Source organism: Cupressus sempervirens, chromosome 6, assembly GCF_028749045.1.
Source record: "Cupressus sempervirens isolate cs-2001-9-10 chromosome 6, ASM2874904v1, whole genome shotgun sequence".
In the NCBI taxonomy this organism is placed as follows: Eukaryota; Viridiplantae; Streptophyta; class Pinopsida; order Cupressales; family Cupressaceae; genus Cupressus; species Cupressus sempervirens.
Genome location: NC_143123.1, coordinates 198,926,110 through 199,070,288, shown reverse-complemented (window position 1 = coordinate 199,070,288; position 144,179 = coordinate 198,926,110). Strand labels below are relative to the sequence as shown.

At 36.3% G+C, this 144,179-nt stretch overlaps 1 protein-coding gene across 1 annotated transcript; it reads left to right on the top strand.

Annotated features, from left to right (window-relative positions):
* The first annotated feature begins 37,951 nt into the window (after window positions 1–37,951).
* On the top strand, window positions 37,952–137,500 carry LOC149551920 (protein S-acyltransferase 24-like). Its single transcript, XM_089787418.1, has 13 exons — window positions 37,952–38,496; window positions 44,109–44,249; window positions 64,518–64,630; window positions 65,060–65,139; window positions 65,461–65,624; window positions 75,700–75,838; window positions 75,942–76,041; window positions 92,394–92,454; window positions 93,062–93,139; window positions 93,268–93,366; window positions 93,655–93,733; window positions 93,829–93,977; window positions 137,062–137,500. Exons 1-13 carry the CDS (start codon window positions 38,266–38,268, stop codon window positions 137,248–137,250), a joined length of 1,623 nt encoding a protein of 540 aa, XP_089643544.1. The 5' UTR covers window positions 37,952–38,265; the 3' UTR covers window positions 137,251–137,500.
* The last annotated feature ends 6,679 nt before the right edge of the window (window positions 137,501–144,179 follow it).

The following is a 144,179-nucleotide window of genomic DNA, read 5'->3' as shown; positions in this document are numbered from 1 at the left end:
TTAATTTATTACTCAAATTTAAACTCATGCTTAGATCATGCGATCTAAAATCCTTTAATAATTTAATGTCTTTCAACTTTTTAAATTAATTTTAGAAACTTAATTGATAACATATTTAATTAATTTAATTAACAATAATATTTAGCATTTATTTAAAAATGAACTCCAAATATATTATTATTAAAATAAATATTATCCTGTTCTAAATTTATCTTTGAACTTTAACCTTTAAATTTAATTCTTTTATTTAATTAATTTCTCAATTAATTAAATATTAAAGATATCATATTAATTTTCCATTAAATTAAATCTTTAATTAATCTTTTTAATTAGACTTAATTAATAGAAAACGCATCAAGGACTCATATAACAACATACGAAAACCCTACATAGAAAAGCATATACTAAATCAAAACAAAAAGGTTATAATCCCAAAATTACATCATTTGATGCATTCAGAGGGTACTTAACTCAAATACTTGTCCTAATTATCAATTAGGACAATTGGCTAAAGGGTTTAGGAATTGGACTTAAGAGTTTATCTCCCCTCTCTTACCATTGAGACAGTGCGATAGGGTACGCTCATCCTGACAATTCGGGGAAGTCGATACCCGGTACCTGCAACCTGCATAAAATTCATGCATGTACAAACACAATATTCTAAGCTAAACAGACAATGGCAGGAAGTGGTGCATCGTGTAGATCCCGACTAGCAGGTGACTACGACTCCCTTCCTTAACCACATCAGAAACACCATAAATAAATAAAACAACACGCACACCATACACATGCAGTATGGGGTAAGTATCCATAAGAAGCACATGGAATAATAAACCATCTAACTAATCATCATCGATAACTAAAACCATTGAATAATCATCATACATGCATGAAATATAGAGTACCAAGTAATCTCATCATATAATAAACTGAGTGTAAAACAACATCTGATAATCTCTAAAATAATAATACTAATCATCAAACATAAATTGGCCTAAAAGAGTTTGGCAATGATATCAAAAATGTAACTCGAAAATGTAGACTAGGGGCAGGCACTACAAATGACAGATAGCTCGGGAGAACAGGTGGGCAAACACAAAATGTTATCTACTAATAAATGTGATGTTAATAACTAAAAATAATGATGTTAACCCAAAAAGATACTGTTATCCCTCTACAATGAAACCAACCCACTAAAGACCTTCTCATATCAGTTATCAATGTTGGACTGAATGGGGGAAAAAATGGGTCAACAGTTAAATACACATTGCTAATGTGATCTTGTTAGAGAATTTCACCAAAAGATCATCTAGACCTTATCACTCCTTGATCTTGTCTACAAAGTGGCCTGCTCTAAACAAATTACAAATAGCACTAGTCTATGTTACGAAACAGTATTTCACAGACTTGTTAGGTCTACTCAATTATTATGATATTTTTAGTTATAATGGTTAAAAAGTAACAGTAGAAATGATATGCTAAGAATAACAACTATGTTTGCTTGTTTAGATCTATGCTCCTTTCTCTTGTCTCTATTTGATCTCTCTTTCTAATCTCCTTTCACTTTGATCCTTTTACTGGCCTATTTACACCTTATCTTTCTCCTTCCTATGCTTGGTTCACTTGGCTCAACTATCTTCTTTCACCATCCTCAATAGTTTTCACTTTGAACTCCTCCCTAGCATTTGATCAGCATAATCATCATCAACATAACTAGTAGTCTAAAGCTCTTTTATTCTCCTCCTTAAATAGTTTCCTTCAAGCTTCTAGATTATCGTATCTTTTGTTTCTTAATCATAATCTTCTATCGTAGGTTCATACCAAATTTCTAGATTCAAACGCCATAAAATGAATTTAGACACTCAAAGAATATAAGTTGCATAGACCTTTGTGTCGATCTTTATCCTTCTTCAATCTCCATTATCAGATCCTTCTTGAATTTTCCCAACCATTAATCTTGTAAAAAATTTGGACTTGTGTCTTAGACCATCTCAAACTTTCCATATTTTCATCAAAAGTCTACCTCATATTCCAATTCTCCAAACTTGTTCATCTAATGGTTACTCGGTAAACACACTATTTACTCAGGTAATATAGAACTTAGTTATTGCTAGACTCACTTGGATCATCCTTGCTAAGATTAACCACAAACATAAATAACAGTTACATGAAAGTATAGCCAATATCAGAAAATAACAAATCGCACAAAAGAGAACACAAGACACAAGGATTTAACGTGGTTCATCCAATCCCTGGGCTATGTCCACCAACAACAAGTCCAATATTTTTATTATCCAATGATTACAATCTCCAATCCCTTATAGCTCAATACCATTGCAAGAAGCTACAATCTCATCATAAATTATGAAATTCCTAACCCTAAGTCATTTTATACAAGTTTTTGCCACTTACAAAATTAGGGCTATAATAAGTCATCCAATAGAAAAATAACATTTGATGCATTTTACAATAGTAGAGTCATTTTTGGCTTTGGGACCCCTGTAGAAATAATCTGGGGGGAAACCATGCTAAATAAACCTTCAAGTTTGATTAGGCTCCACATCACAATAATACTATGTTTCTCTTTTTCTTTTCTAATCATGTGGGAAATATTGTAGTCACTCAGTGAATATAGTATCCCTTTGTTAACCTTGTCACTCGGTTAAGCTTGTGTTCTTCAATAATTGCAACAATACATAATTGTAAAACAATCAAACTTGATGCGATGCAAGGTAGGAGAATCCCTAAAGGAGATGGCCTAGCCCCCAACAATTATCCACACAGCTAAATGTAAATAATAACACAGAGATTTAGATCCAAAATAACACCAATTATCATAATAGGATCATAAAATTTACATCCAACATGCCTGGTTGTAAGGCCTTCTAGGTCATGGCCAAATAGAGAAGCAATTCCAATAAAAGTTCAATAAGATCTCACAAGATCCAAACCGTAGCTATCCCAGATTTACAACTCGGTAGAGAACTCCTAGAAGAATCTAAACTCATGCTCTCAAGCTACCAAGCAACCTTCTTATTTCCCAAGCCCACACTTAGCTACTAGCTCTTCTCAAACTTCACTCCTCTTAGCCACTCATCTTCTCCATGATGGATGATAATGATCCAAGACTCCACAAGACCCTCTACTTATACTAAACCAAGCCATCAGCCTAGCCAATTATATTACTTAAATAAACCCACATTAAATATACCCACCAAGCAACATAACTAACTCATATGACAACATAAGAGTATGCACACTTAGACATAGGTCCATGTGCCAACCAACTATCCAAATCCAAGAGCACTTAAACCAAATCCCATGGATCAAAGCTTGTAAATATAATTTCCAAAGTTCTAACAGTAAAATAGGAACATGTTACTAGCAGTCACCAAAATAGCTCTAACTCAAAGATGATTACTCCAATCATCATGTGCACGTAGGAAAAGGTTCCCTAATATTCCTTGAACAGATCCCAAATCGTGTGACCCATAACTCAACAAATTCAAGCATGGCGTTCATGCATACAAGATTGTTGACTTCCCTAAGATGCTCCTACATCAAAACTAATATTACATTATCATTGTCCAACTCATTCAAATAACCATTAAGTACCTTAAATATCAATTATGTCTTCATCATACTTTCTTCAAATCCTCTTCATCAATCTAATGATATGGTACTCTATTGAGTTAGCATGATGTATAGCCAACTAAGACTTGACATCAATGACAACATAACAAGTAATATGAATCTTTCACATACATTCATAGCATAACCTATTACATTATCATCTGGGGCTAACATAGATTTCATTTTTTAAGGGTTCCTTCATGTTGAGTCACATTTAAGAAAGCTTAATTAATTAGTTTTAATCCTCAGTACAATGTCCATAATCATAAATAAATAACAACTATATATTCTCATAAGCAAATACATAAGTAAAACAAAAAATGATAAAGTACATCTAGATAACAATATCCACTGCACATGTCATAGGGTATGTAATATTAAATACAAGTACATTAATATATAATGCAACATCTTGTAGGATCTCAAAATATAAGATACATGATACATAGATACATATAATAAATAAAAGTCTCCAAAGTAATAACAAGAATGATAAAGGTGCAACTTCATCGACAATCATCCAATCTACCATTTTGTGGGGGAACCAAATGGTAAGAATTCACTACTCCAGACCGCGTTGTTACCTAATTAGGTTCCCACTCCCAGTGTGCAGGGGAGATAATGTATGATTCACAAATAAATATAAAATCATTAAAAAAATCCTAGGAAATGAATCTTGATAGCCCAATCTATCTCAAAGGCACACAACTACTCATAAAGAATAGGTAACTGTTGAGCATCATGTTTGCACAATGACAATGACTGAAATTTGTGAGAATCTCTCTCTTGAAAAGTTGATAAAATACCAACTCCAAGGTTTCAAGAGGTTGTTTTTCTACTGACTGGGTAGCTCGATTGAAGATAAATGTTTATGTTTAACAAAGAGGCCTTTGTTGGTTTGGAGAAATCCAATCTGTAACTCATTGACACTTGGAAAATAATTAGTAAAAACAATATAGTTGTTATTTTCTAAATTTTAAGATGATGCATACAAGCCTAAATTAACATGATTTTCTAACTTAGCCATTTTTCCATGAAAGCAAATTACGAAGATAGGGTAACAAGAAAATAAGAAAATTGCTAAATGTGGGAAATCTAGATGGACATAAGCCACAAAGGCAACACATCTATGAATTAAATCTTTGAAGGGGATGGTAGAAAACCAATGAAATCTGAAGTAATGCCTCCTAATCTCCTTGATGCAATCACTAATGGAACTTTGAAAGATAAAATGATTTTTCATAACTCATAAATTGTGCAGCTACGAAAAGTGTATACACATAAGAAAAATTGCTATGAAATGTACGTGAGAAAATCCCCTTTTCCATTTAGTCACAATTGAGGTATTGTACGACTACACATGACAAACTCCTAGAATACTAAGATTGTATGATCATTTATATACAATAAAAATATTAGCTCCTTTTTTATTTGTAAGCTATTAATTCACAAAGAGAAAAAACACTCCAACAAGAACCACTACAAACAAAATGAGAGCACCAATAGCATACTTTATTGCAAAACATCAGCCTTGAATACATGTTACAATGTTACATTTATAGTGATCCCTCTCCCTCATATGATGCTAGGAATTAGGGTCTTTCTCATGCAAGGTGTATGCTAAAAAATAATAAAATAAAGCTAATTATATACAAACTAACTCCTAATATGGTGCTAAGTAGGCCTTCACCCTTGTTTGTATCCATTAATGGGTGCATAAGCCTTTATATAACTTAAACTAATTTAAGAAGAAGAAGATAGGAGATAGAGATCTCTAAGTGAAAATTGGAGCTTCTAGATCTTTGACAAATATCTTCTCATCCTCCTCTATGCTTGACTACTAGTTAACCATTGCAACACATCAAAAAAAATGTGGGGTACATGAAAAATACTAAAAAATAGCAACTGGCAGTTAATTGTCAGTGCAACCGCAAGTGTTCAAAAATTGGTGCACCAGTGGACCTTCACACATTTGGAGAAAAAATTTACTTCTACCAAAGCTTCAAATATATGCACATGCACACCTTTGACAGTGTTAGGACCAAAACTGGTAGGATTTTTCTAATACCACAATTTTTAATTTCTAGCATCTAGATCTTGTCGACCTTCAACCAAAATGATATTTAAATGTGCATCTTTGAACCTTTGGATGGAAGAGACAACTTCTTGAGGATCTAGCAAGTCTAAAACCTGGTACTTTTCCCTCATTTCTTTACAAAAATTGCAAAATTCTTCCCTTACTTTCACAAAATTGTCCAGATTAGAGTCTAACTCCCTCAATGTCTCCTTAGTTTTGAAAATATATCTAACATTATATTCTCGAAGGACACAACTTGAAAAGATGCTTAGACTTGTTGTACCATTGTTTCCACTAATTAGAGCTATGTCATGGAGCCGTCATCATAAATCTCTAAGTTGGTGCCAACCACCATGAGTGTGCAGTAACAAAGAAGCAATCTTTGGCCAACCAACAAGAGTTTTGGAAATACCCATCATGCAACTTTCAATCATTTGTATGACTAGATGTGAGAATCAATTTAGAGGGCTCTTATTGAGACATTAATTACTTGTCTTTTGCATTTAGGCAATCTATTTGTTAACCTTGCAGAACTCATGTATTTCCACTTGATTATTCCTTGAAGCTTGTTTGTTTAAGTGGAGTAGTGATTATGCCATGATAACCTCACTTTATCACCTTATTTTCTTTCATACCAACTATTGGAGTCCTATTTCATGACACTATTTTTCACTTTCTTATATTTTCTTTTGTTTCCCTTGACAACAATTAGAATGTGTGATCAAGGTGTTCATGTTTCTTTCTTTTGGGACTTCTACCACTCTTGTGACACTTGCATTCCTCCTTTAATGAACTTTTGGGAAACTCACACACCAACAAGTGATATTTATAAGCCCATGGGAAAAATATCCATTCAAACCAAAAAGTTTTGAATTGTCCTTAGCTACTATCCACCTAATTGAAAGCAACCTAGATGATCATTTCTTTAAATGAGTAAAGTGTTGAGAGTAATCAATCTAGAATTTGGGTTGGAGGTTGAAAATATTTTATTGCCTGCAAGTAATGTTTGTATTTAGTTTTCACAAGAAACAAAGTTATTCAATTGCTTTGATAAAGAAACACCTCTTCCAAAACTTGTGGCCCGTTGGGATGGTTCACTTACCAAGAGAAATCCTGACTACATAATGACTCCCTAACTCAAACAAAACAAAAAAACCAGACAAGTTAAAGAAAATGAGGAATATATATATGTGTGTGTATGTGTGTGTGTGTGTGTGTGTGTGTGTGTGTGTGTGTGTGTGTGTGTGTGTGTGTGTGTGTGTGTGTGTGTGTGTGTGTGTGTGTGTGTGTGTGTGTGTGTGTGTGTGTGTGTTTTCATGTTCAAGCTTTGAATAATGCTTCAAAAACTAGCCATTGACTGATAATGAAACCAATTCCCCTTCTAGAGTACCCGGCCTAAAAAGTATTTTCATCCAAGATCTCTGTAATTTGATAAGTAGCAATCTACAAGCGTTGAAACTTGGTATGACTTTCTAGTTTTTCTTTAACCCTATCCCATATGAGAACCAGGTTAGAGACCTTGAAAGCTTTGAAGGTCTCTCTTTTGTCAAACCAATGCTTGATGATGACTTGATGTTTTGATGTGTGCTCCAATGTCATAGTTTTCTTTTCATCCAATTCCAAAAGGTTCATCAACCTGACTTGCACTGTGTCTTCATTTTCAACATATCCTCTCGTGATTTTAAAAATAAGAATTTTAAGATTCATAGTGAACAAAGGTTCTTGACCATAGATTAGCAAGTAGGGAGATGTTCCCAAGGCATTCTTGACTCTGACTCTATTAGTCTATGGTGCATATTTCAATTGAGTGTGTGAACACTTTGGATTCTCATCTAGTAAGCATTTCGCCACAATTATGAGATTCTTATTTGTAGGCTCCACAACTCCATTTCCTTGCAGAGAGTAGTTTGAAGAGAACTTGATGATCACCTAATTTTCTAACGCCCATTATATGAGAATCAAAGATGCAAAGGTGGTTCCATTATCACATACCAAATAGAAAGTTATTCCAAACTTTGTAACACTGTGTTCTTCAAGAAAACTAGTGATAATTTGTGTAGTACAATTCTTAAATGTCTCTAGCTTTGTCCATCGAGTACAATAAGTTGTGGTAGTGAGAATGTATTTGTTCCTTATTAATGAAGGCAGATTCATTGGCCCAATAAAGTCCAAACCCAACTTAGCAAAGGGGTGTACCTCATGCACTAGTTACAATGGTATTATAGGATTCCTTCTCTATTTGCACTAGTTTGACACACTTAGCAAGAATAAACATGGTCTTGTGTATCTTTGAAAAGTGTAGGCCAATAACATCCTGATCTTAAAATATGATGAGTTGTTGCTTCTTCCATACCATGTCCAACACCATACGTATCATGGAATTGTTCCAAGACTTCTCTCGCCTCATTGTGGTTTAGACACTTCAAGTATATGCCTTCATAATTTCTCTGATACAAATGTCCATCCTTCAACATGTATGATGCACACTTTATCATTAAATCTCTACATTGGGAGTTGTTCATCCCTTCAAGGCACCTATTTTGCAACAAGTGGTAGACTATACATTGATACCAAACATCTAAAATAAAATTTTCACGGGTATAGGCATATGAAACTAGCCCTTTCTCTTGTTCTATATTAGCAATCAATTTGGTTAAGCCTTGGTCTTGGACAATTTTTTTGGGTTGAATATCGAGGTCAAATTCTTGTAGTATAGCCATCTATTTCCCTCTTCTCTCTTCCAACTCATTTTGCATTAGCAAGGACTTGCCTAGAGGATCTGGGACAATAGCGTAGATATTTCTCCATAGGATATAGTGCCTAAATTTCTTGACTACCTTCACCAAGGCAAATGATTTTTTTATCCAAATTCAAATACTTTAAATTGAAATTTTTCAAATGATAACTCATGAATGCTATAGTTATTTCATCTTCACTATCTTTTTTTCGAGTCAATATGGAAGTATACAAATGTTTAGAGGCAAATAAATATACTTTAAATGGCAATTGGTAGTCTAGCCTTACTAGTACTAGTGTGGTAGAGATTGTAACTTTGATATTCTCAAACATCTTCTTGACCTCAAGCATCCATTTGATCTTAATATCCTTTTTGATCATGTCATTAAGAGGGTGCACTATCTTAGCAAAGCCACTTACAAATTTCCACACGAAATTGATCTTCCCAAAGAAAGACTTCAAGTCTTTTCTACTATTGAGGGGAAGCAATTTTAAGATCACTCACACTTTGTCTGGATCAAAGGAAATACTATTCTTTGATAGTATGTGTCCAATTAGTTTCCCTTTCATGACTCCAAATGAGAATTTCTTAGGATTGAGATAAATTTCATACTTGTGACATTTTTCAACACTTGTTTCGCACAGGCAATATGATTGGTTCAGTTTTTTTAAAATAGTTTGAGGTCATCCATGTAAATGATTATGCATTTATTCACCAAGCCTATAAAAGCTTCATCTATATCTCTCTAAAAGGTGGCTCTAACATTAATCAATCTAAAGGGCATGCATTTGTACATGGATGTTACCCATTTCATTGTGAAGGAAATTTTTAATCTATCTTGTTCTTGGACCATCACTTGGTTGTAGCTAGAGTAACCATCCAAAACTACATCATCTTTGATTTGTTCATAATTTGAAGCACCTTGTCAAGTGAGGAAAGTGGGTAGTCCTTTTGTGATGATTAGTTTAAGTTCCTAAAACCCACACATATCTTATTTTGCCACTTTTCTTATGCATGGGTACCAAATTGGCAACCCAAGTGGAGCGGCATATTGGAAAATGATCATAACATCTAAAAAAATTTGGACCTCTTTCATGATCAGAGGTTCTATGACTGAATTAACTAGTCTTTTTCTTTGTTGGAATGGATTTGCATTGGGTTTGAGAGGTATATCATGCATGATTATCTCTATATCATAGGTCTTAAGGTCCTCATAACTGCATGCTATAACATCTTTGTACTCGCCCAAAAGCTATAATATCTCTTTTCTTTCCTGCTCTGTGCAAACCTTTCCAATCTTTACCATGCAAGGATCTTCGATAGAACCCAAATTGAAAGAATCACAATCATCATTCCCCTCTTCAAGAGGAGGTCTTTTTTGTCACACAAATTCATGCATGTCAAATATCTGCTCAAGTTCCACTATCCCCCTAGAAATGGTGTTTATTTTCAAATTTAGGACCCCATCTTCATCCTCAACCTCCTCCTTTTCTTTAGCTCCTTCAGGTTCATCGTCTATCATCTATCCTTCGAATATTCTGTTGCTCGTGGAATATTCTAAAATATATTGGTCATCATGAAATACTTGGAAGATGGTGATATTATAAGGGATTGAAGGTGCCGAAACTAATTCCACAAAAAACCTTTTAAGTTTGGTTTGCTCCATTCATTGTAGTGCACTAGCTAATTTGGCTAGTGTATATGTGACTGCATTATTTCTTTGAGGGATCAATCTTATGTTGAAGGCCTAAAAATCCCCCATTAAGTTGCATACCCTTTTTCTATACGCTTGCAACTTTATTTCATTACATGAGTAGGTTCCTCTAATTTGTCTGATCACTAGTTGAGAGCCTCCTTCAACTACAAGCATCTTTATGTCCTTCTCCAGTGCCAAAAAAAGCCTTCACACTAAAGCTTCATATTCTATGGCATTGTTAGTATAGAAAAATTAAAAATGATAAGTGACATAGTAAGACTTATCTCTAGGGTTGATCAGTTCCATTCCAGCTTCAGCTCCTTGTTTGAATTTAGAATCGTCAAATTGTAAAGTCCATATCTTGTTCATGTTCTTGACTTGTTTCATCTTTTTCTTGGATTTCACTTTAGCTTTAACTTTTCCTTTAAAAGACTCAGTCTTAGGCCTCCATTCCATATTGCCTTGGATAGTGTTTCTAGTTTCTTCAGGCTTATTTCCAATTTGGGACAATGGTTCTTGGCCTTCTTATTTTTTTCTGTTAGGTGGACATTTTCTAACCGACAGTTTTGGTAAAAATCCAATCACAAAATAGGATGACTAGCCATAGCATGTGAGACAGAGTCTCTCCTACCTTAAAGGGAAGGCTCCCCCTTCTTACTATTCCTTGGATCAACTCAAGATAAGTAAGAAGTCGAGAGATTTTGTAAAAAGGGTGTTATCAATATCCTTTCTTCTTAACTTTCAAGAAAGAATCCACTTACTCATGGAGTGAGTAATGGGTAGGGTGAATCTCTAACTACACTTCTATCAAGAGCTAGAAACAGTTATACCAATAAACCTTCACTAGCTCAAAGGCTAGCTGAAAATATATCAGTTTGGCTCTAAGTCCGATCGTACTTCTATATGGAAAAACATTACAATTAGCGCACAAAGACTCCTAAAAGTAAGAATACTCAGCTATTTTGTGAATTAAGAAGAAAATATAAGCTACAAACAAAGCTTCTAGCTATACACTTTCACAATTGCTAATGGTCAAAGCTCTGACTTCAATTGTTTCTTAACTCTTTTCTATTCAATTCAAGAGATATAATTACCAATAACACAAGATAACATGAATCAAAGAAAATTTGGATGAATTATAGACAAAGCTTACAATTCACACAAATAAAAATCTCACTTAATCAAAGTTAAGTCTCAAATGCTCCTTTGTATTCACTTTCTCTCAAAATAGTGCTTACACAAACAAAGTTCTCCTGGCACAATTTATCTAGAGCTCTCTTGCATAAAGATAATAATGATTTTAAAATGAGGCGAAACTCCTTTATATAGACACAGGAGTTGAGAAAAAGATGGTGGAAAAAGTGGGAGTAACTCAACCAACTTTGACCTAGTCTAACTATCAAAGAAAATAAAGGGTTACATGCAACTTGCATTATATCCTTTTACATACATGTAACTCCCATTACATGTAATTATGTTTTTTCATGTTATGTGTTCTTTACAACTACTAACATGAAATAAAAACAAAACAACAATCTTAGAGATTGTTTCTCAATGCCTTGAATTTGACAATGATGTCACGCACTGTGGGAAGATCAACAATTTCCATAGTCTTTGATATGGCTTCAACTCTCACTGCATTTTCATATGCTGATTGCACAACTTTGGAACTTGTTGTTGTAGTATCTAACAAGTGTTTTGTCAATGAATTATACAAGACAAACTTGTTCATTGTATGTGAACCAAAGTCTTCAAAATCTACATCAACATTGATCCTAATTGTATATTTTGAATTTACTCTCTCTACTACAATAAGATTACCAAATTCATCAGTAACATGACATCCCATCTATTCCAAATCACAAGAAACACTTGTTTCAACTACTTGACAATCTCCAAAGGCCACCTACAACTTTGTGATTAGCTTCCTTAATGTCTCCTCTCTATAACCAATGAGCCCTTGAAATCTAAAGAACATTTCACATGAGGGAAGAATGTCACATGAGACCAAGGCATCCAAATCAAATTTTACCATTTCATCCCAATCATCAAGGATTTACTTCAAGTTATTTGCTTCCTGAGTCAAAGAAGAAATTAAGTTTCACTCCATTTCATTCATCTCTTTGACACGCCTAAGAGCTGCAAATGTCTCTGTGATGGATCGAACCCCTTCAGAAATGATTTCTTGTATCCAAGACTTGGCAGCTTCAATCAACCTTCTCTCTTTAGACATTTGAGACATAACAAAAACACTCTGAGAATATTATTTCTAGATAACCTCATTCAAACGAGAGACCTACTATTTTAGTCGATTCTTCTTTTCCCAAAGCTCATGATTACTCTTTGATACATTAGCCAATGCATCTTGAGCATCTTGCAAGCAACTCAAATGTGATTGCTTTCCAATTTCAAACTTAGTAAACTTGTATTTAGAATGAGTAAGTTCTTCAACATATTTATCTACCAAGGGATCAACAACCTCAACAAATTTGGTTTTATCAAAATCAGCCAAAATTCTAGAAACAATCTTATCTTTCAAAGATTTAGATTTGGTCTTCCTAACAACAAGATTGTCCAAAGGAATAACCACTTTCCTTCTCTTTGTTGTTATTCTACTCAACCATGCAAGCAGGCTGAAACTTTCATCTGCAAAAGCAGGCATAGCTGATACCATTGACATTATCTAGATTGTATATCTGTAGTGATTGAGCAAGATTCAGTCTATACTGCTGAAGGCATAGGAACATGTTGAGAAGACTCTATCATGAAAAATTCAAATCCTATCAAAGATGTATCAAGTTGGGAAACTTGACCACTACTAAGAGTCAGAAAATCTTCAAACACATCTGCTAAGTAATCATATTGTTCATGTGCAGAGACACGAGAAGTAGTAGAATAAATAGGAAGAGCCATGATATTAACCTCTGAGACTAGAATGGAAGGAGTGAAAATAGTGGAAAATGAATGCACATCATCATCAATCTCATGCAAAAAGGGCTCTTCATGTATAGAAGATGTACAACCTTGTGCAAGCTTTAGAGGAGACATGATCATGATTTCCCCTTCTTCATCTGAATCTCCTTTATCAGATTTTGTTTCCAATTCTTCTTCTGATTCTTTCATTGATTATTGAATTTTTTCAAGAAATTGAGATGATTTAGTTCCTTTTTTGCCCTTCAATTTGAATTTGAGGGAACACTTGGCATCAGAAGATGAGGCACCATCTTTCCCTATAATCTCCAGTTGTGATTTCCTGCTAGGAGGACCAAAACTTCCACAATCCAGGCCCATCTTAGGATTTACTCTTTTAAGGCCTTTACGTTTCAACCATTTGTTGGTGTTGACTAATATGTATTGAAATCAATCCATGATAGATGTACCTTCCCTTTATTTTCATTGAATAGGAAAATGGTACTTCTTATCAAAGCTAGCTTGATGAAACTCTAGATCAAGAATGTTGCCTTCATCTTTGACTTGGAAATTTGAAGGGATTTCCAACATGTTAAGATCAATTATTTGCTATAAGGTTAATCTACAGTAATCCATCTTCATGATGTCAAGTTCTATCCTTATATCTATCTATATGTCTTTGATGCAATGAACATGAGTGTAGGCTCTTTTCATCTGATAATTCATCTCTCAGTAGTCAAAATCAAATCTAGCCTTGAACTTCTTCAAGGTAATCAACTTCAACTCTGCTTCCATGTTCTTTTCTTTAGGCATAGAAATGATTGAATAATTTCCAATAGCTAAAGACTTAGTCGAGGTAATGCCAAAATTAGGTCTATGCAAAGTATGTTGATCACTCTGCAAATCCATGAGCTGTCTAGCCAGCTCCATCAGGATGATTCAATCTGTTGCATACCTAGATAAGGTATACAACTCACCTTTGAAATATCCAACTCTCAAGTATGTGAAAGTGGGAAACTAAAGAAAAATATAGTTGTATTGGTTCACCTTCTCCCATGCTGCATCAGATACTCTTTTGATAGACAAATGTTTATCGAACAAGCACTGAAAATATCTAAAGAAGGCATCTTGGACTCTTTTGTAGTGGAATTTACTATTTGCCAAAGTGATTTGGTCATAATAATCCCAAATAGGAACTTGAAGATGATCTCCTTTGGTAGAAAGACCAGAGAAAGATCCCATGGCAAGAGCAATGTAAACTAGATGAGAATTCATGTAGAAGGGTATTGATGTTCCCACATTGCATATCTACTAGTAGAGTGCAGTACTGATCAGTTCTCCCCAAAAGATGTGTTCTTTATTCTCTATGATTTGAAACATGAACTTATACATCCATGGCTCAAAATCAGTAGAATCTTTAAGGCCACAACTCTTGTTGAGAAGGATGATGAGATCCTTGTACTCTTGTTTGAAATTTGACCAATGAACAGTCTTTGGCCATCTAGAGAAATTGCTTCTTTTATTGTCTAACCAGTAAAGGTTGACATACTTCTAATAATTGCCCTTTTTCTCATTCTAATAGGCCAATGATGATCCTTTAGTCAAATAAGCATATTCTAATTTATGTGAAACCTTGAAGATTTGTTCTATAACCTCAAGATCAAGGGTAATGATAAACTTGCCATTAGCATCTTTGATAGTCTTTGTCTTGGGAGTAAACCATCATGCACATCCATAAATGACGTTAGGTTTTATAGCTACCATAGGAAATGTAGATACCAGGTGAATGTTGCTTCTCTTAATGCCCTTCATTTCATGACTAGCTGGAGTTTCAATTCTTTGTAAAAAATCAGCCACATCCACATGACCAATCTTTGTCCCCAACACATTATCCAAAATAGATATGACTGAAGAAGGAGCTACATGAGCCAATTCTTTATCATATTGATATTTTATTTTGCCTTTGGATTTGGATGGCAAGCACATATCTTGTGCTTGTGCTACAACACAAAAATCCCAAAACACAAATACAACGTTAGAAGGAATCTCCATACGAGTGAATTTTGGATTAGTAGTGAAGGTTTAAAAATGGATTGGAGACTTTACAAATCCAACAAAGTGACTTCAAAGAGAAAGCATATGCATATGCAATGGAATGGAAAGTGGAATGAAATGAATAGGATGTGGAATGAAATGGTATGAAAGTGAGAAAATGGAAGATGAAATGAAATGAGAATGCATAAAGGGGAAATGCATGGGAATGTGTGCAAATAAAAATTGCTGATTTCAAAAGTGACTTAGTATTTTAAGGACATTATTGCATGAAAAATGAGTATATGTAAATGCAACATGTAACGGGAGATGGAAGGTGGAATGAGATGTGAATGTAGGTGGAGAATGCACTTCACATGTAAGTGTGAATGAAAGATGAGATGGAAAGCATGGAAAGATACAGAAATATGTATTGCTCACAGAGGCACAAATGCATATGGAGGAATGGAAGTGAGATAATGAGTTTTATAGTTAGTTTTGGTGAAAAGGAGAAGTCAAAGTACATGGAAGGTGACAATGACATCCTATTGACTTTTCAAAATGTGACTTTTAATCAAAATTTGACCTTTTGGATGCAATTACACATAAGAAATTTTGTGTAATTGTGTCATGCGAGTGGAGGCAAAAATTGAGATGGGTGAAAATGGAAGCAAAAAATGGGATTACATGCATGTGCAGATGGTGAATGAGATGGAAAACTTGTAACCACATCTTGTTGAGTGAGAGATGAAGTGTTATGACATGAAAATGGGATGTTGAATATGATGATGCTTTCGCATGTAATAGAGCAAAAATAAGTTCTTGGGAAAGAGCTTGCAATTTCTCCAAGTGGAGAAAACCAGCAAACAAGCACAAAACACAAAACACAAAAGAAACAACATACCTTTGAAAAATGACTCAGACATGCCAAGATGTAATGCACTTCAATACTCAAATTCAAAATTGGGACTTGGGAGAGAACCAAAAACATGAAAATGAATAAAAACTTCATGTTTAAAGGAAAAAATGCACTTTCCATGGAAAAGATTTTAACAAATGGCAACCATTAAGTAATTTCATGCATAACATCAACAAGATAAGCATGAATTTAAAGCAAGAAAGAAAGAGTCCACTTCCATGTGCCAAAAATGAAGGGAAAGGATGCTCCAATGTTTGAAAAAATCTTTGAAAACACTTAGACTTTTCCAACTTTAAAAAAAATCAAATGGGAGAAGGCAGAAAACAAGGAGAAGTTGTTAGGAGATGCCAAAACATGCCCTATTCATGCTCCATATTCTAGCATTTTTGGGTGTTCATGCTTGTGGAACGTTTTAGTAAAAAACATTTTTCCTCATGATGCAAGATCAAAACGTTTTGATCATTAAACATCAAAATATGAACCACAACGCAATGTAACCTCCAAAATATGCCAAATCAATTTGCTTGGGAGGAAAAAATGCATTAAAAATGTATTTATTTGCAAATTTCTCCAAAAACGTGCCCTATCATGAAGCTTTCAAAAATGTTTTTGAGGTTAATGAATCTATTTTAGAAGCAAGAGAAATCATTGCCAACCAAAAATAAATCCAATGGAACAAATCCCATGCAAATTCATTGAGCAAATCTCAAGCTATGATCAAAATCAAGTTTTTGTTAGGCAAGAGCATGTTATTATTAAAAAACAAACCTTTGGAGGCTCAATGCATATACTAAAAACATGTCTTTCTCCAAAATTAGACCTTTTTGGGTCACATACACATTTTAAAACATGTATCTCTCCAAAATCACACTTTTTCGGTGCCATTACATATTTTAAAACATGCTCATAGGTAAAAACAAACCTTTTGAGGGAGGAAGCATATTTTAAAATGCAACTCACCTTTTAGATGTTGTCATGTCCCCTTTTCAAATAATTAAAAATAATAATCTTTGCTAAGGCAGGCAGGCCCAAAAAGGTGAAGTTTCAGCAAAAGGGGATAATCTTTGGAAGCGAATGGACTAATAAAAGAAAATTATTATTAAAATATGTTTTATTAACCCCTCTTGGACGTGAGTTAGGGTTATGCCCTCTTTTAAGGGGTTTGGAGGCATTTTGGGCTCATTCCAGAACTTGATTTTTGCTCATTTCTTTGTTATTCTTCAGAGGCTGCCAAAGCTGTGGAGAAGGAGACCCAAGAACGGGAGTTTGCAGGTTTTCAGGGAGACCCAAGAACGGGAGTTTGCAAGTTTCCAAGAAGGCTAAGGATGGGAGTTTGAAGCCATTCCATGTGCATGCTCATACGGAGTTTTCCTTTGTGCTGAACAATGCAGATTTGTGGGTTTTTGGGTGTGGTTTTTGGTATGAGTTTGGTGTTTTCAGTTGAGTATTTCATATCAGTTTGGGTTGCTAATGTATTTTAGACTTTAAGATGTTAAAATAGAGCTGAATATATGTATTGGGACATGATTAAACTTCTGAGATAGATTATTAGTGTTTTTGTGGTGTTTCCGGGCATTTTTGTGTTAATTTCGAGAGCCCGATGAGCATAGTTTTTGTCCTACATTTGTGAGCTATTGTGTAAAGGCTATACAGATCTGGAAATGTCATTTTGTAGACCGTTATGCTGCTGAAATTTCTGTAAAAATATCCATTTTCATATTTATTAATAATTTGTGAAGTTGTGAAGTTTTTTGGCACTATTTCGGACATACCCGATTTGGGTTTATTTGAGAAATTGGTGGATCTTTGAAATATTGGTTGTTTGATCTTAAAGATCTGATTAGAGGTTGGAAATATCATGTAAAATCAGTAAAGGGACATTTTAGTGGTATCAGAGCCATGATCTTGCTAGCCTGAGGGTTTGTGGAAGTTTGCATGTCAGTTTTGACAACTACCCAGATCTTGCATGTCAATTTTGACAACTACCCAGATCTTGCATGTCAGTTTTGACACTACCCAGATCTTGCATGTTAGTTTTGACAACTACCCAGTTCTTGCATGTCAGTTTTGACAACTACCCAGATCTTGCATGTCAGTATTGACAACTATCCAGATCTTGCATGTCAGTTTTGGCAACTACCCAGATCTTGCATGTCAGTTTTGATAACTACCCAAATCTTGCATGTCAAAATTTATGGTTGCATTCTACTTCTAATCATTTGCATGTTAGTTCTTGGTGAATTTGGTGGTTTCATGTTGCTTCTAATCAGCTGCATGTCAAAATTTATGGTTGCATGCAACTAAGTGAAAGAGAAAAGAGATATTTACAGCGAGAAAACAATAAAGAAATTTTGGTGAAACCTCTAGTTGAAAGTAAAAGTATAAAATCCAAGGAAGGAAAAAGTATGGCTAATCTAGATGAGATGGAAAAGAAATTCTTCCAAGACATCCAAAATACTCAGAAGCAAACAATGGATAGTTTGGTAGAAACTAGAGAGGCTTTGCGAATATTGACAGAAAAATTGCAAGGAGTTGCATCTATTAATGAGAAAGGGAGCACTTTAGAGGAGTCAAGAAATCTGAAACTCACACCCTCTCAATAAAAAAAAAACTATTTTTCTGCATGTAGATGAGCCACCAGTGCCAAATCCAACCCTTAATCCCATGGAAGAGGTTACAGGTAACTTGATTACATTAAGAGCTACTTACAATGGCTTAGATGATGACTTTCGTAGTTTGGTTCCTTTTAGAGAATATGTGGATATGATGAACACTTTGATGCCCAAGAAAGAGTACAGAAGGGAGCATGACATAAGTGGAAGAGAGCTCAAAAATAAAATAACCAAGTTTATAGCACCTTCTTTTGATGGAACAAATAAAATTTCAGCTAGAGCATGGCTACAAAAATTATAGACCTTCTTCACACTTAACCCCATGAAGGAGAGTGATGTTGTTCAAATTGCAAGTCTACACTTGGAAGATGCAGCCTATGATTGGTGGTATCATGGAATGACTACTCAAGGTCATGATCAGGTAACTACATTTGATGATTTTAGTCAAAGAGTGATAGATAGATTTGACCTCAAGGATGATGATTATGAGGATGTTGTTGTGCATGATGGTGAGATACCTGGTAGAGATGAGCAGACATTGAGCATTCATGACTTTTCTGAGAGAGAGTACTAAGCACAGTTAGATGCTTCGTCACATGAGGTTGAGGCTAGTAGTACTTCACATGATTTATTCTGCCAACTGAAGGTGAGTGAAGATAGTATTGTGACTACATTATCTCATCATGACAGGTATGTGGACTTAGTTGGTATTGGTCATATTACTCAAGTGAGGATTTTGCTTGAGTTACTAGCTGATTCTAGTTTACAGATATGGACTTGAGATTGTTATATTGGCATTTGGGATTCAGTTGACTGAAGATCTTTAACACTTTTTGGTAGCAGTGTTTGTTTGGGTGCTATCATGGATTTGATTAGCAAATTGCACGGTGTTGTCTTTTCTTGTGCCAGGAGCTTATCTGATGTTGGTATTAGTTTTTATACACCGGTGTTGGGCTTTGTTCATATATCTAGTCGACCATACTTGCTGGAATGTGTTGATGATCTTTCATATTTGGCAGTGTGTACAAATGAGTCCCAGGATCATATTGACATTGATGACATCTAGGAGGATGCAGTGGGCAGTTTTGAAGACTTAGTTTCCTTGGGTACAGAGGAGTTGGACAGTAGTGCTATAGTTTTTGATACTCCATATGTTGATATGAGCTTTAGAGTTGATTCACAAGATATGGATGGTAATATTCTAGAGACTAGTAACTTTGAGGATACTCCTTTAGACAGTGCATCAGAGGAGGTTTGTAGGAGACAGTCAAGCCAGTGCCATCATGTGTCTAATCAGTTGAGAGTTAGTGATCGAGACATTGCTATCACTTGCCAGCATTTCGATGCTACTCGTCAGTTGTTATCAGTTTATGGATGGGGTTCTCTTACTAGTGATGAGCAGGGAGGCAGTTATATTTCCCTGACAGAGTTCCACTCTTTATGGGAGGCTATCCAAATTTTGAGATAGGATTATATGCAGTTGGTAGCTGATAGAGATTATCTTATGGAGTGGGGCAGTACAGCATACGATGCATTGTTGGCCAAGGAAGATGAGGTGAGTGAGCTTACTCAACAACTTGAGGTGACTTATGAGATTCTTGAGAGTACACAATTGGCTTTCAAGGAGTCACAATTTCATTTGGCTAAGGTGACCATGGAGTTAGAGCAACTACAGTCTTTACCAAATTTTGTACAGTCACAAGCGGTGGTGTCTGATGATCTGAGGATGTCCATGGTCGAGATTGTCAAAGATAGTGGAGATGGGGATGCATCCATCCTTGATATCAACATTGGCATATCAGGTTCATTCCCACTAGAGTCAAGCTCAGTTGAGTTGGGTGTTGTAGCAGATTGTTGTATGCCTGAGATGGTGGTGGCCTCTAGTACTGATGGCATGGAGACTAGAGATGTATCAAAGGTCATGTGTGATGTTGGTGAGTCGGCAGTTGGCATGGTTCCTGCCAGTAATATTATTCCCTTGGTGATATCTTCGGAGGTAGTAGTCAATTCCAACATGGTTAATGATCAATTGCAGTTAGTTTCATCTGGATTACAGTCTGAGCCACTGACTAAGATTGGTGCATTCTATCAGCATTACACTGTGAGGTATGCTCATCAATTTACCTTTGATGACCATCTTGATAAGATGATGATACAAAGATGTACTTTGGTTCCTAGTGCTTGTCATTAGTTATGGGATAGTTTGATGCCTCAGGATGAGAGTTGTGATGGGCATGACATGGTGATAGGTTATGCAGTTGACAGCTTGATGATACATGACTTAGAGCAGGAGTTTGGGAGTGATGCTTCAACGGTTGTTGTTATTGATTCTACTCCTTTGGCTATGACATCTCCTAACTTAGCTGGTAGTCAGTCACAGTGGGCTATATCACTTGTTCATGGAAAATTTGGTTTGGGTTCCATTTCTTACTCTTTATCTTGTAATGTCTTTCCACCATCAGCAATGCATGGGAGTTATGGTTATGAGATAGTGGCCGGTGAATTGCAGAGTTGTGTTGACTGCAGGAGTTGTATAGTGTGTGGATTCTCCATACTTGGTACAGTTTCATTCAAGAGCGTCCACCATTGTTGCAGAGTTGGATTGTATATTCCGTATAAGCCAGTGGGATGCATTGATGGTATTTACTGTGTTGGTAGTTTGATTTGTCCACTTTACTTGGGTTTTGATGTTCTAAGAGTTTGTGTCTCATGGGTTTTTGACTGTGGCAGTGGTGATTTTGGAGTTTGGTTGAGCTGTAATTGTCAGTTTGATTATGGATTCCTCTTGGTCATATTGCAGAGGATATTGCAGGAGCCTATGTTAATTGGCAGTAGTATAGTTCATGACTACATTTGGGATCCAGGTGGATTGATTGGTTTATTGTTCAGCCATTGCTTGAGGACAAGCAATATTTGGGAGGGGAGGACTTGTCATGTCCCATTTTCAAATAATTAAAAATAATAATCTTTGCTAAGGTAGGCAGGCCCAAAAAGGTGAAGTTTCAGCAAAAGGGGATAATCTTTGGAAGAAAATGGACTAATAAAAGAAAATTATTATTAAAATATGTTTTATTAACCCCTCTTGGACGTGAGTTAGGGTTATGCCCTCTTTTAAGGGGTTTGGAAGCATTTTGGGCTCATTCCAGAACTTGATTTTTGCTCATTTCTTTGTTATTCTTCAGAGGCTGTCAAACCTGTGGAGAAGGAGAATCAAGAATGGGAGTTTGCAGGTTTCCAAGGAGACCCAAAAATGGGAGTTTGCAGGTTTCTAGGAAGGCTAAGGATGGGAGTTTGAAGCCATTCCATGTGCATGCTCATACAGAGTTTGCCTTTGTGCTGAACAGTGCAGATTTGTGAGTTTTCGAGTGTGTTTTTTGGTATGAGTTTGGTGTTTTCAGTTGAGTATTTCATATCAGTTTGGGTTGCTACTATATTTCAGACTTTAAGTTGTTAAAATAGAGCTGAATATATGTATTGGGACGTGATTAAACTTCTGAGATAGATTATTAGTGCTTTTGTGGTGTTTCCGGGCATTTTTGTGTTAATTTCGGGAGCCCGATGAGCATAGTTTTTGTCCTACATTTGTGAGCTGTTGTGTAAAGGCTATAAAGATCTAGAAATGTCATTTTGTAGGCGGTTATGCTGCTGAAATTTCTGTAAAAATATCCATTTTTAGATTTATTAATAATTTGTGAAGTTGTGAAGTTTTTTGGCACTATTTCGGACATACCCGATTTGGGTTTATTTGAGAAATTGGTGGATCTTTGAAATATTGGTTGTTTGATCTTAAAGATCTAATTAGAGGTTGGAAATATCATATAAAATTAGTAAAGGGACATTTCAGATGTTTAAACATAAAAACTTCAATTTTCATGCCATAGTATCAAAAAGGTCCACTTATGATGAACTTTTGATGTAATGACATCAAAAAAGTCCACCAAAGTAAACTTTATATGCAGTGACATGTAAAAAGTCCACTTTTGATGGATTTTACATGAAATTGCATATAAAATGTCCACTTATGAAGACTTTAAGTCATTTAATTCAATTAAAATTGTAAAAATATTACAAAATGGGTCATAAACAATATTTATTTATCATATTATGAAATTTAATATCTAAACATCATTTTAAAGTAACATTTAAATACACATTTGATTTTTAAAACCAAAAATTAAACTAAAACTATATAGTTATATAGTTACTTTAAGTGAAAAACTAAAAAATAACTCAACTTAAAATTATAACATAAAGTGCACTATAGTCACTTTAAGTTAAAAAATTAAATTTAAAGTAACTTAAAAACATAACAAAAAGTGAATATAAGTTATATTTTTCAAAAAATGAATGTCAAATTGAAAATATAATAGCATATTTTTAATTCATGTTATTGCACCTAAAATGTTCACTTTTGAGGCACTAAAATGACCAGAACTCTTGACTGACAACTCCAATTGACCTCTAGTTAGACCAAATCGAAGGGAAAAATGGAAGGCATGACATGAGAAAAACCAAAGGACTAAAAACAAGCAAACACAAACTCAAAAGAAAAGAATGGATGATGAAGGCTTCAAAAATCAAGCAAAGGTTTGAGAAAAAGAAAAATGAAAAAGACTTGACGAAGGCCTTCAATAAAACGATTCATTATATCGATTGGTACAGATTGGTTGATCAATACTAACCAATTAAATAATGAACTAAACTCAGAGAAATGCAAAACTAATTTGAAAATGTTTCGTACTATTACCTACATTTTGTGGTGACAAAATGTAGGACAACATTTTCCTTGGAGTTAACTTATGAGCTCCATAACTTTGAGAGTTTCTTCTTTTGGTTTAACAACAACATATTTCCAACCTTGACCTTTGACATAATGTCACCTTCTATGTTTGGTTATTATTCATCCAGAACTTGGCAGAAATCCTCCTCCGTCTAATGAGGTATCATTTTATGAAACATTGAGGTCTTCCTTGGAGAATAGTCATTCAGACAATAATATTTTGGTTGTCAATCATGTTCCATTATTTTTGGACCCACTTCTTTGATTAACAACCTCATTATTACTAGTTGAATGAATTTCTTTAGGAATTTGTGTTATGGCTAGTAGGGTGACATCTGTAGCTGACTTGACAATTTGTGGCATACTCCCTGGGGATGCCACCTTGGATAACACTTGTGATATAGTGTCTTGGAAACATGGGCCTTCAAATTTTGAATGACTTGCCTGATGAAGGCAACATAAACCTAGCAATAAGACTATGTTTGGATCAACATATTCTCCAAGATATTGCATGTTTGAAATCATATTGTCCATGGATTATTTGAAGGCATTATCGCATAGTGAAAAAATTTGCACTCCTCATATAGGGCTTCCCTCATATATATTTTTATCGAATGCTAGAACGTGATATTATCCTAGATTGGATTGGTAAAATAAAACCTCATTGGGTCTTGATTTGATTATTCAATCCCCTCCATGGAAACTAGAGTTGGTTAAAATCAATTGAGAACCATCCCCTCAGTCACTTGGTCCATTCCCTGCTCAAAAAAATTTCATACATTTTAGGGATGTCTACTACATGTATGTCAACTATGTCCTAGATTCTTGGATCTATAGTGAGTTGAATATGCACATCACTCAGTATGCCAATCACCTTGACTTTAGTTTTGTCTAGTTGTATCACCACTATGTTTGTGTGCTAGGATGTGACTCCTAGCATTTGAGAAATTGATAATGGCATGACATTGTAGCTAGCCCATGAATCTATCAAAAAATTATGTAAGTTCCTCTTAAAAATCCAAAGACTTAGTAAGAAAGGAGGAACTTCAAACTTATCTTTGAAAATTGTGGGCATAGCTTCCATTGCGTTAAAATTTGAGGTAGGTGTTTTTTGAGTGTTGGGAGTTGGCATAGACTTTATATGGTCTAAAGTCCTCAAAAGAGCTTCCCTTTGACTAGGAAACTTTGCGACATATCATACATATAAATATTGGCCTTCATTTTCTTTAGTTTTTCTATTGCATTGTATTTTTTTGAGCACCAAGCTAGATTTTTCTACATTGTAGGTTGAGTGTTGAATGTATGCGCCCCTTGTTATGGTACTCGTTTCAAGACCAAGTTATTGCTTGCCCAAGGATCTGGGGGTGTATGATGTGATCCTAGAGGTATACCCTTAGTCAATGGTTCCTTTTGGCTTTGCAATTTATAAGTGTTCCTATTATCATTATGAAAAGTGAACATCTCTGTTACTTCTAGCTCAACTTCTTGGTTGAAGGGGAACACAAATTCATCATTTGCTAAATTCTACTCTTCAACTCAACATGTATTGTAAGATTTTAACACCATTGTATTGAATTAAATAGGATTCATACTTGATTCTTAAGGATGCTAATTTTGACTATTGTTATCATTGTAGTAATAATAATCTTGATTTTTTGCATTATTCCCATTGGATCCAATAAAGTATGCCTTTGTGAAGTTGATAAGGTTATTAGTAGAATGGTACCATTATTTGGATGAGTAATCCATTTGGTTTGGCCTTGGCACACCATTCATTCTATCTTATGTGTTATAATTGTTCCCACCACTATTGTTGTTGTTATTGTAGGAACCATAATTTATGTTAGGATCCTGCACATTGTTATTTTTGTTATGAGCAACATCTCAATGTTGGTAATTTTGATTCTATCCCTGAGATAATTTCATCCTTATCAACTTGTTTGAGAGTTGTGACATTGTTTTCTTCATGAATTCAAACTTAGTAGCCATGTTATTGTTCTCAGGTTCAACTTGTTGGGAAAAAAAATGTTCAAAAAATGATGCCTTGGGGGGCTCATACCCCAAATATGTAAGAGCTACTGGTGGAGTAGAAAGAAATTGTTGCATAGGAATAGTGTTGTACTAAGGAACTAACATTTGTGGTCCTGTCAAATGTGGTGGTATAACTCCTATGGTATTGGTTAAAAGGGGACCATCATACTTCCCCCTCCATTGGTGTTGGCTTGCTTTGTGAAAGTGACTACTTCTTGCAAAACCTTTTCAAGGTTGTCTATATTTGCAGCAAAGAACCTTCTTAGAAAAATTGTGGTTAGTTGATCCATGGAGTTGAGATAAATATGAATTGTAGCATCTAGTGGTATTGTATAGGGGGACTTCATCTCTCTATACATCATATGGAAATAATGATGAAATCTTGAGATAGTCTCATGAGGGTCCCTCCTTATGTAATGAGATTTTTGTTGCACCATAGTTGGGTTTATAAAGGTCTTGAAGTAATCCAAGAATATATTTTTGAAGGATTCCTAATCTGTAATACATGCTGGAGGAAAATTAACATACCAATTAAAACCCATCTCTCCAAAAGTATAAGGGAACAAACAAACAACCATATTTTCATGTTGAATTTTCCTTCTATTACACATTTCTCTGAAAATCTTGATATGGTCCTCTGTTGTCTTTGTTTCTTCATGAACATACCTCGGGAAAAATTTCTTAGGATTCTTAGGGAGGTCATTGAGTACATCTTCTAAGATGGTTGATGAATCCTAAGTATTACCAAAGAAAGCCATTGGTGGTGGAGTTGGTTGATTTTTTTGTAGTGGGGGAGGTGTGGGTTGTGAAGAAACATGGGACTATGAAGTGGAATTTGAAAATATGAAAGGTGGTGGACTACAAATTTTGGGAATCCCTTTATCATTGCGAGTTTTGAAAAAGTGGTCAAGTTCTAAGAACTTGTGCTAGTTAGCCAATGATTGCAACACTCTCTACAAGGGGGATAATGGATTGAAATTTTTTAGCTTTCTCAAAATTTCAAACTAGCTTTAGTTCCTCCTTTTGGCATCACTTTTGTTGAGCATCATGTTTGCATGATGGCAACGACATAAATTATTGAGAGTCTATATCTTGAAAAATAGATAAAATAGCAACTCCAATGTTCTAGGAGGATATTTTTTAACTGTCTGGGTAGCTCAATTGAAGATAAATGTTTTTGTTTAACAAGGAGGCATTTGATGGTTCATAGAAATCCAATTTGTAACTCTTTGACACTTGGAAAATAATTAGTGAAAATAATTTTATTTTTATTTTCTAAATTTTAAGATGATGCATGCAAGCCTAAATTAACATGATTTTCTAATTTATCCATTTTTCCATGAAAGGAAATTACGAAGATGAAGTAACAAGAAGATAAGCAAATTGCTAAAATTGGGAAATCTAGACAGACATAAGCCACATCGATAATGTGTCTGTGAATTAAATCTTCAAAGGGATTGTAGAAAACCAACGATATCTAAAGTAGTGCCCCATAATCTCCCCAATGCAATTTTCAATGGAACTTTGACAGATAGAATTTTTTTACAACTCATCAAATCATGCAACAATGAAAAGTGTGTGTGCACGAGACAATTTGATATGAAATGTACATGAGAAAATCCCCTTCTCCAATTAGTCACAATAGAGATATTATGTGGCTATATGTGAAAAACTCCCAAAATACTAAGATTACACAATCATTTACATAAAATAAGACTCTTATCTCCTTCATTATTTGTAGACTATTAATTCACAAAGAGAACACACACTCAAGCAAGAATCACTAAAAACAGAATGAGAGCATCAATAGCATACTTTCTTGCAAAAATATCAACCTTGAATACATGTTACAATGTTGTATTTATAGTGATCCCTCTGCCTCATATCATACTAGGAATTGGAGTCTTTCTCATGGAAAGAGTATGCTAAAAACTAATAAAACAAAGCTAATTATATACTACTTGACTCCTAATATGGTACTAAGTAGGTCTTCACCTTGTTAATATCCATTAATGGGTGAGGAGATAGAAGTATCTAAGTGTAAACTAGACCTTCTATGCCTTCCAAAAATAGATTCTCATCCTCCTCTATGCTTAACTACTAGTTAGCCATTGTAATACATCAAAAAACACACTTATGGTACATGAATTTTTTTTAAAATAACAATTGTTGGTGTAGCTACAAGTGTTCAAAAATTGGAACACCTGTGCACCTTCACACCTTTAGAGACAAACTTTACTTATACCAAAACTTCAAATTTGCACACTTGTGCACCTACGTACCTTCAAGGATGTCGGGACCAAAACTGGCAAGATTTTTCTAAGTCCACAATTATTAGTTTCTAACTTCTAGGTCTTGTTGACCTTCAACCAAAATGTTGTCGAGATGTACATATTTGAACCTTTGGATGATAGAAGTGATTCCTTGAGGAATGGACAATTCTAAAGATGAATAATTTTCCCTCACTTCCCTATGGAAATCATGAACTTCCTCCCTCGCTTCTATAAAATTGTCCAGCTTAGAGTCTAACTCATCCTCAAAGGACACTAGTTGAAAAGATGCTCAAAATTGTCGTACCATTGTTTCCTCTGAGCATAGTTGTGTTCTGGAGTTGTCATCAAAAATATCTAAGGTGGCTATATTATATTATTTATCTACTTCCAAAAATTGGGCACAAGTCCTATCTTGGATATCTTCATATATCGCTAACATGACCTTATTACTAGCCGATATCTTCTCCATCCATTCATCTATTTTGTCTAACTCTTCCCTAGTATATACACCTAGTAGCATCTTGTACCCCTCCCCTCTTATCTTGTGCAATGCCTCTAGGTTTTTGGTTCAACTAGGTACTTCATCCATTAACCCAAAATCTTGGTTAATAATTGTGGCTACTTTATCGACATTCTTCTTTATACTATGTGGCAGATGCATATTAGCCTCTACTATCTCTACTCCATTTTCTTCAAAATTATGATGCCATTTTTTACACGCGTCAAAAAAAGAATCACTTGGTTTTAAGGTTGGAGTAGTTTTTTGAGGGCAACCACTAAAGTAACTTTATGATGATCTGGGTCAATGGGACCCACTATCTCTTTCACTTACTCCCATAAAACATCATTTTGTTTCCTCAATCTTAGAATCTCCTCCTCCTCTTGGTCTAAATGATGGAAAACTTGTATAAGACTCATGGTCACCAAAACTCTAGTCGTATCTTTGGTGGCCTTCCCTAGTACTACCTCTTGTATTTGGTAGTCCTTGGTGGTGAGATCTTCTACATCTACATGAGGAGGAGGGATAGTTATGTGCGATATGGAATCTTTCTATTTAATCTTCATAATGAAGGCCAGTTGTTTAGGATCTTCTTAAGTGGGCACTAGTGGCCTTACAACCTCAGAAAATGTTTCCAATCCTTCCTCTTCAAAAAACACCACTTACCTCCTTTAAAAAATCAATACTTCTCACTTTAGCCATGTCAAAGTAGTGACTATTAGAGACATATACTAATCAGATGACAAAGTCATTTTAGATGTCGGTCCTTTCCCCTTATCCATCATTTTTGGAGTCTTCTCTACTCTTTGTTGTTCCACCACTAGAGTGGCCATTATGGTTCTAGGAGGAGAGGACTCTGGTTGGTGGAGTTTTGTCCCTTGTTTCAACAATTTTCCCTTTCTATGAAACTTCCTCTGTGTGAATCTCTACATACACATCATCCTCTTCTATTTAACTCTGTGGCTCTGTAATCAAAGGAGGTAGTGGTGTAGTGTCCTATTCCTCCAGAGGTGGAGATGTTGACTCTGGCTTCCCTAGAGGTGGTGAAGGTATCCCTATTAGCCCTTGTGAAAGTGGAGGGAGTTGATTCTAATCATCTCCTAATGGCTCCTAGCATGGTGTATCCCTTATCATTATACCCTCCATATAAGTGCCCATGGGCATGAAGTCAAAGGTAGAAAAATAAAACACATCCAACCCATCCCCTACTATGGATTTAGTTGATCCTTCTTACTCTTGATCTGTGGATTCTTCAATCTTGGGCTACTAAGGGTGTTTGTGTTGAACTGCTTCTTCTTTCCTCCTTAGCGGTCTTAGCTGAATGGGGCCTCTTATTTAGAGATAAATGTTCAATCTTATCCTCTTGTTCTCTCTTCTCTTCGACCTCAAGAATAGTCTCCAAAATCTGAGGGGAATGGGTGTTCTTCTTCTTTGATTTCTTCCTTTTCTCCCTAACTACTATTGTTTCCATTCTACTTCTTTTAGGCACTGATGGGGAGGCCTCTATTTGAATCAATGAATCTTCACAATGTGCTTCTTCCACCTCTTTAGACTTCCTCTTCTTCTTTCCCTTTACCTTATTGTCCCTTCAAATATATGTTGCTTCCCTTACATGTCTATATATGACCTTGGTTCTGATCAGGGGCTTCTCCTAGTAGGTGAGGACAGTGATTTTGGTCCCTTTACCCTTAGAGTTGGAACATTAGGTATCAAATCCAAGTGGAAAGGCTTCTTCACCCAATTCTTGGTCAACTCAATAAAATGCCTAGCCCAATGCTATATATCATCATTTTCCTCTCTGCTCGCCATTGTGTTCATAATGGGATGCTCAAAGATCTTATCTATGTTATAGAGGGGATCCAAGATATTTGGGCTATCCTTATTCCATACCTTGAGAGGTATGCATAGGTTCAATTCCTTCTCTACTACTGATAGTTACATCCTACAATAGTTCATTATCTGAACTTCATAGTCATCTACATAGTTCAACCAATAATCTTCAATAGCAGCATTTGGAATGAACTCTTTTCCCATAACTTGTTGGATCATCCTAATGTTGTCAAAGTATGGGTAAAGTACTGGATAATCCTCCAAAAAATACTTCTTACATGCCACCTCATAAGTGACAATATGTTATGTTTGCTTCACCTTACAGGGTCCAATGGTAATCAACCATACCCATGTCTTCCTATGCATCTTTTGAACTCTCTCATATGTAGAAGCTAAGTTCCCGACAATCTCCAAAAGTATAATTCTATCTAATGAATATCGTGGTAGCTTCTTGGGGCATAAGAGAGTTCCAACAACCCAGATGTATGTGAATGTGTGGTATTAGATGAAGTATCCACCCACTTGTGTCACCCTTGTTGCAACCTCAACTGATAAGCTCTTCATATAATCCCCTTCTATGAACTAGATCATGATGAAGATAAAGGAATTTTTGACTATCTTCTACTCCAAGCTCTTATTGAGGAGCTTATTTTGTACCAAAAATGGGTACTCAATGTATTGTAAACCTCATCTCCTCACCAAATTTGGATAATTTGTGGCCCTGGCATTTGGTAAGTGGACCACATATGAGGTCGTGTAAAATTGTGAGTTTGTCTGGACTAAAGTGAGTTTCTCATCTAAAGAAAAATTGATGATGGTGCCCCAATCAATCTTAAGGTCCCTTATCCTGATTTTCTCTATGAAATGAACCATCCAAGTCCCTAAATGGCTTGTTGTAGGAAGTCCCATTGCCCTGCTCAAAAGAACAATGTAGTAGCCAATATCATCGATCATGTACCCTCAAGTCATGTCCATTTTTCCTTCTTTCTTGGTACTTGGGGTTATAGTGATTAGGTATTTGTCTTATACTAAGTCTATTGCCACTTGTTGGTTCTCTCTGTACCATCTATCTGTTGTGTCATATGTAATCTTCTAATATTGATTATTGATAGGTAGGTGGAATACCTTCTCAAAATTTTCTGGTTAGATGTCCAAGATAATTTCTCTAGTTACACTATTGATCATCTTCTTCTTGAGCACATAATACTTGGCCAGTGTCACAATCAACTTTGAGGATTGCACTAACATTGGGTGTGATGTTATATTCACTAAACTACTCAAGATAAGTGACAAGATCACCTTTGATCTCTCGTGTGGTTTGTTGCACATTACTAGGATCTAGTTCCAATCAATATGTCCAAGCTTTGTGTCTTCGATCTCAAAATGTAAGTATATGAATCTTGACTTCTTTGGTACACCCTAAAAGTTGAAGGTCACCAATTTAGGGGTGATCGTCATGGCTACGAAAGATGAGGATGCCATTATAACTTGCACAAAATTAAAACATCATAATACTATCGATTGGAGGCCAAAATTATGCTTAATGACAAAACAAAATTGGCAAAAAACTTACAAACTAGCCTAAAAATTGATAAAAGGTACAACATGCACATAGTGCGTAGAAGACTAGTTAGTGGGGGTTGTGCATTGAGGTTCCACACATGTGCAGGTGCGCTAGGTGCATAACTGCACACCATTAGTCTGTGCACAACTTATTTGATCACAACCTTTGAAGAGAGGAATGTCAGAGGTTGCACTCCTTGTGCGCCTATGTAGGTGTGCACATGCAATTTGCTAGTTTACCTTGATGCAATATCTCTACGGAGAGTCAGAGTTTGCAGAGTTGTGAGGGTGCGATGGTGTGATGACTGGGAGGGTGCAAGTAATAGTGAGCACATCTTGGGGGTGGGTGGGGGGGGTGGGAGGCTATTTATAAGTGTGGGTGCCTGTGGAGGTCACATAGCTTACCAAGGTGCACACACACACACACACCTTGACACTTTGCATGCCAATGTGGATTTATAAGTAGCACACCTTACAGAGGTGTGCTAGTGCACAAGGTGCACACTTATGAGTTAGTCCATGGAATGGCCTTTCAAACTTGTCAAATTGTGGATGATGCTCAATCTTCTAACTCCTAGACTTGACTCGCCATAGTTTTGTTCCTTGATCCACCCTAGAAGATACCCTATTTTGAGGAGCACACTTCTATGAGTCAAAAAGGAAAAAAGGGGGGTCCCCATTTTCAAAGTGAAAAATGGGATGTGCGTTGTGAAACCACAACAATAATCGAAGTCCAAAGATAACCTTCCAATACCAAAATCACCACATACCAAAGTCAAAAATAAGATATCAAGTAAAAGAAAATAAATACAACACTGAAGGGAAACCACTTCCAAATCAAATACCAAGTATCAAAAGAACAATAACCAACAAAGAAATAAATTTCATCAATGAAACTTCACCACCTACCATAAATAAGATCCAACAATGAGTATCAACTCACAATAAATACATCCAACAAGTACACCACCAGAGAAAAATATAAAATCCATGAAGGAGACTTAGGATACATACTAGGGAGTGTCATCACATGAGCCAATTCTAAGGTTATCTAGACTATCTCTATGGACCCTAGCCCCCTAGTGATTCTATGCGAAACCAAAATACCCTCTTGTGAAGATGAGAAATTAGTCATACCTCCCACTAGGTATCATCTCATTCCCATATTTAGCCTATAAAAGCACTCGAGATATTGCAAGGCAATATCTCTAACATATATTTTTTATGTTAATGTGAAGATTTTAACTACTATGTTATCACTTATTACACAACTTACAATGAGTTATCTTGTTAGCCACTTTGGACCCCAACTCTTATTGCATGCCACTCCCATAGAATGCACCTAGACTACCCTCTCAAAAACTTGCAAACCATAATTGTGTCGCATATCAAAAAAGTAATACTGATCAAATTTGGTTCCTTAACAAACAACTTGAAAATAACACTAGTTCTCAAAACCCAAGTTCTCATAAATACTTAACAAAATATATCTCATAAACATAATTCTCACTTTGAATCATAAAGCACATCACGACATATAGTCAAATAATATCATAAAAGAAACTCAAAATCCTTTGGTGCACATCCTATTTTGGCCAACTACACAAGTCACAAAAAATTATCACAAAATAAATATCACGAGATTTCAAACAAAACATTAGAAACACATAGTTTTCAACCATATTATTTAATTCCATAATTTTCTATGTTTAGATTGAGCCATAAGGATGTGTTTAACAATAAAGTAAGAATATACATGTTTAGATAAATTGTTCACTTAATATACTTATTTAAATGAATTAGTATTTAAATGTCAAATCTCTTTGTGCATATAGAATATCATGCAATTTTGCCATGTTATTAATTTAAATAATCTTGAATCATTTTAGACTTAATGAATAACATAAATGTATATTATTAGATTAAATATCAATATCAATTTCATTTCCAAAATATTAATTTGACTTTTATTTAAGTCCAATATTAATATTTACTTTTCCTTTAATTCATAATGCAACTAGAGATAACTTAAACTTGAAATTATAATTATAATTAGATTATTTATAATTTCTCTTATAATATTAAATATTCACAACTAGATGATTATATAGCGAACTCCATTATAACTTCTATTAAAACATAACTAAATCACAAATATATATTTATTAACTTATAGCTCCACTTGCATTAATAAATATATAATATGTTATATCCAACTAAGAGTTTTAAAAATTATTAATAACTCCACTTGCATCAATAAATATATAATATATTATATCTAACTAAAACCTTAAGTAGATTTGAACCCAAGACCTCCTTGATAAGAGGCACACAATTTATTGATAGGTTGTAGGCTCTTGCCTATTTCTAAAACTAATAATTAATAATCATATTTTTGTAGATATATATAAATTCAAAAATTAAATTATGTATTCTTAAAAATAAAAATAAGCAAGCAATTAGTATTTTCACATGTCTATGATCTTTTGAAAATATGCAAGTACAATATACTTTGTCCTCTTATCTTGAATGAATTTGTTTTTCTCCAATTTTCTATTGATGAAATTCTCATATTAAAAAGGGTTTTGAGATGAATATAAAAATTACACCTTTTTAATTTCTCTAAATTTCAATGTGAATCTCCTACTGGTTGCTCATATCTAGATTTTTTAATACAAATTTTAGCAGCATGATTCTACTATTTACTTCTCACACACTTTACCGAACAATATATGAATCAAAATCTATTTTTAAAATTCAAACTAGAATTGTTCTAGAGATATCATCCTATAAATTTTAACAAATAAATTCTAGCAATGTGGCAAACACAAGCTAGACAAATTTTTTGAAATAATTTTTATAAAGAGATTCTCAAACCCTACCTCAATCTGACAGTTGGAATTCTGGACAATCTGGTGAACACATGCAATGCAAATATTCCTAATACTTCAATAATTCTTTGACTTCAATTTCCAAATTGCTCTCTCAAAACTTGTGTGTACTCAAATGACCAAAGAAAACCTCTAATAAAGAGTCCCAACCCTACTTAAGATTTCTAACCTTTGATTTTAGTAAAAGTCATTAACTTTAATAAATAATAGATACTTTAATTTATTTAATCTACTCATGCACACTTCATGCACTTTTAAATTAAAATATTATCTTTCTTTTCTTTTCTTTTCTCCACTTAATTATTTATTCAAAGCACTTTTGAAGTGTAATTTATTATTTTGACCAATAATAATAACTAAAGATCATTATTTAAATGCAACTCTAATTTACTCATTATTAATTAAATAATTACTATAAAATAATATTAAGTCTTTAAACTTTTAATACTTTAAATCTATTTTATCCAACTTTCCAAATGAGACTTTTATTTTAAAAAAAATTGAAGCACACATTTAATGAATTTCTAATTAACTAAAAATCCTCATGTTTTTCATATTTTATTTTTTAATAAGATAATATTTAATAATATAAATATCATAGATTAATCCAAGCATCACAATTAAATCATTCATCAAGTGAACCACATAGTCAAGTTTACGTAAAAGCAATATAAGCATGATTGACCAAAACCAAAATCAAACAACACACGTAAAGATAAATTCACATGTTTAAAAAGGGTAGGCAGTCAAATACATGTACTCCTTCTTAGGACAAGTAATTAGACTATCACTAGGGTTGAACCTAAACATTGTTTCCCCATCCTTACCATTGAGTTATTGTGATAGGGCACACTCATCCTAGCAATTTAGGGAAGTCAATGCTTGATATTTGTAAACCTATATAAAAGATGAGCATGTACATGTGCATATATATCTACTCTAAAAAAATAATGATAGGGAATGGTGCATCGTGTAAATCCTGACTAATAGGTGACTATGACTCCCTCACTCATATCAAACACATTAAATAGAAATGTAAAACAGACTCTCTCTCTCTTTCTCTCTCTCTCTCTCTCTCTCACACACACACACACACACACACACACACACACACACACACATGCAAGTATGGGGCAAGTACAATAGTAAATCCTAGATATAAATAACATCATACTCTAACATGAACATCTCATCATCATGAAAAAATAATAAACATCTTTCGAAGACACATCACATGACATTATTGAGAAAGTAATTTTATTAACTAAGAGCAATCAAAGCATCATCATTGCAAGTAGGCAATCATTACTGCCTAACATAATCAATTATTAAATATATCAAAGTATTGCATTTCGAATACCAATTTAGGGCTAACACATTCCACGAAAGAGTCATATAGGACTTTAGTAATGAATTTTACAATGATAGAAAGAGATGGGTATTATAGGTTGTCTCTTCCACAAGAAAATTACCACTATATATTACCTTTTTTGGCTAAATTGAATCTTTATTTTTTTGTAGGATCAAGAAGCTTGGATTTGGATCATAGATTTTTCAATCTATTAAGGCCAAACCCCTTTCATTGCACATGATTCTTGTTGGAGATTGGCTTGACCTTCTTCACAAGTGAACCCATTATTGACACAATTTTTAGTGTGGAAATTTCACCTAACGTATGGAAAGATATAAGTGTTACTTTATTTAATCATACTTCTATCAATAGATAGTTTCCTTTATATTCTAAAGTGATATTTTTTCTAATGCACACTTATGCAAATTTGGGTGCAAGCTAGTAGAGTTGCACGTATGTAGAAGCTCATTAAACATTGGGAAAATGTCCCTTCCACCATTTTTTAGGTCCTTTCTCACTCTACCTCTCCTCATGGGTGTTGATGTGGACATAGCCACTCTTATAGATGGATAGTCATGATAGTTGTGGGTCTTGCTCTCATGGTATGATTCCTCATGATTCTATGGACTCTACTATTCATGGAGGATTTTCCCAACCCTTGCATATTTTTTCTCCTCGATGGGACATTGGATTCTTTGTATTCTTCTTGTCATCTCCTTGATCCATAATCACTCTCAAAGGAAAATGTTGAAGATAATACTCTCACATTATGGGAGCTAATTCATAACTCTACTCCCACTGATGTTTGGATAAGCCAAATGACAATGATTCTCCCCCACCTCAAAAAACCACAAATGCTAAAATTTTGTTGGCCTCATGGCCAAATTTGAAATTGTTAGGCCCTTATGTTAGACTACTAGGAGTTCCTTTTATCACTCTAGTTTTTATGAATATTGTACTATTTATTTTATTCTAAATCAAAGTTGAATAATAAATTCGTATAAAAAATCAAAAGTAAATTTTCAACTTTTATGGTATGAGTTTAGTTTTAAATATGTTTCTTCATTATGGGGTTTCATGATCAAATAAAAACCTTTGACTTGAATTGCCCATTCTCTATAACTTGACTAGGTTCATGTGTAGGATGAAGAAAAACTATTGCCACTAATTAATGCGATAGTTAGTTGTATGTGGTGGATGAACTAATCTTATCAATATCCTCCTTTTTCTAAGATTTAAAATTTTAATATAATTCCAAACTGTTAACTTGACAAATAAATTCATTTGGGAGATGTAAAATCTTTTGGGTTGTGACTTTCTCTCATTTCAAAGCCATGTCTTTGTGTGCTTTATTTTCTATTTGTTGGTTTATCTTTGGGAATATGGACCATGCCACCCATTTTTTTGAGGAGTTGAAAGTATACTTTAGTACATTTGGTTTAGTATATAATCTTTTCATAAATTAATTCTTCTTTAAGTCTCCTACATCTTCATAACTTTACTAATAATTATAGAAGCTAATGTTCATCAAATTACTCCAAATTCTTCTTATACATTAAGCTTTTAAACTTCTCAACACAACTTCCTCTTATAGTTGTAATTAAAATTTTTCTTATAAACTACACACTCTCAAAAATATTAATATTTATATATATTTGTGATCCTTAAACTGAATTTGAATTTTTTTAATATTTACACAAACTCAAAATTCAATCTAGAATAAATATCAAATTCAAATATAAAATTTTCTTTTTAGACTTGAAAGATGGAAATAACACCCCTATAGACTACAATACTTTGAGTAAACTTAGTCTCCAACCACAATTTAAAAAAACTGGGCCCCATCCTTTCCTTTTATTAATTTAAAAGCTTAAAACATATACTAATCTCTTTTAAAAAGTCTAAATTAATATTCCCACATACATTATAGAAATTACTAGAACATACTGATTTATTAAATTTTAATTAAAAAAAAAAAAACATTAACTTCATTATTTAGTAAAATTGAGACATCTGAAGTGAGGAAACTTGTTCTACAGGTCTTCAATGTATGTATGTGACCTCATGACACCGATGTTTTTTCACTACTGTAAATCCGTGAACAAACTTAACCAAACCCTGTTTCTAAATAAACAATTCTAACCGTATTTTATCCCTTCCAAATTTTGAGTAGAAGAAAACATCTACCTCGTTCACCTAACAAATTGTGTTCGAACAGAGAGGTACTATTTTCGTATCGATCAAATTAGAAATGCGATGCATATAAATCAAAAGCAGGGGCGGCTTCTTTTGATCTCTCTCGACTCTGCCTGTTCTACATTGAGAAGACAAAGGTTGCAGTAGACATGTACATATAAACGTTCAAACCGTCTTTTCAGTTGAAGAGACTTTTAAGTACGAAACCCCAGAGTGTTTGGGAGCCTGCGCCTGAGATGATTTCTTCAGAGATCGAACTGGCCACAGAAGCTCAAAACAATTTGGGGAACGAAGAGCAGCTGAAAAATAATGTATATGCTGCAGCTACATATGGCGACGTGGAGGCTTTAAAGAGGTTGGTATTAGTGGAGGGTTGCTCTGTATCCAAGCCCGATGGCAACGGTTATTATGCGCTGCAGTGGGCTGCTTTGAATAATCACACCGCAGCTGTACACTTCATTCTCGAAGTAAGATAATATTTTATTTATTTGCTTATTTGTTGTTTGATTAGCTGCATTCAATTAATTTGGCAAGTCAATGGATCGGATTATTTTACCCAATGTCGATTTCAACTTCAACAGCTCATGTGATCCTATGGGTTCTTCTTTTTATTGACTGAAGCTTATGTTTGTTTGTTGAATTATCTAGCTTTCTTAGTCATTTTTCGTAGGTTCTAGGACTTAATGATTAGGATGGGAGCTCCTTTTTGGTTTCATTGCTGTTGATTTTAGGGTGAGATACAGGGAAGTTTTAATGTTTTTCACAAATCTCCCAGTTGGCCGATATTCACCTAAATATTTAAAGCGGGGAGTCCATTTACAAACTTTCTAGAAACATTACCTAATCTTTTGTTATAAAACTGAATATGAAATAATGATGTTAATGGTTACTGGACAATGATAGAAGATTGGATTACGAAACTGAAATTACATTTTAAGACAAATTTGAAATCCCAATTCTTAGCAATTCAAATTCTTTCTGGAAGATAGATGATTTATTATTAACTAAATCCTCGCCTAGTTTTGTGAATGGAAATGAATACTCTAACTAAATCCTCGCCTAGTTTTGTGAATGGAAATGAATACTCCTCAATGTTAAATTGTGGAAATGATTCAAATGAATAATATCTGTTTGTAAGAAATGGGAGTTGTTATGGATTTATAAATCCACTTGGAGTAGGTTGCCCTGTGCCGGTATTCAGTATAAACATTGAACTTCCAGCATAATGAAAATGAGAAAAAACATTACCACTGTTTTCTAGAAAGTGATGTCATGTAACATTTAAAAATCCATTTGGAGTAGAAGGATGGCCTATTCCAGTATTAGTATGAAATCTCCAGTATAACTGTATAAGCCTGCCTTGTTAATAACAAAGTCAAATGAATGTTAATGTGTCACTCAAGCCATTGGATTCAGCGTGTGTTTTTCATGTATATGGACAATGAATTGAATTGTGATGAGATCTTTGTATCTCCGAGGCATGTCAGAATGTGTAGAGAAATCAGAACTCAAGATTTATACTGTTGCATATGCCTCTGTAAGCTACTAGAGAACAAAACATTGTTACAGAACCTACATGTAATGCAAATGAAAAAATTTCATTTTTGCCATTCCCGTATGTAAACTATTTAAGTAATGTCTTAGCTCATTTAGAAAAAAAATGGAATTGTTTGGTCTGGCCATGAAGGAGAGTATAAGTGCTTAATCATAGTTTAAAAGCCACACAACTCAAAATCTTATCTCGGACTCAGACTTGGCAGATAAAACAAATTAACTATGTATAATAAGCTTAAATAATGCATGGGAAACATAAATTTACTAAAGATTAAGTTTGGAGAACACAAAGTCTATTTTGCTTTTTAAATTGTTGCAAATCACAGTTACATAGATGCCATTATCCCCCAAAGGCTTAAAATTCGTCATTTCAAATATTGTACAACTGTAGTTTGCAATTTCTTCTCCCCACTTCCTATTTTTAAGCCTTGAATCAGAAGGTAAATCTTAATCGTCCCCCTCTGATGAGGAGGCAAGTTGCTTTGATGGTCTTTCACCTTACAATAGGCCTCTAAGCCTACTCTCCACAAAAATGTCAACAAGAAGCCCCTGGAGTATACCAACCCTTCTAACTCACTTGTTCAACAGGTCACACTGTCTCCACAATCTTGACAAGTCATGGACCCAAGAGTTCCACTTTTCAAGCTTCTTGATCAATGGATTCAAGGCTAGAAAACAATGACATTTCAGGGGTTTGACCACTCACACCTTTCTCCAACACCTCAACAATGAGGATTAGTTTCCTATGGTTAAAAGGTTACAAAATTAACAGGTTTCAAAGATCCAACCTTTCCCAAATACCCGATTTTACCTATTTGGGCCATTAGGTCTGTGAGCTCCAAATTAGGCCTCCCTAACCAGTTTTTGGACTACAACTTTCACACAACTGGGGATCATCCCAAACAAACTCCAGATCTGAGTACCCATTTGGATTTTCTATCAAACCACAAACTTTCATGTCAGGGTGCTGACATCTGATTAGGGTTGCTATTATAAGGTGCCTATTAGGTCTATAAGGCTAAAATACAGAGTTGCTGATTGCCTTTTGTTCCAGACTTCTTCTCCACCAAACCTAACCTTTCAACACTTCAAACAGTTGAAGTACATCCCAGACAATCTGTCCAAAGTGTTCAAACCCCTTGTTTCTTTCATCCATACAATCTATGCTACTCTGCCCACATAATTATGCCTGTCACATTGAGATGCCAGGCTCTAGGGCTCGCTCTCAAAAATAGCCATTAGGAGTGGCAACAGAAAGGGTTTTAAAATCTTATAGTACATGGTTTTAGGCTCTAGGGCTCGCTCTCAAAAATTCATGTTTTGTCTCCAAACCCTAGCTAGTAAGGGTTTCAACCAAGCGATAGGAAAATGCTTGTTCCTTCTTCACCCTACAACATCAGAACCTGAAAATATATGCAAATGAAAGGTAAAACAATGCTTTACTACGATTTACAAACAATCATTGTATACCAATACAGAAACATGAAAAGTATGGACTGTAAAACACAAATTTGCTGCACAATCCTCACTGAGTTGATCTCCCAACTTGCCAAATTCCTCCACCACACATGCTCAAGTCATTATAGATGTTTTTGAACCTTTTCACAATGGTTCCCAACTAACCCAACTAAATTTTGAATTAGTTGCTTGTTAATACCAAAATTGCACAACATGGCAACGTTTTGCAAAATGTTGTCAATGTTGTCATTGACAACTTTACAACATTTTGACAATTTTTCATTTTGCAACTTTCTAAGTACCCTAGGACCTCAAACACTTTGGAATGACTACAATAAACATAAAACAACATAGAAAACATGATCTAGGGGTAATTTCCTTATTTTGACCCCAATTAACCATATATGAGCAACTATTCCTAATTGGTTCTAAAGTATAATTGGTTCTAAAGTACAATTTTGTGCCAAATTTGGCTTGCAACAACTCTAACCCTTTACCTACTTGGTCTACATGATCCATTTAATTAATTTTCCAGACCGATCTTGACAGGCAGTCAAACTGTCAGCAAATTGCAATTACTAACCAACATCAATTGCAATGCTGAGGACCTGAAAACATAATAGTGCAACATCCAAAAAACATGAATATTATATCCAGAAATGCAAGCTGTCATCACCAAATGTGGAGGAATGCAAAGCATTTTCCTGTACAAACTTAAAATACTCTTTCCTGCATATTCCATGCTCTGATTTTGTATCATTTTGGAAATGACATATGTTCATTCAAGATCAACACTAAGGAACACAAGAACATCTGAGCACATAATTCCTGACCTCCACATACCAGGCTAACATCAATGAAAGCTTTAACTTATATTTCCAACAAATTCTAGGTCACAGAACTTCTAATTTTCCCAAAAATCAGTCAAAAGAATCCAATATGTCGGAAAATTGTAGTCGCATAAAAAAAACCCAAAAAACGGTACTATTACGCAGGTCTAAGAAAAACCCTAGGTTTAGTCATGGGATAAATCATAAAACATATCCCAGAAATGCTTTTCACGAGTAGAAAGTGCGGCCTGCAAATCATGTTGCCCAGGAACTTTTAGACAAACACTCTGTCGTGGTAGGAAGAAGGAAAACCAGCATAGTAGAACAAAAAATCCTTTAAGTAAAATATATTAAAAACTTCTTATGTCACTTAAAAAACCTCAGAAGGCTCATGCAGTTCAGAAGTCACACCCAATCTTCAAAACTGACACTAACAAGCTTCATTCATCAACCAGAAAACCCCACGAACTCCAAAAATGGCATGAACAAAAATGGCACAAGCAAAAACCCTTGAACTGTAAATCTTGCAGGAGAAAAAACAAGCCAAAAACCCTAGCTTGCGGTTTGATCTGGTGCACAAAAAAGAAGACCTGTAACATTTTAGGAAAAACGACACCTCAGGAAACCCTCAATTTGCTTTCATAGAAGGTTGAAAAATGTAGGCTGCAAAATAATGCAAATGAGAAAAATCCCTCAAGTTTTATGAAAAATAGGTAAAATCCTCTTCAAATTTATAAGGAAATTTCTAAGTAAACCTCAGTATTTGTCATTTAAATTGCTAAAAAACTTCCAGAAATAAATTCCTGGTATTGAATCCACGATTTTTAAAAATTTGCCAAACACTCTAATACCATGAAATGATAATTGATTGTTGTTGTTCTTAACAAAGGAGATGAATACTCCTCATATAGAGGATTACAAGGTCTTTCCCTAATGGAAACGATCAGGAACTAAAGACAAAATAGAAAGTTGCTAAGCTAATTACAAAAGTAGAAAGATAGTAACCAAAGTAATTAAATGACTTAAATGACCATTATGAGCTAAAAATTACAATATTACTATAATAGACATGCTTGCATGCGGGGTCCTTTCCACCTTGAATTATGATTTCCACACTGTAGAGAAATCAGATGTTGAGTAAAACAAATTGAGCAACAAGGTTTTTGGAAAAAATAAGAAAATAAAAAACTCAAGTAAATACCTGTCAAATCACACTCTAACGATTAATTATCCTTCGATTCACTTGACGGTCATCTCATGCAGCTGCAATTTAAATTCTTGAAGGTTACAATGAGAAAAGAAGTCAGTTCTTTTGGTGTTTGGAGGGGTAGGGGGTGGTTTTCTGATTCCAACTCGCCAAATCTCTCTGTTCTACCACTTAGTCAGAGTGAGTCTCTGAGTAACTCACCAAGTAACTTGCATGTTTTTCGGGCAGACTTGGCTTCTGAGTTGAGGATGAGTTATTGTTTGATCTGAAAAACTTGAGAGCCTGTCCAGTCTTGCCAACTTTCAGAACCATGATTTTGAGGCAGTTAATACTTTCTCTTTACATATTTATCTATTTTCTTCACTGAAGTACAAAATTATACAAACTGACCTTGATGCTAGACAGTGCATGTCTTTTATAAACTGAGATCTATATCAAAGTGTTAATTTATTTGCAGTGGATACCCTATTTTGGGGTTCCACTGATAGGTTCTTGATCACTACAGGTCAAAGTAAGCCTTTTACAAATAATTTATTTGTGTATACAAATACTTAACATCAGGTTGCCATTATCATCATTAGTTTAGACCTTTCTAAAATTCTATACCAGTTTTTTCCTTTCTCCACCATTGCCTTGAATAAATGTGTGTTTTTGCTCTTTCTTTCAACTTTATTATGTACCTAATGAACTGACATTCCAGGCTGTCCAAAATTTAACAGCTAAAGTTATTTCATTCACCAAAATATTATAAATTATTAAGTTATTCAAAATCTAATCAGTTAAGGTATTGATTTGTAAAATTTGAAAAGTATTTAAGACATCTAAAATTAATTTTTTTCCATTCTTCAATTTTTTTCTAAAAATTCTTCATTTATGTAAAATTTATCACCTTGAGTCAGTCTCAACATTGCATTATCTGATATATACCACGATTTTAAGAAATCTATTGCCTTTGGGATTGAACCATTTTTTTTTTTTCAATAGTGAGTGGACTTGTGCTAATTCTATTGTTGTTATATGATTTGTTCAGCATGGTGGGGATGTAAATGCTGCTGATAATGGTGGGCAAACCGCTTTGCATTGGGCTGCTGTTCGAGGTTGTGTCGAGGTTGCAGAGATTTTACTTCAGAATGGTGCTAGGGTAGAAGCAGCAGATTGCAATGGCTATCGGGTAATTTCCAGAGTGGATAAGAGGCAACTGTTTTGTTGCAGATAAGATTTAGATATATCTTGGGTTACTTTTTTTTTCTTTTCTTTTCTTTTCTTTTTAATTACAGATTTGGTTTAGATACAGCTCTTAAAAATCCTTGAAGTAACTGGCATGATGCTTAGAAAGTAGCTCTGGAAGAAGGAACAGTATTTGATTCAATGGCAACTTCACATATTCCAGGCTATTGCATGCATATTCCAATATTAATATAGAAATACCATAATATTACCAGCAGAATTACATGAAAAAACAAAAATACTCATAAAACGTTGAATTGCAATTCCCCTGTTTTAAACAATAACTTAATTTTGAAGCAAGATGTGAAACAAGAGATGATCAGCAAAAATGAAATGTGTCAACCTATTAAACAACGTCATGTCTGATGGTTCAATTTGTTCTTAACCCATTTACTAAGAGATAAGTTTACAAAGATACGCTATTATGGCACTAACACTTTAAAATCAAAGCAAAACATTTTTTTCATAACCATATGTACATTGTAATGGTGATAATTCAGCTAAAAGGTTATTTACTATTTAGTGTGAGCACAGGTCCAAATCGGCCTGGAAACTTGTCTCATGCTGCTTTTTGTTTTTACAGTTGCCACTGTAAGTTGCAGATTCTTTTGATTATTGAAAATCACGTAGATGCTGTCCACAAGCTGTTATGCTATCACTTTACAATAAATACAACATCCCACCAAACTCCCACTACCCAAGCTCTATTGAAATAGAGTTTGATTGTAATGGACACCCTTGGATGTCCCAACTAACTAAACCAAATTGCTGAAAGGAATTATGTCAAACAGTTTGCATTCAACTTCTTATTTCTCCGTTTAATGTTTTAAACCCCTTATAACTCCGAAAATCAAACATTTATTTGTTTGTTGTGTTTCGTGCATGGAATTGGTATCATACAACATAAACAAGAAAGAAACTACAATGATATGCAAAGTGGAAATGAACTGCTGCTAATAAAATGTTATTTTCAGAATTCATAAAACCAAATACATGGCAGATTTATCAACTCACTAATTACTTCAGCAGTATTGACATAATACTCCAGCCCATGCTTTCGAACTTGTTGCTACAATACTTTGTCCTTCAATCAGTCCACTACCTTCATAATACCATTCCCTCAAAGCGGCATAAGCGTCAGACAAGTAGTGAAGAAGATATGAGCAAAATACCAAATCTGCCTGTAGCCGAAAATGCAACTAAACTGCCTGATAATGAAGCCAATAACAAAGAATTCCAAAGGCCAAACCCCAAGGGAATGACATCTAGAATGTTACAAGAGAGGATAGACGTCCTCAAATGCCAAGAACGAAGCTACAACTCACACACCAATTTCTTCTCATATTCAACCTGTCTAATGAAGCCACAAATGCTTCCTTTTATTCTATTCCCACGGGTCCCCTCAACTCATATGGGCAATGTGGGATAAAAGATGTGTAATATAAAACATATATTAAAATACCCCTTATGTCTCCCTTGGGTACACATCACCATAAAATATATATTAAAGTAACACTTTAATATTTTACAATTAAATTAGACGTTACTTTAATAAAACTTCAGGCATTAAAATGTATTAGCAATCGGACTCCGAATAATGCGAGTGATAGCTCATCGGAAAGCTCTCACCGAGGAGTATCGAGTCCAATCACCAAAATTGACCTGCACTGTGTCCTGCCGACTTACTAAAAATAGTAAGTATGCCTGAAACTAAGTAAATCAACTTCGTTTTGGCCCAAACTGGAAATGACTAGGCCAAAACACTCCAAGATCCCATTAAACCCTTCGTTAGCCCTCGGGACCATGTAGAACAAGGCTAACGCGTACACACTTGGTCAACTGCTAAAATGGGGACATTACAGTCCGCCCCCCTTGAAATTGCTTGTCCTCAAGCAACCTCAGTCCAGCCTGCTGAATAACCTGCTCACTCTCCCATGTAGAATCTTCCTCCGGCAGGTCTTTCCATTTGACCAAATACTCCTTCACTATCCTGTTTCTAAGCTTCCTCTCTCTGGTATCCACAATAGCCTCAGGTACTAACACAAGCTTCCCCTCCTCATCCAAAGGGGGTAAATCTGCAGAAGGCACTACACTCTGACCAATGGCTTTCTTAAGCCTAGACACATGAAACACATTGTGCACTCGATTGCCCTCTGGAAGCTCAAGCTCATAGGCGACTTTGCCCACTTTGCGAATCACCCTGTAGGGACCATAAAATCTAGGTTTCAACTTTTCAGCTCCGCTCTTCTTGAGCGATGACTGTCTATATGGTTGTAGCCTCAAGTAAACCATATCCCCTACCTCGAAGCTACGCTCTATTCGGTGCTGATCAGCATACAATTTCTGTTGATTCTGGGCCTGTTGTATATTCTCTTTGAGCACTTTCAGGATGTCCTGACTATCCTGCAATAAGTTTTTGGCTTTGGGCACTCTACTGTCCCCCAAAACTAAATCCATGAAGCTAGGTGCTTCATAACCATAGAGTGCCATGAAAGGAGTCATCTTGATGGACATATGATAAGTGGTGTTATAACAATACTCTCCCATATGCAACCATCTGATCCAAGCCTTTTGTTGTGTAGTTACATAGTTCCTCAAATATCCTTCCGCCCATTTATTCACAATCTCGGTTTGCCCATCTGTTTGCAGATGATAACTAATGCTAGGTGTAAGATCTATACCACACAACCTAAACAACTCTTGCCAAAAAACACTCATAAACTTACTATCCCGGTCGCTGACAATGAATCTGGGCAGCCCATGTAACCTGAATATCTCTTTAAAGAAAAGATCTGCCACCTGTGCTGCTGTGTAAGTGGACGAAATAGCAAAGAAGTGAGCAAACTTCGTCAAGCGGTCCACCACCACATAGATGCAATCCCTTCCCTGCACTCGTGGTAAACCAGTGATGAAGTCCATCGAAATACTTTCCCATTTCCTATCAGGAATGGGCAAGGGCTGTAATAAACCTGCAGGAAATGTGTGTTCTCCCTTATTCTGTTGACAAACCATACACTCCTTGACATACCTCTGAACATCATCCTTGAGCCCTTTCCATGAAAACCGCTCTCGGATCTGCCTGTAGGTCTTGAAGACCCCCGGATGTCCTGCTGTGGGTGCATCATGAAATGCCTTCAATATCGCCTCTCTCAAATGTGATGACGGAATCAAATAAACCCTGTCCTGAACTCTGATCAATCCATCTATCACCTCATAGCGATCATCCTGTATGGTACCTGAAATCAATCTAGAAGCCCAATCATCTCCGACATACTCTGCTATAATCCGATCTCTCCAATCTCCTGAAATCTCCGCCAGAGCACATAAGTGAGGTCTCCGAGATAAGGCATCAGCCACCACATTTTTCTTACCTTTGACAAACTCTATGTCAAAGTCATAAGCTTGCAATTTAGTCACCCATTTTTGTTGCCGGTCATTAAGATCACGCTGGCTCATGAAGTATTTAATACTGTTGTGATCAGTCTTGATCACAAAATGTCCACCTACCAAATATGATCGAAATTTGGCCAATGCATGCATTATGGCCAACATCTCCCGGTCATAGACAGAATAACTTTTCTCAACTCCTCGGAGCTTCCTACTCTCGAATGCAATGGGATGCTTCTCCTGCATCAATACTGCTCCAATCCCATCACCTGATGCATCACAATGAAGCTCAAAAGGCTTTGTGAAATCCGGTAGAGCTAGAACTGGACATGAAGACATTACCTGCTTGAAATGCTCAAAACACCTCTGTGCTGCCCCTGTCCACACGAAGGCTCCTTTCCTGGTAAGATCTGTCAAGGGTGTAGCAATCTGTGAGAATCCCTTAACAAACCTTCTATAAAAACCACATAAACCAAAGAATCCCTTAAGCTGTGTAAGGTTTGTGGGAGTAGGCCACTCTACAATAGCTCTAATCTTTTCGGGATCAACCCGAACGCCATCTGCACTAATGATATGCCCCAGGTAAAGGAGCTCAGTCATGCCAAACTCACATTTAGATTCCTTGGCATACAATGACTCTCTCTCCAGAATAGATAACACCTCCTCCAGATGATGTAAGTGCTCCTCCCAGGTCTTACTGAAGACCAAGATGTCATCAAAGAAGATCAAGACAAATCTCCTCAGCTGCTTCCTGAATACCTGGTTCATACAACTTTGAAATGTAGCAGGTGCATTGGTTAGACCAAATGGCATAACCATGAACTCAAAGTGGCCATAGTGACATCGGAAGGCTGTTTTCTCAATGTCCTTTGCTCTCATCCTGATCTGATGGTATCCGGATCGCAAATCAATTTTGGTGAAGAAGCATGCCCCATGCAACTCATCAATCAGCTCATCAATCCTAGGAATGGGATACCTGTTTTTAATTGTTTTCTTATTCAGTGCCCTGTAATCGATGCACATGCGCATTGTCCCATCCTTCTTCTTTACCAATACTACTGCTGAAGCAAAAGGGCTCTTACTGGGCCTGATATGCCCCATCTCCAACAAATCCTTAATCGCCTTCTCTATCTCATCCTTGTGTTTCTTAGGATGACGATAGGGAGTAATCATAACTGGTTTGGCTCCCTCCTCGAGCTCAATAACATGTTCCATCCCTCTGTTAGGAGGAACCCCATGAGGAATATCGCTAAATACTTTAGCGTGTCTATCAAGTATCTTCTGGACATCTAGTGGATGACTCTTTTCTTGTGGCTCTGGTGAAGTTGGCATAATGTGGCACTCTGCCGCCCACTCTATGTCATCATGACGAAAAAGTCTCTGCATTCTCCTCAAGGACACTATTCTGCAACCTCCATCTGAAAGCCCTCTAAGTACCACAGTTCTCCCCTCATGCTGGAATCTCATCTCCAATTTTGCTAGATTGAGTGTGAACTCAACTAGTGAAGCCATCCATGTCATGCCGAGGATGACATCATAATCTCCCATGTCCACAACATAGAACTCATCTTCCAACTCGTAGCCATCTCCAAACCTGATGCGAAGATTAGATATCTTCCGAGTGCATAATAACTTATCACCGTTAGCCACCATGACTCTAAACCCATCATGCTCCTCTGTCTGTAACCCTCTCCTGGCTACCAACTGTGCATCTATGAAGTTATGTGTAGCCCCAGTGTCAATAAGAGATATCACTTTCTGCCCCTGGATAGTACCCCTGACCTTAAATGTGATTGCCTTTTGGGCCCCTGTCAAGCGTGCCAACGATCTATCATCCTTAGGAATGTTGCTCTCCTCTATAGTGTTACCCTCATCTGAATCGGAGTGCTGATCCTCCCCTTCTGACTCTGACTCTTCTGCTGAAAAATACTCCATTTGATTTGCCTTAGCCTTGAGAGAACATTTATGAGATAAGTCCCAAGGCTCTCTACAATGGAAGCACAACTTCTTCTTTTGAAGTTCATTCAAGGTTTCATTGTCTAGTCCTTTTGATCCTTCTTTGGGTTTGCTATACTCTTTCTGAAATGATTTTTTGTCTTTGTCCTTGCGGTAGGAAGAATCTGTTGAATGGTTTTTTCCTTTGTATACCGAAGGGGCTAAATCTCGTGCCTTTTTAGTTGCTTCAGCTAACGTGAGTGGATCATGTCCCTTCACCCAACCTCGTAATGGATCAGCAAGACCATCACAAAATAACACCACCAATCTCCTAGGAGAGATATCAGTAACAAGTACAGACAAGCGCTGAAACTCGGCAATGTAAGCATCCACAGAACCTTACTGTTTTAACTGTGCTAGCTCCTTGAAATGTAACTCGGGATCCTTAGTGTCAAATCTCCCAATCAATGTTTCGGTGAATTCCTCATAAGATGTAATCTGATTATGCCACCATTCATGTGCAACGCCATCCAAGTGCATAGCCGCATACTTGATAGCCTCCTCCTCAGGCATAGAATTAAGCTGCAAGTATGTATTTACCTTCTGCACCCAAGCTCGTGCAGTCATCTTCCCTGAAGCATCATAATAAGGTAAAGAAAGTTTTCCAACTTTCTTCCTCAGCTCAAAGTTTTGATTCCTCCCTCCTGCTTTAGGCATGTGTCTCATCCTCAAGTCCATATAATCTCTAAGAGAAATATCCGCCTGAAACTCTGGTCCACTAGCCTCCCAGTCCCTCCTGAACTGATCCTGTAACTCGGTAATCTGCGGTTCGTTTACTGGATGAACCGGATCTCTGGGTGGAAAAGTGGGTAGAAGAGGTCTCGAGCTCACAGTCCGTGTTGGGCGTGCAACGTGTCTAAAGTTATCAGCCTCATTCCCATTGTTGCCGTGTCCATTATTACCATTAATGTTATTCTCAGGACCATTGTTGTTGCCTTGGCCTTCATGGTTATTGTTTCCCCCGTTGTTATTGTTTCCCTCGTTGTTATTGTTTCTGTTGTTGGCATCACCTGGATTAATATTGACACCCATCTGTCTAGCCATGAGCTGCAACATCATGTCCATTCGCCTATTCTGCTCCTGCTGCATACGCTGCCCCTGCTCTAATGTATCCAGTAACTGTCGGAACAGTACCTCCCCTTGATCTGGACCAGCATTTCTGCCTCCGCCTAATCCTGTATTCCTGTCATCTCGATCACCCATATTATTGTCCTGATCACAGAATATCTCCTCTGTGTCTGTATGGTTGAATTCAATGTCCCCCTGCACGGATGTACTAGACTGTTTGCTTTGCAAGTCTGAAATCCTATTTTGTCTTGCTCTGGTATCGCGGAAATTATAAGACCCCTGTCGCATGCTCAAACATAAATGCTTACCCTGTGTTTTTTTTACTTACTTTTTCCCTCTATCCGGCTGTTCCAAATTCCCTATAAGACCTCCACAGGATGGCAGGACTTATAGCTCTGATACCACTGTAATGGACACCCTTGGATGTCCCAACTAACTAAACCAAATTGCTGAAAGGAATTATGTCAAACAGTTTGCATTCAACTTCTTATTTCTCTGTTTAATGTTTTAAACCCCTTATAACTCCGAAAATCAAACATTTATTTGTTTGTTGTGTTTCGTGCATGGAATTGGTATCATACAACATAAACAAGAAATAAACTACAATGATATGCAAAGTGGAAATGAACTGCTGCTAATAAAATGTTATTTTCAGAATTCATAAAACCAAATACATGGCAGATTTATCAACTCACTAATTACTTCAGCAGTATTGACATAATACTCCAGCCCATGCTTTCGAACTTGTTGCTACAATACTTTGTCCTTCAATCAGTCCACTACTTTCATAATACCATTCCCTCAAAGCGGCATAAGCGTCAGACAAGTAGTGAAGAAGATATGAGCAAAATACCAAATCTGCCTGTAGCCGAAAATGCAACTAAACTGCCTGATAATGAAGCCAATAACAAAGAATTCCAAAGGCCAAACCCCAAGGGAATGACGTCTAGAATGTTACAAGAGAGGATAGACGTCCTCAAATGCCAAGAACGAAGCTACAACTCACACACCAATTTCTTCTCATATTCAACCTGTCTAATGAAGCCACAAATGCTTCCTTTTATTCTATTCCCACGGGTCCCCTCAACTCATATGGGCAATGTGGGATAAAAGATGTGTAATATAAAACATATATTAAAATACCCCTTATGTCTCCCTTGGGTACACATCACCATAAAATATATATTAAAGTAACACTTTAATATTTTACAATTAAATTAGACGTTACTTTAATAAAACTTCAGGCATTAAAATGTATTAGCAATCGGACTCCGAATAATGCGAGTGATAGCTCATCGGAAAGCTCTCACCGAGGAGTATCGAGTCCAATCACCAAAATTGACCTGCACTGTGTCCTGCCGACTTACTAAAAATAGTAAGTATGCCTGAAACTAAGTAAATCAACTTCGTTTTGGCCCAAACTGGAAATGACTAGGCCAAAACACTCCAAGATCCCATTAAACCCTTCGTTAGCCCTCGGGACCATGTAGAACAAGGCTAACGCGTACACACTTGGTCAACTGCTAAAATGGGGACATTACATTGATTCTACTTATATTTTTTGTGGTCTGCTACTCCTGTCTATGAAAACAGCGATGGAGCTTTTTATATCTGGGAAAGGGAGAAGACAGTGTACTGTCAATTACAATGTAAATTGTAACAGATCAGTATTTGATGATAAATGAATATGAAAAAATTGGATTAAGTGGTGCAATTGATTAAGTTTACAACCTTTTGCCCATGCAAAGGAAGATTTGATATTTACCAGTGTTATTTCCTGAATCCCCTTTCTGGCCAATTTTATATGCATGAATTTTTACTATTCTGGTGTGAAGATATCCAGTTTTTAAACCCTATATGATGCGAATACTATTCAAATGCATTAAGTAGTTGTCAGTTTTCTTTATATATTCTTCATCATAAAAAAGATAGGGGATTTCTTAGCATTTGCAGGTTTGCAGGTAGTTTGTAGTCATCACTTGTGTTCATTTTCTAGATAGCGGATTTCTGGTATTCAGTATGGAAGTTATATTTTAAGTTTTCTTCTGTGTACTTTATACATATTTGATCTTTAATTTGTGTGCTGCGTCACTTTTAATGAAAATTAATTTGGGCCCTACGTTTATTACATTTTAAAGCAGTGCATCTTACATCCTTGGTTTCTTTAAAATAGCTCTTTTAGGTGTTCAAATTTTCAACTTTAGACAGCAAAATTCCAGGATACCATACGAGAACCTTGCACAGATTAAGCATTGAACTGAGCTTAAAATAAGGGAATTCATTGGCTTAAAATATCCAGTTCAGAAAATGTTGTTTTATGCATAAAATATTATACAAAACATTATATATGTTTTTTCCTTGGGTAGGGTATAGGTTCATGTAAATAACAATAATAAATTTAAATTATATTATACTAATAAATATCATATAAAAGTAACTTTTGCTAATAAACTTGGATCAAGCATCTAGGGACTGTCAAAAAGCATTTAAGTGTAGGATTGTAGTGACACAGAGTTTACAAGATCCAATCAAAATAAAGTTTATCAATCAGCTATTAATGCCACCTTGGTCGTCAATTTAGCTTTTCTTAACAAGCTAGATTATATCTACGTACAATTTTCTAACAATTTGCCAAGTGGCTTCAAGGCCTTCACACTTTGTACACTTTCTCCTCACATTACTCGAAGATCTTAGAATCATATGAACGTTGGTCTTTCCCCTTTAATGTCCCTTTTTCTTGCTTTCTTAAGTCCATTCCTACTCCAGGCAAGGAGTGACCTGCAGATCTTCGACTAAAATAGAATCTATAGTGCTGATTGTTCCACCTTTTAAATCTTCAACCCTTATGTTTAAAACTTAAATTAAAGACAAAGGCTTATTGACTGATGTGGAGGGGTTGGGTGGAGTTGAAGTTTTTATTTCTGAGTTTGAAGAGGCCTTCAAAATGTTGCCAACCTAAACTTTGCCAAGCACCTTTAGAAGAATAGAATTCTTGTCAAGGGAAATAAGTGAGATGATTGGACTTAGCGCCTTTCCACCAAGTTGGTTGAGAAGAGAATTTCTTGCAATTCTTATAAAAATAGGAAAACCCTTCGAGGTAATAAAAACCCAATAGACCATACACATGACGAAAGTGCCCACAAAAAGGAAAATGCCAATAGACCATACACATGACAAAAGTGGCCATGGAAAGGAGTATCAACATAATTCAATTTTGAACATCATATCTCCTATTTTTTAGAATAATTTATGAGGCAAGCCCTTCCTAAATCCATTTCCACACATATGTATGCATAAGTAGTGTGAGTATGGTTTGTGTTTTCTTGAGCAACATCCAAGATTTTTCCTTAGTAATATAGCAAGAAAGAACATGGTGAATTAAATGTCGATAAGGGAGATGGAGCCAATGAAACACATAGGAAAAATACGTGTTTGGGTTTTGTATTGGCATCCCTTTATCACATTTGGGTTTCGCTATTCAAACCTAGTTGTCTTTGAGAGTTATGCTTGGAAGCTCCTCTTTCTCTTGTATTATATGGCCCAGGGGGAAAGTTTTAAACTTATTACATCTCTTTTGCATTGTTACTATTGATGCCATTTCCCCCTTGAACACCTATCATGGAAGAATCTTTCTCCAAGAGACTCATCATTTTTCATGACCTGCATACAGCTGAAAGTGCTAGATTCAAGACCAGCTTGGACCTGCTGTCTTAAGATCTATCCCTAGATCAGACAGAAATGTGACCATCCTGAGATTTAGAACAAAGTCCCCTTGCAATCTGCTCCCTCACTAGGAGAGCCCTTTTGCATTTTAATCCCATATGCTACAATCACCTGCATAAATGCCACGATAACATTCCTAATGCGCCATTCTTCTTTTTTGCAAGAACATCCCCAGGGACCAAGGAGAATAACAAGAGCATAACAAGGCAAATGACTCACAGTACATATAGGTACACATAACTACAAAATTAAAAAACAGTACTCAAGAGAGAATACTTATCTCACTGTTTTGGAGCAAATGCTCATTAATATCCTTCCTGATATAATCTACTTCTTTCATCCAAACAAGGAGGTAAGGCCTGTTGTACCAGAAGGCTCTTTAAGAGGGTAGTTATAACTTGAAGCATGATGAAAGCTTCCTTCAGTTTTTGAACCATCAAGGCATGCATTGCTTTTTAGAAATGTTTAACTCATTGCATTCATCTTTAATTGATCTTGTTGCAATTTCAAGTGTGGATCCATCTCAGGTATTACTCTATATCCCTTAGAGTGTTGTGCAGTGTTGCTGATGCTATCTGCAGAAACGAAATCTCTATCCATAACAATCTTATCAGTGCTTCTACAATGCCTTAACTTGAAGATAACAGAGGGGCATCTTAACAACTAAAAAAGCTTGAGAAGTTTCTTCCTCTCTCTGTAATTTAATTGTTGTTCCAAGAACTTTGACACTTTCATATCCTATCAATCTGGCATCTGTGGTATGACCTTTACAGTCAATAAATGTGCTAAAAACATCATTTTGATCATCATTTAATGCCACTAGCATTCTAGAAGGCTCAATTTTCTCATGCGAATTCTCATTATTTACAAAGAGCTTGGACTCTTCTGGTTCACCATTTAACAAATCCTTCAGTACATAGTGTTAGGGAAATGGGCATTGCTCGGGTAGGGGAGGTGCTACATTATCCCAAGCTTCTGCTCTGATGACATAACCTGAAACTTTTCCACTGGCATGATCTAAAGACAAATTCACTCTCCTCCATATTCTGAGTATTGTCTTCAGCAGTCCATGACCTCATTAATGGCTTATTCTAGAAGACTCAAAGACTTCGAACTTTTCCACAAGTAATCACAGCATCCAACTTAATTTTACAGACTGCCAAAATTATTTGGCAGCGATGACAACTTTATACACTGTATTATCTTCAAGTGCTCCAGCAATCACAGATCAACAAAAATCTTCAATCCAAGTAAGGAGGGCACAAGCCTATGTTCTCCTATGCTTGCATTTATTATGATCCCCCCTGCTAGTAGTAACAATTATCACTAGTTACGTCTGACATTCGTCCAATCTTGATAATATTCCCTAACCACAATCTCAACAGCAGTTCTGTGAAATCTTTAACACCAAAGTCATGTTTTGCAAGATGTGATTGACGGGTTGTGCAGAAGAGAGTAACAATATCCACAAAGTTCGCATTAAGAGTTTGGCAAACAAACATGTTCTGCACAACGACCATACATTAGAAACACTAATGTTCGTTGTGGGATGGAAATGAGTCTCCATCACAATAACTGTGGGTTGTGCTGAAAGATTTGGATGTAGGAGTCAAAGAGTTTGGGCACGTAAATGTTTGGTACCAATAAAAACTTGATTAAATATATTATTGCTTCCAATTATAGTTCCTGTCCAGAAATGATATGAAGCCGATAATAATATTTGTAACCACAACAATTATAATATATTAGTTCCCCTGAATATTCCAGTCCCACATGATGTAGATGAATGGAATCCCTGTCGTTAACAGATTACAAATAAGACATTTGATGCAGTTTTACTGATACTCTCAGACTGTAGCATAAATGTAGATTTCACACAACCATATACAGACACGGGGCTGGTAATCATGTTCCTCAGAGTATACGTCATAATTGACAATATATCAGTCATCAGAGAAATGCGATCATCAATATTGCAGGTGAATTAAAATCTATATGCATTATCTTAGCCAATAGCATTATTATCACAAATATCAAACATACATATATATTTTTCTTATCAATGTATTGCTGTTACAAGGAGTGGTTCACCTTCAGACAAAATTTCGCCTTCAATACAATATTCTCACTTTCAGAATTTTTTTTGCCTTAAATACAATATTCTTACTTTAAGACAAAATATGTATCTCTTAATTGTGGCTATTGCAAATTTGTTTTCAATTTTGTTCTCATCTTTTGAACTTTTATCTCATTCACCTCCAGAGATCATTGACAGACTCTGATGCCATGTTGTTTTTCTGAGTGTAAGTCTTTTTAAATTTTTTTTTTATATCCAAGGGGAAGATTTGATCTTCCTTTATATATATTGGTGGTGTCCCTTTGTCAAGGGTCACCACTCTTGGCCAAATTAATTAATTCAAATAATTATACTAGTATAATTATATTATTATAATAACTGTATCATTATAATAATTATATCACAATATTATTATAATATAATAATATTATCTCAACAATCATATAATATAATTATATTATCCCAACAATCATATAATATAATTATATTGCAGTGTTACCTGAGGATGCGTCCCCGTTATTTTTTCAGCTGTCCCCATCCCGGAAACCTCCTAGGGACTTGGGGATGCCTAGGGGACTTTGACTTTGACTTCTAGAACAAATTTGACTTTGACTCTCAAAGTGGCATAAATTTGGCATATGAATTTTGGTAATTCTTATATTTTAAAGTTCTATTATGTATAAGTGCATGCTTTATCCATGTTTTCATATGAATATTTCAATTTTTCTTATTGTTATATAACTGTCCCCTGGCCATCCGTAAAAATGGCAAAAAAAATTTCTGTCCTGGAAATTCGTCCCCCCATCCCCTGCTATATCCAACCCAGAAACTTGGGGTAACACTGTTATATTGTCAATAATTATTAGTATAATTATATCACAATAAATATATTATCACAACCTTTATGTTATATATGTTGGCCTGTAGGAATCCGACCATAGCTACAACATTAACACTCCTTAGCCAGGGAGGAATCCTTCTTGCCAACTCTTGGTTTGTCCTTCCGACACTAACATCAACATATAGTAGCAGGGTTTAAGCTTTTCAACTCATTTCTTCTAAATAGAAGTCTACTTATATGGGTGAAGTCTTAAGGAAACGAAAGCTCCTACCTCAAAGGACCTTCCTATTCTTTTCCAATCTACATCAAAATTTTGACTATGACCCATCAAATCACCTACTGTTGTCACCCTGCTATCTAAAAGTAATAGATGAGTAAAAGATAGTGCATTGTCAATACAAAGACCCTTACAACTTGTCATCCCAATGGACATATGGTGTGAGTCCTGTAGCAATATTCAGTCAAGTGCAACCATCTGATCAATGTGGTTTGCTTGTCTGGAATTAACTTTCTATGTATCCTTTAGTTTGGGGATGCTATTACATGGTGTGAGCTCCATGTCAAGTGAAATAACTCTTATCAAAAGGAATTGAAAATCCTGCCACCCCTATCGTGGACAATGCTTTTGGACAACGCAACCTTAATATGTTCTTGAAGAATATGCCTGCCACTTGAGTTGCCTTGAAATTTGAAGCATGAGCAATAAAACTTTCAATCTATCAACCACAACATAAATATAATCTCTCCCTTGTATCTTGTGTAAACCTGTCATGAAGTCCATGGATAAACTCTCTCATTTCTGCTTAGGAATTGGTAGTTGTTGAAGCAGATCTATTGGAAAGAGTCATTCTCCTCTGTCATGTTGGCAAATTATGCATTTTATAATATGCTTCCCCTTCACTCTTTCCCATGCACACCTTTCATGGATTTGCTTGAATGTCTTATAATACCCTTGATGTCCTACTGTTGGAATATCATTAAAGGCTCTCATGATTCTTCTCCTTGATCCTGGTCTCAGGAACCAAGAAGATTATGTTCATGTAGAGGATTACCTTCTCACTCACAACATACCAATCATCTTTCACAGCCTCATGAATGATGTCAGCTGCATATTATTTCTTAGGATACTCAACAATAATAGAATCGCTCTAAATCAATAGAAAGATTAGATAACAAGTATAGGACAGGGCTCCAACAAAGTGCATCAGCCGCCACATTCCTCTCACTCTTCATGTACTCTATTTGGAAATCACATGCCTGCAGCTTGCTTACCCATTTTGTCGGCAATCATTCAATGTTTTTGATCCAAGAAGAACTTCAAACTATCATGATCAGTCTTCACAACAATTTTTCCACAATCTAAATTTTGTCTAAACTTGCCAGTGCATGCCTGATGGCCAATATCTTGTTTTTTTAAATGGAATATCTTTTATCTTACCTTGTTGAACTTGTCAAAAACAAATTCAGCTTCTTCAGACCATTCGGAAGCTCCTTTCTTTAACTAATCGTTCATGTGTGCCTATTGAGAGAATCCTTTCTCAAATTCCTATAATAACAAATGTAATCCAAGAAACTTATTTAGCTAAGTACAATTGTGAGTGCATGTCAAGCAAGGATCACTTAGTCTTCTGTTGATCTACCTGAAGACCCTTGGAATTTATGACATGACTCAGGTACAGTATTTCATATGACACAAACTCACATTTGGACAATTTAGCATAGAAGGATTGCAGCTTTAAAATGCCCAAAACTGTGCCTAGTGTTCCAAGTGTTCCTTCCAAGTCTTGCTATAGATAATATGTCTTCAAAGTAAACCAAAAGAAGTTTTCTAAGCTACTCATTGAAAACCTGATTTATGCATGATCAGAATGTAGGTGGGGCACTAGTTAGTCCAAAAGGCATGACCAAAAAACTTAACATTTTCATAACAGCGCACTAGTAGGCTGTCTTCTCAAAATCTTTGTTACCTTGTGTAAATTTGATGGCATCTTGGTCTCAGATCAATCTTGGAGAAGTGCACAGCTCCATGCAATTCATCAATGAGCTAATCTATCCTTGGAATGCAATGTGTAGTCTTGATGGTCGTCTTGTTTATTGCTTTATAGTCAATGCACATCCTAATAATGTCATCCTTCTTCACAAGCACTGCTGAAGATTCAAAGGGTCTGAAGCAAGGTCTAAGGAATCCCATGTCAAATTCTATGATTGTCTTCTTTGTCTCCTCTTTGTACCCTCTTGAATGGTGATATGGTGCAGTGATAACAGGTTTAACTCCCAATAATTCTAGAGCATCCTGAAACCCTGTATCCAATGGTAATTTGGGAGGCATGTTGTTGAAACCTACACATTGCCTGTCTGAAATTTTCTAAATGTCACCATGATGCATACATTTCTTGCCTGATGGATACTTTGTGGGAAGAATCAAGGGATGTATTACCTGTGCTAGTAGGCCTTTACAAAAGATTCTCTCAATCCTCTTTGTTGTTATCACCCATGGAACTTTATTGGAGATCCTTCCGAGGACAATCTTCTTCCCATTTCCTTTAAACTTGACTTCCATAGTCTGGTAATTCAGTGAATACTTATCTAGGGATTGCACCCATTGCATACCTAAGATCATGTCACAATCTCTGAAGTCAATCACATAAAAGTGGTTGCATAACTAATCATCTCCTAATATGATATTGAGATTCTTGATTACTCAATTTTATTCATTGATAAAGTTGTGGGTGGCCTTGTAATGTTCCCTTTTTGTGAGTGTCAACTTTCAGAGGATTGGCCTATTTCGTAACCATCATAGGCTAATGGAGTTGTTCAGAGGGTTCAATTGACAGAGTTGGAGGCCAATTCCCACACCAGAGGTCAGGGATGTTTAGAATAGCTCTTTGCTTGAGTCAGATTGGCACACTTGCTATTTATAGTGTCTATTTTGGGAAAATCAGAGTTTCTTCTTTAGCAAGGCACCTAGGCAATTTGGTAGAAGTGTGGGGTTATGGTGACATTAACAAAGCTTCTAGTTGCGGATGTACCATTTATAGTAAGTCAAATTATGGTCAGAGCTATTTTTCGCAAAGGCACAAGATCATGATATGCAAAGTGATTGACTCATTCGTTAGTTGGCTTAGTTTGGTAAAATTACTATTTATAATTTTCTACTAAGTCCTCTATCCAACATTTTAATACTGGACAAGGCATGTGGACCAGCCTCAGTTGCAGTGATGACCTTTGACATCTTTATTGATCATATATTCAGGGATTTACTAATTATAGTAAATCAAGGGTTGATAGAGATGAAACCCTTATTATGTTTAGTAAGATGCCCTAGTTAGCAGTGAATGCCGTGGGTTGCCTCTTGGTTCTGACAGAATCAAGAAATAATATCTTTGGAGTTATGACATTTTAATTATTAATAAAGTAATACTTTATTAATAATTATTTAAAAGTTGACATCATTAAATGTTATTTGACTTTATTATTAAAAGGAGTTATTTACAGATCATAAAATCAAATTATAAAGTGCATATGACAGATAATGTAAAGTCCCAATTTAAAGGGAGGCATACGTGATTACTAAAATATGCTTTATGCTATTTTGTTGCACATTGAGTAGAGGGAAATATAATTAAATCTTATATTTTAAGTGCATCTAAAGCAAGTGCAAGAAAAGCTAAATATTTTATAAGTCATGAGAAGTGTATTGAAGAAGCCATGATTGGTTTTTTGTGGATTATGAAAAACCAAGAGTTGAGAAATGGAATTGATTCATGACTTGTGTTTGGAGAAGTGGAAATAAGGGTTCCAGATTTTGTGCTTGAAGAACTATGCTTTCTTCTAAGTGTTATTGCACCTTTGAACTGGTGAAACTATCTTGCGAATTGTGCTTGTGATGGTCTTATTCAGAGACCATAATTATACTATAGTTGTGATCAATTTGAGGAAGAGTTTCATGCTGCAATTAGAAGAGGTATTTAGAATGTTTGGTGCAAGTGATTATATTCCAAATCTCTGCAATTTATGTTGACTGGCGGTTTAGCATATCTGATTGCAGGCATTCGTATTAGGCTGTGTTGGAAACTTCTTGTAGCTGCTGTAATCCTGGAATGACAAACTCCACACTGGTAGCATTAGTAAATTAGAGAAGTGAATAAGAAGAAAATAGAACCTATCCTCAACCTGAATTCCCAAAAGGAGTGATCCAAATTGATTAAGCACAAGAAATTGATCAATGCACAAATGGATCAAGTAATGGAGAAAGGAGATCCTATGGTCTTGCTATTTGAAAAGTATCTACTTAAATCTTGAATAGATAAAAGAAAAATACTAACCTTGAACAAGGATAAATCTGGAAAATGCTGATTTTTGGTGTCTGTGTACAATTTTTGGGAATCTCTACAACCTGTTCTGGATTGGAAACATCGAGACGGAGAAAACCCAAAAAACTTTTGTCCTTTTGAAAGGAGGCCACCCTTGACCTTGATAGCGGGGCACAATCTTACCTCGGGGCACAATTGTACCCCAAAAATTCAACCTTGACCTGCATTGCTCCGACAAAATTATTGTTCGCGGATCTTGCAAGTTCAACGAAAAGGGTATCCAAATCTGCTCTTTAATTGGCTGTTCCACACCTGTATCTGCAAGAAAAATGGTTTTTTTGTTTGGATGAGGGGTTTGCCTTGGTCAAACCCCGGTTTAGAATCAACCTTAATAATGGAATTGAAATAAGGAATGCTAGCAAGCAATAGAAGTAAATCTAACAATGAAGCTATGATATTCAATAGATATGCAATTGTATTTGAAATGTAAACGAGTATATTGATATGAAAACTTGAACATAACATTAACAAATGTAAATCAAAACCTCCATGATTGTATGCTTAGAATCCATGTTGATAGAAGAATGAATAGATCTTGAAGATGAACAAAGGATCTTGAAGGAAGATCACACCACCATGATGGTTAGATCTAGGGTTTTGAATGATGAATCTTGAATGCTTTAACCAAATCCCTTCAAAGGCTTGAATGCTTCAATCCTTGATCTTCAATGGAAAACTTAAATGCTTGAATGATAGAGTGCTTGCTCACTTGAAATTGGATGCTTGATAATGGATCGTAGATGCTCTTCATAAAATGTATATAATAACTTTGCTCCAAAATAGTGTATGTGCTCCTAAATCATGGATAATAGATAGATGTCAAAATGAGGGAAGAAGGCTTCCTTATATAGAGATCTAGGGCACAAACTCCTAGAGAAGGCCGACATGGGAGCATTAAATCCCAATTAACCTTAACCCCTAGAAATAGACCTAGATTAAATGTAATTTAAGATTTTATGATTTTGAAACCTGAAACAGCCGACTCGAAAGCAGGAAAATGAAACTTTCCGAAGCTCGATGTTCCAAAACTCCTAGAAATTGGAAAATGGACCTGGGGTTAGGGTCGAAGTCGTCCTTGACCTAGGTCAGGGTTGAGGTTGACCTTGACCTAGAAAGTCAAAGTCCTCAGTTTCACAAAGAAAGTTGTCAAAAATAGGTTGGAAATAGAGAGAGAAGTAGAATAGGGGGAAAACTACCAGATCCATGCAAAAACCCATTCAAGGCGCTTGACATGACCCCAAACCACTTATTCGGAGGGCTAAATACTCTTAACATGGAAGTGCTTCCATTTTAAGATGATACATTTAGCCCCCACTTTAGCAAGAGTATGAACTCAATGCAAACTCTTGGTAAAGGAGAAGAAAGAAGAGATCCAAGTGGATTCGCAACGAAATAAAATAACACTTATTTAAGGACACAAACCCCCAGGCTAAGGATTCTAACTCAACATACACGCACAAAATTGCGAAAAAAACCAAAACACTATAAAAGAAAGGGTTAGTACTAAACAAACTTAAATCAACTAGCACAAGAAACCTTGCTAAGAAATATTTCTCATACTAATATCATATTTGGAAAGCTATCATAAAAACATAATTGACTATAAGAAAGACAAGAGCAACACTGTAAATAACATAGCTTCATGATCCAGTCCTACTAGCATGAAAGCGAAAAAGAAAGAAAAGAAGAAGTGATTACCTCGCCTAGTAAGATGCCCACCTTACCATGAATGACCAAGGGAGAGGGAGAGCCCAACAGGTAGCCAAATCTGATAGTTCACCCATAAACCGTGCTTGTAATTGTAATGTGTCTTCTGACGACTTTTGGAATATCCATAGATCCACCTTCTTGTATCACTATGAATATGAAATGCGGTGTCTTCTCAGGATTTAGCAACTTATGTGCATTACCTTCGAAAGATTTAGCATATTGAAAAATGCGTATCTCTTCAGGATTTAGCAACTTATGTGCGTTACCTTCAGAAGATTTAGCATATAAATAAAAAATTGGAAAATGTGTGTCTCTTCGGGATTTAGCAACTTATGTGCATTACCATCCAAGATTTAGCATATAAATAAAAAAAACTATAGTACAGGGGAGACCCTATATATGCCCCCCTCCTTATTGTGGCTGTCTACTAGACAGGATAAGGAAGAGGAAGAGTATACCTACTTCACAAGGCAAGGAGATACCTTAGCGAGTGTCCCTCACTCACCAGTTAGTCTGGCCCAACAGACTGGAGTTTGAGTTTGTTAATGTAAGCCATCAATTTTTGCTCCACTATTGGTCTTTCTATTTGTTATTACTAAATTTAATAATAGGGAATTATTTGGGGGTTCATTCCTTTTATAACAGGATTTTGATGCTTTAATACTTTGATAATCTATACTCTGATGTTTTCTTGTATGAGTTTAATTGATAATATTAGGGAGCTTAATTGCGTAGGATGAATCTTGGTGTGTTATTTCTTCTCAATAGAGAAGCAATTAGAAGCCCAGGACTTTACTGCAGTTTTCAACAACCAGTTCTTGCATTGTGAAATGTATTTGCCTTTATTTCTATTTGCACTGACAATTGTCCACTTAGATAATATTATTTAACAAACTTGAGCTTCTTTTTTTGCCATCTTGAATTGATTTAAGGATTGTATGTGTGACAACAATACCATATGATAAATTGTAGTGCAAAGGGGATTGGATCTTACATTTTGGGAGTTTTCCTTGTACTGAAATGATAGTTTTGTTACAGACAACACATGTAGCAGCTCAGTACGGGCAGACATCTCTTCTGTACCATATTATCACTAAATGGAATGCCGATTTTGATGTACCTGACAATGATGGGAGGAGTCCATTACATTGGTATGTGAAAGCATTCACACTAGCTTATATCTACATTACACATAAAAGATAACACTAAACATACCTCTAGTGAGTGATAGATAGTTTATATCACATACATTCATTTTGAGAGAAGATCAGAAAGCTTTTTCACATGTAGCTTTCAGTTTTACAGGTATTTCATTTATTCAATTAAGTTCTTCACATCAGGTGTTTTCTCATTCATTGTACTAGTTGAAGGCTTTATAAACTGGTTAAATATCAAGGCTTGTTCAAGACTGGGGAAATTGAAGGTTCCAATGATCAAATTTCTCCATTGTAATACACACTGGCCATCTTGGTGTTAGAAAATGAAAATAAAATGCATAATCCATTCCTGACAAGCAGAAGTAGCATTTGCTTATATTCTGATCAATGACTGTGGTGCCAATGGATTTTATGGCATTTCAGGTCCTCTTACAAAGGCTTCACAGACTGTATTAGATTGCTTTTATTTTTGGATGCATTTCAGGGACGACAAGATAATGAAGGTACTTAGAATCATCTGCTTTTGACTTTGCAGTTTGATGTTGACTTCATGTTATAATTGTACAGTAGATACTATGATAATATGTTACACCACAACTGCCCTAAAATCTTCTAGGATTTATTGTGTTTTATACTAATAACATGAAGGTGCTTGAAGGAATTATTTCCCAAAGTTTTTAAAACTCCTGCACAGCTGAGTAAAACTCTGGTAGATGCTAAGGGATAAGCTATTGTTCATTTGCTCTTTCTCTCATGTTTTAATCAATTTGCTTGGTATATGTATTGAAAGTTCAACTTGGTGGTTTTTTCATTGATATGATCAGGTTGCACTCCTTTGCATTGGGCTGCAATAAGGGGTAATTTAGAAGCCTGCACTGTGCTTGTACTCTCAGGCACAAAAGAGGACCTGATGATAAAGGATAGTAAAGGATGCACTCCTGCACAGATTGCACTTGACAGAGGTCATCAGCATGTGGCTTCATTTATTGTATGTTCCCAGCTCCCTACTTATGCATGGAAACGCATATGCAATAGATATTTTTCTTTGGCCTCAAGCGATAGCAACCCAAGATACCATAAATATAATTAGTAATACACAATAATCACCTGGATTTTTTTTTAAATATGCTGAAAGAAAAGAGAACAATTAGGTTGACATGACAATACTATGCTTTTCAGTAATTTGAGATTCCTAGAGGAAAACATATCAAGAAACATATTTGGATGCATTTGTGTTGTTTCAAGTCTCCTTCATGACCATTCTTAATCAAAATATTAAACTGAAGTTATCAAGAAGGGAAATATTGAATAACGTTTTTCCAATGTTTTGAAGAAATTTAAAAAAGTTAGAAAAAAAATTATAAAACAGTTGTACCTAGATAAATTTCTGAAGATGTGCTGTTTAAGTGATGGTTTGGGTATCACCACAGAGTTCTGTCTTCCACTTTTAAATTGCTTATCACAGAACCCTTTTTGCATTCAAGACCTTTTCTTCTTTGAAGACATGTTTCCCTTGTTCAAGATAGGTATGATCTTTCCATTAGGTCTTGATAAGTACCATATTCAATTACTAAAGTTTTTCCATTTCCATCTCTCCCAAGTTGTTAATTATTGACATTTGTGTGTTTTCCTTAGTCTTTTTGTCTACCAACTTCAAAATGGAGGTAGTGAGATTCCTGTGCCTAGCACTGTCAAGTATAGTTTTTTTTCCATAGAATGTTTTTACTTTTGCGTATGCCCTCACAGTGTGACCATTATTCTGTTTAAGATATTTATATCTGTCTCTTGCTTCTTTTTTGTTTCTTTTTTTCTTTTTCTTTGAATGTGTTTTGCCATGTTAATTTTGGCTTGCATCTTCTACCTTTTCAACCAGTTTGAATCTTTAAACTCAAGTCTGTTTGCTTTTAATTTCTTCTATAGTTAACTTTTTGTAGTCTGTCTTCCTATGGTTTTGAAACATTGCTTGGACGCTATCAGTATTCCAAGGTTTCAATTCCTTTCTCAATAAATAGCTTCTCATACCTAACTTTATCTGTAAGGAATTTGTGAGGAGCTTTTTTGGGATCACTTTTTCAGAAACAAAATATTTGTAACTGCATTAAATATGCAAGAATGGTATGAGTTCTTTGGACAAAACAAAGTTGGGTAGCACAAAGCATAATGCCAATGCAGCTCAACAAAAGCTACTGTTATTGGATACATCCATCTAACATCCTAAGTAATTTGTTTACATATGTTGGTTCTCAAAACCACAGATTGGAAACCCAAGAGCTTTCTTCAATAGGATTACCCAATCAGTTTTGGCCAACAAACAGGAATAATCTCTATTCCCGTACACTTCAGGCTTCGCTAAACTTGGGGGGGTGGACCTTCACTTCAAACCCTATTTACTTGGTTTAAAGCTTTTCTATAGAGAGTTTAAACTTTGTGAGTTATAAGTTGGCAAAACCTTTAGAAAATAAAAGTTATGTGAATGCTTGAAATGATTTAATGTTTGTATAAGATTTTATCAATAATTGAGTTGATGCTTGCAAGGAGGAGATACAAATAACTTCAACTATAAATCCAATAATTGTATTTCAATGATTCCAAAGACTAGTGCCTTGTTTATTCGGGCAATAGAGTTTACCGCAATGAAGATTACTATGTACAACTTTATGAGACAAAATACTATAAAACAACATCAATTATTCCTGTGCTCAAAATGTAGAAGACAAATCACCTATGCAATTCGATACTAGTCCAAAATGATTCTAACTTCTTTAGTGGGAAGCCCAATTAGATACAGATGAGGAAACCCACATAAATTTCACACCATCCCTGATTATCAAACAAACAATGTTATGACAAATCTAACACATGAGCGTTGTCGGAAATAATCCAATAATCACCTTATTGATCACAAAGGACAAACCCAAATTGTAATTTATTTCTTTGCCTTGAATAAAAACAAAGAACTTTTATTTATCATCACAATATAATTTATCAGTTTATATTAAAAGCCATGCCTTCCCATCTGTAGTCTTCCTTACAAGGTCTGAATATTTTTTTATGATAATTGTATTGCTTCTTTCTTCTTTCTTTTTGAAAAGAAGACTTCACTATTTATATAATGCATATAAGAAGAAGTGCCTTTTCAAAAAGTCATATTGTTTAATTGCACAACTTCATGCTTTTAACAAATTATTCTTTAACTTCTTAATAATGCTTGTGGCATGCGATTTAATTCTTGAAGGCATAAGTCTATTATTCCTCCAGAATTGCCGGTTCATTGATTCAACACATTTGTATTAGATGGAATATTGAATATTTTCATCGCACTTGTGTTTAATAGTTTTGATATTGTGGGCCTTTGTAGACGGACCTACTTTCACTCCAGTGCACAAATGCATCCAGCCTTCATCTTCTGCATCAGTCTCACTTTTGGCATCTCTTCAAACACTATTCTTCTCCTCCTCACTGTTTTCGTCAGCAGGTTCCATCCACCCCCGACACGTTCAATCTACAGTTCATGATAGGTTGTCATGCTTCATATGCTATCATGCTCTTCCTTGGTGAGATCTATGCAACATACTCTCTTTACGGCAACCAAAAGAATGGAGGCACTAGAACTTCCTCAACAATCCTCACATTAAAGACAACTATGAAAAGAGTAGAAACACTTGGGCTTCTGGTGATAAAAGATGACAACCTTCACTAGATGATGGGAGCAAATCCGTTCTGATTTGTACAACTTCTCTTAGATTCTCGGGAAGCAACTCTTTCATGCAAAAAATAATACTGGCCATATAAGCGTCAGGCCAAATCAATTGGTAGTTGTATCAGAAATAGAGATATGGATCAATTCTTACTCTCTCACTTCATTATTGAGAAAAAACCCCTTCATCATTCGAGGCATCTCCTGCTACTTGCGCCAATGATGTTTCCTTTTTGTTTTTATTTTTGGAGATCCTTCCTTCAGGTGTCATGTCGTATATATCTTCCAATGGTTATTTTGAATACCATGTATTGATGTATATACTGTTGTTTGTGCCTTTGTCATATCTAAGATCCTCATGCCAACAACCACCATGCTAAAATATTATCCTAACCAATGCTATTATCATCGTGACTCAAAATAATATCCTAACCAACAACCACTACACTAAAATTACTTTTATAAAGCCTCATGATATTTGTTGGTTCTACTTCATAGAATTACTTCATAGAATAATGGTCTAATTCAGCAGTTTGATATGCTCATCCGCAAGAATTCTCCCAGGTGTCGGGATAAAGAGTCTTCATTGTGCCTTGAGACAATCAGAATGTGAATATCTGTCCTCTGCCAGTGCTGCTCCAGAACTGAAAATCTTCCCCTTTCTACTTTCTATTTCCCATTTATTCAAGTCAATATTTTCAATTTTAACTCCTCTTGTGCAAAGAGATATGAACAAATTGTGGATGAAGTTTTCCCTCACATCCGGCCCGTGCTATATCAGAAAAATAGAATACTTTATCCTCTGTAGAGAAACTTCCTTTGGAAGGTAAACAATATTACGACAATAGATAGTTTATATTATTAGTATTTATTATTTAATGGTTATCTATTGTAAAATTCTATAAATGCTTGAATGTTTCTAATATTTAGTTTCCTATATCTAGAATATAATGTTTCTATTCTTTACGATCGTTTCCAAAGGACATCATTCATTCTTTTGTATATATTGATCTCTTGATCATTGTTAATATCAAGCAAATATTTTCCAATTACTTCGTAATATGGTATAAGCGCTAATTCTTTGAATTTTTTCGAAAAATATAATAATTTCTTGTTTGAAATAATTAGAGCAATATTTTTTGAAATTATTTGCTGTGATATCTGTTTCGTCTAAGGTGGTTTTTGTCTACAACTTACGGCCATTTTTTTGCAATTGTCGTGTGTAATTTTTTGATTTGTGTTGGGTTTTTCAAGATCTCAATTGGGTTGTTGTTCGTTTTTCTGGGTACCTCTATTTTTGTGCCTCAAGTATTTGAGCCAATGGATCTAGAATACGACTTTTGAGGACTCTTCTAGGTACCTCTTCATTTTTCTGGGTCTTTTGTTTTTTGCCTCGAAGTACACGCCTTCACAGATTTTCAAGTCTTTTCATTGGAAAACGCGATATGGCATCTTTGACTAGTATTTTGCTCAGGGGAAATCAAAAGTTCAATGGTGACAATTATGGCACGTGGAAACAACAAATGCTAACCATCTTCGAATATCGTGACAACGATAAGGTGGTTCTGGGTACTACAACTCGGCCTACTCAAGTTGGTCCTGATTAGATTGCATGAGATCAAAATAATCGGGAGGCAATGATGCTTCTCAAATTATCTGTAGCTGATGATCAACTCCCTTAGATTCCATCTGGGAAAATAGTTGCCGAGATATGGGAGCATAAGAAACTTCATGAGACTTTAGACAAAAGCAAAGTCTTCTCTCTCAAGAACACTCTATTTTCAATTATCAATTAAGAGCATAAATTGCTCTAGAAATGCCTTAATAGGATATCAAAAATTCGTGATCAGTTGCTTGCTATTGGACGCAAGATGCAGGAAGAGGACATTGTGTTCATGACTCTCAGGGGTTTACCCAAATCCTACGAGCATTTTATCGAGATTCTTAACATCACTTCTACTGGTGTTGATCTAAAATTCATAGATCTTTGCACACTTGTGCTTCAGCAAGCTTGGTGGAAACAACAGTTCAGTAGTAGTTTCAGCTCCACCTCCATAGAATAAGCCTTTGCTACTAAATCCCTTCAGAAAGATAAAGCCAAATGTCATTCACAGTAGTCTTCTCAGTAGAAGTCCTCTGCTCCAGCATGATAAGGCTCCAAGAAAAAGAACATTCAATGTAACTATTGCCACAATTATGGTCACATGAAGGTTGAATGTTAGAAATGTTTAGTTGCCCAAGCTAAGCAATCTGGTTCGTAGCCCAAAGCGAACAGTGCAGAGCACACTGAGTAGACAACTTTGACCTTTTATGTCTTCATGGCTAAAAGACCTACAGATCATGTGAAGTTGTTTGTTTGGTACATTGATTCAGGTGCCTCTTGTCATTTCACCCATCGCAGAGATTGGTTCACTGACTACCAACCTTATTCAGATTCTGTTATTTTTTTGTGGAGGAGAAGAGTACATCGTTGTCGGCAAAGGCAACATTTAGATTTAGTCTTCTGGGAGGAATCTCATTTTCCTCGATGTGTACCACATTCTAGGGATGGAACTAAATCTACTCTCAGCCAATCAGTTGCTGTGACACTCTCCACAGTTGAATGTCACCTTCAGTTTACATTAGTGCACCATCATTGATAGGGCGACTTAGTCTATTGTTGCAGTGGGTCTTGAGGATCATGGTCTTTTCAGACTTATTGATTCTTGTGATTCTCGGGACTTAGCCATGGCTGCTCGATGGTATTTTGTTAGCACACTTTGGCATCAGCAGTATGGGCACTTAAATGTGCACTATCTCTTTCAGCTTGCTCGGGAAGAGCTTGTCCTCGGATTGCTAGAGATACAGACTCAGCAACTTGGAGGTTGTGATGCATGCCATGTTGGGAAGCAACATCGCACACCTTTCACCAATGGCAATTCATGGTGAGCTTCTTAGGTACTTCAGCTTGTTCATGCTGATATCTACGACCCTATGGCCACTCCTTCTGATCTTGGGTCCAAGTATTTTCTATTGTTTGTTGATGATTATAGTAGAAAAATATGAGTATATTTTCTTAGAAGTAAATCAAAAGCATTTACTATATTTCAGAAGTTTAAACCTTTAGTTGAAAAAGAGTTTGGGAAATCTATTATTGCTCTTAGGTCAGACAATGGGGGGGAATTTTGTTCTAATGAATTGTCTAGCTTTTGTGATACTCATGGCATCAAGAGTCAGTCAACCACACCCCACACACCACAATGTAACAATGTAGTTGAACGTCAGAACAAAACAATCATTGAGATGGTTTGATTTATGCTCGAATACAAACATGTTCCAAAGAAGTTTTGGCCAGAAGGAGTTAATACTGCAGTTTATCTTTTGAACTAGTCACCCACAATGGTGGTCAAAGGTAAGACTCTGGAAGAGGCCTAGTCAGGTTGCATGCCCATAATCAGTCACTTGAAGGTTTTTGGCTCTCTTGCTTTTGTTTGGATCCCTGATGCGTCACATGCCAAGTTGGGATTCCAAGAGTCAAAAAGTCATGCTTGCTAGATACAATAGTCTTCACAAAGCCTACCTCTCGATTGACACTGAGACATCTCGTCTCCTGTACAATTGTGATGTAGTCTTTGATGAGTAGCGAGGAGCATTCATGCCTATCTCTCCTATTCTTGATCTACCAGACCAGACTTTGAAGGCTCATGACTTGGGAGTTCGGCTTCCATTAGGTCCACTTAATGGGAGGGCTTCGACAACTCCTACAACTCCAGTTATACCAGTGATTCCTATACAGACACCTCTGGCTTCTCCTGCAGGATCACCTAGATATGCTGACACTTCACCTGAATTTGATCCTGATTTTTCCGATGAAGAATCTGATCATAGAGCATCTCTAGATCCTAATGTTGGTCATTCTCCTCTTCGGCCTAAGTGGTGAGCTAAGACACTTGTTGATCTTTGAGATGATGAGCTCATTGATGGGAGAATTGCTTGGAAAAAGAGTGAACCTACGGAGTCAGTTAACTTTGCTCTCATGGCTAACATTCACTGTGCATTTGAACCTCAAACATATTACGAGGCTAAAAGAATTCCGTAGTGGGAATAGGCCATGACATTTGAACACCAAAGCCTGCTGAAGAATAACACCCAGGTCCTTTTTGATCTTCCACCAGGGAAGAAACCCATTGGCTGCAAATGGGTTTACAAAATCAAATAGAAGTCTGATGGTACTTTGGATAAGTACAAAGCTTGTTTAGTTGCAAAGGGTCTTTCTCAGTGTCAGGGCATTGATTATGAGACCTTGGCTCCTACTGCAAAGATGAGCACAATCAGATTAGTCCTAGCCATGACATCATAGTTTGGCTGGAAGGTCCATCAGATGGATGTCAAGAGTGCTCTACATGACGTAGCCTCCTAGTTTTAAGGTTGCTGGTAAAGAACATCGAGTTCTTAGACTGGTGAAAGCTCTCTATGGTTTAAAGCAAGCCCCTAGGGCGTGGTTCATGAAAATTGATAAGTACCTCACTGATCAAGGCTTTAAGAGGAGTTCTTCAGGCTCAAATTTGTACATCAAGAATACTGATAGTATCATCATCCTTTGGTCGTTGATGTGGATGATTTGATCAATACTAGTAGTTTGACATTTTTGATTTAGGAGACGAACAAAGTTTATACCTGTCTTTTGATACAAATGACATTGGCCTTATGCATTTTTGTGTAGGTGTTGAGGTTTGGCAGCAGTCTATTGGTATATTCATTTCTTAGGCCAAATATGCTAGGGTTCTATTAGACAAGTTTCGTATGTAGGATAGCGAGCCTGCATCTACACTCATGGAGAAAGGTTTGAAGTTATCAGCCAATTCTAATTCTCCTCCAGTTGATGATACTACATACAGGCAACTAGTAGGCAACGTCATCTACCTCTCTACTACTAGACGTGATTTCAGCTTCATAGTGAACCACATATCACGTTTTATGACAGCTCCTAAGGCTGATCATTGGATGGCAACAAAGTGTGTGCTTCGTTATGTGAAGGGTACTAGTGATTATGGACTTCTTTACTCTTGGAGTTCTAATCCTAAACTCAGTGGGTTCACAGATTCAAAGTGGGTAGGTTTTGTTGATGATAAAAAGTCAACTTTTGGATGTGTTTAGTTTGGGTTCCAGTGCCATCACATGGACAAGTAAGGAGCAGGCGGTTTCTCTCTCCTCTATAGAGGCTGAATATAGAGGGACAGTCAAGGCAAGTTGTGAAGCTATTTAGCTCCATCAGATGCTTGGGGATATGTAAACGTGACAAGTAGGCTTGACAACTTTGTTTGTTGATAACCAAGGTGTTATCTATCAAGTTAGCTTGAAATCTAGTCTTCCATGAATGAACCAAGCATGTGGATGTTCATTGTCACTACATATGGTAGCTTGCTGAAGACAAGACAATTGACTTGCAGTGGATTCCTATAGTGGATTAGACTGCAAACATTCTCACCAAGCCTCTTGGACCAGATACGTTTGTCCAATTCAGAGGATAGCTTGGTGTTGTGGATAGATTAACCCTTAAGAGAGGGTATTACGCTAATAGATAGTTTCTATTATCATTATCTATGATTTAATGGTTATCTATTGTAATCTCCTATAAATATGAGAATGTTTCTAATATTTAGTTTCCTGTATCTAGAATAGAATGTTTCTATTCTTTACGATTATTTTCGAAGGAAACATCATTTATTCTGTTGTATATATTGATCTCTTGCTCATTGTTAATATTAAGCAAATATTTTCCAATTACTTCATAGTAAACAGGTCCTACCGGCAATTCCGTTAAAATCAAAATATTTTCCCATCCATTGAAGGTGAATGCCAGCATGTTAATGCTGAAAGGCTCGTCCAGGATAATGTGCAGATGATTTAACTCCTTGGACACCGAGTTACACCGCACAAATATAGCAAGATGATTTCCCAATTTCAACAACTCCCTGCATCTAGTCAAAATGGACTGGATGTCTATTTCAAAATTCTTATCTGCTGAACCACTGACAAGCAAATCACCATCTGAAGGGATATCCATGCAGAGAACAGTCGATTTGTGACCATATAGATACAAGAAAAACTTCGAAGTATCAACAAAAATCACCTTGATTGTAGAGTCTAACAAAGCAACAGTAATGTGTTTGCAGTAGGACTAATCCTAACCAGGAGTATATCTTTTGTGGGAATCCCACTTTGAATAAAATAGTCATAGTGGAGATCCCATTAGGAATTTTATAATTCAAAGAGGGGATCCCACTTTGAATAAAAATAGTCATAGTGGAGATCCCATTAGGGATTTTATAATTCAAAGTGGTGATCCCACTATGAATAAACAATGATATCATGGATCCCACTATGAATAGAATATTCATTTATGGGCAGAGAGCCCCTTATCAATATAAATTTGATTTCAAGGATAATGACTCATTTCCTTTTATCCAGAAATTAATATTCATGTGTCATTTGTGATACATTCTGTGCAGTTAGCTGCTGTGCGGCTTGAACTACTAAATTGCTTTAATCTTAGTTTCAAATCTGTTGCAGAGTCTTCATGTAATGTGCTGAATTTTTAATGTAATCACTTTATTATTCTCCGGGCCATTCTTCATCATTCATGCAGTCATCTTCATTGACATATAAATGAAACTATCCCAATTATTTGTTTCCCTATTGATGTTTACTTTCTAGACACCTCATGTTCTTGACTTTGACATCAATGGTTGTATTTCTATCATGAATCTCCAACATTATTTCTGAAATGAAGGCCCTAATTTTTTTGCAAAAATTAGGGCTCCATCACATAAAATAGTCCTTTCTGAAGGACACTGGATTTGCCGCTAAGGAGGTTGGCTCTGCTTCTGTACAGATAACACATGAAGTTAATTTAGAAAGCGCTGCATATCTATGTTTTTAAAGTTCTTGAATCAATTATTAGCTTTGAATATTTGAAATACATGGGTATTTGCATTCAGTGTAAAGACTGTAAATGAATTCATATAGGTAGCATGAGTGCCTTCTTACTCGACTTTAAGAGTTCTGGAACCTGCTTTTAGTTTTGATTTTACAAAGATTTTGTGTCTAGATCTTCTTAAGTTGTTTGTATTTGAAAATATCATGTGTGGCTTATTATCAGGAGCTGGGTTTCTCTCTCCTCCTTTAGTTTGCAAAAATACAAATCAATCTTCAGTGGCCAGTTTCTATATACCGAAAAGAATTAAAGGTCTTTAGCATCACAGATCTGAGGTTTCTTGACTGTCATCAATGTAGAATCTCATAAATATCTGCTCATTTAGCTTCCTTGATGTGATCCATTCTGTAACATTTCTTTCTTCTTCTCTGTTGTTTGGTTTTCCTTCAGTTAAATGCACAGAAGAGATTTAATCGTCAGTGGGATGAGAACAGTTATATTGGAAAGATTGCAAAGCTAGGACTTGCACCAGTACTTTTTTTTGTGATGGTTGGACTTATAATCACTTTTGCCAACTCAGTCCTGACATGTATGTATCGGATGCTTCAAGTAAAAGAAACATTCAAGTTTACAAGGCTTCTAGATCTGTTCTTAACGTGACTATGTGATCTTATTTTGACCTGCTTCTGCAGCATCCACACTTTTAAAAGTAACAGCTATTGTCGGGCTATGGGGATGGCTTGCAGTTTTCCTCGGATCAGTTGGTCTTGTCATGTTCTATAGATGCATAAGGTAATTATCAAAGATATACACATTGCTTATTTGATGTATAATTATATATTTATCCTATAATGTGTATGCTATCTCTTACAACATTGCTAGCATTCTAGTTAACAAATGCAAGATGGAAAGAAGAATATAAAGGTCTAAAGGCAAAATACATTATATCTGTACTTAATTATACGTTATTGTTTTCTTCTGGTAAATAATGATATCTGTTTTCCTTTTTTGTGAAGTAAACCGAATAGATCAATATGGAGATAAAATTGACTAACTGACCATCTCCAAAGATGTGGTAAAAAGGAATACATAGCTACTTAATAATGGCCCTTCAATGCTAGCTCTATAAAATTTGACTTAAAAAATATCTGTTCTGGCATTGATTTGGAAAAATAATAGATTATTGTCACTAAAATTTGCATAGAAGACAATCTTGCTGAAGCAACAATAGTAATGATATTCAAGACTGCTTACAGTTCTATGCTCATATGCACGTCAAGCCAGCATCAAATATTAAACAAAAATATGATATGCAAACTGACTCCTTGACTGTTTAACCTAGAAATCCTCTTTTAGAAAGTGAAAAATAACATGGTGAGTACTGCCTTGAGTTTACAGTGAAGTCTTTAGACCCCTATATCCTTCCTTTAAAGATGTATGATGAATAAGTCTGCAAACTAAGGACCTCTTTGTGAACATAAGGAAGAATAACAATGTGGCAACACAGTAACTGGAAAGAAGAAATTATCAATACTGTGAAGTATATCATGAAAAAACCCTGTAAATACAGCATTATATTAGAAATATTCAACATGCTATTTTTTTCCTAGTCCCATGCTTAATGTATTAGTTCATAGGGGTTTACATTATGTTTAGGTTAATGAAGACTTACATGATGACATAATTAGGGTTTTTCTGCTTATACTATAAAATTGAGAAAAATCCCTGATATGTTCACTTTTTGCCATTATCTCAATCTATCTAATATAAAGACCCACCGTTTTTTGATCTCTCTTGTCATTTGAACTTGAAGGTATAAATCCACCTTGAATGTGCAAGTGTTACTGTAAAGTATCTGCAAATTCTACTAAAACAAACTGATATAAAACCTTTCTAGTGCTGGAGATGAACTTGATCAATTAAGGATGATATATTAGTCCTTCTTACTGAGATAATAATTCTGCAATAATATATATTCTGCTACAAATTCGAATGAGGCAGAGAATGCTAAAGGAACAAACTTCTTGTTCTTGTGTGTCCTTTATCCACATCCCTATCTCATATATATAGGGTACCCAAGAGTCATATCCTAAGAAAGGACATTAGTTCGGCCCTACAAACCAAAGGATAAGTTAGCCCAGATCGGCATTTCATCTAAACAGATTTAGTTAGTAAATGTACTAACACTAAATATGACAATTAGAACAATAAAAAATGCTCTAAGAGGGACGCCAATTAGGTAAATATCATAAGGCATTTAATAGGTTAAATCCATACAAAGGATATTAATGCATTGCTAGATCCGTAGGATCAGCAATCCAGACCATTATGTTATTAGAGTTATTTTAGGATTAACACTCCCTCTTAACTTGATAATCATATCTAGCAACATCAATTACGATGAAGAAGCATAGATTGATACTCTATATCTATCTGAATCCTTTAAGCATGTGGTATCATTGAACACATGATACAATGTCATATTACCATACTTGTGATATGACTTATCACTTATACTTGTGATAATAGAATTGCATGGAATGCAATATATAGGATAAAGTCTGGAGAGTGATTAAATTCTTCCTTTATCCAAGTTGTGAATCATAGGTACTGGTAGGCCTATTCACAACATGATCCTAAGTTAAGATCTACCAGAACACAGGATAAACTCTGGAGAATAATAAAATTCTTCCTTTATCCAAGTTGTGACTCATAGGCATAGAAATGTCTACATCACAAATGATCTTGAACTCATCTAGATCTGACTATAGTTCTCTATTGTTCAACGCGTTATTTAAGAGATCGTCATCTCTTATAATGTCTTTTATACAAGTGTTCATTATCTCAGAGATCATCACCTCTTAAATAATGAATACAAATGGTCGAGCCTATAACATTCAATAGCCTGACAATAAAATTATTTTAATTAATAATTTAAAGAGTACAAAATGTTTCATAATTCAACCATACCAAGTCTTTTCCTGAAGTGATCTATCTTCACTCAAGAGAGAGGTTTGGTAAGAATATCTACTGTCTGATCTGCAGTACAAATGTATTCTAATCTTATAGTATTCCTATCTACCATATCTCTAACATAATGGTAAGGAATTTCATTATGCTTGGACTTGTCATGAAAAATTTGATTCACAGAAAGTTTGATGGAATTCTGATTATCACAATGAATAATCGTAGGACTCATTGCTTGACCAAATAATTCCACAAGTAACTTTAAAAGCCAAACTGCTTCCCGAGGGGCCATTGCTGCTGCAATGTATTCGGCTTCTGTGGAACTTTGTGCTACTGATGACTGCCTTCTGCATATTCATGATATCATCGCTGATCCTAAATTGAAACAACATCCTGAAGTACTTTTTCTATCCTTAACACTTCCAGCACAATTTGAGTCTGTCAATCCATGTAAATCCAAGTCAACTTTCTCATATTTGAGCCCAAGGTTAGGAGTGCCTTGTAAGTATCTTGTAATGTGTTTGACTACAACTAGGTGAATCTCCTTTGGCTCACACATAAAATGATTTTGTCAGCTTTGTCGCACCATGTAATCAGTCTAGAATTGAAGATCTCCTATAGCTGATTTTTGAGATCTGTGAGTAGATTGGTATTTTCAACTATTTTCAATCCTCTTACTATGCTTTAAGGGGTGCTCCCTTAGTTCTATGTAATCTTGTACCTTATCACCCCTGTGTGTTTAGATTTTCATAACCACCCCAGGAATCTTCCCAAAAAGGCACTTTAGTCCCAATTTCCTAATTGCCAGGTAAGATGATCAGTCACTACCTACCTACTAGACACAAGAAAGTTCCAAATTGTTGAGCCTTTAGGTGAAATTCTGACAGTGAAGGGTCTATTATTTTGTTCTGAATCTAAGTATTTTGATTTAAAAATCTGCACCCATAATTGATTAGGTTGTGTATACATGTTCCAAACCATCTTTGCACTTGAGGCTTCATTGAGTGTGTGCCAATTTCTCAAACCTGATCCTCTATCTCTTTTGTTGCTGCATACCTTGTCCCAAGCCATGAGAGGTAGTTTGTCTTGACATGTTGCTCCATTCCAAAAGAATTTCCTCATTTTCTGTTTAATTTGTTGATTATCTTTTTGGTAATTTTGAGGCACATCATAGAGTAGATTGAAATGACAAAGATTACAAATTTTAACTTGAGAATTCTGCCCGCTGAAGAGAGCCACCTGCTCTTCCAACTACCCATCTTTTCAAAGCAGTCATTGACAAGTTTTTTCCATAAATGAGAGTTGCTCACCCCTCCAAAGAGTGGCACCCCTAGGTACTTACCTGTAACTGATCCCAGTCTATTGCCCAAAATTCTGCTAATCTCCCACTGTTTAGAGTCTAGACCTTGGGGTAATGAAAAACAAATGGCTGATTTATGCCAATTAAATTTTTGTCTAGAGGCCAAGCTATAAGTATCCACGGTTTTACTCATCATTCTTGCCTTTCTAAGAGAGGAGACATTAAAGAGTAGTGTGTTGTCAGCAAACTGTAAGTGTTACACATGGTAAACATTCAAGGCCACCTTAACACCTTTCCAACTTTCAGCAATTTTTTTACTTGAAATCAGCCTTCCCAGTGCTTCAACCATAATGATAAATAGGAAAGGGGATAAAGGATCCCCCTGCCAAAATCCTTTAGTTCCCTCAAAGAAGCCTTGAGGACTTCCATTGATCAACCTTGAGAATCGAGGGATACTTATGCATGATTCAATCCAGTCAATCCATTTGTTGTCAAATTTCATTTTCCAGGAGACAACTAGAAGAAATTTACAACTGACCTCATAATATGCTCTCTTTATGTCTAGTTTAACAAGCATTCTTTCTGTGTGTGCCTGTCTGATGATATGTACTGCTTCATGAGCCACAATGATGCCTTCATAGATTGATCTGTTCGGAGCAAAACCACTTCGTTCCGGTGAGATGATTAAATGTAGCACATATTTCAATCTATTTGCAATAACTTTGGAGATGATCTTATAGATTGTATCGCACAAAGCAATGGGTCTATAGTCATTAAAGGTTTGTGAAATCTTCTTCTTTGTGTTATGAGATTGTTGTTCAAATCTTTAAGGATGAAACCACCTTGTCTAGATTCCTCCACCACATCCTAGATATCCTGTGCAAGGATGTCCCACATCTTTTGAAAAAAACCAGCAGGGAAATCGTTAGGTTAAGGAGCTTTGTCACACCCTATTCTGAACAAGGCATCTTTAACTTCAACCAAGGATAAGGTCCTTAATAGCATTATGTTTTGTGCCTCACTAATTCAAGTCAAAATTACATTCAGAACTTCATCAGAGTCACGGTCTTGAGCCACCTCTTGTCTGAAACCCTCAATGAAAAATCTTACGCCTTCCCGATGTATTGCCTCCTTTCAATCAAAGTTGTTCTTGCAGAGTCCATGATAGAGTATATGCAGTTGACAGTCGGTCTAGCCTTTATTGGGAAGAATTTGTTGTTTTTGTTCCTTTCTTGCAACCATGTTTCTTTGGACTTTTGTTTCCAGAATGTGTCTTCATTTTGTAAGGCTTCAGAGTACTCTTCTTTTAGTTTTTTCTTTGCTTCAATTTTTTCTAGACCAGTCATTCCTTCAATGATTACCTTTTCATTTAAAGACTTCAGCTTCCTTTCACTTCTCATATTTTTTATAAAGATATTTTTGAAGACTACTCTATTCCATCTTTTCAATTGTTCTTTTAGAAACTGTAACTTTTTAAAGAAAGAAAAAGCTTTGTTATCTTCCCAGTATGGAGTTGTAGTCCACCAGTTTTTTATCAGGTCTTTAAAGCCCTCTGAGTGTACCCACATTTTCTCAAATTTAAAAGGGTGTCGCTTTGGGATGGAACCCTCTAGAATGCGTAAATTGATAGGGAAGTGGTCTGACCCTGTGATATGGAGAGTGTCAGCCGAAAGATGCCAAGGCAACGTGGCCTAGTTGCCAGTAGTGTGGAGTTGTAGTCCACCAGTTTTTTATCAGGTCTTTAAAGCCCTCTGAGTGTACCCACATTTTCTCAAATTTAAAAGGGTGTCACTTTGGGATGGAGCCCTCTAGAATGCGTAAATTGATAGGGAAGTGGTCTGATCCTGTGATATGGAGAGTGTCAGCCGAAAGATGCCAAGGCAACGTGGCCTAGTTGCCAGTAGTGAAGAATCTGTCCAATTTTTCTGCAATGTTGGAGAAGCCTTTTCCTCTGTTTGTCCAGGTAAACTACCCAGATTGAAAGAACAACTCCGAAAGATTATTGTTCATTACAAAGTCATTAGAATTTATTTGTTTAGCACTATCCCAACCTAAACCACCTTTTTTGTCAATTGGTCTTAGAATAGAGTTGAAATCTCCCCCTGAAACAAAAAAATTGTCCTCCTATCGAAGATGTTTGACAATTTTTTCCATAAACCAAACAAGCTTGTAGTAGAGTTTGGGCCATACACATTTAATAAGTACAGACCACCATTAAGTTGCCTAGAAACTACACGAATCAGCTGCCATGATCTGCCTGAAGCCATTACATTAATGTCTATAACTTCAGAGTTCCACAACAAACCCAACCTCTGGGAAGCTCCCTGAGCTTCAGCATGGGAACATTGCCAATGATGAAAATGCCATGTAAAACCCTTCGACTCTTGCCCACTCAACTTTAACTCTTGTAAAGGAATAGTCTTTGGTTAGGTTTGATCAATACATCATTTGATCATAGGAACATTTTCAAGAGCATTGTTGACCCTAACATTCCAAGAAAGGATCTTCATTGGCCTCGGGAGAAGGTGGGATACCCCTTTCTCAATCTCAAGTTGGTTTGACCCAAAACACATTTAGCCACTTCTAATTGAGTTGTGATTGCTTTCCTGCCACACTTTTTCTTTTCTCCCCATGTGCATCTTGTTTTCTGTGAGGAGGTTTGCGAGATGTGCCTCTTCCGAGGGATACCTGAAAGTGTCTCTACACCTAGAGGATCACCACCATCCCAGTCCTCATCTGTATTGTACTTAGTTTCTTTACTTACATTCTCATCCTTATCCAAAGTTTCTGTGAAGGCCTTGTCCAAGTTATGTTCTAGTGAGATGGAAATGGATTTAAAGATCAAAGATTCTTCCAAAATATTCTTGGAATCTTGAAGCCCATTCTAGGGTGTTAAAATTTATACACGAATGTGATCTCGATTTGATTTGACATGGTCACTTGTTGAGTAGGTAGAAACATCACACGGGGGAAGAGAAAGAGGATCTATCAGGCCTGAAGGAAGTTGAGGTGTTGTCACAAGAGAATCTAGTGATTCTAAGCACTGTAGAGAAGAAACAGAGATCCAAGAGGCTTGAAGTTTGTCAAAGAGATGTTTCGTTGAGACCAAAACTGCCTCCAAATGTGGCTCCCAAGCCATAGAAGAGAGTGGAGGTAAACAAAAATGATTTTTGAAAAAAACCTTAAAATCAGCAATCATTTTTTCAAAATTTTGTTAGTTTCCCAAAAGAAGCAAATCATCAAGGCAATCTTAAGTATAAGCCTTTGGACCCTTCTGAAAGAGGGGAAAGGGAGAAGACATATGTAGCATAAAATCGAAGTCCTATTTCCAAGTCTTTCTTTCTTTGACTATAAATTGCTGAAGAGAATCACATTGAAGTCCTTTCCCTTTCAATGTTATTGGGCATTAACCCAAACTATGAACAACCCTTTTGCGCTGGTGACAAGAATGTAAGGATTCCTCAACCTATACGAATTGTTTCCGAATGCCATTGCTAGTAACAAGCTCCATCATTTTTGGAAGAGGGTGTGCCGCTAACCATAGAATGCAAATTCTAGCATACATGCTAAAATCTTTTATTTCCACTGCGTGGTCCATTTTGACATAGGTCCCAAGTTTGTTACCAATAAAATAGAGGGTATTATCATTTTGGGGTTAAATTTAAGTGTCCAATCTTTGACATAAAATCCTTTCCCTTCGATCATGTAACGCTCCCTTCCATCATGTAACGCCCATTTTCTAGAATATGGATTTTCACTAAGTTGTTCTCACTTATCACTAGATAAAAGTTGTTAGTGAGAGTTTTGATAATTTTGCCCTTTCCCCATTGGGTCTCTGACCAATCACTGATCTTTTTCAAAGTTGGCCATGGACCACTCCATTTCATAAAGAAACCCCTCTCCTAGAGGCAAATCGTAGAACTATTCCATTTATTATTTTGTATTAGTATCTTGACTACTATGGAATGGATGATGTGGGGGGCTTGTGTCCAGGTTTGACAAGTAGGGAGTTTTTGGCCTCAAAAAATTCTATTCCACCATTATTAAGTTGAAAGGTTTTTGTAAGTGCATGTTGGCATGGCCCCAATGGTTTTATTTCCAGTCCTCTTGGGGTTTATCTACTAGGTTTTGGGTGTTGAAAGGTGGAACGTATGATCTTGCCCTACCTCTATAAAGCCAATCCATATTGGGCTCAAAACGACTATGGTTTTGTGAAGGTTTCCAACCATTCTCCATAGGTTCACGCTCGTTGAATGACCATTAATGCTTTGAGGAGCCATTGTAGTGTCTTCTGCCATGTTGAATGAAACCGCGTCCAAGATGCTGGTTGGGAGCCATTCTGTTATCAATACTAGGTTGGACATTTTGTGATGATTTTTGTTAGAAGTTTCGTAGATTTTGGGAGTGTTAGTGATAAACTCATCTTAATGGCAGTTAGTGGTAAACTCTTGTTTCAAATCTTTTTGAAGAAGTGGTCAACCTTCTCTTATTTTCTCGATAGATTTTGGCTACTCTTGATTGTTGACATTTTGCATGTCTAGGAAGTGTCTCAGCAACAAAAAAATGTTTTGAAGAATTTATGACCACAATACATGTATAATCTTCTGCAAGGAAGTTAGACGATGACCATTAAAGAAGGGTATTAGCATATTGTAATGTTCCTTTAATGGTCATCTTAGTCTTTAATTTAGTAGGTAGTGTCTATTTTCATTTTTAGTTCACAATTGTTTCTTATAAAAACATCATTTTTGTAAATCTATATGAGCTTTCATCTCCTCTATTTAATGCAACATCAATTCATCATAACAACACCATCAAATTAATTTAAATAGAAAATAAACTTAGTTTCAAACTTTCAAGTGATGTGACCTCAATTCATTTGCTTGTTTTTTAGTTAAAACTCAATCAAATATAAGTTATTTTGATTGAAATGATTCGCATAAAGATAAAGAAAATCCCTAACAATCTAAGTGATCCTCTAGGTTGACATGCTCAAAACTAGTCCTTGGCCTAGAAAACTAGGTTGAAACCTAGTCCTGGATACTCCAGTGTATGCCTTGATCACCATGTGCCTTGCGCTGACCCATCACTGGCTATATAATAATATATATATTTTGTTTCTAGAGAGTAGATTTAACACAGATCGATCTTTTCCACTGAATGTCCTTTGTATATGTATTAAATCCTTGAATCTTTTTTCGTTGATCTCTTGGTTCGTAACGAAACTGGTTCCCTTCACAATTTCCTCCGCATGATGTAATTTTGTGGTGTTTTTTCCTGCTCAAAAGCTAGTTTCTTATCAAAAGTGACTTTTTGCTGATTGGATACATATCACCCAAAGTGATCACAGATACTGATTTTTATACTCCTATCTTTGTTCATTCAACACTTTATCCCTCCAACATACTATGTGCTTGTATGTCAATTCCTCTTGTGTGTGACGTTGTGAATTTCTCGTTGAATACTCTTTAGATTATTGCATCTCTTCCATTTCTTGTTTGGTGTTGACTTGGATTGTACGTGTCCACTAGTGGAGGATTATGGAGGTTGTCTTTACAACTTGAAAATCTGTAAACTTGTCAATAAATCCATAGTTTGTGCAATCAGGATAACGAGTGTGTCCTTGAACTCCCATGAGTGACAGAGGAATGATTAATGCCTCTCCAATGTGTGACAATTCAATCAATGAGTTCATATTGTTGTGAGCCACTTTTGCAGTTTGTTCGATGACAGTTGACTATGGATGCCATAGATTGTCTTGGTCAATCTATGATGAGTGTAATGTCCCTTGTTTGGGGACATAAGAAATATTAAGAAGGGACTTATGTACAATATTAAATTTGACTATTTGAGCTGGAAATTATTATTAAAGGTCAAATTAATATTCCAAGGGGTCACAAGAGAATGAGGAGAGATAAGACGAAATACCTAGAGAGCAAGTCGAAGGGTCATTGTTGCGAGAATAAAAGGAGGGACCCCTTCCTTTTGGGTATTGCTTGCTTTTACTATTCAGTTTAATTTTCTCTCTTGTGAGAGTTTTCAAAAAGCTTAAGCTTTCAACTAGTTTGAGGACATAGCCCCTCGTACTGGCAGGCAGTGGATACAAACCCATTGTCCCAGGAAACATCACTTCAGGTGTTTCATTCGCGCTTATAGGTTCTTATTCTAGCATTCCAATCTGACTTTTAAATCTGTGTTTAGGATTGGGTTTTTGTACTGGTTATTGTATTGCTGATGTAAAATGCAATAACGTATTTTGAGGAGTTATAAGAGTTGCTGGTTTAATCTTTTTGGTTTGTAACACATGGTTATATGTTCGAACCTTGAGTGTTATTTTGGAAATAATAGAATATTATCTGTGGAGAAGATTCTAGTTTAATTGAATGTCTCGTAGTACATTTGTTTATATTTAAGTCTGATATTATATTCAAGAAGAGGCTGGATAAGTGCCAGTTGGTATTTCTACTGTTTACGATTGCGTTGGAAATTATTTGCAAAGTTTTACTGCTGATTATATTAGGAAAAGAAAAAATCAATAAATATTCGGTTCAGGATATTACAATGGTATTAGAGCCTCGATCTTGCCATCCTGTGAAATTTTGTGCAAAATAGTTACAGATATAATTTCGGCTGAATACTGCCTCGCAATTTGACAAAAAAAAGGGTAATTTGCATTATATAGCTATTTGGAAGTGTTAATATTGAAAAACAAGAAGGTTAATTTCTGAATAGACTTGACACCTGAGGTTTACTTAGCAAATACATAAATTCTTGCTGTGTCACGGGCTTTTGTATGAGAAATTTGTGGGCATTATACAGATTCAATGTTTTTTTTAAGAAACCGATTGCTGGAAAATACAGTGCCTTGGTTATGAATTGATCATCTCGGGAAGTGTTAATGAGATTTTTGTGTGGCGAATATAGTTTGTGTGGAGAGAGACCTATACAATAAAAGGAAGGACTAGTTTGACATCACATAGATTCCAGATGTTTATGACTCATGCAAGTATGATCTACTCCACAATGCACACTTAAATCTGGATGGCTTGGACAAACTTTTCAAAGTGATTTAGTTGCTTGTAGATGGAGTTATACCTAATGAATATGGCATTATTCCAAACTCAAAGCATAAATTAAAAATTGGCTCAAAGATTGCTCGTCGATTGTTTGGCAAGATTTTAATTGATCTTCGAAACACACGGGAAGAAGCTATTAGTGTTGCAGAGTTGAAACATTCTCAAGATTGTTTAGCTACAGGTTCTGGTGACGATGATAGTGATTCTCGAAAGAAGTGTAAAACTAAGAGTGATGAATCAAGAAAGCCTAGTTCAGCAAGTGACAAAAGAAATGTAGCATTCTATCAATTATGAATGGCAGGGAAGCATAGGAATCTAATTTTTTTTTTTCCTGAACCGCGTCTCTTCATTTCCATAATTGTGAACTACCGCACGATTGCCAATACTTTGAGAAGTCGAATAGTAGCTAGGGGTGCCGGAAGATAGTTGCCGGTGTGTGTTGTTGAACTTGGAAGGAATAAGTTTAGTCGATAGGAGGAGGAGTTTTGCCGAGATAGCAAAGTGTGTTGAAATTATCCAGACTATTTCTTTCTAATGTTGCTGGAAAAGAAGAGTATCGAGCAGTAACAACGAAAATACATAGAAGTGCTATCACCCATAAGAGACGTCTATTCTTTCTGATAAAGAGAAGTAACTGTTCAAGCTAGGTACATAACAAATGAACTTGCGGGGAGTTCAATTATACAAAGACGAAGAACTTTTGGTGGTTATCTTTTGTTGGGCGTTATATTGAGGGACGGTTGGTGTTACTTGTTTTTGAAGAAAAGAATATATTGGGACAGTCTATTCTAGCGGAAGAAGTTTTGCATGCCGTTGTGGCCTTTTTCCTCTCAACAATGCTAGCGACAAGTTTATCAATCATTAGTGCTAGATATGGAAAACTCCAAATAAAGGGAAAGACACCTGGAGGCTGCGGGCTATTGTCTGGTTAATTTTTCTTTTCACTGACAATTTGGGAGCTGAAGTTTTTAGTGTAAATATGCTTGTGAAACTAAATGATTATTGTCATGATCAAGTAACGCCCATTGTACAGGCATCTCGAGCGTAGGCGTTATCTGTGGGTCTCTTATCATAGACGATTAGTTTCAGCTGGGGGTCCAACTCTTGGATTATAAAATATTGATAGAGTCTGTTAATCTTCTTTCTGGTTATCATTATATATGCCCTTCTGCATGATATTGGGAGCTGATTGTAATATTTTGGTGGTTGGTGTGAACTACATATTATATTGTGAAAATACAAGAAATCTTGGTAGAAGCTCAAGGCTTTCTACACTTGTGTGGAGATTGGAGGTAACAAAGAAGTTGCAGAAGAATGTGCATGTAACGAAGTAAGTGTGTTGCCCCTGACATGATGAGTGTAATGTCCCTTCTTTGGGGACATTAGAAATATTAAGAAGGGACATATTTACAATATTAAACTTGACTATGTGAGCTGGAAATTATTATTAAAGGTCAAATTAATATTCCAAGGGGTCACAAGAGGACGAGGAGAGATAAGACAAATAACCTAGAGAGGAAGCCGAAGGGTCACCGTTTGGAGAATAAAAGGAGAGAGACCCCTTCCTTTTGGGTATGCTTGCTTTTACTATTCAGTTCAGTTTTCTCTCTTGTTAGAGTTTTTAGAAAGCTTCAGCTTTTAGCTAGTTTGAGGACGTAGCCCTTTTGCTGGAAGACAGTGGATGCAAACCCATTGTCTCGGGAAACATCACTTCAGTTGTTTCATTCACGCTTACAAGTTCTTATTCTAGCATTCCAATCTTACTGTTAAATTTGTATTTAGGATTGGGTTTTTGTATTGGTTATTGTATTGCTGATGTAAAATGCAATAACATATATTAAGGAGTTATAAGAGTTGCTGGTTTAATCTTTTTGGTTTGTAACACATGGTTATATGTTTGAACCTTGAGTGTTATTTTGGAAATAACGAAATATTATCTGTGGAGAAGCTTCTGATTTAATTGAATGTCTTGTATTACATTTGTTTATATTTAAGTCTGATATTATATTCAAGAAGAGGCTGGATAAGTGCCGGTTGGTATTTCTACTGTTTATGATTGTGTTGGAAATTATCTGCAAAGTTTTACTGCTGACAGGAAAAGAAAAAATCAATAAATATCCGGTTCAGGATATTACAATGAGATGTATCCTAGTTCTGACATGTCGTTCCCATTGAGGATTAGTTAAATCCTCTATATTGAGCTTTTGTTGTTAAGAGACTAGTCAATTGATATTGAGATTTGCTATCTCTTCTTCATGCGAGATTGTTAGTCGTTCACACTTTGTGCATCATGTAATCTTCCTGATCAGATTGGCCGACAATATTATAATTTATTGATGATGCAGAGCATCCAACAAAACTTGAGTCAGAATTTTTTTTTTTTTTAAATATTCACATGCAATATCGCTCTTGATAATTTTTCAATATTTCTCTGTCTTACCTATCACGTTATGTATCTCCGCCAATGTCCAATGCAAACAAAATGCAGAAACATGATGTCAAGGTGAAGCCTGCCAGTTGTAAGATCTTGTCATTGCACTTGACCTAAGCAAGATGGATACAAGCAATCACATAGATCTGATTGTGAAAATTCTTCTTCTCAGAATTGTAACCTGCTCCAATACCATGTTGATAAAAGGATCGCTGCAAATGTAATAGCACTGATGTAACTTATGTGCTTTCCAAGTGCAGATATGAAAGTCTCTCTCTCTCTCTCTCTCTATATATATATATATATATATATATATATATATAAGTGTAGAAGAGACATGCCCCATGTAGGGACATTTCTTTATGTTGATTAATTAATAATTAATTAGATGTCAATAACATTACACTATATATATATTTGTATGATTCATCTAATAATTATTAATTATTGGTGATAATATTTAATTGGTAAACATAATCTCTTGATCAAACTAATCTGACTGAAGCTACAACATATAACAGAATGTATACAAATGACCCCTCTTCCAGATTTTGTAATAATTACACTGTTTGAACACTAATTATGGACATACGTCAGTGAATAGAACAACAAATATTCTGAATTCCATTTAATTATTACATTAAGTTCCATTAAATCATCGAACTTTGAGAATTGGATAAATAAATTCCCGACATCTGTGAGCCCATTTCTTTATGAATAAGTAATTATTAGTAATTTAGTATTACATTCAGTTTGATTTATTCTCGCACTTAATTTAAATTATGCTAATCTTGGACCTCATCTCATTCATTTAAATTGATTTGTTAATCTACAGAATTGAAGAGAAACCATTTATTCACTTATATCTTTAGAGGTCGGAAATAGCACATGAATAGTTATAAAAAGGATACTAAAAGGAAAACAACAAATCAGATTTCAATGATAATAGATCTTTTCCAATCCATCCAAAAAAGAGTAGAGATTCCAATGCACCAGCAATTACGTTGTGTTCTGAGAAATATCAAACTTGTGATAAAAGAATCAGAGTTTTCGATACTTTCCCAACACTGTTGACAGCGTGTCCTGAAATATAAGAAACCGACCCAACACTATTTCCAGTGCCTTTTTACCATCCTCAAGAGTTCCTGGAGCATATCTTCCCTTGCTTTCATAGTTAGGAATAGCTTTAGCTTTAGCATAGATTCCTCTTCCTTTACAAATCCAATGGATATCACTGCAGTTAACATTGTAGAAAATGGGAATGATTTTTTTGCAGGGGCAGCAAGAATAGAAGATGAACTAATAAAACAAACAAGTTGATCATCTGGCAGTACAGTGTCTGGCAATGGCTTCTTTTTGATTTCATGGAGTATTGGTGGAATAACATCACCAATTATCTGCTAAGAGGGAAGAGGGTTTAAGTTTTAAATTAGAAAATGGGTTTGAACTTTGAACACCATTAAACTTAAACAGCTGAATCGTGATGTGCAAGGGTCATTAAAAAATCATGGTCTGCATAACAATTGTGAAGGTTTAATACTTTGAAGCTCACTAATTTGTGGAGGTCATACAAAGCAAAACTGCCGTTTTCTTGGGCAGAAACCAAGTGGCAAAGCATGTACCAGAAGTCTATAGCCTCAAGCAAGCAGGAAATTAGTGAAACTTTTGAGCTAAAGCAATGAGTCGCATGCCAAAACAAAAAAACACATCAAATTGCATGCAAAAGCAAAGCTTGGAAGAGTTACAAATACATTACATACCATTGTCCTTTTGCCCTCTACGAGTACCTCGCAAATTGTGAAGACCACACTTGTGAAAAAATTGCAAAAGATGCACCAAAGTATTACAGAGATTTGGCAGTTGCAAAAAACTTTGTTGGATGCATAATAAAAACCAAAAAAACACAGCAAGAAAAGCCCACAAAAATGTGGGACATGCACAGAAGTTAGATCATAGGAAATTTAGGTTTCTCGACTATTCTACAAAGCGGAGGAGATTAATTTCTGAAGTCTTTGACGCAACCACAAAAGAACCAGCATTAATTGCAATATCATCACGAGCAGACTGATATTCGTGCAAAGAGTCTCAGCAATAGTTCCAGTTTATTTTTAGTTTTTTGTAATTTTTGTTCTAAAACTTTATTTTCCTCTGTGCTATTTTTCATCCGAGCCAATAAGATTTCAGATAAATAGTCTGTTCTTATTCTAGTAAATATAAAAAATTCAAACTAAAGAAAAAACTTGAGACCTCAAAAAATTCTTCAATCGTATTGGTCAAATAAATATTTTTATTTGGTTTTTACTGCACATAATAGATGCATATTCCTGCCTATGAGGCAACTAATAATTTTATATTACAATTTTCTCTAGGATTTTTAAGGTGTATAAGTCCTAATAGCATCAGTTATTCCCTTTTGTTCTCCACACAATTTAATTTCCTTGATGTTAGTGGTGAGGATTCTGCGCACTGTTTTTGAAGGTCAAAGTTATCACAGAAGATTGTTATCTCTACATCTGAAATGAGACAGAATATATTGTCATGGAATGCCTGACAATATGAAGATGATCTTTCAGGGACAAACCTGAACGTTTATGGATGAGAGGTACATGATTTAAAGATGCAATATTGGATTGGAACCTTATCATAGTATTCTTGGGTACATTTGGTTATGCAATATTGGATTGGAACCTTATCGTAGTATTCTTGGGTACATTGGTTATCTTATCTCTCTAAGTTTCAATATAATCTGATAGTTTATGGCTATAAGTTTAAGTATTCCACACTTCTTTTTCTGTCTTAATATAGGGTAATCTAATGTAGAACTTGACGCATAAGAAACTTAAATATTGCTTTGGGTTTAGACAGTTTTAACTGACAGTTGTAATGCTTTGACATCATTTATGTATTCAAAATTAATATGATTAAAGATGTGCGTTATATATAAATTAAGAATCCAATGTTTGTGTCGGGTCTTTTTCTGATTTCAATTGGAACCACTGGCAAGTTTAAGACACAAAACTTAGATAATGCAGTTAAAATTTAATTCTCTATAACTATTGTAGCTTTCAGCTTTTTCAATAGTAATAGAGCTGAGAATCAATATTCGGTGAGCTGGGACATGCCTTTTGAATAATAAATTAGGGAACAGGATGTCTTCCATTTCATGGATTTTTGATGTCTAGTATATTTGTGGTTTAGTATACTATTTTCATGATCATAACCCATTATAAGCTGATCCTAGGCGTATAGATATTGTTACTACGAGCTAAGCAAAAGTTTGACTATTGGCTAGTTTATTACTATTTGTGTGACTTTGGTTCTCCTGGAGAACATAATATTATCCTGACACACATTGTGTCTTTGAATGCAGTAAGGATCCTGGGTATATTGAAATGAATTCACGGAACACACATACCTTTAAACATGAAGATGTAAGTAATGCACTGTGTGTTGTTTCATGAAATATATTTTCTTGTTTGGGTTCTGACCATGTTCATGAAGGGGCATATGTCAGTTGTATGAATAATAGCTGTGAAAAATATGGAACAGCATTTGTTCTCAACACTGACAATATTTTCATATGTTATTTGCATACTTACAATTTTAAGAAATTCTGTGGTGTGATATTCAAAAATCATGTATCATACACATTTCTGTGGCATAGTTTCGACTGAAGTTTAGCATCTGAAATCAATATTTCTAGTTATTACTGATGACAATAGTATCGTTTATGGTACGCCAATTTAAATAAGATCTCATGATAGGAAGATTATATGATATAAGTTACATCATGCAAATGGTTTCTAGAAAAAGGACGAAGGCTACAGACCGTAAAAATCTTGAATTCAATATTGTGCTTTGTCTTATGGGTTTTACTTGTGTGGTCTTACAGATATAATTCAGTCTTTTTTAAATTTATAATATTTTGGTATTAAATATGTCATGATCGTAATATCCTTAATTTGGTTGACTTTATATTGTTTTCTTGGAATCCTTTTTTTTTTCTTGTATATTTTCATGGATTTTCTGTTCTTGCAGGAATCTTTGTTAAACAGTGAGTTAAGTAATTCAGCACGATGGACAGGGTTTTGGTCTCAGCTTTGCCCAACTTGCAAGGTGCTCTGGCATATTAATACTCCTTTTTGTAATGTAGCAATTTAGACAACACATTTATCTCTATAATAAAATGTCATTCATTCAATTTAACATCTTGCATGTTAGTTTTTATTTGCTGATTTCTTCAGATAATCAGGCCTATACGTTCCAAGCATTGCTCTTCTTGCAACCGTTGTGTTGAGCAATTTGATCACCACTGCCCATGGATTTCCAACTGCGTTGGAAAGGTGAGGTTCAGATACAATAGAAAGGTTGCTAACTGCATATTTTGTCATTGTCCTCACAGTCTTTTATCTTCATGAGAGTTAATCTGTTTTTAGACTTACCTAAGATATTAAAGAACATAACTTAGAAAGTATGAATTCAATTAATCTTTATGCTGTTACATATTGAGCAAGTTAATATAGTTATTTTGCATTTCTACAATTTCTGTCTGATATTCTGGGTTTGTGCAGACACTGTTCATCATACAGTAGGTTGTGTTTTTAAACAGTTTATTCTCTATATTTTTGCAGAAGAATAAGTGGGACTTTTTCATGTTCATATGCCTTCAAACCTCTGCAACATTTATTGGTTGTGTTATTGCTATTCAGAGTAAGAATTTTATAATTTTTTTGGGGTTGCATTTCCTATTTGAGTTATTTATGTTGCCCTGATAACATAAAAAAATTGTTTGTGCTGAATTTCAGGGCTTTGGACCGATCCTATGGCACCTTCATCTTCTAGTCCATGGATGCATTATTTACTTGTTTACCATCCTGGTGCAGTAGCATTTCTATGTGTTGGGACATTTGTTTTAATTGGTGCTACAACATTGACAGTCATACAGGCAACACTGGTATTTTTCTTGATCTTAATGGGAAAAGAAGTTAAAGTTTAGCAGCATTGACCTGATAATGCATGAGTGTTGCCAAAGTGGTTGTTGTGTATGTTATTCTCACATTTATGTAAGGATTGTCTCTATTATATGCCATCTGAGCAATGAAAACAGTCACATTTACCATTTGACTATTTTAATGTAGATGTTGGGACAGTATCCAGTGAGGACAACTCTCTCTCTCTCTCTCTCTCTCTCTCTCTCTCTCTCTCTCTTACATTCACACACATTTATCTGGGCATTTGACTTATTTAACTTATAAGTTGGGACAGAATCTGGTGAGGTATAACATTAAACATTTTATTAGCGGGTGAAACAGCAAGGTGACAGCAGCATATGTATATACTATAGATCATCATATTGTAGTGCAAAAGAAATGTGGAATTCTAGACCGACTTCCATCATAATTAAGAGGCATAGTGATTATAAGGGACACATCTCTGTTGTCGTGCCTCCTTCTTGAAATGGGATTAAATAATAAGCAATAATAATTAAATAAAAAATATAAAAGAATAATATAAATAATAATTAAATATTAGTTAAGTTAACAAATGGTTAAAAGGCATGAATGAAAAAGTTGTGTCTCCCTTAAATGAGATGAATAAAAGGGAGAGGCGAGAAATTCATTTGAGAAGAAAAGGAAAGAAGGAAGAAAGAGTGGAGCACAAGGATTAAGGAGGTATTAAAGGAAAGGAAAGGGAAAAAAATAAGGAAGTAATGTTCAAAAGGTGAAGGGTTGCGACTCTTAAAAAGGGTTGTGATTGTGAACGGTTATGACCAGAGTTCCCACACTTGGACTTGGCAAGGCTGACTCGACTTGTGACTTGGCTATGACTCAACCAAATAAAAACCCTTGAAATTTAGAGATTTTTAAAGATTTAAAATTTATTTCACGCACCCATTATTGAATAAAGTTTAAAGACACTATAACATCATCAAATAGAATCTAATTTGATTGCATACATACATAAACGAACACCCATCATATAAGTACAAATGTAAATTGTAGCTGAAAGAAATAGAAAACATAGATATATGTAATTATAAATATTGTCAAATGTATATAAAATCATGAAATTGATGACATGAAATGTTCCCAAACATGTGTAAACAAAAGAAAGTCTATGGCTCAAGCTCTAGCTCAACCTCAACCCCAAAGTAGTTTGTTTGCTTCCCAAAAAGGCGTTTGAGGTACACCTTGGATGGCTAACAAGCCATAGTCTTTGAGGTTTCTCTTATCAACATCAGCTGCACTTGGTCATGCTCTATCCACCTCCTCTGATATAGCCATAGCCTCAAGCTTTTTGTCTGCCTAGTCAAACCACTCATGGTCTTGAATGAAGACAGGATGGGTAGACTTAATGAGCCACTCGAACTCTGGATCGACCTCTTCTAGAGTGATCGAAGGGGAGCCAGTGTCCAAAATTTGTCTAGTTCTAAGATGGAGGTTGTAATGAACAAAGACAAGATCATTCGACCTTGTTATAGACAATTTATTACACCTCTTCGAGTGGATGCACTTGAACATGGACCAAATTATCTCACATTTAGAAGTTTTGCATGGTTGACTCAAAATACGAATGACAATTTTTGAAGGTTTAGGTTGTAGGCCCAAACATTTGCCACCATCTATCTAAAATAAGGAAAAAAAAAAAAATAGGCTCATTTCCATGTTTCCAATTTTGAGGCTAGATTATAAAGTCAAAATGCGTAAGGCATAAACATAAGAATCTTAACATGTATTTCTATTTGGCTGCAATTCTTTCTAGGCATCTTTGCACATCTTGCTTGCGGAAATCACCCCTAATGCATTATTATATGCATCCGTTTCGTGTGATGTAGATGTGCCATCACTAGACATCTTTTGTATCACTGTATATAGGCCACTAAGAATCTCCTCATCCACCTTGAAGTTCTTGCAAAAACGAAATGGAGGATTGAGGAAATAAGCTACTGCATGGATGGGCCTGTGAAGTTGGTTTTGCCATCTCCTATCGATTGTCTCCCAAATAGAGCCATACTTATCCTCAACTCCTACATATATGGATCTAATGGCCTCCTTGGCCCTATCCATGCCCTTATATATGTAGCCCACAGAGGGCTTCTCCATCAACAACTTGTAGGAGAACTACAGGGAGCTTAGTGACTTGTAAATAATGTTAAATAAAAACAATTAAGTCACAAGTATGCATTAGAAAAAGAAAACTGCAAAGTTGCAAACAAAACAAAAATATGCATATAAATTATAGAAAATAAAAAAGTAGATATTAAACTATCTATAATATATGTTACACAAGATCTTTGCACAAGGGGTTAAAAAATCTGCCTCATAAAAAATGCAACTTCTATATACATCCCTACAGTGGTCGTAGCATAGGATGAAGAAGTCCACTCCTTACCAACAAACATGTGCCTCAAAGTTGCCTTTGATTTTATCAAGGATTTTAGTGTGAGGAAATTTGAGACAAATTTCGTGATACTAGGATGAGCCAACTACTTTTGCCTTGTGTATTGTGTTATAATGCTAAGAATCAATGATGATTGTAGATAAATTTGCAAATATTTTTGTCCCCTTCAATGTATGCTTTCACCCATTCAAGATTTTACCAATATCCTCCAATGTGAGGTCAAGGCAATGGGCTGCACATGGAGACCAAAATATTTTTCAGGTGCCTATCCATTAAAAGTTTACCAACAACAATTTTATATTAATTAGAAATATATATGTGATAGAAAATTTAAATAAATTCATGAATGTGTCTATCAAAACTTACTTGTTGCATTATCCCTCACCACTTGCACCACATTTTCTTCCTCCACCTCACGCATGACTTCCTCAATAGACTCACATAAGTATGTGGTATTTTTCATGTGTTAGGAAGCATCGGTGGACTTAAAGAGCATGGTGGATCCTGAAAATAAAGCAAAATAACCATCAATGATCATTGATCAATCAATAAATCGAAATTTAAATTATCTAATGCATTTAAGGAAGTAGATTGATCAATCCCTTGTGCGGGAAATGAGAAAATTTAGGAGTGTCTTATTCCTCCTGTTTGTCCAATTCTCTGTCATGATGGCTCAACCCTTTTGGCTCCAAGATTGGTGGTGATCCTCGAGCTCAACTTTGATATCATCAACAATTTCTAACAAGAGGGAGCCACTTGACTTAGTATTAGTAGGAGCCTTAAACCCTTCTCACAAATGGTTGTGACATCTACCATGCCTTACTAGTAAGGAGACCTATCACAAATATATTATCATTTGACAAAGGAAAGTTCAACGTCAGATTGTAAATTTTATAATTTGATTTTAAACTTAACCAATCAAATAAAAAAGAATTATGTGGCTGCAATAAATGGAATGTTGCAAAAATACCAGAACTTTTAAATTTGTTTTATTGCAGTATCATGGACCTCCTTGTTCCAACCCATGCTCTCAAGTGAGGGTTGTGCACTAGGAATGCTTTATTACACAAAATAATTGTCCAACTTGGATCTCCAAACTCTACGACCAAGGGTAACAATGCCACTAGGAGGAGCAAAAGCAAAAGTACTAGGACAAAAGGGAGGCATGAAAGAACCTCTCCAACACAACCTAAGGATGTGGATGTGTCTACACCTGTGGGTGCAAATTAATAGGAACCAATAGTATTTGATCCTTTCAATTGCCTTTTCTTGTTCACATGTTCTAACTCGACATAATAGAAATGAACTGCCTTGGTAATTGCTTTTTTACATGGCTTAACATTATTGCCATATGTGCCGGCAATATGGTATTGAAATCTATTGATGCGACCACGATTAATTTCTTTACAAAATAACATTTTGTTTGATTTTTTTGTCTACTAGGAAAGTCTTCATTATTTTTCCAAGCCTCATCCTTTTTAGGCATGGGGAAAAATTAATGTTTTCAAAATGTGAAGGCTGCTGCAATAAGACAATTTTATGAACAAATTACGATTTGTGCATTGTATTTTATAAGCTATAAACGGATAGAAAAAAATCAGCAATCTCTGCATTTGTGCATTGTGTCTTTTTCTTGAAAACTTTCAAATTTCAAAAGAAGAATTTAGAAAACATCAGGACACCCTACAACTTTTTCTAAAAAAATCCTAGGGTTTGCTATTGTTCTACTTTTCTCATTGAGGTTTGCAATTTATGTTTTAATAGAAAACATTCAAGATTTGGAAAGCTAAACTTAAAAAGTTTAACAAAAATTGAAAAATTTATAAACATACCAAACAACTAACAAAATTTAACACTTACCTCTTTCAAATGTGTTGAGAAGTCTTGGAACAACTGTTATGAACTCCTTGATTATCTCAATGCAAGTATACTACTAGCCCAATTTCAGTTGTGGAAGCTTTTTAGCACTTCTTTCTTGCTGGTTGCGAACCTATGGCCTCGTGTTTTTCTTCCTCTCTTCTTCCCATAACATGGAAATAGATCACCTTTTAGGGAAAAATTGAAAACATATGAAAGAAAGAAGGCAAACAAGCCAAATGATTTGTTAGCTCGGTTGGGTCATAGACCACGGACTTGGCAGGTAATTGCATGACCTGCTAACTTGGTGAGTCATGCGGGTAATGGCCCTTGACCTGCTAAGTCACGTGGCCAGGTCATCAAAACCCACCAAGGCCAGCTCAACTCGCTGACCCGAGCTACTGGTGTGACCTGTGACGAATTTGGGGACATTGGTTGTTACTCTTCGATAGGATTATGAATTTTTTAAAGGGTTGTGACTGTTTGAAATGGTTGTAATCATGACAGTTGTGACTCTTAAAATTGGTTATGGTTATGAGGGGTTGTGATTGTTTGAAAGGATTTTGACTTTTCTAAAGAGGGAAAATTATGAAGGGTCATTACTGTTTCTAAACGGAAGACGTTATGAAGATGCGTGACCTCTCCCTCACATGGAAAGACATAAAGGAGGAGGATCAAATGAAATGGGAAAAAGGAGTAGAGGAGATCTAGAGAAGATTTAGAGCAGAAGTATATGGAGGGATCTAAAAAAGAATTGAGAAGGATAGAAGAAAATAAGAAGAGGATATGAGATATGTGCAGATTTGAAAAGTAGCGATGACAGATTTGATTATCAAAAGATAGGTGAAGATTAAATAAGGACTGGAAAGGGCAATAGTTGTCAAACAAAGGTATCTTTTCATAACCAAAAGACTTGACCCTTTCATGAGGGCATTAACAAATGAAAGTGTGCGACTCCCTACACTCAAAGGGGATATTAAGGAGAAGGCTCCACTGGAGATGAAATAAAAAAGGGGAGAACAACTGAAATAATAATATATTATTCTCAAAGGGAATAATGAAAAGTAGTATTAATACCTCACAAGATAGGTAAGTCCCACGGTGGAATCAACCATGCTACATCATACAAAGGCAAGGGATAAGTCCTGCGGTGGAATGGGCCATGCGACATCATGTGAAGGCAAGAGTTCTGCTATGGAATGGGTATGAGCTACATCAAAGGCAAGGGAATAAGGCTTGTGGTGGTATGGACTGTCCTGCATCATACAAAGGCAAGAGTCATGTTGTGGAATGAGCATGAGCTACATTACAAAAAGGCAAGGGAATAAGGCCTGCAGTGGAATGGGCATGAGTTACATTATACAAGGGCACAATTTGTGAGTGATAATCTATATGAAAGTTGAATGCTATAAGTAGGATTTCTAAAGTCCAAATATGCATTGATTATTGTTGTCTCAACCCTAATTGTATATCTCTTTTAAATTATCAAATTGTCAAGCTTAAGGTGTAGTATATTACACTAACAATATAATTAGTTTTTATATATATGTGCGCTTGCCCCTTAATTTGTGTTTATGGGACCTAAACCAAGACCTGCCTCGTTAAAGGCTATTTTAAGTGTTAAAGCTATATCTCTAACCACATACAATGCTAATGTTAATGGAATTTGTGATTCTAGGGAAAAAATTAGGACAATCTCAAAAGGGGACATTATGTCTATTGTTATACTAGGGAGAGAGGGATAGAGACAGAGACAAAGACAGAGAGAGATAGAGAGAGAGAGGACTAAACATTGAATAGCGTAATATCAGTATGTTGCTTATGAATAAATATTAATCAAATTTTTTAGTCCTGTGTTATGTATGGTATTGTACAAACAAATTTTATTCTATTGTTATGCAACTATCTTATCTTACTGTAGAAAACATTTTTTTGATATTGTAAGTACGAGGGTATAATTACAACTTATGGGATGTCAGGACTTAGAACTCCAATCTATGAATCTGTTTTCCTTGGTAAAATTCAATTTCATTGCCGAGACTGTACTTGGCAACAAATGATAGATCAAATCGCAAAATATTGATTGTGTTTATAAAATAGTTGGTAAGAAAGGTGTTATAAATAAGAATTATTTTTTAAATGATCTACAACATATTCCTTTTGATCCTTCGTAGTCTTGTGAGAGTGAGTTAGGCCTAGGGGATGACGAATCAAAGGGGGGATATTTGAAAATATGTGACCAATAAAAATATAACAAGAATAAGCCATATGGGATGCATAAAAAATAGAAAAGGCAAAGAAGAGTGATAAATTGCACCAGAAGGGCTACAACAGGTAAGGAATAAGAAGTGTCTAAAACAATGGAGTACAAATTAGGGCACCACAAGGACTGCAGCTGAAAAAATTATACAAGAAAACAATAAGGTTTTGTATATAGAGGAACTTATGAGTGAGTTACTCAATGACACCAAATCAGTTAACCACTCACATCAAAACAATAACAGAAGTTCTAATTTAACTAGTAAGAAAGTTTGAGGAGAATAGGATTTATTGGACATCATCGGAACCACTTGTCATGTTGACACAAATCCCACATGGTACACTGAATTGATTTAAGGGACTTGTAACCTCCTTAATAACATTAAAATCCTTAAGTATTTGGATCAAATACTCATCAGAATTGTGGAAAAGATAAAGGATTATGAACTAAATAGTATAGCTTATTAGGTAGTACATGAAGAAGACATTATGTTTACTAACTTGAAATTGGGAAGAATATTGGCCATCACTATCCAATTTTATCATTTACCGACCAGAAGACATAAACTATAATGAAACATCTCAATGAAGAGCTGCAACTTCCAAACTAAGAGTCATCCCCCATACCATTTAAATCAAGAAGAATCTTCACATTAGATGTAAATTAATTACACCGCCTTGGGGGACGGGGGGATGGTGGAACGGGAGAACAGAGGGGCATTAATTTGGGGACAGTGAGGGGATGACGGTGGGGGATAGGAGAGGGGATATATATATGCATATGGTACTTGAACCGATAGTTATGAAAATATGTATTGCAATATAAGATATAAAGATGTAAAAGAGTAAATACTTGAACATTGCATTGAATTGGAACATTGAACATTAAACATAAATAGTTGAATCTGCAAATAGTCAACACCGGGATGTCCCCCATGCTCGGTGGAGGTGGTGGAATCTGGTGGCGCTGCTAGGGACGGGGGGATGGAGTCCCCAAGTCCCCGGTGTATTGAAGTCTCTGGGACGTGGGGCAAAAAAGTGGGGGGGGGGGGGGGGATGCGGCCCTGTGTTACTATGGATGTAATTGATCATTCAAATAAAACATTAGAATGACAACAACAATTGTGCAAGTTTGTGATAAAATATTAGGAAGAGTTTTTTTGATATAAGGTTATCCAAAGACAAAGGAACCCCAAGTTAGAAAACTAATAGATTGTTAACAAATGAGGTCAAATAATAAATCAACTCAACACAAGGAAACCAAATAAACTCCTCTCAATATGGACTTGTTAATGAAGCTTAAAGTTTTGGCAAGGTTACCACAAAAGCGGGCGAACACATTAGTTTTGGAATTATTGTTGTAAAGATTAGGTAGAAACAGAGATCAAACAAAATTATTTCACTCATTTGTGGTTGCAAGAAGTTGTTTTTTGCAGCTGCTACTCCAGTCCACAGTTGACTCATCTGAACAGGTAACGAATAAGAATCACACCTGCATTTTTATCGTTATTTTGTTTATAGAAGGGTTTTGCTGTAAAACTTCATTGCTATACATATTATTCTGTTAACCTCCCACAGTTCCAAACTTCAAAGTAGGGTTTTTCTGTAAAGACAACTGTGTGAGAAGAGCAAGGTTGCAAGAAGTTTCCACAGTTATGACAGAACTGTATAATTCCATAAGCAAAGTGTATTAAGCTACAGAGTTAATAATTTCATTGTAATTCGGTATTGTTGCTTATATATTGCATATGAATGTGCTAATTAACTATTAGGTTGCTAGTTTAGGTCCATCTTTTGTTACACTTCTTTGTCTAGGCTCCATTAATTTTGTAATTGTTTTAATTTTTACCTTTCATGACATGTGACTGATAGTCTCATAGACAGTAGACTAATACTATTATAATTCTTAATATTTATTATACATAATACAAAGCAATTTTTCCATATCATACTTACTATTTTCTACTATATTTGGCATTATTATTGTTCAGTAACATGGATCGTTTTCTACAAATGTATTAACATTGCCAATGTAATTGATGTGTTCCAAATGCAGATTTGGATCTCATATCAATATGAGAGGAAGAGACATTTCTCTAAGGTTTAACCATCATTTAATTTATATATTTAATAATAATAATAATAATAATAATATATATATATATATATATATATATATATATATATATATATATATATATATATATATATATATATATATATATATATATATATATATATATATATGTATTATATATAATATTATATATATATATGTATGTATGTATGTATGTATTATATATAATATAATATATATTATATGCTATATTATTATTACATGAATACGTATATATAGAAAATGATAATCTACCAAGAACAACAATGTATCTCAGATCAAATTAATCCGACTAAAGCTACAACTTTAACAATTATTAGTAATTAGCTTGATTTGTAGAGCATCTCAGACCTTTAAAGCCAAGAATTCTGGAAGGCAAACAATGAACACAAGTTGCAACAATTTTTTTTGTGTAGAAATGGCAATCTGCACCAAATTAGAAATCCTTCAGAATCTTTAGTAGGTTTTAAATCCGAACAATTGGATAGCAGTCCTCATCCTCCTTTTGATAATAGTTGGATTAGAAATGATTATATCTTTTATATTCAAATTGCTAATAAAAATTATTACAAATTATGTTTGATCTCAAACTTCTTGAATATTTGATTGTTCATTCTTATACTTGCATAGTGGACTTCGAGTGTCAGTGACAATACCTATAGAAACAGGATGACAGGTGGTGGCAAAGAGAATGACCCCTTATGGAAACATGGGATCCTAGGGACAGGCAAAGGACACGTCCTATGTATCCATTACTTTAAGCATATGACTTTAGGCATAAGTCGATTGAAATACCATCTTGCGAAGATTCCATGCAATGATATTACACTGAGTGATAAATGTTCGGAAGAGGCTACAAGGGAGGCTTTGACAAGCCTTCGAAATTTGCACAAAATAAGGCAGCCAAAAAGAGGACATTTGAGGCAATGGCAACCTCAATGGGAACTTTTAGTTCTATATGATCACAAATAGGTGGAGAGGTTTCTTTATTTGTTGGGCCTCACATACGAGGATTGGAAAGTGTGGGTGGGTCTTTATTTGACTATTGGGTTCCATGTAACACTCCTTGTGCTCAACCCAACTTGCTAGGCATTGCATGGAACAAAGAGATGCATGAGAAGACAAAGGTGGCAATTACAACATTTTTGGATCCGCAGTGATATTCCCTTCAATGATTTATGTAGTCTGTATTGAGATCAAGTGGTAACTTCTATTTTTTTTTGTTTGGTAAGGGGTTCAAACCCCCAACTCTGTATGAGGTGAGTGGGTCGTTGTTAGACAATGAGGGAAGAAAGATTCATTAGCTTGGGAAAGAGAAAAGAAAATTTTGGGAACATAACGGCTGGACTATTATATCTGATGGATGGACAGATGGCAGGAATAAGACGCTGATCAAATTTATAGTTACTTCAGGGGACAGGTGGTATTTTTATAATCAGTTAATGCATTTGATTAAGTAAAAAATGTAGAAAACTTGTGCAACATGTTGGATGAGTTGGTAATGGAAGTGGGAGTGGCTAATGTCATCCAGATTGTGACTGATAATGTAGCTGCGTATGGGGCAGCCGGTAGACTTTTGATGGAGAGGCATTCAACATTATTTTGGAGCCCTTGTGCTGCCCATTGTCTTGACTTGCTCCTTGGGGACCAAGGGAAACTAAGCTGGGTGGAGAAGGTGGTTGAAGATGGAAGGAATATTATGAAGTAGTCTATAATCATACATGGGTCTCGAGTCTTATGAGAGAGCACACTAACAGTAAGGATCTTGTGCGAGCAGGGGTCACATGCTTTGCTATTATTTTTTCTGAACTTGCAAAGCATATCCGAGACATTGTTAGTCTTGAGGCGCATGTTTCTAGATAAGAAATGGTTAGAGAGTCCTTATGTTAAGAAGCCTAAAATAGAGAAGATTGTGAAGATTATGTTTGATGCTAGCTTTGAAAAGCTAATGGAGGAGATCCTCAAAGTAAGTTTTCAAGTCTTCATTGATGATTTAGTATTTAATTTTGAAATATTTCCATTTGCTGATTTTTGTATAATTTTTTATGTCCAGGTATTTGAACCGTCGGTAAAGGTTCTACAAATTGTGGATCTTGGGGATAAGACTCCCATGGGGTTTCTTTATGAGGCCATGGATAGGGCCAAAGAGGCCATTCAACACTTGTATAGGTCAAATGAGACCAAACACAGACCCATATGGAACATAATTGATTATATGTGAAACTGACAACTCTACCAACATATTCATGCAGCTGCCTACTATTTGAACCCTAGTTCTATTTCTCCAATACTTTTAGATCAGATGCAGAGGTTCAAATTGGCTTGAACACATGTATTTGAAGAGTGGTTGCTGATTTGGACCTTCGAGACCTCATGCTTGATGAATTGTAGAGCTACAAGAGGGAAGAGAGGTTGTTTTCTTCTCTTGATTGCAAACGTAGAAGATACACGTTGTAGCTAGGTAATAAAGAACATGTGTTTAGTTTTATCATACCATTTATTTCGTTCATGAAGTTTATTGGAAGTTTTACCACGTGATAAATGGTTTCTTTTAATCCTTGCAGATCTGTGATGGGAAGATTATGGTGCCACCACGCCTAATCTTCAAAAGCTTGCCATCCAAATTTTATTGCAAACTTGTAGTGCTTCTGGCTGCGAGAGAAATTGGAGTACTTTTCAAAAATTACACACAAAGAAACGTAATAGGTTGACTCAAAAGCGCTTGAATGACTTGGTTTATGTGAAGTAGAACCTTCGCTTGTACGAAAAGGTGGAAGGGCAAGCTTCATATGGAGAACTTGACTTGGATGACATTGATCCATATTCAACAGATTGGATTGCTCCTGATGGTGAGGATGCAGATGCGGATGTGGGCAATCTTTTATTGACAAATGAGTAGCTAGCTGAGTTTGAGATGGAGACAAATGACTGGGATGCAGATGTGGAAGCACGTGAGGAGGAACATGAGCTTGGTCATCCATTAGAGGCTTTTGTTGAGCCTGAGGCGCTTATTAGGGCACTTGTTGAGGATGTTGCCACAACTGACTACTTCAACACCACCCACCCAACAACAATGATCTCTTTTGAGCTTTATTGTAGACACAATTTATGATTGCTACTTTTAGTTTGTTGATGTTAGTTTTGTACCACTACATAACATATAGCAATTGAATACTTGATATGGAATATCAAACACTCAATCCCTCTCTTGAAAAGTAAATACTTATGAAGACATGAGAAAAACTCCAATGTTCCTTACACCTATGGATACTAACTTAGTTATATTAATGTGATTTGCTAGTTAATCATGTAGGCAGCCTTACGTTGTTCTTCGAGGATAACTTGGACTTTTGGTGTGATGGTGATTACTCTGGCTTTGTAAAGTATATGAGTGCCAAATAATGTTGATGGTGATGATGATGGAGGGTATATTTGCCAATGATGTTTCTCCTAACTTCCTTTTCGATTGAACTCCAACTAGTATACTACTTGCTGCCTTACTCCTACTCCTATGAATGGAAAGATTAGCAAATGGACGGGGATCGAATCTGATGAAAGCTTACTTGTGGCCCTACCTCCATAGATGCAATGATTCAAGGGAAAAAGACTAGATTACCATGCAAGGCTTCCTAACCAGCCGCTAGGATGCTAATGGCCTAGTTTATAGATCCCTACCAAACATCCAACTATCCATCTATTCTTACTCTTACTTAACAACTTTCTTAAAATAAAATCTACTTTAATAACTTCAATGAAATTTAATCCTAACTATTGGAAGTAGAAACCATGCAATAACACCAAGTGTCTCTAATCACCATGCAAGTCACAACAATGATAAGAGAAACAATTTTGGTATTATCTTAAGCAACAATTTTCTTCAACCTTTTACAAATGAGAGCAAATGGCCTTGTATAGGGGCCAAAATTAACAACCAATGGTAGAGATTAAGAGGCAAAAATCAACGATCCATATTAGATCCCAGAAACCCTAATTAGGGTTGCCACCCCATCGGCCAATGAGAAGACACCACCTCATCAATGGACCAATGAAGAAAAGGAAAAGTGGAAACCAATGAGAAGGCACCAAAATAGTAGCCAATCAGAATCAGACACCTATCCTACCCAAAAGAAAGGAGAAATTGCCACTTGGGCTTACATCAAATGATCTTCTGATATAATTCTACTCTTTTCTTTCATCTTTTTAGCCAAAGCAATGAACTTGCTAGCCTGTCGTTGACTTCCTTTATGAGAGGCAAGGTGTATGCTTCATTTTAAGCTCCGCTAAATTCATCATATTGCTTGCTACTTGCAGTGTCTTCTCATGATCCTTCTCATATTCTTTCGCATATCTGATAAAGGCATTGAGGGAGGCAAGGGTGCCCAAATGTTTCTTCTTGATGGCAACCTTCCCCAACTCATCCAATCTTGATCCAAATTCTATCTCATTGATGTTCTCCTCTTTGATATTTTCAAAATCAAGTGCAGCCTCAACATCGCTCGTCATGATTGAAATGGAAGTGCCAATGCTTGGACTGTGTTGTGCAATCTCGTTTGTATCTTTTCAAGTATCTTTAATCTGATGGTCAAGACAACAAACTAAGACTCCATTGTACTCATTCCTCCTTCATCTACCAACTTGGTTCTCTCCAAATATCTCTCCGGTAGCTCGATAAATGCCTGTAGCCTAGGAATGGCTAAGTCCTTGACTGGAAGGAAATCCTTCCACTCCCCTTCAAATGTTTTGAATTTGTCTCAAACAACCACCAATGACCTGAATGTTAAGATAAAGGAAGGCAAGAAATTTTGCCCATCTTGAATTATATCATGGATCCAATCCGTGACTTCATGCAGCTGAGCCAATATTTCTTCTATATTACTCCTGTTGTCTTGCGGAAGGGCTGCCTGATGCAATTGTTGGATAGGCTAGCAATCTCTCCAATACTTATTTTCGGCCTCCAACTTCACAATCCTCTCGTTTGCCTTCCTCAACCTTTCTCTAATTGAAACCATGCCTTCCTAGATCTCCTCACATTCCATGTCATCCGTGATTCTTCCCAAGTTATGCTCTATTATCTCATATTCCTAAGCTACAATCTCATCCATTGCCTTGCTAACCTTTGGTATAGCAATCTGAACTTTTTGGTGACCATCATCATCGCTCCTGATTACCTTTGACACCGTTTTGCAATTTGTCTCTGTTTCTCTCTAACATCCTTTTCCACTAACCCTTGAATATCTTCAACTATTCGGACAGTCACCACCTTGCCTCTTGACAAGCATTTGCCTTAACCATAGCGGTGCAATGCATCTCCCCAAATCTGGATTCGGCTTGACTAGCAAAGCATCACCAACAGCCTTAGACGCTTGACTTATTTCTTCAATATCAATTGGCCTATCCTCTTCTTTACTAGTGACTATCATATCATCTCCATGTTGGTTCTCCGAAAGAGGAGAGTACTCGGTACTGTTACTGTAACTGCTTGATTTTGAATCAGAGCTCACCTCTACCGCGACCCCTTGTCCACTTGTATTATCCTCTTGGCCTCTAGCCTCAATTATGCTCTCCCTTGACGACACTACATTTCGCCTCTTTGTTGGAGGTTCCTGATGTTCTTTACTTTTCACAACCTCCAAACTTCTCTTCTTGCTCTTAACCACTCTTTGTTGCTGGCTACTGCCTACACCTTTTTGTCCAACTAACTCTGTTGGACCCTCTTCCTTTGGTTTCATCTTCTCATAAGTAAGGCTTACCTTCTGACTTTGTAATTGTCTTAACTTCTCATTGTACCATGACTCAGTGTGTAGATCAACTGTCCTTGTAACTGCCTCTAAGGAAGGATCCCAATGATCCTCCCAATCCACTGGACCCAATTTTGTTCCATCCACTGTATCATAATCTTCTCTTAGCACATTTTCATCATCTTCCAGCTGATCGGGAATATCAAGGCCTCTCCATTTGATTGCCCTCATCATACTCACTGACAATCTTGAGAAAGCTAGCTTTCTCATATGAAAGTCATCTTGTACATTGGCCAAAAAATCTTCTATAGTAGGAATATGTTTTAATGTATTTCCGTGAGATGCCTTGATAAGACCATTGGGATCAAATCCTTGTCTTGCTCCATACCATCCTAGATGATACCATTCTAACTCTTTCTCCGCAGTTGCAAAGGTGACAGGATTGGCAAGTATCATTACCTATTCCAAATGAGAAGGTAATCCCTATCTCACTTTTAAGTTTCATCATTTTGTCATAATGCTCAAGTTGCCTAGCCAACTCCATCAAAACTACCTTGTCGGGTGGTTACTTTGGGAGTCTCTTGGGACAAATTGTACTTCCTACTACTCTAATATATGTGAATCGTGGAAATTGGATGAACCAACTCCCATACTTCCTAACTTTTGCTTCCGCTTTTGATGTGAGCCTCTTAGCAGGTGTACCTTGTAATATCCTTACTGTCTTCATGGCACAAGCGTCATAAAACATCTTATAATCTTTGGCGTTGTGCAAATGAAGCTGTGGATAGCACTCATGCACCAAACATTGCCCCGGCCTACTGCCAATCACTCATAAGGCCTTAAGTTTAGGATTTTCATATAGTCTTGCAGTTAGATAGAAAAGGTAGGACCCCATGTAGAATTGTTTTTGATTTTGCATTGTTCTAAGTTGCAACTCTAAATTTTCACTTATGATTCTAGCCCAATCAAATTTTGTCTTTCCATTTTCAATTTCATCAATAAAGTAGTACATCCAATTCTCGAATTGCATACCTTGAGCTACGCCCATGATTTGGCTGAGAAGCACAATAAGACCGCTATACTCTGATTTGAAATCTGACATGGTGAGCTTTGATGACGTGGTAACTCCCTTCTTGCCTTCGTGCAACCAATTCTGCGTTAGATGAATGAAGTAAGCCTCTTGATTATCCTGAAATAACTTGGCCGCCTGATCCATCATTACCACTGTCATGCCTTTATATTGAGGAATATTGAATGCTTCTTCGACCACTTGTTCATTGATGTTAGCCAACACTCTCTTCCCTTCATAAAAAATGGACAACTTGGTAACAGTATCAAATTGGGATGCACATTCCATTACCAATTCTAAACAAGGCAAGGTAGGAGGGAAAGCTATTGCGTGTACAATTCCGCTCTTGTAGATCTTCTTTGCCACGGGGGATTGTCCTTCCTTCAATCTATCCTTCAAGTATACCATGTTCACTGTACCGATATTGGTATCACTTATTCACCTCACTTTCGAGAAGGTGGTCTTAGGCATCATGTCTTTCTTGTATTTTTTGGTATTCGTTCCCTTTGGGTTCTTGCTTGCACTAACATCTACCATCTCAAACACTTATTTTTGCCCCTTCGTTTTAAATGATATGGACTACACTTATCAATCTCTAACCTTCTTTCTATCGATGGAATCTAGCTTATTTTTGCCTCTCCAAGTCCTATCTCTACACTTATCAATCTCCAAACTTCAATCCTAGGGGTGGGACTACCACTTATTTCTACCTCTTCGTTACTTTAATATGGACTACATGTATATCTCCCAACTTCAATCCTAGGGTGGTTTAGCTTATTTCTGCCTCTCCAAATGTCCTATCATGAAATCTACACGTATATCTCCCAACTTTAGCCTATCGAGGGAATGATGAAGTAGTGGATGGTGAGTGCAAGAAGATAAGGGAAACGAATCAAGAAAGAACAAGGAATAGAATCCGCCTTAAAAACCAATCTTCATCTCTAAAAATGAATAGAATTTTACCTTAAATCTGCCTTTACCAATAACCGAGCCTTTTTCAAGTTTGGGTCAGATCTTAGAAATTTCAATCCTCCTTGCAAATAATGATGTCCTAGCAAATATCAGATTTTCGACTTCCTTAAAATTGCGCACACTTGCCAAAAATCAGACCTTAAATCACATTGTCCTTTCGCCAAATAAAATTGCCCAATTCTGGAAGAGAAATCATAGCCAAAGATGGAGAAATCAGACACAAAAAAATCGCCCAAGCTGGAAAAAATCAGATCTGCTCCATAATCGCCCTTGGGCAGAAATTCGTCTAAGCAAGAAGGAGAAAAATGCCACCAAGAAATGGAGAAAACCTGTTCCAAAAATTGCCCATGCAAGAAATTCGCTTCTCTTAGAAGAAAAATCACCCATCCAAGGAGGAGGAGGAAAAAAGAATGAGGAAATAAGAGGGGAGGGAAGCCCTTCTTATACCAAATTTTTTGCCTCTCCAAGTGGGCCGACCTGTCTGAAGGGAAAACAAAATTAAATTAGTCCCTTAATTAATGGCCTAGATTTAAATGCGACATTAAAATTACTTAGCCCTATAGTGAAATTGGCCCATTTAGTTGCTAGTTTTGATTAGAAATTGCAAAATAGAAACAAGGTAAGCCGAGGAGATGTCAAAATTTTAATTTAATACTGTTTTGGCAATTAAAATATCATTAAAATTGAATTTAGCAGGCTAAAATCATTTTCAATTCCAAATTGCCAATTTCCTTTAATATTTCTGAAATCCTCTAGGCTAAATTTCAACCAAATTGATGAGATTTTGCAATTTAACCCAATTTCCATTTTGCAATACAATTTTAATTTTTTAACAAAATAAATCCTTTTCCGAGCAGTCAAAATTCAAACTCCAATTTCAATTTCACTATCAAAATTTCTTTTCACCAATTTTTTTTGAGATTTTTTGAAATGACTAATTCTAACAAATTCATTTTGAAAATGCTCAAGCTTATACAATTATTTCAAATTTTCAAAATCCATCTAAAGTCCAAACTTTGCAAATTTATCCTGCCAGATATCATTCTAACCATCAAAAAAAATATTGTTTTTGAAACCCGTTTGGCCTAAGGATAGAATTACATGTTTCGCAAAAATCAAGTTTCGCACTGGGTGAAAAATAAATCAAATCCCCTTTTGGCCCGAAGGCGTCCAAGGTGTAAAATTACCAATTTGAAAACCTTTGGACATCTCCAAATTTGCTAAGGCAACTGAAAAAAGGGGGTCTCCAAAATTTTGGGGCAATGGTGTGAAAACCTCACAACATAGTTTTCATTGATACTGAATCTTGAACTTAATATGTATTCAGAAGTTGTACTTGGTTTTTGGTATATGATTCTATCACTATGTTAATCTACTAAGTTTTAGTTGCCATGAATTATTGCTTAACTCAAAACTTTGATTGATATATGGTGGATATCTAAAATCGTTATATGTTCTACAAAGTTGGTGTGTATGTATACGTTTTTTAGAATATTTAAAGAAATTGTATATTTTCAAATGTTTTATAAAATTGTCGATTTATTGCTGAATTTTTCGTAGAGTTTTTGTCAATTCTGAGATTTTTAAAAAATTTGAGCCGGCTGAGATATTGTCGAAACCGAATTTTTAAACTATGATATTCGCCTTATATAAATTCATTTATTTCCAATATAAGTAATATATTCACAATTGTTGTCAAAATAGTTTAACATTGATAAGTAATTTAACTAAATAACTCAATATTATAATATTATATTAAATAATAATATTATAATAAATATCTTGAAATTCAAGTGAAGTTCAGCAAGGGTAAAAAATCGTTAAAATTTAATTTCGTGGATGAAGTTTGATGAATCCTGTGACAACTTATTAGGGTTTCAATTTAATTTTATATAGTTTAAAAAAATTTACTTCTCATGAATTTCAACCTTTGTCTAAAGAGTTATTTATACAAATTTAACATCAATCAATTCTTGATACAATTATTTTGGCCAATTTAGAATAACAAAAAGCAAAGGATACTATAATGCATTGATCTCCATGATCCTTCATATAACTTGGGTAAACCCCCTCAATAATCATCTTTCACATCATGGACACCTTTTTGTTTTTATTTTTGTTTTCATAGTAGACTTTTGGAGTTATAATTCCATTTCACTTACATTTTATGTGAATGTGTATTATCACCATATATTTTTTTAGTATATAAGTACATTATTCATCATAAAAAATAAATTTTACTTTCTTTTCTCAATATAATGGAAGTCTCATGTAAAGTGAATTACCAAATTTGAGATGTCTTGAATAACGTGTCCAATTCCTTTAAGAAACAAAGAGAAGATGTCCAATCCTAGCATCCCTAACATTAACCAAGATTTTAATATTTTAATATTTTAGTTATCTATAGTTTATTCATGTTGTTGTAGTTATACAAGGCATTATCAATTTGGTCATTGCATTCACCATAAGCATCGATCATGGAAGGTAGATCATAAGTTTCTTAGAAGCATTCTTATTTGTCATACACTTATCAAAAAGTTGTCTCATGTCATGAAAAACCTAAGATCGAGTAACTTTAAAATCTTGATATTATACATATAATTCATTTAGAACTATAACGATTTTAACTAATAAGTATGAAATATATACCATACTTATCAATTAAAACCATTATAGCTCAAAGATAATTATATATGCATAGATATCAACATTTTAGATTTTGTTGTCTCCTAAAGAAAGATTTTGAGGTTATGCAAGTTACAATTGTTTTTAGAAGAAGTGAGGAACTTTTCAACTGTTTATGAGTTGTTTTTCCCAAAGTGAACAACATTCTACTTAGTCTTTAATAAATACAACTTGAATTGGCCTAGTGATGGAGAACTTGTGATCTTGAAAGAGAGGTCACAAGTTCAAATTCCCACAAGGGTGTAGGGGATGTACGCCTCATTTGTAGCATAGTTAAGTACCTCTCGTGAAGAGGATGGGTATTGTTGTCACCATATGTAGACCCAAAAACATATGGCTGGTATCCAAGACTAGGACCTTTTCTCTTTTTTCTTTACATACTCAAATGTATAATACATCATGATGATTGAGTAGACAATGTCATTATACAAAGGTGAGTTTAGACTATTTTTATTGTTAGTGAACCACTATGACTCCTTTTTATTAAAAGTAAGTTGTTTTTAAAACAACTAAGTTAAGCCTTCCTAGACCTCATGGCCCATGGGGGTCCACTTTTTGGTTCCTTGATTAAAATAATAATATAAAGTAACTTTATTAGATGATTAGTTTTATTAATTTATTCGGAATATTAAAGTCATTACTTTAATATTCCATTTTATTCCTGAAATCATCACCTGAACTTTGAACGAAATAACTGAATGTTGCTACAGGACTTAGGATAATATCTAAATAAAGAATAGCCATTGTTAGTCCCTTCCTAAATAAAATAGGACTCCTTCTAAATTTTAGAAAACTATCTCATACCATCCACAGTGGCTTAGAATGCTTTTGGATCATCTCCCAATCATGTAAAAAATAGGTGATTGCCTCACAATCTTTGGAATGATGCATAGAACCCCCTGCTAGGTTCTGCAACCTCTGGTTGGTTCCCTAACCACTTTGTTGACCTACGTAAACCCTTGCCTATAGGCCAACTTCTATTGTAGGCTAAACTACCTATTAAGGAGGGAATGCAGTCTGTGCATCTTAAGATTGCTTGTCTCAAGCAACCTCAACTCTAGGTGTTGCACAATCTACTTATTCTCCCATGCCACATCCTCCACCAATAGATCCTAATACTTCACTAGATACTCCCATATGACTCTCCTTAATCTCTCTCGAGTGTCAATGACAACCTTAGGGACAAGAGTCAATTTCCCCTCCTCATCAAGGAGTGGCAGCTCGGTAGAAGAGAGCACATTATACCCAATTGCCTTCTTGAGGTGAGACGCATGGGAGACGTTATGAGAGATCACATTATACCGAATCATAAGCCACCTCACCAATACACTAGATGACCTTGAATGGTCCATAATAATGCAACTCGAGTTTCTTGGCACCACTCTCTGTAAGAGTGGACTATGTGTAGAGTTATAACATAAAATATACCATATCAACCACCTCAAAGGAATGCTAAAACCCTACACTAATTGACATTTTGTTTATGTTGATTTTGACCTTTTGGGATGTTCTCCTTTAAGGCCCTCATAATAATCTAGTTGTCTTGCAAGAGGTCCTTGGCCTAACGTACTCATATAGTGTTAGGAAAGGTGACAATTGGATGGTTGTTTTGTAGCAATACTTATACAAATATAATCACCTGACCCATGCCTTCTACTACCTGATATGTAATTTCAAAGACATCCCTCCAGCCATTTATTAACAATCAATGTCTTACTGTGCATCTGAGGGTGGTAACTAGTGCTCAAGGTGAGCTTGGTGCCCTTGCGCGTAAACAATTCATGCCAAAAATGACTCATGAACCTATTGTCCATGTCACTAACTATGTTCCTCGACAATCCATGAAGTTTGAATATCTCTTTAAAGAACAAGGCTGTTAATATGTGGCAATGATTAGATAAAGTGTGCAAACTTCATAAGCCTTCCCGCTACAGCATAGATGCAATCTCTGTGTTGGACTTTGTGTAGACCTGTGACAAAATCCATCGAGATAGACCCTCACTTCCTACTCGGAATGGGTAGGGGCTGCAATAAACTAAATGGAAAAGTGTGCTCTCTTTGTTCTGTTGACAAGAAGGGCACTCATTTATGTAATGTTCCAAGCTAGCAATGAAGTGATTAGCAGATTGTTTAACAAAATGGCTATGAATATGGTCTTGAGTGGGGTCGTACGGTTTGGGAAGCTATTTGGAGTAAGCCGTACGGTGGAGATGAGGAGGTGCATTGGTGTACGGATGAGTTCGTATGGCTTAAGATTGAGGACGGTGAAATGAAGGGAAGAATGGAGGTATGGTGGAGAAAAGTCTGGAATGTCGTACGAGGTGATGAAGGGGGAAGCCGTACGGTGGCCAAAGGAGGGCCATACAGTGACTAAAAGATGGTGTACGGTGGTGTTTGGGAGGTATGCAGAGAGTGCCCGGCCGTACGGATGTTATAGAAGGCCATACAATGTATATAGAAGGCTGTCCGGTGATTTTAGTAGGCTGTACAGAAGATACAAATGGAGGATTAGAATAGGTGGCCGTACATTGTAATGGTGGCGACTATGGAGGCCACAAAGAGCCGTACGAAAGGCAGTATATGAGTGACGGATGGGTTATGGAAGGGAACGACACAGATCTGCAACTTAATTATTAATTCCTAATATAACAAGAATGAAGAATTGAGCACAAGTAACTTAATTATTATTTGCCGAAAGATGTTGCTCTGATTTGCCAGATCAGAGCGAAATAATACATGCAACAGCGGAATAGGGTGAGGGTTGAATCCCACCGAAACTGCACGAGCCAAATAGGGAAGATCTCTCACTTTCGAAATGGCGAATTACAGGGAACTCTAACAGGAATTCGCAGTACAAAGAAAAATAATCCAAAAGCCTGCTTACAAACTACCTACAAGCGGTGCTTAAATACCTGTGGGAAACTTTCCGAGGGTGTACAAAGATAGCTGACAACGACACAAACTATGGGAACAAAATAAAAATGGGTCCGAGATACATTAAATCAATCGACTCATTACAAAAGTTTGATTTATTATTTATTTTATAACAGAAACATTGAGTCCTCTCGTCCCAAATTTTGCTTGTCCTCAAGAAAATGTAGTGCCGGGTGTTGGAGAATGTGCTCGCCATCCCACATCTCATCGTCCAATGGCAAGTGTTTCCAATGCACCAGATATTCCTTCACCGTGTGGTTACGTAGGGTCTTTTCGTGTACTTCAATGATTTCGGCCGGCTCCAGAATGAGCTTTCCTTCTTCATTGAGTGGCAGAAGGTTGGTAACAATCGTGACGTTTCGCCCTACAACTTTCTCCAAACAAGAAACATGGAAGACATTATGGATATGGCTACCCTCTGGAAGTTCTAGCTCATAGGCAACTTCCTCAATGCGGCGGGTTACACGATAGGGGCCATAGAATCGGGATTTTAGTTTCTCTTTTCCTTTTTCTTTCAATGAGGATTGTCGATAGAGTTGGAGCCAGAGATAGACCAAATCCCCTACTTCGAAACTCCTCTCTATTCTGTGTCTGTTGACATACATCTTCTGTTGATTCTGCGCCCTCTGTAGTTTGTCTTTCAAGTCTCTCAGAATGTCCTATCCCTCCTGAAGCCAGTCCCTCGCCCTTGGTGCGTGGCTATCACCCAGAACTGTGTTTGAAGGAAAGGGGTTCGTACCTGTACAGAGCTTTGAATGGTGTCATTTTGATGGACATGTGGTACGTGGTATTGTAGCAATATTCCCCTAGATGGATCCATTTTACCCATGCTTCTTGTGCCAAAACGTAGTTCCGGAGGTAGCCTTCGAGCCATTTGTTAACAATCTCTGTTTGTTCGTTTGTCTACGAGTGGTAACTCGTACTTGGCGATAATTGTGTCCTTGCCATCCGAAACAGCTTTGTCCAGAAAATGTTGATGAATTGTCTATCCTGATCACTTACAATGTTTCAGGGTAACCTGTGCAGACGAAAGACTTCTCTAAAAAATAGACCAGCAACTTGTGTGGCCTGAAGGTCAGAGGGAATGGCGAAGAAATGTGCATACTTTGTCAATTTGTCACAACCACCATGAAAATACAATCCTTTCCGTTCACCTTGGGAAGCCGTGTTATGAAATCCATCGATATACTTTCCCACTTATGTTCTAGAATTGGCAAAGGTTGTTGCAGCCCAGTAGGCAGAGTATGTTCGGACTTGTTCTGCTGGCAGACCATACACTCTCTTACATACCTGCAACATGTCCCCTTTAAGTCCTTTCAATGAAAACCTCTCCTGAGGACTTTTGTAAGTTTTGAGGAAACTTGGGTGTCCAACTAGTGGTGAGTCATGTACTTTCTTCAAGATTTTTTGCTTCAATTTGGATTCTGACACCAAATATATCCGATTTTTATAGTAGATGATATCATCCACTACTCTGTACTGATCATCGTGAGTGTGGCCATCCATTATTTCACAGGCAAATGTGTTTTTGGAATATTCCACTAACAGATGTGCCTTCCAGTAAGTTGAAATCTGGTCTAGTGAGTAGATGATGGGTAAGGCATCTGCAACCACATTGTTCTTCCCTTTCACATATTCAATGTCAAAATCAAAAGCTTGAACCTTGCTTACCCATTTTTGTTGCCTCTCATTCAAGTCCCATTGCTCCAAAAAATATCTCAAACTGTTGTGATCCGTATGGACGACAAACTTGGGACCTACTAAATATTGCCGGAACTTGGTTAATGCATGAACGATGGCCAACATTTCTTTGTCGTAGATGGAATATAGGTGTTCTATTGGCGTAAGCTTCTTACTCTCATAAGCAATGGGGTGTCTATCTTGCATTAGTACTACTTCAATGCCTTCTCCTGATGCGTCGCACTCCAAAATGAATGGTCGAGTGAAATCAGGTAATGCAAGTATGGGACAAGTACTCATGGCCTCTTTCAGCTTATCAAAGTTGAGTTGTGCTTTTTCATTCCATTGGAAAGACCCCTTCTTTGTTAGATCCGTTAAGGGTGCGCTGAGCTGAGAGAATCCTTTAACGAACCCCCTGTAGTAATTGCACAGTCCGAAAAATCCTCACAAATCCATGAGTGATTTTGTGGGAGGCCAGTCAAGGATAGCCTGAATCTTCTCCTGATGCACTTGAACTCAATATTTACTGACAACATGCCCTAGGTTCAATATTTTTGTCATACCAAATTCACATTTGGACTGCTTGGCGAACAAAGACTGTTCCTCCATGATACTTAGGACTTCATTCAGATGCTTCAGGTGCTCCTCCCATGTCCTACTATAAATAAAAAGATCATCAAAGAATACCAATAAGTATTTACGCAATTGTTTGTTGAAGATGCGATTCATGCATGATTGGAATGTAGCAGGTGCATTGGTCAATTCGAACGGCTTGACCAGAAACTCATAATTTCTGTGTCTTCTCTACATCTTCCTCCCTCATGCGGATCTGATGGTACCTAGAACAAAGATCTATTTTTGAAAAATAGATCGTGCCATGCAATTCATCCAACAACTCATCTATCCTTGGAATGGGGTATCTATTCTTTATTTTTTTTTGTTCAACGTGTGGTAGTCCACACACATGCACATCGTCCCGTCCTTTTTGACCAATACCACAAATTATGCAAATGGGCTATAACTGGGACGAATCCATCCTTTCTCTAGCAATTTCTAAATTGTCTTTTCAATTTCATCTTTCAATTTCTTGGGATGATGGTACAGTGTGGTTATGACCGGCTTGGCTCCTACTTCCAATTTGATAGTATGTTCAAATCCTCGATGAGGTGGTATGCCCAGATGAATATCCATGAAAACTTTATCATGTCTACTCAAAATATCCTGGAGTTCATCATCCTGTGGAAGTGTTCGATGTCTTTTAATAGGCTCTGTCGAGATCAAACAATGTGCAGCTCATGCAACGTCATCGTGTTGAAAAATTGCCTCCATCTAATGCGTAGAAACTTCCTTCGGTCCTTCATTTTCCATTCCGCAGAGGACAACCTTCTTTCCATCGACGACAAAAGTGAAGTCCATACTTTTGAAACTCTTAGTGTATTCATAAAGCGTCTCCATCCACTGTATGCCTAGGATAACTTCCATGTCAACAAGGTCCACTATGAAGAAATCCTCAGTCACCATGTGATTCGCCATCGTGATACTTAGCTAAGGGACAAGATGAGTGCAGGGTAGAAGAGTCCCTTTGGCAACTTTGACCTGAAAGCCTGCGTGCGCCTCTGTAGGTAGAATTCTTTGCTTTACCAAGGATGAGTTTATGAAATTTAAAGTGGCCCCGCTATCCAACATCACCGTAACCCTTTGTCCTTGAAGGGTACCTCGTACACGGAAAACTATGCACCTCAGATTGCTAGCCAAGGCAATGGTTCCTCTGCGTTGTACCAAAGCTTCAATTCTCTCTGTACGGTTTAAGCTGGTCATGTTGGTGTCATTGTGGCGAACATTTCTTCCTGTTTGTCCTTATCATCCGACACGACCTCAATGTAATGGATCTTCCCCTTTCCGAGGCATTGGTGGCCAGGCTCCCAAGGTCCCTTGCAATTGAAACACAATTTCTTCCTTCGGAGTTCGTGTCTAGTAGCTTCATCCAATGACGACTTCTTGGGCAAAGGTTTGTCCCTCGGAAACGTCGACAGTTTAGAATGTAACTTCAAGAGGATGATGCTAATGACGATGCCATACTCCGTGCTTTATTGATTGCTTTTGACAGGGTGGCAGGATTGAATCCCTTTATCCAACCTTTCAAAGGTTTTGTCAGTTCGTCCATGAAGAGCACTATCCGTCTTCTTTCGGAAATGTCCGTGACCAAAACAAAGAGTTTCTAAAATTCCACAATGAACTGATCGATCGATCTAATTTGTCTTAGTTTTGTGAAATCTTTGAAATTGAGTTTCAGATCCTTACCATCAAATCCCTCTATCAATCTCTCTGTGAATTCCGCATAAGTATTTATTTGATCATGCCCTAATGTGATAGTGCCGTGATGCCACCATTCATGTGCAACTCCTTCCAAGTGCAGTGCCGCAAATTTGATTGCTTCTTCTGGCATAGGATTCAGCCGGAAGTATCGGCCTTCATTACCCATGCTTGCGCAGATATGGAGCTGGATCCGTCAAATGGAGACAGATTTACCTTACTCAACTTTCTGCTAAGATCATTGTTAAAATATCCTTTGTTTCCACCTCCCGAATATCTCATTCTCAAATCCGCGTAATCTTTGTAGGATATATCTTCTTCAAGGTTTGCATTCTTCCAGTCTTATCTTAGTTGTTCTTGCATCTCTTCGAAGGTTGGTTGTTTCCCTCCATGTTGTGCCTCCGTCTGTGGTGGAAAGTCTGCATGGAAGGTCGAGAGCGTGTTGGATGAGGGTTTGATTTACCTAACACCAAGTCCGCGCTGTGACCATTTTGTTCTCCGAATATTTTGTTGTCTGCCAACTTCTTGAGAGTTTCTTCCATGATTCGCTGCAAATCAATGATCTGTGCCTGATTCCTGGCAAGTTCCCTTAGTAATGCCACGAGTTCAGCAGCTGTCGGTTCCGGTTCGGCAGCCATTTGATCAACATAATGTGTCCTTCTCTTCTGGCTATAAACTCTCATTCATTGTCCACAAACTGGTAGGATCGAAGCGCTCTAATACCATTGTAATGTTCCAAGCTAGCAATGAAGTGATTAGCAGATTGTTTAACAAAATGGTTGTGAATATGGTCTTGAATGGGGTCGTACGGTTTGGGTAGTTGTCTGGAGTAAGCTGTACGGTGGAGATGAGGAGGTGCAGTGGTGTACAAATGAGTCTGTACAGTTTAAGATCGAGGATGGTGAAATGAAGGGAAGAATGGAGGTACGGTGGAGAAAAGTTTGGAATGCTGTACGATGTGATGAAGGGGGAAGCCGTACGGGTGAAAGAGGGTTGTACGATGGCCAAAGGAGGGCCGTATAGTGACTAAAAGATGGTGTACGATGGTTGTTGGGAGGTATGTGGAGAGTGCCTAGCTGTACGGATGTTATAGAAGGTTGTATGGTGTATATAGAAGGTCGTACGGTGATTTCAGTAGGCTGTATGGAAGATACAAATGGAGGATTAGAACAGGTGGCCATACATTGTAATGGTGGTGACTATGGAGGCCACAAAGTCGTACGAAAGGCAATATGTGAGCAACGGATGGGTTACAGAAGGGAACGACACAAATCTGCAACTTAATTATTAATTCCTAATATAACAAGAATGGAGAATTGAGCACAAGTAACTTCAATTATTATTTGCCGAAAGATGTTGGTCCGATTTGCCAGATCCGAGCGAAGTAGTACATGCAACAACGGAATAGGGTGAGGGTTGAATCCCACCGAAACTGCACAAGCCAAATAGGGAAGATCTTTCACTTCCGAAATGGCGAATTACAGGGAACTCCAATAGGAATTCACAATAAAGAGAAAATAAATCCAAAAGCCTGCCTACAGACTACCTAGAAGCTGTGCTTAAATACGTGTCGGGAAACTTCCTGAGGGTGTACAAAGGTAGCCAACGATGACACAAACTACGGGAACAAAATAAAAATGGGTCTGAGATACATTAAATCAATCGGCTCGTTACAAAAGTTTGATTTATTATTTATTTTATAATGGGAACATTACAATTTACACATCTAAGGACCTTAGATTTGAGTCCCTTCCAAGTGAATCTCTCTCGTATTTGTCAATATGTCTTAGAGTACCATGGATGTTCGACCATAGGTGCATCATGGATAACACACAATATTTGTCTCTTCATCTCCGATCTCTGCACTAGGAAACCCTTCTAAATTATATACCGTCTACAACTATATATCTACCATCCTGCACTATCCATCAATAATAGTAGCCCATTTGCCCATGGCATACTCATTAGAAATCAAACCTCACCAATCGTCTACAATCTCCCCAAATAGAGCACAAATAGGGTCTCCTCGATAGGGGATCAACAACATTCTTCTTCCCCTTCATATAAGCAATATCAAAATCGCAAGCTTGGAGCTCACTAACTCATTTATGTTGATAGCCATTGAGATACTGTTGAGTTAGGAAATGTTTCAAGCTGTTATAATTGATCTTTACTACAAACTTGTTGCCCACAAAATACTACTTGAACTTAGCCAACACATGCATGATGGTTAACACCTCCTCATTGTAAATACTGTAACTTTGCTTTGGTCCCCTCAATGTTTGACTCTCAAACACTATAGGGTGTTTTCCCTGCATTAGTGTCCTCTTACTACGTTTGGGTCTTTAGCATTGCAAGGGCATATTGTTTTGTGCTTTTCGAGTCTGCAGTTTGGTTTCTTCTAGATTTGCAGTTTGTTGGTGCTTTGTAACATTGTTGCATTGGGGCGTTGGAACCTTGTTTCATTGTGGCAAGGTAACATAGTGCATTTTCTTGGGACACTTTTTTGGGCCTCTCGTGCCATTGTTATGCTACTTGCACTTCTTTGGTCCATGGCTTCCCTGTTGGTTAGGCCACCTTCTGCTCTCTTTGGCTACTCCTACTGAGGCCATCCTTGTGGCTCTCTCTATTGATCTTGTTTGTTCCACCCCAGTGCAAACATACCAAAGACTGAAATTGGACACTACTTTGCTGGATGTCTTGGATAGATTATCCAAGATGGAAAAGGATAATGCTGATTTGAAGAGTCTCTTATTGAGCTGCCGGCTACTATTGCAACTCTGGTTGTTGAAAATGTTGAGCTCTGCCTTATGATCACTGATAACATTACATGAAGTAGTGCCAGAGGCATGGATATATCTAAACTTAAAGCTAAACAATTGAATTGGTCTTTTCACACAACAAACTCATTAATGAAACTAAGAAAAATGTTAAAACCTCAAGTCCTGGGCCATTGTGTGCAGTAGTAGCACTAATGGTCCTTTTGTTGGAGTTAAGGTTCTTGTGTAGTCCAAAATCATTGAGGACCATTCTTAGGGGTCTAAGAAGCTCAACCTCAGAGTTCATGGCCTTCCACTGATGTCACATGAACCTCTGGTGGTTGTTATTGCCTTCCTTGGGGACTATTTGGGTTTGAGCGGGAACATTCTCGACCGGGCTTGGTTTTTTTTTAATTCCTCTTTGATCCTTCGATTTAACTCCACTACTAATTGCCTTTGCATTCTCAAGGCAAGGGGTAAACTTTTCCCGCTGCCTTCTAAGGTGTTCCTTGATGAAGATTTCACTAAGTTACAGGTAACTGAACTCAAGCAGTCTAAGGTGTTTGTTCTAGAGGCTAGGAAAAATGGTAAGTGGACTATTATTCACAATTGGTTGGGTAAAGAGTCACCCCAAGGGTACTAAATGACACTTGCACAACTTGAGGATTGTTGGGGGCTCTTCGAGTCCAAGCCTCTTGCTCAATTGTTGGAACAGGAATGGCTCCTTTTTGGTCTTCCACGAGGTAGCTTTAGGTACTTTAGATATTCTTTGCCTCACTTAGAATCATGAGAGCCTCACTCATCCTCCTTTGGGCCCTTCCGGGATGTGAATGGGTGTCAGTGTGTCAGTCAGAAACCAAATTGTTGTTGTGACCTAATCATGCATCAGCCCATTGCAAATGGGGATCCCCTCTTTTCCTCTTGTTCTTTTCCTTTTGGCTTTAGTTCTTGGTAGTTTTGGGCTCAATCTTATGAGGTTTCCCTATTTCAAATGAGAATTGGTAAAATTGGCCAAGTTTGAAAAGTGTTGTTTGTCTGAGAATTGAGTATCTTGACATACTAGTTTTAGAAAGTATATTATTAGTAAATTTCACTGCCTCTCGGACTAACCTTATTTTGAGTTTGGAACAACTTACTATTATTTGAAAGCCTATTTTTAGTAAATTTTATTGCCTCCCAAAATGACCTTATTTTGACTTTGGAACAACCTACTATTTAAGAAAGTCTATTTTCATTAAAGTTCATTGCCTCTTGGACTAACCTTATTTTGACTTTGGAAGAACTTGCTATTTTCAGAACGTCTTGTTTCTCCTTTATGGAAGAAAAAATGGCTAAGGGCAGCAGGTCCCCATGTGGCTACTAAGCTTATTTTGGCTAGCAACCACTGCTCAACATTTTTAGGAGCAATTTCTAGAGTTGGCAGCCCCATTGTAGTTGATGTTTGCTGCTTATTTCTTAGCACACGTCTAAAATAGAATGTTTAAATGGAAATTTTAATAATAAATTTAATAAATAAATGTTTAGAGGAAAAATAGGAGACAATTCAAAAATAGAAAAAATCTTGTGGAGCCATGTGTCATTTTTTTCAATAAGCAGCGATTGTTTATTCCAGCCCCCCCTTTATTTCAAAGCTTCTTTATAATTTCAGCAGTGGCTCCTCCACAAAAATAGGGATAGATTCTAAATTATCCTTTTTCCCATGATTGAAAAATGTCATGGGAACACTCCAGCTACTTAAACTTAAGCACTAATTGCATTTAAGCAGTCACATGGAGACATGGGAAAGTGTTGGAAAATTTCTCCCTCACGGAAAGATGAAAAATGGCTTAGTTTTGGAAAATTTCTTCTTTAATGAAAAGATGAAAAATGGCCAAGTGTTGGAAATTTTCTCCATGGAAGAAACCGGGGAGCTTACAGGGAGAGCTTTAGCTGGCAGCAGTGGGGCAACTTGCAGCCAGTGGTGCTGGAGGGGTTGAAGCTAGCTTTGGGGGTTTTTGCCGCTGCCAAAACTGTGCTCATGAGGCCACCATTTTGAAAAACCCATACAAATTGTAAGCAGATTGTAAGCTGACACAGAGGTTGTAAGCTAAAGGCAGAGGTTGTATTGTAGGATTTCTAGAAGAGATTGTATTGTAGAAATTAGAGATTTATTTTGATTAATTCGGTAACTTGCACAACATGATGCTTGCAACCAACATGTCCCATGATTTTTTTGGTTCAGTTTGAAGTTTCTGATTTGATGAATTTGGGAGCTGTGATGGGAATTCGCGAAGAAGAAAAACTTACTGGAGCACATTCAGAGGCGCAGGCCTCCATCTCAGGGGCAGCAACAAAAACAGGACATGGGAATTTGTGTCGAAGTAGGGAAGTTTGGAATGGAAGGAAAAATTGAACAGGTTGAGAAGAGATAAGATCATTTTAATGATGGAATTTGTGAGTCTGAGATACCAGCAATAGGCCACCATAAACTAGATCTAGGTCATGGGGTAGTGGATCTAGGCAACTAAGCACCACCAGACATTTCTCACCAGGGCCATGTGAAACCCTACTTTTCTTTCCCAGCTGTAATTTCGTGTTTATTTTTTTTGGTAAAAGCCCCCAGCTGTGAGAGAGTTTCAGGTGTTCTGGGAGCCACAAAGAGAAGAGATCCCATCTTATGTTGTGACTTCCATATGCAATCCCATATTCAAAAATGTTGGATGGGTGAGTCATCTCAACCCGTCAATATTTAAAGACATCCCAAATGGATTAAATTCCTATCTAACAAAACTGGAAAGAGAAGCGCTTCCTCGCAAGATCAGATGCCTTTCAAAGTGTAACTCAAACATGTTAACAATGTAAAATTCTATCCCAATAATCCAGAAAGAGAGATATTGTCTCCACCATATTAAAGAGATTTTAGATTTGTTAAAGGATATTGTCTCCATCATTGTTCAACTTACTGAGGAAAACTTAATTCTAAGCTACTGATTTTGTAAGAATTTCTTTTTCACGAGTAAAATGAAATAAAAAGCATATTACTTGAGGGCACTACCTCCTTCTCATCTCCACTGTCATAGGTTAGTAAGCCTAAACTTAATATAATTATTGGCCTGTTGCAAGACCGTCATCTGTCCCATTGATTGTGGTAGGCTTGAGGACTTTCTCAATATTTGTCATAATTTAGAACTTGTGCGAATGTGGTGGAATTTTGAACTTGTGTACAGGAAAGGTGGGCTGGATTTACAAGCCCCTCTTTGTTTTGGTGTACATAAATATAGGTAGTTCTCAAATTACAAGATCTTATTTGCCGAAGTAGAATTTCTCGTTTCCACAGTATACAGGAAATGGTTTTAAATTGTTTAACTATGTTTTGGCTGTTAAATTTGTTAAATTTTGGATTATCATTGTTCAAACACATAACGTTTGAAGCTTCATCCTGCAATATAAATGCTTATCTAGACATTGAAATATTGGGACAAAAGAAAACTTACTCTCCTGGAACTAGGCAAGATCCATGAACTCATAAAATTTGCCATACAAGCCCTGTAATAAATGTATCAAGACTAAAATCTTAGAAACTTTCTGTAAACAGAGGCAACTCAGTCATAACTTGGAAAGCTACTACTCAGTCATGATGATCTCCAGATATTTATTCATAAACCTAGTGGGAATAACTATCAGCTCCCAAAATCATGATTGAGATGGGCAGGAAATCCTGGTAAATGCAAGGGAATCCCACGTATGCAGATAAAACTCTCCTAAGGTTAATCCTTCTCATGAAAAGTATAGGTTCCTAAAGCACTGAGTCTCTTACGCATCAGTCTTAATTACCATGAGAATAATGTAGAGGACATTTGTCATTTGATGTTAGCAGCTTCTCTGAACACTGCAAATATCCTCACATCCGGTGCCAAAGTGGGGGCACGGAACAACCATCTAAGCACAATTGGAATTGGATCATTGAGAAATGGTTTATTTTGTGAATGCCCAGATATACAAGCATGACATTTGGTTTATTTTGTGAATGGTCAGATATATAGGCATGCAAAATGTCATGGTATATGCAAGGCGCATAAAATACATTCTACTTAGTTTTTTATTTATTTTGGGTACAATCCTTTTCCTCCATATGCATGACTGACAAGTATCCATTATCTATAGCTTTGTTTATGTTAGCTATCATTTATAATTTTTGTCATACAACATTTGAATTTCTTAAAGACCGGTTCTGGCTAATGGCACTTGGTAATCATTTCTGTATCTTTATTATTATTCAGGTTCTCTTCTTTTATTACACGCTATTACAATTATGTAACTCCTTATAATGTTAATTGCTTTAGAAGTTCTATATGCAAAATTCTATAATGTTGTTCTCCTCATATGTGGATGAGGTCAAGGTGCATCCCATATTAAAATCTTGACTTGGTTTTACAATATTTCATGTCTACCACATCTTCAGAAGTCCCCTGAGCTAGTATTATTTTATGATTAAATCATTATGACTATGAATCATGAGTAAACACTTTTAAAATACATGAAATATCGACTAAATGCAGGTGGAGATTTTGAGGATGGCTATCTGAAAGGCTGAAACAATTAATTAATGAGTTCTTATCATTTGCAGTAAATAAATTATGCAGACATGTTGAGAATCAATCTACCATTTGTCCTTGGTTTTACTATAGTTGTCAGTCAGGACAAGAATTAATTGACTGGTACCCTAAACAAGATTAAAAAAATGACTAAGAAGATTGGTGATTTCCAAAGACAAATGTGTCTTTTTACCAACGCTTTTATTGAAAAAAGAAGCAGTTAATGAAAGTTGAGATTAAGTAGAAATTCGAGATTTTTTGAGATATTTTGGGTCACAAGTTGAAACAAATTATTCCTTTTATACATTACTGATTACTCTAGGAAATGAGTGAATCTTTGAAGAGTCTCTTTCAACTTGTTGATAGTGGGGCAGAACCTACAGCGAAAACAAAAAGTAGGGATAGAGTCTAAGTTATCCTTTTCCCATGATTGAAAAATGTCATGGGAACACTCTATCTGCCTAAACTTGAGCACAAATTGTATTTAAGAAGTCATATGGAGACATGGGGTAAGTGTTGGAAAATTTCTCCTTCATGGAAAGATGAAAAATGGCTGTGTTGGAAAATTTCTTCTTTAATGTAAAGATGAAAAATGGTTAAGTGTTGGAAAATTTCTCCTCCATGGATGAAATTGCAAGGAATAGATAAAATTTGGTAAGTATGAAAATTCTCTCCTTAGAACTCAAATTTCACCCTCTTCGAGTGTGCACCCATGGGTGCAAAAATGATTGATGATGATAAACAGAGAAGGGGCATTCTTCGAAAATATAAGGAAAGGAAAAACAAAGTATATATATAGGATTAGAGGAGAAAGGTGTGAAGAGAATTTTTTGGAGAAAGAAAATATCTTAGATAGAGAGAATATGTAAGATGTCAATATGTTCCATTTTGAATTTCTTGCACGATTCTTATATCGGTTATTTCTATTCTGCAGGAGGAAAAGCTCCAATTCTAGATAATCAAGAAAGACGCTTAAGTCCCCAAATTCTAGTCCTAGTATTAAAGACATCCAAGTATTGAGTGATCTAGTCCAAGGCATTCAAAGTTCAAATCCATAAATCCAAGAACATGGTCAAGGAAGTTCTATATGAGGAAATTCTGAAGTGATGAAATCATTGACGAAGGATTCCAATCCATTTGAAGAAGATAAATCTCAAGCTCATACATGGCAAGATGGAAATATTCAAGAAAATAGCTTGCAAGAAAGCATTCAAAGTTGGAATCAAGTTACAAAATGATGCATCCAAGAAAAGACCCAATCTTACATGACACCCAATATGGTGACATGACATCCAACCATCTCTACTATCTAAATAAGGTTCTTCATGTCAAAGTCAACACATTTAAGGAAGGGAATCAATAATAATCCATTAAAGGGAGCAAATGCATTTAATGCCTAGTGAGCATGCATGGTGGGCATGCATAGTGGGTATTCATTTCACCCCTCTTCTACTGCATGAACGTGCAATAGTGGACATTTATTACCTTCTAAGATGGTAGCTTCGTCATGATTGGGTTGTCTGGACTACCTTTCATTAATGTAAATTCCTTTCTATGCCCTAATCCTAATTAGGGTTGATGTTATCCATAGACCTATATAAAGGCCTCACTTCTTGTTTGTAAAGGGAGGACTTTTGAAATTGTTGCTATGAGCTATCAAGACAATAAGGTTTTCATTAAAGTTTGGTGAATACTTGATGTGTTTTAGTGCTTGCTTGTTCACTTAATTCCCTCATTTAGATTAAGTATACTAGATAAATTGTTGTGATTGCAATGGAGAAAATGATGGTGTTTTGATGAATTCCTTTGGTTCATACTTTTGACGTCTTAGTGATTCTAAATCATTGTGCAAAGTTAGCCTGAACCCCTTTCATGCATATGCTTAACTTTTATCATTCATATACATTGTTCTCCATGATAGCGTATGTGATGGTATGAAAATCTTTTGCATAACCCTTGAAGATTGCACCAATTCACGCAAAGTTGTAGTATAACTTGGTAAAGTGGGGCTCGGTAATTGAGGAATTTGTCCACCAAAGTACCATCCGTTGTTATCACTGCCGTTAGGATTAGAATAGAATCTCTTAACCTTAATCCCTTTTCGTTTCCGCATATTTCATGAAAATCACAAAAAGTACCTCATTGCAAAACCTTTCAATAGTTGCCACATCCAACATGACTTGAAATGAATCTGAGTAAATATATGTAAGGCCCCTTGTGATCATCAACAAATCACAACAACCGCCAAGCTTATCCATAGTCAAGACGTGTCGTTGAAAGAACCTTAGAGTTGTCGTATGATCTTGCAATCTTAGCATACATGAAACTTTGTTCAAGAGAGGATAAGGTGCCTCGATATTTTGTTTTGCTATTTGGTGGGTCATAAAATGCACATCAACAATTCTTTGGTGGGGTTGTTGGCTCTGGTGATGTGTGTTGCCTTGTTAGGGATAGGATCTGGAGTCAGGTTTTGGGGGTGTACTAGGATACTTGGGTCAAATTCATGTGGATCCATGTCTGCCACACTATAACTCATCTAAGGGATTTGTTCATTGTGATATGTTACTTCCCATCAATCTCCTCTTTTTGCAACACTCATAATGGCTCTGATGGTGACTCATGCAGTGATCTCTTTGAGAACATTTCTGTGATTTCAATTGGGAGGGTATTCTCGAGGACTTATATACCCGTACTCAAAATTTACAAACTCCTCATCATGATAGGGCCTTTGACTTCTCATGTACCAAGGATATTGAGGCTGACTTTTTGGGCTTCTTATGTCTTCTGATGACTCTATGGGGCCCCTCACTAGGCACATCAAGCATCTTTTGCAGCTATGTGAGACCTCTGTCCTTGTGATCTACAGTGGGCTTCAATGCTTCCTTGGGTCTCATGTCTTCACTTGTAGACCTTACATTGGTTGGGCCAATGTCATGGATTATGTTATCTCCTCTCAATCATTCATCCCTTCTATACCCTAACCCCAATTAGGGCTAATGTGGCATGATCTGGGTCATTGGTTATTGTTTTCATCTGGGCCATCCATTGTATTCATAGACATATAAAGGCCTCACTTCTCATTTGTAAAGGGAGGATTTCTGAGATTGTTGCTATGAGCAACTGAGACGATGAAGTTTTAATTAAAGTTTGGTGAATGCTTGATGTGTTTTAGTACTTGCTTGTTCTCTTAATTCCCTCATTTAGATTAAGTTTATTAAATAAAGTGTTTTGATTGCAATGGAGAAAATGATGGTGTATTAATGAATTCCTTTGGTTCATACTTTTGACATTTTAGTGATTCAAAGTCATTGTGCAAAGTTAGCATGAACCCCTTTCATGCATATGCTTAACTTCTTTCATTCATATACATTATTCTCTATGATGGTGTATGTGATGGTATGAAAGTCTTTTGCATAACCTTTGAAGATTGCATCAATTCACACATGGTTGTAGTATAACTTGTTGAAGCGGAGCTCGGTAGTTGAGGAATTTGTCCACCAAAGTACCATCTGTCATTATCACTACCCTTAGGATTAGAATAGAATTTCTTCACCCTAATCCCCTTTCATTTCCACATATTTCATGGAAATCCTCAAAAATACCTCATTGCAAAACCTTTTGATAGCTCCTACATCCAAAGTGACTTGAAATGAATGTGAGTAAATAAACTTAGGCCCCGTATGATTATCGGAAAATCACATCAACCCTCTGGCTTATCCAAAGTCAAGAACTAACATTGAAGGAACATTTGAGTCGCCTTATGATCTTCTTGCAATCTTAGCATACACGAGACTTTGTTCAAGAGAGGATAAGATACCTCAAAATTTGTTTTTCTGTTTGGTGGGTCATAAAACACACATCAATTCTCTAGTGGGGTTCGTGGCTCTGGTGGTGTGGGTTGCCTTGTTAGGGATAGGATTTGGAGTCAGATTTTTGGGGTGTACTAGGATACTTGGGCTAGATTCATGTGGATCCATGTCTGCCACAATACCACTCATCTTAGGGATTTGTTTATTGCGATATGTTACTTCCCCTCAACCTCCTCTTTTTTGCACCATTCATAATGGCTTTGATGGTAACCTATATAGTGATCTCTTTGACAACATTTCTTTTATTTCGGTTGGGGGGATATTCTTGGGGACTTTAATGCCCGTACTGAAAATTTGCAGATGCCTCATCATGACATGGCCTCTGACTTCTTATATACCAAGGATATTGATGCAGAATTTTTGGGCTTCTTAGGTCCTCTAATGACTCTGTGGGTCCCTTCACTAGGCATGTCAAGCATCTTTTGCAGTCGTGTAAGTCCATCGCCCTTACGATCTGCAATGGGCTTTGGTGCTTCCCTGGGTCTTATGTCTTCACTTGTGGACCTCATGGTGGGGCCAATGTCATGGATTATGTTTTCTCCTCTCAATCGTTCATCCCCTCCATCCATTTCTTCTCCATCTCCTCTCTCCCTTTGGATGACAACTCACTCCTTTGCCTCTCCATCTCTTGTGCCCACTCCCCCTCTCCCCCACCTTCTTGCCTCATCACCTCCCCTACCCCTGTGCATTGGCCCCCCTTCCTACATTGTGCTCCACTTTGATGGTGGTGACTCGGATTTCTTTGCTATGCATCTTAGGCAACTTCTTTAAGAGTGTCCGATATCCCCCTGCTATTCCTATGCCTCTACATTGTTCTCCCACGTCGACATTATTTGTGGGAAGCTTCCCAATTGTCTTTACCCCATTTCATTTTACACTTTAGGTCACCTTTTAGGCCTAGACGTTCTTGTCCTATGAACTGTTGGTATGATGAGGACTATAAGACCTTTCATTATCGCCTTCGCCTTGCCTTCACCTACCATCACCCTTCCCCTTATTGAAACTATCTTGTCACCTCCTTTGATGCAAGAAAACCCTTTTCATCTCCCAACGTGGAGTTACTCTTCGTTCCTCACTCTTCCATTCTCCCAAATCTTTCTATTGTACTTTTTTCCCCCATCACTCCACCCTACCCCTCGAGCTAGAGTAGAACACCTTATTTTCCCATGTCTCCACTCTTTATGCTATCCCTGACAAAACTCATATTCAAACAACTCCCCCTTCTATCTGTCATCTCTTCACTTTTTCGACTATTTCAGAGGCTATCAGATACTTGAACATCTGTAAGGCCACTAACAAGGAGGCCTTCTAGGCTGAGCTCGTCAAGCTTGGTGCCATTGTCCTTTGTTTCCATCTCTCTAAGCTCTTTAACTAGGTGGTCTGTTTGGGTTTCCCCCTTTTTGTCCCATCATATTATTCATTCAATCCACAAGGTGGGTCCTACTTATAATCCCAGTAACTAGAAAACTATCATGATTGGCTACATGTTCTCAAACTTGTATACTACAGTTCTTAAAATCCTTCTTTCTAGAGAGCTTAATTTGCGTCATGTTAGGTCTAGGGACAAGCAGGTTTTAGGCATGATTATCAGACTATGGATGATATCTTGACTCTTTGCACTGTCATTTAGGAGGCTTGGTCTCCTTCCTCAAACGTATATTGCTACTTTGTTGACTTTCGCAAAGCCTTCGACATGATCCCTTATTGGGAACTTTTTCGGAGGCTCCATAACATTGGTATCTTAGAACTTCTTATCATTACTATTATGAGACTTTATGAGTTGGTTCTACGTCGCCTTGGGACTCCCACTAGCTTTTCCAACTTCATTAGTAACACCATTGGGGTGAAGCAAGGGTGCCACCTATCCTACTCTATTTGGGATTTACATTGATGAGCTTGAGGAGTTCCTTCTTGTGCACCTTTATGTGGCTGATCAATGCCTTCTTTACCATGTGTTGGTCTAGATATTGCTTTTTGCAGATGATGTGGTTCTTTTGGCCTCCTCTGCCGAGGGCTTATAAAGATAGTTAGATTGCTTGGTTACTTTTGCAATTTGAGACGGTTGACTTTGAATTTGGGCAAACTAAGGTCTTCAATTGCCTTAGAATCTCTCATCTTCGCTTCACCTTCGATGACTCCAAGGTCAAGGTTGTTTCATCTTATACCTACTTGGGAGTCAAGTTCTCAGGTCCTTGGTTTAGTTTGAGGTCTTTCATTCAGTGTGCATTAGTAATGAGTTGGGGTTCCTTGTTCTTCTTGAGAGTCAGTACTTCAATCATCACTTTCAGGACATCCTGTCCAAGATGACATTTCTTGACACTCTCGTTTAGCCCATAGTTCTCTATGGTTCAGTGGTCTAGGGCCCATCTATTTTGGAGTCTAAATGGGCTTCCATTGAGCGAGTTCAAGTCCTTTGACTTTATCAAATGTACATAGTCTATACCCCACAATATTGCGCTTGTAGAGTTCAAAGCGTGTCCTTTCAGGTTGGGGGCCATCTCTGTTCTTGCATTGTCTTCATGGTTTTTTTTGACTCCTACGAGGGTCATTTGAGAAATCTGTACCTCGCTTACTACTCTTCGAAGTCCCTTTCTCTCTTTGTTACTCCTTCCAGTCTGTCTCGCAGTTGGTTGACTGGGGTTGTAACCCTTTTGAGTATTATTGAGATAGAGATTAACCACCTTTTCCCTTTCCAATATTCTTTTGTTGCCCTGCCCTGCTTTCTTCTCCCTAGATAGGTTCCGAATAGATGCATCAGAAATGACAATTACAGATAGGAGCCACACCACTTGGGTTAACCCCCATGGGGGCCTTCGCTTGAAGATAGCTTTCCATGCTCAACACTTCCTGTCTCAACGCTTCCTGGAGATTTAGGATGGTATCATTGGCTACCCCTCAAACACTTTTACTATTGAAAGCACTCCCCTAGGATTCTGCTCGAGTCGTTGAGAGTGGGTTCATACCATCCTCATATTGAAACTGACCACTTGTTAGACCAAGGGGTAGGATTTGTTAGCTTTGTACTTTTAGCGAGGTGGAGTTGAAGGAGCACTTTATTTTCTGCTGTCCTATCTACTATGAGATCAAAGGTAGATTGTACTGTCTTTTGAGGCAATATTGTTCCCTCTCATCCTTCTCTAGATACACGAATCAGAGGTGTGTCTCTTTAAGAAGCTACTCACTAGAGGGACCATTCTTTTTAGTGCCCCTTGAACTTTTAATCGATTAGGTCATCACCTATTTCTTTTTTGGGATTGTGTGTAGTACCAAAAGGCCCTTGGCCTCACCTCCTCAGTCTAGGTCGGTGAGACCCCGCAGATCCTACTTGTAGAGATCCATTACCTCTAGTCGGGGAGGTCACCTTAAGAGACCTCAACATTGTCGACACTGTCCCTCTTCCACATCTATAGATTACCCTTTTGTTCTGGGATTTTTCTCTTCCTCGTCGACTTCCTACTTTTTCTGGTATGGTGTGGTGAGACTGTCCTCTCACCCTTCCACCCTCCCCATGTGTCTTGGGGTCTTGGTTTGTTTCTCCTTTCTTTTGTTCATTGTCTTCTAGTTACTGATTGGTGGTCCTACTGTTGGTTGTTTCTTGTTCAGCTCTTTAGTCCCTTTGACCCAGTTGTGGTCACTTGATGGACAATAAATTTATTGTTATCTTTATCTTATCTATCTCATTTTTGAGCTGCTTGGGGGTGTCTTTACAAGGTACTGATGACAAGTTTAACACGCTCCTCTAACTTGATGATGTGCACAATTCTCCTATTTGTAGGTCTAGCAGGTGGTATGTCACTAAATGCTTGTTGTGTTTAGTTTGTATCTCTTGAATTTGTGGAAGATAGTGACACTTTTGTTGCTCTTCTGTTGTAGGCATCGAAATACACTCTACAACCCACTCTACCTGCTCATGTCCAATCCATCTCTTCATCCTCCTTAAAGAGTTTCTGTGAAGGCTCTCATGTGACATCCCTTGCAACACGTGCTTCAATCATTAACCTCAAACTTCATCTGCATGGTGCACAAGTTGAAGTAGAACTCCTCGATGGCGTGAAGCAACTATTAACACAAAATTTTGTACCCATGCGTGGGGTATGACCCCTGAGAAACCTTGTCAAACATTGAATCAACCTCCAAGTATGGGACCCTGCGCATGTGAGGCTAGATCTCTACAAAAGGCTGGCTTCCTTCCAATCAAGGTGTACCTAAGCTAAAACTTTGAGGGAAGAGGGAGAAGGGATCCATGAAAAGTAAAGCGGGTGATGCACCAGATTGAAATTGCCATTGCTCACGGAGGCTTATAACTACACATAACACTGAAAAGGCCTCCTTAACTACTCAACTCTAATCTACCCTCCAAGGACTCATATGCAATGAGAACTAATGAGGTGTTGTGAGCGAGGATAATCTTTAACATTCATGAGCAAGTTAGACACAAGATATAACCTTAAAAGACATAAAAGAAACAACGAATACAAGGCAATAAACATTTGCACAATATATCAAAATGGTGAGAAGAGGTAAAACAGGGATTTTTCATTAATGGAGTCCAACATAAATTTACAAGTGTAGAGCATAGCTATTGAAAAAGAACAAGAGAGATTCCAGAAATTATGTATGCGAATTGACTTCATAGATTAGGCATAAGTCATATTACACCATGAAGTTCAAATGCCAAGCTAACTGAAGTTAGGTTACAAAGGGTAGAAGAAATAAATATGAGATTGAAATCTGATATCTATTTGCAACTTGATTCATGGAAGTAACAGGAGGAGGCGAAATGATACACGTGGTAGATTGAAGGGACAAGTATATCTCTTTAATGGAGATTGAGAACCTGATTTTCCACTAACATATTAGGACAAGAAATATGTTTGCAAACTAACAGCCAATTATGGATGGAAAAGCTTGGCAAGATGGTTTGTAGTCATCATTTTCTCTCCCTAGCAGTAAAGCTAGTATTAAAAGATTGCTCCAATAGGAGAGTTTGCTTTTCATAAACTCAAAATCAAAGAAGAAAGATTTTTGGATAGATTATGCCTTTTATTGATTCAGTGGTGCATTTTTTTATTTTTGAATTAAACAGACATGAATGATAAAAAGGAGCATGAACAAATGATTAAATACAGAAGCTTTTATTTTTGCTAGTGGCATATTCTTGGTGCTGAAGAAAAGCAGGTTTTCGTATGGATGGAAAATAGATGCTTGGATTTGGTCTTTGCAATTTATGTCATTTTTATTTTCACAGTAGTGGAAGTTCATATGTTTTCCAACAAATTTTCTGTGTGAGGTATCTTAACTTTAGTTACTTGTAGTGGAAAACAAATATGAATTTTAGAGACAAATTGTCCAAAAATTGTCAAATTTCCAATGCTTTATTAACAAATTTGATTAAAAGGTTACATTCTGAACTAGAACTGGTATTGAAAGAGTTTCACACCTACCTAAGCTTAATTCAACCTAATCCCCTAACCCCTCTCTTCTGCCATCCCCTCCCCTTAATAGTAGTGGGATAGGAGGTTCAACGTCTACTGTATGAGAAGGAAAAATACTCAACAAGCGATTTTGTTCTTGGCTTAGAACATGAATTTTCTTCAGACTTTTCATTTACTCATAATTTTTTTAAGACTTGTTACCATTTGGTACAAGTTCTTAAATTTTCATTCTATGATGCTGCATCTTGTCTAGTTCTACTTTACCTGTTATGCTTCTGATATGGACTTTGTTTTAATGCACTTGGCTTTTAAAAAAATTCCTAACATGTTGGTGTATCTTATCCATTATCTGCCTTGGGTCCACTCATTGATTGCAGATTGCACGGAACATGACAACAAATGAGATGGCAAATCGGAATCGTTACACTTATCTCAAAGCTCCAGATGGTCAATTTCGGAATCCTTACAATCATGGATTTCAAAAGAATTGCACAAATTTCCTTGTTCATGGTTATAATGAAGATAAGGAGGTTCCCTGGAAGTCTTTGCAAGAGAGTGGAGTTTGAATAGATGGGTAAGCTTCTGACAATGGGGCCTGTAAACTCTGGAGATTGTAGTCTATGTGAATTTATCTTTGTGTAGTCATAAAAACCCAACCATTTTGAATTTTGATTGTACTCGGAATAACTTCCGTAAATGTTGAATATGCAGTTACTAAAATGGTAAAACCTGACATTCAGGCTGTATGAATATTTGTATTTTCAAGTAATTAACAAATTTCTCATTTAATAATCAGTGAACCTGGATTTTCTGATTCATTGGTTTCATTTGTCAAAGTGCACTTGATGTTATGTGTCAGTGTGGATTTTTACAGCTGGCAAGTTATACATGCAATATTGTATCTACGGATTCTATTGATTTTAATTTTGGTGGTATTGCACACCATGTATATTTGATATAGCAAAATGTGCATTTCACATTGCCCTCATGATTTGCTAGAAGATGATAGTCTATTCCATTTTGTGTGAACAATCTGTAAGATCATTGGCTAATAGTTTATAAATCACTATTATCATTAAATAACCCGAAGCTTTCTTGAAGTGAGGCATTTGAGATACTTTACTTTTGTTTGTGCTTTCTGATGGGCAATGTTTGGGAAAATTGTAGGTAGATTTTTGGTGAAGAATGTTGGCTGAAGTGGATCTGGCAACACGTTTTGGCTAATAATTTTCTAGTATAACATTTGAGAGTAAATAATAAATATATAGTTACAAGTGCATTGTTGCCAGAAATTTGATGCACCACAAGCAAGATTTAAAATTAAAGAGCTCGATGCTTGTTAGATGTGTAGCAAGCTGCATGATATTGGTTTTTACTTTTAGGTGGCATTTTTTGTAGTGCCAATGTCAACAAACATGTTACCGTTTTCTTAAATCTGAGTTAAAATAAAATCAAGGGCATTGATTATTTATAATGTATTGAATACCAGTGCAGTGTATGGGTTAATGAATTATGTAGGTATCATTGATGTTTCTGGGCTAGCTTCAGTGCATTTAAATATTGCAGTAATCAGTCTAGCTGTAAATTGATCGTCTTTATTCTTTCCCTTAAAGACATTTTTTTGTGGATAATGATACAGCCGTGAGAGGGCACATAGGTGGCCAAAGAATAATGGATTCTAGGAAAGAATAATGATGATCTGTGAGATTGATTTGTTTGTAGTGTGTTGAATTGCTAAGAGTGTTGGCCTGATTTTTCACCCAACCAAAATTTTTGAAATACCTTGTGAAAATCAGAAAGAAAGTATTTTTGATGTTTAGGGTTTTTGAAATTTTTTCATTCCTCATAAAAAATCCCTAATTATTGTTGCCATAATGTCCTTTGTGCCCTAGGTTCTTGAAAACGGGTTTAGATTATTCAGGTTTAAAAAAATGCGCGGGAAGGTTTTTAAATAAAGCTCTAGAATACCTTTGAAAAAAACCCTTTATTACACAGTTTTTGTGCATTCTTTTAATATTTTCATGAAAATCCTTTAACCTTGCGCATATTTCCTTTTTTTAACCCTAGGTTTGCCCTAGGTCAACCTGCAAAGTCTTTTTGTGAAATCCCTAACCCTTGGAGGGTTTACCATATTAACCATTGATCATGTCAGGATCGACAATTGACGTATCCCCGCATTGTGAAGTTGTACGAAGTTTAAACAAAGTGAGGATACGACCTTGTGACCCCTGTCCCTGTGGGCGCCCCCTTTTCCTTGGTTTTAAAGTAGTGTAAATTGAGCAAGTTCTTGATCATTGATCAAAGACAGATTGATGATCAACGTATTCCCGCATTTTGAAAGTGTCTGAAGTTTAACGAAAGCAGGGAAGCAACAAGCTGCCACATGGATGAAGTGGGACCGGATTTAGTATGAGGGCCACAAAAAAGGAAACTGTCAGAGCAAGTGACAGATTGGTGTGCTTCGGTTGGATTAAGATGCTGACTAGGACAGAGGAGGGTCAGTTTTGCGAAACTGTTTGATCTTGTTTGATCAACGGTTGTCACTTCCCCGCGATTAAGGCTAACTATTAATTGCTCTGACAATGTGAAGAGGGCCCAGTTAACTATTGGTCACAATAGTTAATGCCAAGTTAAGTGATCAGGTGCGATGGTGCCAAGCATGCAATCTCTTGATCGCAAGGAAAACCATGCAGTTAGAACATTGAGGTGCGACAGAGCGATGCATGCTAGAGCTAATTGCGTCACATGGTCGTTGCATCTAATGTGTAGTTAGAGAACACAACTCTAATAGTGCAAAAGCAAGGAATCACATGGTCGTAGCTCTTAACCTGTGGTCAGGATAATTAGGTGCGATGGTGCGAAAGGGGGTTTCTTGCAGGGTCGCTTGAGTTAAAGTGTGGTCACGAGTTAGGGCCGCGATGTCGCGAGAAGCCAACATATGGTGACAACTTGATGATGCAGTAAGAATTGTGGCTGATCCAACCAATCAAAGGGTGCCACGTGGCGTGCTCTGGGAGGCCAGTCATATGTTGGGAAGGGCTTGGTGTGTAGACTTGCGATGTTACGCCTGTTCATGAGATCGTAAGATAAAGATGGGGAACTTCGATGCTACAAGATGTCGTATAGTCAGGATGCAAAAAGGATGAAGTTGAGATGCTGTGCTGGATTGTAAGCTCATGTCTTCGTAAGATTGTAAGGATATAAAGTGCTAAGGATGTAAAGGGTTATGATTTTATGAAGAGCAAACCAACGTGAGATCGTAAGGGCAAGTCATGAGCTTTTCAAAGCTACGATGCAATGCTAGAGTGTTCGAAGCTGCAATAAAGAAAGGTAACAACCGACGTGTGGTTGGGAGGTGGAGGTAACAATTAAAGAGATAGCTTCCGAAGTCACGAGAAAGAGTCAGTTAAATGTGCTTGTAAGATCGTAGAAGACTCAAAAGGTGCCCTCAATCATGTGATAAAGAAGGTGATCGTGAGATCGTAATGACCAGTTTCCAAGCTTACGAGAATACGAGGGGGTTCGATATTAAAGTGCATCAACAGAACAAGGCACAAGTCAACACCAAACAAAGGGATGAGTTGATGCTCAAGCTACACAACCTTTATGGTGATTGGATTTTTAGGTGGAATAAGACAGCAAGGAAAATCAAATTCATTGAAACGACCATCAAGAAAGAAATAATTGCATTAAAAGTAGTAGCAGATATCAACGCTTTGCCGGTAGGAAGTAGTTAGAAATTTACATGATTAAGGGCAATAGAAGACAAACAAAATTAAGATGAAGGATCTTGCAATAATTACTTGCTGCCAGCTTTACAACTACTTCCCCAAATATTATCTGAATGCAGATAATGTTTGTAATGTAACAATATAGAAATATCTATGTATTTGTTTTACAGTAAGATTTTGACATGTGTCCTCCCATCTGAAGCTTGTTGCAATCCTTCTCTATAAAAAGGATTTTCAGGATGTGGAGGTAGGGGTTCTAGTCTTTTGGAAAGTTTTCTAGAGCTGTGTTCCACCATTCTTTAGCATTTCTCTCATGTGATGAACAATCGTTTATGAGAATACATTGATAGTCTTAGTCTATTCAATTGTTTTCGAGTTAATCTCATGTATCCTTTATGTATTTGTTTCAAGGAAATAAATAAAGATGCAGTAGCAAATTTATCTTCAATCTAAATCTTGTCTCATGTTTGTGTTGTTTGTAATCTTCTGTGGTTTGTGAGCAAAGAGCACAAGTCCAGTTGCAATCTGTTTAGGTTGTATGTTTTGGTGTGTTTTGCTTATGATTCAAGGAGTCATGTAAATGCTTAATTCGCCATAATGGGTTTGCAGATTTCATGAAGGGATAGGTCGAGTATGAGATTCATAATTGATGTAGATGTTTGATTCACAAGGTGAATAGATAGATCTAGAAGTCCTGATACATGAAATGTATCAATGATTTCCAAGGATGTGTGTTAGTGATTTGTGGAATTGCCCAATAGATAAGGCACTATCGATCAGCTATAGGATCTATGTGTTTTGTTGTTCATGTCTTGGTGATGCTGAAATCAATCTTTAATCAAAAATTCTTTTCCCGTTCTGGTTATGAGCTGAAAAGAGTTGCCCCCAGTTTATCAAATTCATGAGTTCTGTTATTAGCTATTTCATATCCATGATTCTTGGCATAAGCATAGAAGAATCATAGTTTTATCTGATTTGTATAGATTCAAGTGTATGTTTTGGAGACTAGTACCATATGAATGAATTTGAGGTTCACCTCCTAGGTCTTGTAGAGCTTGAAGTAGAAGAAAGAGTATAGCCTCGGTGTCTGAATAGGTACATTGAACATGAGAATTAGCTGCCCCTAGGTGTACGTGTTCCTATCACTGGGTTATTAAAAAGTTGTTAATTTAGGAGCCAACAAAATGGCAACTCTGTTGGGAAGTGTATTGAATTTGTATGATAGACAAACATTGAGAATTTGAAAAAGGATTCAATTCAGCTCAAAGAAGTGCATGGAACAAGTTGCAGCAGTAAGTTTTCTAATGTTCTTTCTAGTCTCTTACTCAAAATAATGCATCCCAGTAATGCTTTATTCATTTGAAACAATAGCTTTGAGGGTTGAGTGTAAATTGTGTTGTTACTAAGCGAGTTTATCATCAATCAATTCAGCTGGGTTTTGTTTCAAAGTGTTGTTGTAAAAGTTCAAAGTCAGGAATGAACAAAATTGTTTGTTCTCTTTTCCAAGTTTGTAAATCTCCGAGAGTGGTTTGATGATTTGTATGTTTCCTACAAACAAAAAGTCTGGTTCAGATTTGTCAAGTGACAAAATATGTTTTATTTCTCAGAAGTGTGAATGGCAACTCTAAATCTCTGTACCAATATCATAGTTGATTTCATATTAAATTTTTTTGAAGGACTTTCAACTTGTATGGGTAGATCTGAAGATTTTGATAGTGGTTCTTGGAAAAGAAGTTATCTATTCTTGATTTAAGTTTGAGTGTTGTGTGCATCTGTTGTTTTAAGAATTTGAATGCTAAAAGGTGAATCACAACTGTGATTTCATTTGTTATCTTTAAGGAGGTGGCGACTCTACATGGTTTTTATTGATGGTGTGAAGAAGTTCATGATTACACCCATGCCAAAAATCAGTAGATTGAGCTTCAACATCAACACTTACAGTATTTTGATTTTCATGTGTTCTCTTTTCATGGAAGTCAAATGTTAGAAATGGTTGCCTCTATTCAGTGATTTTCAGCACTAGGAGAAAGATGTAGAAATTTTTGTTTCAAAAATGGAATCAAATCTCAGAACAAAGTTAGTCTACCAAGTTATGAAAGTGTGGTTGAAAATATTGCTATGTTGAAAAATGAAATCCACAATAAGATTGTCGGTTTCATAAGAAGTGCAGTAGGAAGCATCCATGGTCTAAGGGATGATCAAATTTATGTAAGGTTTAAAGTTGCACTTGTCTTTTAAGCCCTGAGGAATCTTCATGGCCTATTGTTTTCATAGATGTCTTTATGCCCAATTTAGTTAATTGGCCAACACATTTGAGATTACAAAAGATTTGTCATGTTGAAGATCTTTTCAAGAAATTTGAGAGTGATTTATTTAGCAATGCATTTTGTATTGAATCCTCTAATAGCAAAAGCAAATGTGTTGAAAGTCAAGATAAATGTAATGAATCCATAGATAATGATAATTTGTCTTCTGAGTGTGAAGGGAAGGATTCTAGATGTAGTGAATCAAATGATTGCAGTCAGCATGAGGAATATGGATATTGAACTAAAAATGAATCATGTGACAGTGTGTATGAGAATGAAGAAAGTTCTAACAGCAATAAGGATAACTTTTCTTGTGATGAAAATGAAAATAAAACACCTAGTGAAGATGTATTGTACAAGGAAGAGGAAATATCTTATAGTAATGATTCTGATGTTTCAAATTGTTATACTAATGGTACTATTGTTGTAAGTTCATGTTATCTGGATAATAATCACAGCCAAGAGGAGAAGATTTGTGAGGAAGTCTTTTTGAACCCTAATGAAATTTCAGCTTTATTAGTTCGTGATTTAGAAAGGTATGTAAGTGTCAAGCTTTGGAGGTGTATATGATAGTACCTCAAATGTCAGTGCACATGATGACTTGTTAGATGTGGGGGATGTTATTGAAGAGAAATTTCATACTGATTCAGTTTCTTCTCATGCTGATAATGCTACAATAAGTTTTGATGTTTCATATATTGAAAAGGAAAATATGAAAGTTGTATTTATGATTCTGAGTTATTTTGTGTTTTTGTTATGTGCTGATGAATCTTGTGATGATAAGATTAATGAGTTCAAAATTCATTCTAACAAGTTGTTAGGTGAAAGTTATGATCAACATATTTTATGCCAATAGTTTCATGATAGTTTTTCAAGCTTGGTGATTAATTAGTTGTTTCAGTGTGAAGAGGTTTCAATGTGGGATAAATCTGATTGGATGAGTATTAGGAATGCAAATGATGAGAAATTAGATTTTATGTACTCTTCACATCTAGTTACACAAGGTGAGTTGCAATCTCTTGACAAGTGCAACTTTGTGAACAAAGTCAAATATGAAGCCTTTGTGTTTCTAGTTGATAGCATGCATGAGTCTTTTGATAATGATGACTCTCAATTTGATATTGGAATTCAAGAGCATGCTAAAATGCATTTTCATAGTCAACAAGATGAAGAGAGTGTTTTAAGTTTTTATGTGCACTATGCAAGTGATTTTGTTTTACCTAATCTGCTAATGAAGAATTCTGATGTATTTGGTGAAACAATTAAGAATGACATAGCTTACGTCAGGGAGATGTAAATGAAAATAAGGTGTTTGATAGACATAAGAAGTTTTGAGAAGTTTTGGTGGCCCGAGGCCATCATCTTGTATAGTTAGAGTAGTTTTCCTATTTTCAATAAAGTTGCTCAGAGGAAGTTTTGTTTTTAGGTGTGTGGTCTACTTCTTCTAGAAATTTTGAA

Bases quoted from the DNA above. Each gene is read 5' to 3' on its own strand.
- LOC149551920 (XM_089787418.1), top strand. From the start codon at position 38,266: ATGATTTCTTCAGAGATCGAACTGGCCACAGAAGCTCAAAACAATTTG. The intron at 92,455-93,061 runs GTAAGTAATGCA...CTGTTCTTGCAG, and splicing joins ATACCTTTAAACATGAAGAT to GAATCTTTGTTAAACAGTGA. The intron at 93,734-93,828 runs GTAAGAATTTTA...GCTGAATTTCAG, and splicing joins TTGTGTTATTGCTATTCAGA to GGCTTTGGACCGATCCTATG.